The 122,787-nt window shown below is 40.0% G+C and overlaps 2 protein-coding genes across 9 annotated transcripts; one reads left to right on the forward strand and one right to left on the reverse strand.

Moving 5' to 3' along the window:
• Positions 1-20,776: 20,776 nt before the first annotated feature.
• Positions 20,777-108,042, reverse strand: tgfbr3 (transforming growth factor, beta receptor III). Of its 3 annotated transcripts, none has more exons than XM_046048902.1 (17): positions 107,959-108,042; positions 89,709-89,889; positions 69,605-69,792; positions 57,601-57,738; positions 48,013-48,196; positions 44,531-44,693; positions 43,975-44,122; positions 42,062-42,251; positions 41,591-41,877; positions 39,879-40,034; positions 38,407-38,556; positions 37,757-37,942; positions 36,448-36,738; positions 33,087-33,213; positions 29,439-29,489; positions 29,071-29,178; positions 20,777-25,202 (listed from the first exon to the last, which is right to left on the reverse strand). In XM_046048902.1, the coding sequence occupies exons 2-17, from the start codon at positions 89,767-89,769 to the stop codon at positions 25,084-25,086; spliced, it is 2,547 nt and encodes an 848-aa protein (XP_045904858.1). In that variant the 5' UTR covers positions 89,770-89,889; positions 107,959-108,042; the 3' UTR covers positions 20,777-25,083. The 3 variants fall into 3 exon arrangements, with proteins under 3 accessions (XP_045904858.1, XP_045904856.1, XP_045904857.1); XM_046048900.1 differs by lacking the exon at positions 107,959-108,042 and adding an exon at positions 94,288-94,528; XM_046048901.1 differs by lacking the exon at positions 107,959-108,042 and adding an exon at positions 93,880-93,992.
• brdt (bromodomain, testis-specific) lies at positions 102,877-120,202 on the forward strand. Of its 6 annotated transcripts, none has more exons than XM_046048893.1 (20): positions 102,877-103,258; positions 108,226-108,473; positions 108,702-108,839; positions 109,144-109,282; positions 109,840-109,961; positions 111,312-111,662; positions 111,775-111,903; positions 113,530-113,721; positions 113,828-114,009; positions 114,117-114,406; positions 114,586-114,699; positions 114,817-114,954; positions 116,045-116,100; positions 116,205-116,379; positions 116,868-116,938; positions 117,421-117,484; positions 117,564-117,664; positions 118,822-119,015; positions 119,267-119,492; positions 119,590-120,202. In XM_046048893.1, exons 2-20 carry the CDS (start codon positions 108,282-108,284, stop codon positions 119,653-119,655), a joined length of 2,940 nt encoding a protein of 979 aa, XP_045904849.1. In that variant the 5' UTR covers positions 102,877-103,258; positions 108,226-108,281; the 3' UTR covers positions 119,656-120,202. The 6 variants fall into 6 exon arrangements, with proteins under 6 accessions (XP_045904849.1, XP_045904851.1, XP_045904850.1 ...); XM_046048895.1 differs by having other exon boundaries at positions 117,576-117,664; XM_046048894.1 differs by having other exon boundaries at positions 117,424-117,484.
• Positions 120,203-122,787: the final 2,585 nt, after the last annotated feature.

Below are 122,787 nucleotides of genomic sequence, written 5' to 3' on the forward strand. Positions count from 1 at the left end.
CATTACTTTGATTCCAGTCATGTCTATTTGGCACAGAAAAAAACCCAGGAAGAATATTACAGAGGCAATTATGGCAAGACAGAAAGTTTAAGGTTATCATTATTAAATTATTCATTTTTGACAATGTTGGCCCTTGGAGTCTGGGAATTGATTTTTCTGTAAACACGCTAAAGCAAGCGAGATTGACATAAACTGCAAAGACGAAGCCATCTTTTGAGCACTCTGCTTTCTCTTTCATGTTGCCTCACTGTGCGGGCTGAACACTGCTAATGAAAAATGGGAAGACCTTGGGCAAGTAACACAGACTGATTAGTTTTGTACACTGGAGACGAGAAGTGCTTTGGAGTCTGCGATGATATTTGTTTTCTTTTCACAACATATCTGAGGAAGAGAAGTAAAGAGAATGCTTAAAGTTTCACCGATGTGTTTGTTCTCTTCAAAGCAAGAGAAAAATCTTGTGAGTCTGTGTCAGATGTTGTATGAGCATGCTCATTATTTCAATAAGTCTATTTGGCCTCCCGTGATTGCTCTATAAAGAGAATAGTGGATGACCCTGGCTCTGTTGTTAAGTTAATGCTTTTGCACAAAAAAATAGAAGATGCTGCTTTGGGTAAGAGTGAGGTTATGGTGGGATCCCCCCATCCGCCTTGTTATCATGGGCCGCTGGCTCAGATAGACCAGATGAGTCCTTCGCAGAATGTGGCCCTTTGGAACATGCTAGTCTGCTTGAGTTAGTAATCACAAAAGACAAATAAGGCCAGTGTGGGCCCTCTTGTAAAGTTTTTCACTAATGGGATAATTGATTGACAGTCTTTGAGCTTTCATGCAGCTGGATTATTTACAGTTGCACTTGCATGCTGTAACGTTTTGAATTTAATTGAGAAACAATTGGGTATAAGGGCCACACTGCCATAGGGGAAATCAAGCAATGGGACTGTTTTAATGATTCCCCCAGCAGAAAAGTTGGATCCACAGTGAAGTGACTCTCTTTGCACTCTGATCTCACAGTGTAGAGGCTGCAAGTTGTTCATAGTCATCATCTTTTCTGTGAAATCCCATCCCAGTTGGATAAATATGTTGGCATCCAGCTGTCTGCTCCATGTCAATTTCAGTATCACAGATTCATTCTTTGGTGTTCCAGACAGTAGTGGTGCAGGAGTTTCACTTGTTTTTATCAGGACCGTGGCAACATATGACGTGCTTTTTTGCACTGCGGCCTCGGCCAACACTTTGACACGGTGAGCGTGCGCAACGAGCCAAGCAGCTTCCTGTACATCAGCTGCTGTAATAAATGTGCTGCAGTTCTCCGGACTGTACTGTACTGCTGTGGAATGCAGACTTTGGCTCCGGGTCGCAGTCTGCAGTCCTCCACGCACTCATCCCTCTCACTGCAGAAGTGTCCATCTGTGCTGGAGGGGTTCAAGCAAGTTCAGATGTATCTCAAAGCATACGGCATCATTTTGTTTTTGCATTTCAGTCAGAGAGGGCTTAGTACACTGTGTGCATGAATTCAAAGAACAGTTTAAACGAAAAACTGCCCTATTGAATTTTGGAAATAAAATGTTATACTTGACCATTTTTGTTTGACCAGATTAAAATTCTTTTGGCTTGGTTCTTTTCTTACCAAATTTGTGATGTGTAAAGAATCTAGAAAAAAGTCTGACCAAATATAATGACAGTTTTTAATGATATAATGAAGATTGGGTAAATTATTTTTCAAGCACATATTTATAACTCACTATAAATATAAACAGTAGAATTTCCTCCTGCCCCTTTTCTATTAAGTTTTTAAAAAAGTCTTTTTTTAAGATCAATGATTTAGATGTAATTGAACACATTCATACACTACAACATGTACACTAATACAAATATATACACACTTTTAACCTCTCCTTTGTTATCAGCAGATGTAATCCTTGGTGTTGTGTTATACTTATAATTAAAATCATTCTGATAATGCTATTTGTTATGGTGCATGATTTACTGAATTAAGCAGCTGATTTTCGGTTATCCTGCTGTAGGCTCTAATGGCATTATATGTCCACTAGAGGGTGCTGCAGATTGACTTCACTCTGCTATGCTTTCAGTCAATGGTTATCTTCACAACAAGATGCATAGAGGAGCCTGGAGCAAAATGTGACGCCATGTTATTTTTGTCATTAATAATGCTGCATTAATTATGTATAAAACTTTTAACATGTAGTTAACAGACAGTGTATAATATGCAATAACTTCTGCATCTCTGAATGATCTCTGTGCACACTTGCAGCAGTGCATATGGTGCACAAGTCTGTTGGTTTAATGTATGCATGTGCAAATGTATGCCATATACAGTGTACTGTATGTGCATCTGGCAAGCATGTGTGTGTGCAGCTACAAAGAATTGGGTCGGCACTCCTGAGTTCCCTTGTGAGGACACAGTTGTATAGTGTAACTGACCTCAGCACATCAACTTCAAAGAGAAATATGATGTTGTGTGCGTTATCTTATTCCACTTTGTCTTGAAAATGAGCTCACTGTGACAGTTTCACCTCCTGATAATCACTCCTATTCTCATGTACACATTTATACACACTTGGAGCCCTAGTTTCAGCTTATTCTGACTAAGTCTCTACAACAAATCTGAGTTACACTCCAATCATCACCTCTTATTAAAAGAGGATTTGGACCAGTCGTCCTCTTGGTCCGCTTGGCCCCTCTTCCCTTCCATTCCTCTCCTAGCTTCACTCTGATGGTTTGTCTGCTGCCTTGGCCTCTCCCCTCTCCAGATATTGCGCAGGGTGAGCTCAGCCTAATGTTGCGCAACCCTCTCTGCTGGTTCTTATCCAGCACAAACCTTTTCCGCCTCTACAGAGTGTTACCGTGGCCCTCTGCAGTGCCAATGAACACATCTAAGGCAGCAGCAGAAACTACACTTTGTGCCATCTGTAATCCTAAGGGGTTTTATGGGCAAGCAAGAACAAGTAATGGCTTCACTGCCCCATTATAATGAACAGTTTTAAATGATCAATAAACAGGACGTGTGTTTGTTTGTGTTGGAAACTGAGCCATGCTCCTCCCTGACCTCCCTGAGCTTCATTAAGCTGTTGAATAGTGACCACCAGCTGTAGTCTTATAAAGAATTATTAGATAATTTTAGGTGTTGAATGATGCCACTTCTTTTTTGGAGGTATACCAAGCATAACTGACTGAATGGAAACCCTGGTTTGCAGCCAGGATTCGGTGGAAAGACTCTTCCTAGCTGGCCCTTGGAGTAGTTGGAGGAAGTTGCAACCATCGTATGGACATAGACGGGTTAAAAAACAACAAAAAGTGTCCTAATGAAGTGTCAAGCCAGCACAAGTCTCCAGTACAACTTCAGTGATCCTTGGCATTTACATGCACACTAGTAGCCTTGTTCTGATCTGCTTTTTGGAGTGTCCAAGTTATGTGTTGCACATGTAAACACCATATCCAGGTTTCTGAACATTCTTCGTTGGTACAGAACATAGTGGCTGACACAGTGAGAAATCAAGACACAACTGTGCACAGATTCAGAAACCTGGAGAGCTGCAGAATCATGTATACAGATATGAATAACCTGGCATCTAATGTTACATGTAAACTTCATATCCAGAATAACATAAACATCAAACCCAGGATAGAGTGCGTGTCATAGATTCTCCAAGTCTCTGAAATTCTACTCCAGTAACATTTAGTGTGTTGATCATGTTGGTGGCTTGAGCTGTCAAAAACATTGCGCCAGAATCTCCCTACACCTGTCAAGCTTTTCATTCGAACACGGCACGATTATCAGTTTACTGTGTTAAGGGTGACAAATGTGCCACTCAAAATTCTTAGTGTTTTTTATAAAAAATAATGTGTCCTTGATTTCAACAAGAGAAAATAAGCAGACTGACTGTCATTGGCAGATTTTATTAGATATAGCTAGTTAGCTAATTAAGCTAACGCTCAGTGAGTTACTTCACAGTGCTATCTCCGGCTGTCTTTTTAATCTTTCCAGCTGACTTGTTTTTATTCCAGTAGAGGGAGTTTTACATTTGGACATAAAGGCTACATACATGATATAATGCTAAAAGACTTTAGCCAAAAGCTGCATGTCCCAGCATTTTTACAAGCTAATGATCCATGTAGAATACATGTGGAAAAAAAGAAACGGCGCCTATTCTTGTATTGCTGTGTAGAGATATTATTTAGACTGTTATTTCCTTCAGACACAACTCTGTTATAGCTTATATAACGCTACTTGTTCATATCAAATGAAACTTAACTTTCAATGTAGCATATGAAAAGGGCTTTTAGGATGAGGACATGAGGACTAACCCAAAATGTAATATGATTTTGGGTAACATTGGCTGGAGTTGCTATTTGCCCAAATCCAGTAAACAGCAGGACAGAGCCACTGACGTTAGCCTAATCTATGATAGCATCCAGGATTTCCACAGGTGTGGAGAAATACAGTGAATGTGCTAGTAGAAAATGGTAGTAAACGTTTAAAAAACATATTCTGTTTCCCCACAAACTAAAACAGTTAGTAAATGATGTGGTCTTTGCAGAGGCAGCCTTAGCCGTGTTTCAACTGAAACGGGGCCCACTCTCCAAGGGGCCCCAACTGACATGCAAGAATTGAATAATTCGCCCACTTTTAACTAGGCCTACTTATTTCACTCAATGTGAATAGACATGGACACAAGAAGAAGGGGTGCTGCAACCCCTTCAGCACCCCTAAAACTAGGCATTAGTAACACCATCAATTGATGGAAAAGTGTGATGTAGACTTGCAGCACAGAGAGAGAGAGACAGAGTTCATGCAGGAGTGACAGAGAGGGAGCGTTTGAATAAGGACAGAAGTGTCAACGTGACTTTAAAACTATCTATGATAATAAAGCCTAATGTTAATCTACAATTGTGTGGTTCATCAGTGAAGTGTATGAACTACATTGCAGACTGGAGTGTGTGTTAATAGTGCCAGATGCTCATCTCAATAAAAAGTCTTTATCCACACTGTACTGCATTGTTAAAAGCTATAATATACCATTGATGCAAACCAACTTATATCCTAAAGACATGCCAACAATAAGAGCAGAATAACACACAAATCTCTTCCTTACACTTTTGTAGTTGCTCCAGTGGGTTTAGAAAGGCAAAAAGCATGCTGGAAGTTGGAATGGCAGGTATTTCCTTTACTTTGTCCCCATCTCTTTTGATAAGGTGACACTGGATGGACGGAGGTGACAGCCAGGTTTATCTGAGGCTGAGCACTATAACTTCCACGATGACCCTTTGGCCCAAACACAATGCAAGCAGAGACTGCAGCATTCATGGGAGGATGAATTATTTCTCTCCGTCCCGTCTAGAGAAGACAGGAGTTTTCCCCTGGGAGTCGATTCCTCCACACATCTGGATCACTGAGCATTTTTCCCCCCTGCCCTTGCAGTAGGATTATTAACATTAATCTGCAATGCAACATCTGTGAGTCCCTCCTTATTTCTCCATATTTTTTCTCCCTCCCCCCTCTATGATTTGGTGTCTGCTCACTGGGCTTACACCAGGCAGCCAAGTCCCTCCAGGTCCCAGATGTTTTGCTGCTCTGTAGGGAAGAGCAGGTGGCTGCCGGACAGCAGGTAGACCACAGCTTCCAGAAGAGGAACAGTCTGGATAAATACTATACTGTTTCAAAGCCATGAAAGCTCCCTACAACAGATGCCCCATTCACAAAAAACACAACTTATAAACAGAAATGCTTTTCTTTGGATATTATTTTGTTCAAACAATTCATTTTTCCCAGTTAGTTGTGGAATGATAAAACAATGCACCTTTGTTTAGTTTTCTGCAACTCATGGAGCTCATTAAAATGATTTATTATTCTCTTGAGCAATTTCCTGTTTACTGGGCTGGATGTGAGGATGCATATGACAGTAGTATATCTGTGATACTGAAGACAGCTGATGTAATTTCCTTTACTTAACACCCTTTAAGTTACACAAACTAAAATGGCCTCAACCTGGAAACATCTGGCTCAGATAAGATGGTCTACACATGCACAGCACACAAAGAAACTCAATAACAATTACACAATTTACAGTCTGTCAGGATTAATTCCCCACATAGACATAGAAAAAATCAACATTTTTAGCAGCTATCACGACTTAAAGCGTTTGATAAGGCAGCCCATTGCTCGCTCCGTGCAAAGATTGCATTTAAAATTTGAACCAGGTTCAGGAAAATGTGTGTGGGAGAGCCAGCCAACTGCCTAATTATCAGTTGTGGCTTATCTAATGGTCTAAATATGCTTTATAAGAGCAGGGAGAGCTTTTTGTGTGTACGCCACAGTTTTGATCACAACAGAGCCTGAATGTTAACGATTGCCCACGTGATTATGCTTACTCCTGGGAATGAAGATTTGGTGTGGCCCAGCTACCACACAAGCGACACTAGCGTCATTAACCATGCAAAGAAGGTCCCTATCCGCTCTGAGCCCACCATAAGCATGCAGCCTGCCTTTTTAAACAACACACTAATTTCCTTGGCACCACAGATGCTATAATGAGGCTGCCGTCTGTGATGCAGACCTGGGTTAAACTGGCATGATGTGAGGGTCCCACTTAAATACATCAACTAAAAGCCTATTTATTTCAGGATCTGACCGCCATATACAGATAGCATCTTTCTACTATTTTCTTTTCTTAGCTCAATACCCTTCAGGCCTGCAAATAACACAGAGGCTGGCAAAAAAAGGATTGCTATCCAAAAAAACAAAAAAAAAATCGCTTTTCATCCCAGCAGATTTTTTTAAGCCTTAGGGGTGAATTATTAGGGGTCTGTAGTTTCTGCAGAGATTAATTATGTGCAGCATGCACATCAAAACATTTCTTTCTGTACATGAATTCAAAAAGTAAAAACTGTGAAAAGTAAAGAAAGTTAAAGGGGACACCTACTTTTTAGGACCAATGTCACAACAAAGTCTCACATCAGTGAAAAAAAATGTAGTTCATATGGATTGGATGGAATATGGGGGATAGTTGCTGAATGTTTGATACTGTCCATGAAAGAAACTTTGCATCTGTGAGTAACTGACCACTGAAGTCTCTGGATCACCAGCAGAGCAAGAGATGAAGAGAAGGAGTGATACATTCGGCTCCTGCAGGGCACTGATTGAGCTCTTTAAGGAACTACAGACACCCCAATGGAACAGCAGTGAACCTGACATATCAAAGTGGACTGGCCATGTCCCCGATGACAACACAGCCCACTGCTCTATAGTTCCCCATTTGCAGCTCTGTGTGTTGCCTCAAAGGGCTGCTTTGAATTCTCAAGTACACATCATACAGTACATACACCAATCTGGAGGCCCACACTATCAGGAAATGTCAGTGTGGGCCAAACGAAGTTCACATGCTGGTAAATTCTAAACTTCTTTAGCTTTTTATTTAATCCGTAGTAGGTTGTTGTTTGATTATCCGATATATTAGCTAACCATGTCAACTTGATGACCACAAATTAAAACACTGCCATTTGATATAAGGTACCTTTTCAGTATTATTATTATTATATCTTTATTCTTGTTAACGGCGGGACGCAGTGATTGATGAGGTATACCAGTGCATTGGCCAGTGTACAACAATTATTTATAATACAAAGAAAAACAAAAGACTGAAATAATGTTGAGACCAAGAAAAATATCTTGGGGGTGGCAAGGTAGGACATTCAAATTAAACCCAAAGTGGCTGTAATAACGTTTTACTGCTTTACCGCAGCATCTGGAGACAGACATCATAGCAGGAAGCACAGCTTTACTTCCACAATGGTAATGGAGTTAATAATTCAATAATAGCCACATTAAACATAATCATATCCATTTGAGTTTTGCACAAATAGTACTAAATGTTTTCATGTACAAATTTGCAGGAGAGTACCAAGATCACATTACGCGTCTAAATTAAGAATCCAGGTGGCAGTGGAATTAACAGGTTGTCTCATCCATGTTCTCGCATTTAAGTCCTGAGCAGCACCAGTAAAGGAAAATATGAAATATTTAAAAATGAATGCTATCGTATACTGGACTGGCAGTGGCGATGGAACATTTTACAAGGTTAGACTTTTTTCCACATGATGGGATGTTGAGGATTTGTAACACAGGCAACTTTACAAGGAGAATTACACATTTCATGGATGAATGTTGTGCCAGTGAGTGGCTCTAGCTGAAGAAAAAGTCAGCTTGGGCCTAAAATATTTCTTGTGACGCGAGCATATAAGCTTGGGTGGGCAAACATAAACCCTTCTGAGCTCTCTGAATAATTATGTCACATAAATAAACTTCAGTTTTTTAAATGCTTTCCTGACCAACTATAGTTGTACTCATGGTCAAGGTTGGGGATTGTGTAAAAAGAAATCACTGTTGAGTCTGAATAGTCGAAGATTCGATGCTTCTATGGGCAGAGCCTGATTCGACTGTCAATCTCACAGTCGAAGCTTCCCAATGACACAAGGATCGTGCCATTTTGGCGATATGGGGAAGCTCAAAGTCTGATTTTACATTGAACGACCAGTTTTCTCCAAAAAAGTTAATAAACAGCCTATTACAATATACATTTCAACGTTTAATGCTGTAAATAAACAAGTAAAAAGAAAAAAAAACTTCCAATAAATGTTTTTAAAGTACATAAATAAATCCAAAATTGTAACTCTAACCCTGGATCGTCAGTGCGCATGTTTAGGCGTAGCGTGTGTGTGTGTGTGTGTGTGTGTGTGTGTGTGTGTGTGTGTGTGGCAGGAGGAACACTTGCTGAAGAGACTGAGCAGCTTCACCAGTGTTGTGCTGAGTTGTCCGCACCTCACGGGACATAATTTATCACCATTGCTGAACCACACAAAGAATATTATATCATTTTTAAATAGCCGCTACTTGAAATAGACCCGCGAGGAACCGCAACATGCATGCAATTGTGCAGCACGCCAAAAACTCTGCACAAGACTGGTGAATGGCAGGGGTGAGAGAGAGAGAGAGAGAGAGAGAGAGGTCAACAATAAGCCTCAGTTAAGCTTTGGTTCGCAATCGCCATGCACAACAATACACATGATTCGACTATCAGTCGACTATAGGCAGGACTTCTGATTTGACTATGTAAATCCTCAGTCGGGGACAGCCCTAGTTGAGTCTTATTATGTCTCATTCAACGAAATTCTATGATTGGACTAATTTTGATGGATCTAATTTTAACATAACTAAACTTAACTTAACTAAACACTTAAAGGACCAGTGTGTGGGATTTATTGGTGTCTAGCGATGAACTTGCAGATTATAACCTTTTCCCTCACCCTCCGCTTCCACGCATGTAGGAAAACCTACTGTGGCCGTGAAACTTCGCAATAAAACACAAAGGCCCTCTCTAGAGCCAGTGTTTGATTGGTCCGTTCTGGGCTACTGTAGAAACAAAGGCGTGCAACATGGCAGACTGCGTGGAAGAGGTCCTGCTCCCTCTGTAGATTTAAAGGGCTCATTCGAAGGTAACGAAACACAGTTCTTATTTTTGGTGATTATGCACATGTTTATGAATATGACTTTCCATTAGGGCCAAATAGTCCTGCCAATAGCCCATTAAATTTATACACTTTATACACACTAGTAAACAAACAATAACAAATGGAAATGCATTGGCATGATTTATTATTACAACCATTATGTAGGATTTGAAAATGTCTTATTTTGACACCATCCAGTGATAGTATAATAAATGACATTGTGGCAGACAGCAACGCAGAAGAACTGGGCTAAAACTAACACAGACTGCACCAGTTTTTACCAGAATTCTCAAATTTTTCTACAGTCAAAAAACTAAGCCATCAGAAGATAACAATTGAAAGGTAAAATTTTTATATATACTAACTTTAATAAATAACAACATAAAATCTGATATATAAAACCATTTTTGTTCAGTCAAAAAGACTTCACATTAGCTATTCTGATAAGACCAGCCTTCCAGGGCCACTTACACAAGACCTCCATAATAAGTGAGAGGGGGTGGGTCCAGCTGGGTAATACATTAGCAGATCGACTCAAACACTGTCTGTGTGTCTAGTAGCTCTTACCGCAAGGTCACGACGCTCTGCTCTGCATCATATCCACGTCTGATTTATACCAGCGCTGAGGTGTTAGCACGCCTGTAAATTCCCCTTATTGTTGGAAAATGCTGAACAACTGAAACACACGTGCATGCTTAATAAACTGAACAGCTGATAGAACCTGATGGTGAGCAACATCTGGCGGCCTGCGGAGGTCTCACAGGTGCTGAAGAACGCGTGGCTTTTACACGGATGTCAACTTTAATCCTGTGCATGCGACGTATTGATCATAGGGGATTTATGACAATGAGTAAGTGCTTTTTGATTTGAATGCACAAATGTATGATTACTACAGAGTTTCACTTTCCTGTGTTTTAAGAGTGAAATTTTGTACAGCCTCGCTCCAGCAGAGGACAGGAACCTTCACAAAAATGTGAAACCTCAAGACAGTGACACTTCCATAAACAGAGGTCCCTGTGAATAATTTGTTTTGTGTCCTAACCCTGAGTGTTTTTACGATGCTTGCCATATAGGGTGTAGACTCTCTGCAGGGCAGCGGAGCATGGCTGGATCTGCAGAGTGGGGACAGCATTGTTTACACCAGAGCAATCAGGCCAGCAGGACTTATAAGAGTCAGTGGGATTATTTTAATAATTTAGCCTGCTTGCTGCCTCTCTACTCCTGACAGCTTCCAGAGAAAAAAAAGCAGATATCTCGTTGTGAAAGGTGCTGTGTCTCCAAAGCTGTCAGAGGTGTGATGCTGTGGATGGGGGCCCTCATCATGAAAGCTGTTTATGTAATCCTACCATTGCAGTCTGCAGGACATTATTGATCATCAGGCGATCTCAAGAGCAAGTCAAGCCAGGCTGTCAGACTGTATAAACTAGTAGATTCGTAATGAGGAGCTCTTCAAGTTGCACGGCTCACTTCAAAATACCAAGAGTCTTTGTACCAATCCTGGAAGACTAATGGCAGTAGAAAAAATAAATAATTGTGTTTGTAAGAGGGGGGAGGGCTTACAATAGCAGATGGAGGAGGAGAGAAAAAGAGAGAAACCATAGCCAGGTCTGACCTAACTATGACTGGGTTGCATGGAAGAGTCTGTTATTAAGATTGAGAGAAGAGACGAAAACTCCTCAGGGAGTCTTTATGGTAACGTGTCTGCGGAATTTAGCTCAGTTCAGCCAACATAGAGGGCCCCTTTAAGGGATACCTTTGATGATTGTACTCTTGATATTTTTCTTTGCCATGCATGTCACCAATGTTAGAAAAAATATTCCACTTTTGTCCTTGGGTTACCCTCAAAACATATATCAGCTTGAGGCTAATTGTTCCCACTAGCAGCTGTTTATTAAGCTGCTGCAAGCTCCTACTTTTAATGCCAAATATTAGCAATCCAAGAGGTTGTTTCTTTTTTTTTATTAAATGACAAAACAGAGTAAGACCAACAGGTCCCAAATCAAGACCGACAGGTCACAATCCCAAGTCAAGACCAACAAGCCCCTAGTTTAGACCAACAGGTCACAATCCCAAGTCAAGACCAACAAGCCGCTAGTTTAGACCAACAGGTCACAATCCCAAGTCAAGACCAACAAGTCACAAATCAAGACCAACAGATGTAAATGTAAATGCTCCGTACTTGTATAGCGCCTTTCTAGTCTTTTCGACCACTCAAAGCGCTTTTACACTACATCTGCATTCACCAGTCACACACATTCATACACTGAGCCTAAGTGCTCAAACGGAAACTAACATTCACACACATTCATACACAGGGGCAAATCGGGGTTCAGTATCTTGCCCAACACTTCGACACGCAACCAGGGGGAGCCAGGGATTGAACCGCCGACCTTCCGATTAACGGCCAACCCGCTCTACCTCCTGAGCCACAGCCGCCCCGACAGCTGACCCAACAGGTCACAACCCCAAGTCCAACAAGACCAACAAGCCCCAAGTCAAGACCAACAGGTCACAACCCCAAGTCAAGACCAACCAGCCCCTAGTTTAGACCAACAGGTCACAATCCCAAGTCAAGACCAACAGGTCACAACCCCAAGTCAAGACCAACCAGCCCATAGTTTAGACCAACACAATCCCAAGTCAAGACCAACAAGCCACAAGTCAAGACCAACAGGTCACAATCCCAAGTCAAGACCAACAAGTCACAAATCAAGACCAACAGGTCACAACCCCAAGTCAAGACCAACCAGCCCCTAGTTTAGACCAACAGGTCACAATCCCAAGTCAAGACCAACAGGTCACAACCCCAAGTCAAGACCAACCAGCCCATAGTTTAGACCAACACAATCCCAAGTCAAGACCAACAAGCCACAAGTCAAGACCAACAGGTCACAATCCCAAGTCAAGACCAACAAGTCACAAATCAAGACCAACAGGTCACAACCCCAAGTCAAGACCAACCAGCCCCTAGTTTAGACCAACAGGTCACAATCCCAAGTCAAGACCAACAGGTCACAACCCCAAGTCAAGACCAACCAGCCCATAGTTTAGACCAACACAATCCCAAGTCAAGACCAACAAGCCACAAGTCAAGACCAACAGGTCACAATCCCAAGTCAAGACCAACAAGTCACAAATCAAGACCAACAGGTCACAACCCCAAGTCAAGACCAACCAGCCCCTAGTTTAGACCAACAGGTCACAATCCCAAGTCAAGACCAACAGGTCACAACCCCAAGTCAAGACCAACCAGCCCATAGTTTAGACCAACACAATCCCAAGTCAAGACCAACAAGCCACAAGTCAAGACCAACAGGTCACAATCCCAAGTCAAGACCAACAAGTCACAAATCAAGACCAACAGGTCACAACCCCAAGTCAAGACCAACCAGCCCCTAGTTTAGACCAACAGGTCACAATCCCAAGTCAAGACCAACAGGTCACAACCCCAAGTCAAGACCAACAGGTCACAACCCCAAGTCAAGACCAACCAGCCCATAGTTTAGACCAACAGGTCACAATCCCAAGTCAAGACCAACCAGCCCCTAGTTTAGACCAACAGGTCACAATCCCAAATCAAGACCAACAGGTCCCAAATCAAGACCAACAACCCCCTAGTTTAGACCAACAGGTCACCCTAGTTTAGACCAACAGTCAAGTCTAAAATCAAGACCAACACGTCGGCAAAAGAGTCAAGACAAACTGCTGTTGGACTAATTCAAAAATATAGCCGTTGTTGGGAAAATGGAAAGTACATTTGCTGCACAACAACTTAAAGATGTAAACAAAATCATAGTTTTTAACCTTTGGACTTAGGGAGCCTATCAAGTCATTCTAAGATAAAAGTCTAAGTGATCTCATGAGTGTTAAAGTCAAAGTTGAATGGTGAGTCTTCTTTGATTTTATCAAGTCAGTTGTAGTCTGACTTTTGTCCAAGTCATCTGACTCTCACTAAAAATAGAGGTTAGTCCACCCAAATTACAACAAAAAAGAAAGCTCTTTGTCACTTAAAGCTGATGATACACAGGACAACTTTTTGAGCAATCTTGCTGGTGGAAAGTCTGACTATGTTTTGAACAGATGCGGGGAGGGTGGCGGAGTGGTGGGGGAAGGGGATTACAGTAGTAATCTTTACTCATTACCATTGACAGTAATAGTGCCCAGCACCATTGCTCTAAAAGTAGTTTGTTAAGTTTTATTTGTCCAGGTTTTGAATGATCCATCTCAGAGATCTCTCCCTCCATCCCAAAACAATGGCGATAAGTAGAATTTTGTTTGTGGTACTCACAACATACATTTTTTATAGCTGTTGTCTTGTTTTTTGTGTTTTTTGTTTGTTTTGTTTTTTTACAGCAGTGTGACTTTCCAGAATCAGTGTCCCCGATAATTCATAGTCCTTGCTATGTGCATGGTCAGATTCAAGTAAGAACATGTGAGGGTTTGGAGGAAACATGCCTTTAATCAGAAGCTCTGTTTTTTGGCAAAAGATCATTAGTTAAAGTGGATCACAAAGGTTTGAGTTTAGCTAATAGTTACCCTACTGCAGGGTTCTCACACGCACATACACACACACACACACACACACACACACATCTAATGATCTTCACGTGAGAACATTTCTCTTAGCCTCAGAGTTGCTTCAGGCTTTGTGGGCCCCTTTATGAAATATGATTTGGTGGCTCCCTTCTGACACACACTGAGGATGTTCATCTGATCTGTCATGTCACCCAACAGCCAGCCAGTAAACAATTGAATCAGTAAGACCTATCAATTATAGTGGTCCTTCTTGGGAGAGGTTGTCAAGCATTACCAGTCCTGCAAAATTAAAATGAAAGCGTGAATTCTTTATCCACATTTTGTTATTGACCAAGAAACTTTAATCAGTCCAGGATACAATTACGCCTAAAGAACATAAATAGTCCATAAGCCACGACTTTTCTAACTGAACCTGTTTTCTCCACTAAAGATACTGGTCCTCTTCTTTCAGTGTCAATATCAGCTGCAGAGCAGCACCACTGCAGATTTCCTTTCCATGTCATATTTTACTATTTTCTTTAACTACACCTCTGCTCCATTCACCTTTCAGTGTTGCCTCGGTGTGCGAGCGTAATTTCTACACACAGTCTGCACATCTGTTTTCTGGATGACAGCTTTCACTGATCAGCTGGGGCTTCCACTGGACCAATAGTAGGAAAGGTCTCTGTTTTCTCTGATTATTAGTCGAGGGCAGACATCTGGTTGTATTTAGGAGCGGGTACTTGGACCTGGCTTATTTGGTTTGGTTGCAGTGCAGAGTTGAACTCCATGCAGGATTCTGGATGGAAAAACAAATCTTAATGAAGTCTGGCCCTCCCTCCTGCAACTTGTGCTGTGTTTGTCGCATGTGGGCCCTGACAGCAGAAAGAGTTGGCTTTTCATCAAGAATTTACCAGATATCTGATTGTACAGAAGTGTGGTTAAATGGAACAGACACACAGAGTGTTCCGTGTGTCAAAGGTTACTTTAACGTTTTGCAAGAATAAATCCACTTTCATTGGACGGAACCTTTCAAATTGTACATGGTACTATCTGCATCTCAGTCCAGGCCAGTATGGCTTTGGCTCTGTTCTGAAGAATGTGAACTCTAATGGACTTAATTGAATTGAATGTCGCGCCATTCCTGTGTGTACAAGAAATGTAGCCTACTATTACTAAGAATCCGATTATACTTAAAACCCTCACTTTATGGTGAGAAGCCCATTCATTCCTTTGACTAAAGACTTAGAAACACGCCTTTATGGAACAACACAAACATCCCAAACCGTGGAAACAATCTTTAAATACTGGACAGAGAAAGGTTGAAAATCTATATATCAATGATATATTTGCCAGTTTTCAACAGCTATCCTAAAAATACAATCTTCCAAACAATCTTTTCAAAGATCTTCATATCAGTCAGTGGATTAATCCAAACTCTGTGGAAATATTTCCAGACATTCCTGGGGAATCTCCTCTGGAGGAGCACCAGTCTGCATACTGTTAAAAGGGGCCCAACATCTTCCATATATTCTAATCTCATATTCATAATAACTGCCTATGATTCATAAAACCTATGAAAGAATTACTTACATTTTCATTATTGTGTCATGCATCCCAGTATGTGCAGCCTGCATGGGTTTATAAGATAGCTTGCATTCATACAAGTAACTGACAAAAACATTTACCACATACAGTGCTGGTGAAATTTTTGTTTGTTTTGTTTTTTTACAGCAGTGTGACTTTCCAGAATCAGTGTCCCCGATAATTCATAGTCCTTGCTATCTGCAAGGTCAGATTTTTGTCAAGCCATTTTATGGAAAATGAGCTCTCTCAAATCCTAATTTGTATCTGGTGCATAATGTGACTCACTTTCCACTTTCCACACATTGCACAGCTCACACAATCGGTTTTCCTCTTTGAATATTTGAATTTACCAGCCTGTCCAGCAACTTTAATGTAATTGTTTCTTTTCATTCTAATCACATTCACTTTGGACTGGATTGTGTGAGGAGCCTGAACACTACACAACGAGGAGTTGGGAAGAGATTGGCTGGGTAGTGATTTTTATTTATTTATTTATAATTGTTTGTTTCAAATATTTAGAATGTGTTGTAATTTCTCCTCCAATAAATCGATTTTTACACAAATAAATAATTTTATCTGGTCAATCAATTACATAGGTTTACCAATGCATTTCCCTATGGTTGGTTAGGTAAAAATAAATAAAACTTTCACTTCTTACATATTGTTTTAACCCTCTTCAATAACTTATTCTCTGTAAGCTCCAAATGCCGGCTGGCAAACCAATACCAATAAAAGACAGGATTTTAAACCAGCAAACACACACGCAGGCACCATCTGCAGCCTGAATGTGTCATCTGCTCCACAGATGATATGCTTGTGTTGGAACAAATTCAAATGAGCACTGCAAAAGTTCCTTCTACTGAAAATAAACAGCGGCCTTCCGACTCTGTATGAGTTTTAGCAGTCACTCAGAATGGCTAAACAATCAATGTTTATCAAAAAAAAATCATGAACAAATGTATAAGCTCATTTACACAGCCCCCTCTTGGATCGATGAATGAGATAACAAAATAAAATAAAGAAGTATAAATGCAACCAAAACCTTTAACGGTTCTGGACTCTAATCTGCCTCCCAAGGTGGTTTGAGACACTTTGGGGTTGAAGCCACAAGTTGGTCAAGTGAAAATGAATGATGTGTCTGCACAAACCACGTGTGCCGCTGTGCTCCTCCTAAAAAGTTATGACTCTAACCGCACCAGCGGAAACATAAACTCACAACCACCTCAGATGAAAAAAAAACTTGCTGTGTTGTGTAGGGGGCAGATATGACCAGGTGTAAATGTCATGTGCATACAGCAGATGGATGAAAGGAGCAGCAAATGAAGCTTATGTGATGAGTCTAATGGTAATGAATCATTGGAAGTTGTCGGCCTTAAATTTCTCTATTGGTGTCTGAAGTACTCCATTTGAAAAGCAGATATATAAACAGCTTTCGCACATAAGACAGTTTGTCCAAACAGTGAGTGCTGGCTCATTTTTTTCCAGTTTGTTTTTATTTTCAGTTTGCATTTGTGGTTTGGGAATCAAATCAATCAGTGTGTGTGTGTGGACACTCATATTACACATGTACATTCAAAGGTCCAGCTTGGAAATGAAAAAAAGGGGGAACAGAGAAAGAGAGACGCTAACATTAAATGAGTGGAAGATGTTTGTGGTATAAAACTAGTTATGAGCTTTTTCATTATGAGTAGTGCAATTTTAGGCTAGTTTTTCCCCCTGTTGCCTCCAACTGGAAAAACTCTAGTGCTCTCCAGCAATAAGTACTAGGGCCTCAAATTTCTAAAAAAAAAAAAAAAAAATACACACATGCAGTACCCATGTGCCACAACCAAAACAGAGTTTGCAATTCAGCAAAATGAGACTGTTTTATGGATTCTGGCTGCAACATGAAACATAGCGTAATCATATTTTTCTGCAGCATAAGACCCAGCTGTGATGTAAAACTAAAGTTAGCATACCTCAGTTAGGGGCTACAGTTTCAGCATGGCTGAAAAAGAATTCCCCCAGCTGGAAAAAAAGCTAACTGGACCAGATAAGAACTTTTATTGCTTAATATATTCAACTTGTTGAAAGTCAAATTTGAGGAATAGCTCACCAGAGACTGAATATTGCATCTATATCGCTGCATAACTGTGTGAATGTTGGGGATCCTTCATCTGATAAACATTTCAATCAATCAACATTTATTTATATAACACTTTACAGCAACCAATAGGTGTCCAAAGTGCTTTACGTCAACCAAGAATAAACAACACAGCATTCAATTTGATGTTACAGAGAAGCTTCTTAAAAGCATTAAAGCTCCACTTAGCAGTGTTTTCTATGAACAGTTGTTCAAATGGCTACGAGCAATGTGAAAGTTGTCATTCAAAGTGACAAACACACACACCATGTTTCAACCCACCTCTTCAGTTCCCTAATGGAGCTTTTTCTACTCTCAGCTGTTAATAACTGGTGAGGCACGGACGCTGGAAGTAGGGGTGCAGAGGGCGCTGGAGCACCCGTACAAACGCATTGGTTTATCATACAAATGTTTGAACTTTTATATTAATGTTTTCCCCATTTTTTACTAGGGTGTGTACATGTGGCGCACTCCTGTTTGCAACAAAAAACAAAAACATTTTCAATAGCACGCGCACACACATGGAGGAGTTTTGCGTGCCTCTGAATCAATATAACTAAAGTGGACAGGCACTGATTGTCCAGTCTGACAGATTCTGGGAGAGAAAGCTACGTTCAATCCAGCCAGCTAGAGAAGGAGTCTATAGTACCTTTGCAGTGCTTTGGTGATGTTAACATGGTTCTGTTTTTAATGGCTGATGCTGTGCCGTCATGGTCACTTACAGGACTTTTGTACAATAGGCTAAATTTAGTTTAATATAGTGATTTGGTTAGTGAGTGCTCTAAAGTTAGCTTTTACATGTGTAGTAGTTCCTGTTCTGTTTTAACATGTACAAACACTGACCATGAAATAGCCATCTGCATAACGGCTCTTTAATGGTTTGCCAGTAGAATGCCTTGGACCTTGTTTCTTTTTTTATCTCTGATCTTTTTTTTTTACCGATGTCCTCAATTTTTTCCACCAAACATAACTATATAAATACCCATGAGCCTCTGCCTCTGTTGCTGGAGCAAAGTTGTTTGGGTTTTTTTGAGAGCAAAACATTGTGCACATTGTGTTATCAGTTACTTTGAGCAGTGTCTTTAGCTTAAGCCCACCATTAGCAGTGCACCAAACATATCCTGTGAAAACTAGGATTTTAAATCTCAGTATCAGGGAAAAAAGGTTGCAGGTATTATTTATTGATGTCAAAACATCAGCTAATCCGCTTCACCAGGTCTGTGCAGTATGTCTTTGATCAGATTTTATTGAGCCGTCCGCTTCAAACCAGTGAGAGGATCCCAGTGAAAAACACAAATCCAGAAACCTCTCAAGTGAAATGACCCAAACTGCACTAACTTTGGTGGGAAATATCGTGTTCTTGTAGGACCGCATTATTCATTGAGAAAATACGTTTTCAGGGCCTTTAAACTTTAACTAAAACAAAATGAACGTTTTAATGCAGATGTTTCTCACCAATGTACCATGGGAGTTGTAGTGAACTTCTCACCATATGCTTTTTTATGTAACTTTCAGTCACTATTCATCTAAGAACCAGATATCCATGGTTCATCCAACACTGTCCATGGTGAAAATAAACGGGACTTTTACTTTCAGAACCAATGGTGCGTGAAATAGCTCTTCCCACTTCGCAACTCTATAAAGTGATAATATGTGCGATGTTGTGCACTGGATTACAAGACTTTATTTCCCACGTGTTAAAGCTATTGGAAGATTAGCTATTTCTCCATATGAACAAACGTCATATGGAGACCTAGCAGGCTGACATTTCACATCACTATTGCATTACAGGTGTGACTAAGCAGAGCAGGAATCGCTAAAGCAGTTGAAGGTACATTAAACTGTATTTTCACTAATGACATCACAACTTTGATTAGGAAAATGTCTCCGACACGACATGGAGTATTTGATTTGTAATTATTCAGTGAATTGTTCGCTACCTTGGATTTATTTTTTATTTAAAAAAGCGTGTAAATGTGCGACTCTGTGACGCAACATCTTCAGAGTATGTCTCCTTGGCATCAGTTCATTGCAGGATGTGTTGTTATGGTTGCAACCACATTACCGTTGTGTCCCATGGGACAAGAAGAGGTGCTATGATGATAGGTACACACAGCCTGGTAATCAGGTCTCATCCCCTTCTGATATTGTAAACCAGCCAAAAAAACTTGCAAAATATCTCTCTTAACTTATTTAATCATGTTTAGGAGCAAAGGTCTGGTCTAAATTAGTCTAGCCTCCTCTGCGTCAGTGTTTGGAGTCCTGTCAGCAAAAAAAAAAAAAAAAAAGCCATTCTTAATTTCAGACTGTATTTGTCATGCACTTTTGTCTGGGACACATGCAATCAGTGACTAAATGGATTAGCTGCAGAATGTAAAAGCCAAACAACAAATTTGTGGTCCAGGTACCCATAGGGGAACACTGGTAAAAATAATGAAATCACAATCTACTTGATGAGTTGGATGATTTGTTTAAGAACTCAATAAATGAGTCATCAGTTGGACAAGACCGTTGCAGCATGAGGATGCCTCAGCGAGGGCGAGTCTGGGAAAAGAGACACAGATGTGACATCACAGAGGCCTTAAAGGGGTCAGACGGATTTGCGATATGTGGACCAGTAAACCCAAACCTGAGCTGGCATAACTCTTTCTCTTCTACTATAATCACAGAGCCTTTCAAATCTACTCCAAGGCATGCTGCTTACAGCCGTCTCCAAGGAGCTCTAATGAAAAGCAAAGACGGAGCGAATGCCGGTGGGGCGGGGAGAGAGGTGACGACTCATGCATTGCACTCATCTCCGTGGCCTACCTCCCCCGAAAACCTCAAGCCAGAGGTCCACATGGTCTGTATCATGTTATGAGCTCACCAGAGACGAGTCATGACTTCACCGCAACAGAGCCAAGCCTAACACATCGTTATTGCAGCTCATTGTCCTAAAACAAATCCATACAGGAGGCGTCCACACTGCACCCTCACATATGGTGAACATCAAGCGCACAGTGGCAGAGAAATCATCAAACAGCAACCCGGTAAATTATTAGGAAAGTTTATTGGACATAATGGGTATACAAATAGCATGCGTATTTACAGCATATAAAAAATTTCCAAAAATTAAAAGGAAACAATAGCTAACCAAAATTTTACACATTTACAATGCCCCAAAAAAAGGCAATCTTGGCATCGTGGGAAAGCCCACACTCTTAATTTCTTTGCTTAGAGATTGAAAAAGAAACGAGAAACTGCAATAAAACCACGTAGGGGCCCCAAATCATCCAACTGAAATATAATCTATAAGTATTTCAAACATATGCACAAAAAACACACTTACCAACACACACATAGGACACAAATTACACATTCATAGAAAAACATGAGGTAGTCAAATGGTTAAAAAAAAAAAAAAAAAAAATATTCTATAACTAGATAATGTGGATGTGTGCTTCAATTACAGCTGTTATCAGATCAGCATTAACTATGAGTCATAATGAAGGTATATTTTACTATTTCAGCACACGAATGTGGGGTTGGAGCCTTTCCCAGCATGCACTAAGGCAACAGGCAGGGGAGAAATGTTGATATTTGAACAGCAACTCTCATGGATTGTTGGTTTGGGTGAAAGAAGATCCCCAAATTACCTCAAATGAGAAGATTAGATCCAGAACATAACTTGAGGCTCAGACACTTAACAGCATGACACGAGGGGGGTGGAGGAGATAATTACACATGGGAGATGGATTTGCCACAGTCGATAACAGAAACCTCAAAACTACAGGAAAGTCATCAAGCCTTAATCGCACAATGGCCGCTGATTATAGGCTGCGGCACATTCCCACTCAGCGCGACATGGATCTATCACTATGTCAGTTCTGTATACAGTGGGACACAGTGTTGTTGTTCACAAAGCAATTCTGCCTGACAACAGCAACAGTGCACTACATATCACTGCTGTGTATTTACTGTATAACCAGAATAGAGATTTAGAGAACAGGGTTTGGGCATGAACACACCTGGCAACGGGCCCGATTAAACAAACAAGTTCTAATGTTGCTCTGAAAACAAGTGGTTCTAATATGACTTAATAAAAATATTTCTCAAGTGTTATTGAAAACAGTTGAGTTTCCAGAAACAAAATAACAGAGTTGGATTTTCTCCACCCTCCATTCTCAATGAATACGTAGACTCTTATTATACATTCCACTTTCACTTTGGTTTAACTACTGCCATCAGTGGCTCAGCCTTGGTTTGATTGTTTTCATTATCTGAAGAGGACAAACATCTTTGCTGTGACAACAGAAGGCCCTAAACAAGTTTGTGATCTGGTTTTTGTTACTCACTTTTAGAATAAACTCCATCATTTACAAATACTGTGTTGAAAACATAGTTTAATATTCATTGCTACAGCTTCCCTTCAAGGATAGGAACTCTGTATTTAAATGTACTCATCTAGCAAGGTTATATAACATCTGATTTCTTTATATCATATGAAAATATTTTAGTAAATATAACAAAATAGTAATCAATCTGCAACTACTTCAATAATAAGTCGATATTGCAAAGTGAGGAATTCAAAATTCCCTCCAAATCAGAAAATAAAGTAGTAATGTTTAGACAAAACATTAGGAGTTGTGTTCCATGTACAGAAGCAATTACCTGCAGGTTGAAAAGCATTTATGTACGATATTCATAACAAACTCATTACATGTTTTATGACACATTCTTCAAATGAAGTCAAAGTTGTTTTTACTGTAAACAACTGCTAAACTATTGAAAATATAGGTAAAAATATTTAAACATTTTTCATTTTTCTGGGTCAGTAAAACAGACACAGATTGTGATTCTTAAAAAAAAGCTTAATACTTGTATATGTATTATTTCTTTGATTATTATATTTTCATTAGTCAAAGTGTCATAAAACATGCCATGGGGCTTTTATGAATAAACTGAATAAATCCCCCACAAAGGTGTGTTAGGTATGAGCAGATCCACAATTCACAGTACTTACACTCATAGAAGACAATAAATTTCTCTTGGTAAATATATTCCAAAATATAATTCTATACACAAATATATATATTTTATATATATTTATACTCTCTTCCATCTTTAGAAAGCTCTATACATGTTTACATAATAAAAAAAAATAAAAAATAAAAAGCTTTAAGATAAAATACATTCTGTTTTTCTTGTTATGATTAAAATTGTTACAGGCAAACTTCTCAAATTCAAAGGCCCAGTTACTCCCACCCGCAGTCTGATAAAAACACATACAGGTTAAAAGAAGGCACTATAGAAAACATTCATATTATACTAAGATGGTGGGGTAGTCGTGGTGTTGCAGTTTTATGTCCATAACAATGAGCTTCAGCTACAGCTTATTCAATACTGTCAGTGCCAAGATTAATACAAAAAGTACTGGGCAAAAAAAAAATCCATACACTGTACATTTGGTTTTATAATGTAACAAATCTATTCTTCCTCAGACTCTGTCTGATAAAAGAACAATCAGCTGAATGTGTAAAGAAGAGCTGAATCATTTAGTTGAATAATGGATTAGTCAAATGACAGAAAAAGAATCATCATTTAAGGCATTTATCAAGGGAAAACCTCAAAAATGTATTTTTTGCAGTTTCTCAAATGTCAGTTTTCTCTGTTTAAAATAGAACATGGGGTCAGGACTGTTGGTCTGATGGATATTTCTCACTATCTTCTGACATTGTATAGACTAAACAATAGATTAACTGCAAAAGTTAGCAAAAATTAACGACTATAACAGTGTAAAGGAGCAGACATTACGTCAACTATACTAAAACCATGATTTGAACTCATGATCTTAAATTATACCCTAAGTTTAACCTGTCATTCATCAATTTCAATTCATTTCATTCAATTCTTATTTTATCACTTTTAAAATGAGAAATGGTGTTAATTTGCACCTCACACAGGTAAATCTAGTGTGTAATACAGAAGTACAAAAACTGAATTGGTACACATTCTGTCTCGCAACATTTTTGACTATTTACAATATTCACAGAAATATACAGGTCTTAAAAGACTATTTTTACATTTTGAGAAATATGCTTATTCGCTTAATTTTTTGAGTGTGAGCTCTCTGAAGCTCTTGATTGGAGCCAGGAGGAGATTGGCCTAGCTTATCATAAAACTGGAAGTAGGGGTAAACAGCTAGCCTGGCTCTGTACAAAGCTAAAAAAAATACACCTACAAACCCCCTCTAAAGCAAACTAATAAACACCTTGTTTGTTTAACCAGCATACAGGGCAGAAAATTAAAATGACAATTTGCAGTTTTAGGGGGAGTTTTATGCTGCAGCTTTTTCTTAAAAGTTATTTCTCTGAGCTAACTTGCTTCCAGCCTTCTAGCCAAGCTAGGCTATTCACCCCCTGTATCGAGCTTCATCGTTAACGCACACACGAGAGCCATCGACCTTCTCATCTAACTTTTGGATAAAAATCAAATAAACGTATTTCCCAACTATTCTGTTAACAACTAGTTAAATGTAGCACACAATGCCCCTGTGAAGTTGTGTAACATTAATGAAACTGAGACTCAGACCCCGACCTGCTGAAATGCAATTCTATGACTACTGCATAGAAATATATATAAAACCATTATAAGGGAACAATGATTGAAATGAGTACATTATTAAACGTGGCATTTCATCAGCATGTCTTTCACATTTGTCTTTCACATTTTTTGGCATTTACTCTTCTGTATACATTCAATACCTACAATGTCTTGCATCTTTTAAAAGCCATCATCTCTGTGTGTCAAGATGACGACTTCCGTTCATACTGCACTTTTGTCCGCATGTTAATAGTGGTTGCTCTGCTCTTTCGCCACCTCCAGGGTTGCATGTCATAAAGTAACGCGTTACAGTCCCGCCATCAACATCTCACTTACTAACTCTGACATCACTGCAGCCTGATTGCTTTGCTGTTGGATTACCCCTGCTTGTGCCAAACTGCCTAAATCAAACCATTTAAGGTCAAAACAAAAGGCTGTGTTGTGGTCAGACAACGCCAGCATTTGGATTCGAAAGAAATGCCTGCTATAAACTCACATTTGTTTCTTGTAGTTTGCTGTGCTAGATGTGAGGGGAGGCTGCCAAGCTGGGTCTCGCTACTATTGCAGCTCAGTAACAGCAGGTTTGCCTGCACACACTTGTGTGGCACAAAATGAATTTATACAAGGACTAAAGGCGTTAGTGTGTTTTCTTTTTTCATACTTTTTTCCTTCTAATTGCATCTCCACAAATAATTCCTTTCATTGAAGGAGATCAACGAACCAGTCCCTGCGCCCCCGCTGGGTCACGTCCTGGGCTACGCAGTGCTGCTGCTGGAGCAGGGTGTGCTTTGGGTGCTGCCGATACTGTGGGCTGCGCTGCTGTTCTCTGAGGCCGGCTGGGACTTCTGGACCTGCTGTGTGCCAGCTGTCTCTCCTAGATGTAGAGCAGGAGAGGGAGTGGAGAGGGAGGCAGGGGTGGATTGGACCAGAGGGAGATAGAAAAAAAATCATATATATATATTACAGAAAGGCAGAGGTAGACAGGAAGATGACAAATCCATTTGTTTAAATCTACAAATTGCACTCCTCTAAGACGGTGGAAACTCCAAATCCTCTGTACTCTTAAATTTTAAAAGAAACAAATGTACTGTTAAATCTCCTACTGTTTACTATGACTGTCACTACTTGACATAAACCTTATACTTGAGTTAAAATAAAATTATTTTTCCTGATGTTTTATGCACAGCTTTTTGGAGATTAATACATTTTACTCAAGCACTAGACACTACACTACAAGCGAAACTAGTTTTCAGTACAAAAAACTTGGCAAATGTGCAAAGTAATGCAAGAAGAACTCTGGACTTAATTTGCCCTAACGTTTACCATCTTTAAGCATAATCTGCCAGAGAGTCACACAAAGTGTTTTCAACTGCTGATACCAAAAAAATGTCACCACAGAGCGCCCAGAAACAACTACTCACATCCTGTCTGACAGATGATATTTTGAACAAAAAGAGAAGAGGACTCCCCGCTCATGGAGATGATTTCTTTAGTTATCTGGATTCAATTAGCCTGGCTTTAGTAGATAAAGCAGAACAAACACAAGACAGGGACTTCTGACTGGAGCTCAAACCGCGGACTGGTTTACTGTTCTATGCCTAAATAAGCATTTCATTTCGTAGACTCTCGGGATCAAACACTTAAAATGAAGGGGCAAATAAAGGTTCTTACATTTGTTTACGGAAAACGACAGACAATGAACAGCTTTTGAAATAAAGCCAAGTCTGTGTTTAACTTGAGTATTTGGCAGGCACAATTATTACTGTAGTCTGTTTCTGGGTTGCTTCCTCGCTTCATTCCTCCCAGAAAGTGCACACAAAAACTTGTATCTTTCAGACAAAGATGTTTCTACTGACAGTTTGGTACTAAAAGTTATGTGTCTATGCATGAATGCTTGCATATATGACAGGCCTGTGTGTCCACAGCTGATCGTGCATCCCGCTCCCTCTTTGGGGCCCCTGCGTTTGCTAATATTTACCAGAACAGAGCTGCCAGCGGTCTTTCCCTCACAGGACTAAGAGCTCTACAAAACAAAAAGGACTTGGATTCACCTCATCTGTCTGAGGAAATATAGATTCCCAAGTCCAATATTATCATTCTGGATAGGAGAGATAAAGGCTGCTTTTATGTCACAGAAACATACTGTGCACGAAAACTCTGTAGGCAGTTGCTGCAACAGATGTCTGACAGGGACAATTTGTGTTCTGGACGAGGAATCACACAAGAAGAAGCACAACCTCAGTATCTCTTGGCACAGTCAACACCCCAAACTTACAACGTCTTAAACAAAGTATCCAAGGATGTGATACAGAAAACTCCTTTCAAGGCCATGATGCTTCTGAAATGCACTAATGTGACAAGTGCAAAAATGTGTGTAAGTCAGATCAGTGACTTTATAAACCCCAGATAGACCGGAGACACAGCTGACACTTCATATCTCCTGTGTGCAAGGTGGAAAAGCAGCACGTTATTGTCACACTTCATTAAAATGTATCCATCACTACTCTGTCAAAGGCTATATACATTATTTTGGACTCTAAAATCAAATATAGAGAGAGTTCCTATTATCTCATGACTTGCCTCAGCCTCAGCCATCAGTTCAGCCAATAACAAGACTAAACAGACTTACCAGACAATCATATCTGAATGCAAACACACACAACACAACAATGGATCACCATCTTGCTTTAGTCTGTTAGCATGCTAACGTTTGCTAATTAGATGCGAATGCGAATGTCATTAGTTTGGCAGGTATGAGGTCGTTAAGCAAATAAAAATTTTGACCTTCTGGTGGCACTAGCTTAAAAGTGAAAGCATCACCAAAGTTGTAAGTAATTTATCAAAAGTGGAACATGAACGTATGTACCAAACGTCATGGCAAACCATCCAACAGCTGTCACGGTATTTCGCTCAAACTACAAATATCCACCTCATGGTGGCGCTAGAGGAGTCATTAGGATCAATCTTCTGGGTTCCACGAACGTCAGGACACAATGTTATGTTAATCCATCCAATAGTTGTTGGAATATTTCAATCTGAACCAAAGGGGAGGACCAAACATTGCCAACCTAAGAACCTTACTGCAAGCATGGCTAAAAAAAGAAGTTGGTGTGTACATGTCTGTCAGGATAGCTTACTTACTATTGTACAGTGTGTGATCGCCATTATTTTCTAATGGTGTAGCGCAGGTATGGATTTCAGAGCAGATAATGTGTGAAAATTCTCCTCATGTGAGTGGTGTTTTTACAATTGGTTTGAAAGTTTCATTTGTATGTTATTTCACCAATTGAGCAGAGGTGGAGAGCAGCTCTCTTGGCAGACGTTCCTGCAGCCCTGGCAGAATGCAGACCTATTGGATGTGCCAAGATCATGAGCAAAATGTCAAATAATATAGTGTGGGGCGCTTTTTAAAGCATTGATATTTTTAATTGCCTTATAGGGAATTAAACTGTAATGGATACAAAACCCCCCAAAATAATGACTATGAGTAAAGAGGCCAGGAACACTGTCCTCAGACCCTGAGGGGATAGACCCAAATCTGTTTTCATGTTTCATTACTCTGTACACTAGTTTAAAATACACTCTGAACTGATATTTTTGGTGGTTGTTTTGGGGGATCTACATTCTTGGGGGTTACATGGAACTGCCAATATTTCCTTGTAAGGTCATTTCAGCCAAGACTGCTTAACACGCCCAACTAAGGCCTATTTTGATAACATCAACAGGAACATGTGCCTTTCTCCCTGCGTCATGAAAGTCTATCTAACCCTACACCTGTTTCTCTTCACATGTTCCCTTTGGACCTCTAATGTTTTTGGAAAACCAGCCAATTACAAGGCACGTGGTTCTTTGTCACTCTAGGAAACCCATAAAGCTTAAATAAAGTGGCTTTCTAAAGAGGAGCCAATACCAATATTATGATAAAGATAAGGGCACTAAAATCTGACAGCTGATCTTTTCTGCTACATGATTCTGTTCAGTAAACACTTATAGAAGTGACTTAGCATGACTGGAACTTTAAACACTTCTGACAAGTATCTGTCTCTTTGCTACGTTCACAACTATCAGGGAGGGTGATTTTCTGACCCAAAACACTGACTAACTGCGAGCGTCTTCCAAACTGTAAACTTAGCATTAACTGAAACACTCACATTGTTGTATTTTCTGAAAGCCCTGCCTTCTGAACTAAAACATCCTGACTGCGTTTATGAAAGATGTCCATGGAGAACACATCAGCCTCAGAGCAACAGGTCAATGGCATGGCGGATCACCAGTCAAGCAGTCAGGCCAACCAGAACAGGGCAGCTCTATGCAACGGTGAACTCAGAGGCAGCACACTTCCTCTCAGGGGTCAGCTGGGGTCAGCAGGCTGGGGACGATGGGGAAGGTCTTGGCATCTAATGGACAGATTGTGTGTCTTTTCCTGTGAGGGCCCACTAAACCCAACAAGGGGAATTTCCAACTAGTCTGCAGCCATTGTACTGAGAATATTCTCTGACCACCACGCAGCCCCTGAAACATTCAAAGGCAGGAAAGAGAAGAGCTCTGCTGACCAACAGGATATATTTACAGTAGAGGAGTCAATATGTTATTGTGAACTGGCCTCTGTCAGCAGCAGGATGTTTGGCAATCCCAGCGGTACATTTCTGGCACTGAGACACTCGGACATTCCTTTGCATCTTATCTTTTCATTAATGTAGAGAGGTGAAGCGGGGCCGAGGAGCAGCAGGTTAAGGACCTACCTGTGTGTGAGTAGATAAACCACAGGGCCCCGGTCAACAGGGCCCCAATCACAAAGGCTGCAAAGGCGATCCCCACCACTGTCGGAGTGTCCAGTACATACAGTATGTCTGGGAAACAAAGCAAGACACAGTTCATACATGATACATGGCAACTTGGAAATATTTAAAAGCTTTCAAACAGAAAGTCTATGGTGCCTCAAAGTAATCACAATTAAATAAATAAGACATTATTGAATAAATTATAACATGAATAAATTGTGTCAAATATGTAAAAATATTTTAAATAAATTAAAACTCAACTCAATATTATGAAATGTGGAGTAGAAAGTAAGAATATTTTAGTATGACATTTTTGTAAAATAACTTACCATCATTAGGACGACCCGGTGGGCTTTGGGTAGCTTCGGGAGAAGGAATAACTGCAAAATAAAATGCAATTTAATGTACTGTATCTTGACCTTCATGTATGCAGATGCACAGTACACATTGTTCATTTTAATTATTCAAAAAAGAACACAATGCATGTTGTGAGTCAGCCTGAGGATCAGTGGATTGCTGATATTGCCTTGTGTTGAAATGCAATTCTCTGTGGAATGTGATAAAGAAACCTGAACCAGGAGAAGCTGAAAGAGCAGCTATTCTGTAAACTGACAGTGTCCTAAAGGATGAACCTAGTGACTCTGATTAGTTCTGCTCAGCCATTTATTTCAAGCCATCTGGAAGGCTTTCAAAAGTGAACTTAGCTGTAATGATGTCTTAACAAACAATACAAAAGCGCTTGTGTACGGGCGAATTCAAGAGGCGAGCCTGGTACATGTCCAAGACTCCGGCACAATGGGTGCTATTCTTAGAAAGAACACCTTTTAGTTTTCATCTCGCATAATGGATGATGACAGGTCATCATAGAGGACTTTAATTTCAGAGGGGACGTTGGCCAGAGGACGTCCTCTCTGCCTCCCTTCACCCCATCCCATCGCTCCGGTGTTATCTGTCCCGTGTGACTTGTTATGCTAAGAATGCAGAGAGTGGCCTGTAATGCTTTCATCCCCACAAGTAAAAGAGAGAGGAAGCACACACTGAACTGCTGCCAGCAAAAGACAGCGGTGTGTAGTGTTTTCTTGCAAACTTGATTTACAGATTGTTATGTTTTATGATGAGAAATTAAATTACACGACTCTCATATAAGAACACCCATGGGGAACAACACTCTGCTGGATGTCTGTCCGGTCTTGACTTTTGTTCACTATTTTAACAGAACCAGACAGCACCCTAGAAGTTCTCATGACTTATGTTTGAAGCTGTAGGCCGTTGCCAGAGGTGGGACAGTTCTGATATTTCTGTTTATGTAAGTTTTCTTTCGTTATGGAGTGAGAGCATGAGAAAGCACCCCTGTGTAATGACTTCTTTTTGTTTAATTCTGACCTTGGGGCACATTGCACCGCAGAGACCACTGATGTCACCTAAGCAAGACTTGAAAAGGGTTTTTCCTACTTATAAAGTCGACTACAGTTGAACTCCACAGTTCAAAACTTGTCACCGTAAAAAGCTTAGGCACCGCATACAACTGATAATATACAGTGGTTTTACTCACGGTTCCTATAATGGATCTGCTCATACATCAATGTCTTCAGTATACACTTGATGTAAAAAGATTTATACTCTTGACGAGTAGAAACACTTTCTTTTTAGTTTAAAATCACACATTTTGAGTTTTATGATTATTTTAATGATAAAGTAAGCTGCTTGGCATTCGGGCAGTGAATACAGCAGCCGATGTGGAAAACAAAACCCCTTATTCAGCAGGTTTTCAGGTGATGCATCATCACAGACATTTAATCACAGATACTCACTCCTTAGAAAGATAAGCAATCTGAAAGTCAACACATTCACTTAGTAGTACATTTGATTTGATCCACTGCAGTTTCTGCCAGATGAGTATTTTTAAATGTAATAACACTAAAAGTTTACTTTTAAAGCAGATTACATTTAATGCATGGTAAAGTGAATACACTTATTATAGGTTTTGTATGCTCTTTATTAAATCTTTGTACACAAACTGAAGTAGTACTACTTGTACAGTTGAAAATTATCATTTATTTTAGTGGTTGGCAATATAGATCATATCATTACAACTTTTCCTAAATGTTACCAGATCCATAAAAAGGGATGCAATTTATTGATGTTGTGAAGCAGTAAATCTACTTTTGATGGCAGGTCTTTGAGGCTGTTTTGTTTTTCCATGCACAAAGTTGGCCACAAGTGGCCCTCTTTGATTCGTAGATCAAATTTAGCTCTTTGGGATGCTTTCCAGTGCAGAAATGTGGCTCTTGAAAAGGCTGCTTGTTTTGTTTGCCATCCTAGCATAAGAGATGCCTTTGTGTTATAAAACACGGCCTTTGAAATTGAGTTTTTTTTCACTGTTTATTGCATATCTGTGTTTACTTAATCTGTTCCATGGGAAATAAACCCGCTGCACTGGCACAGTGTTGGTGGGGCAGGGAACATTGCTGCCTACTCTGCACCAGCAAATCTCTGCTGACCAATATCTTCAGCAGCTTCTCTAACATCAACACTAGAACTTCTGTGCTAAAAAGTGACTGTGTCTATAGCTCTGCCCAGCAGTGAATCCCAATGTCCAGTTAAAACAACAATCCACACAATTCTGTCAACACCTATATCTATATAGCTGAGCGAGCTGAGATAATGTACTGAGCATGTACTAACAATTATTTTCATTATAGATCAAAAAAGGTCATCATAATCGCCTAAACTCCATGTTGATATATTCAAATGGCTTGTTTTGTCCATCCAACGTTCTAAAACTCAAAGGCAATATTATAGTACTAAGAATAACAGCAGATATTCACATTTGGTGGACAAACTATGTGTGAAATCACTGCAAATCTCTTTGTATTTTCTCTACTGCAATTTCATGTTACCTATCAGCTGACGTGTATGCAGTATATCCACAATAAGTTTAAATCGGCCAATATCGGTCATGCTGATGTGTCAGTCTGGCTCTAGCTCACACTCATTAAATTGATGATTTATATTAAACTCGTGAGTCAATAAAGTTGACTCAAACTGACCGCAGGTCTCTTGTTGATGTCATTGCTCAGAGGGGAAGCTGATTTGAAAAGCTCTGGCAGTCCACTAGATATTGGGCACTCATGATATCACCCCATCTCAGTTTAGGTCATAATTAAAATGTGACCGTGGTTACCTCAGCCCCCCCACCTGCAAGCTCCCTCCCTATGATAACACTCGCAGCCCCAGAGACTCCGCAATACAGTGAATGAATGAATGAGAGGCTGAACAAGGGAACATCGAGGGGGCTTTAGGCTCTGGCTGGACTCCCAAAGTCAAGGAGAGGACCACCACTCCCCTCTTACACACACACAGACACACACACACACACACACTCCTCCCTCCTCCCCCTCTCTAGTGGAAAGGGGAGGCCACAGCAGAGATCCTAAGTGAAAACAACTGGAGCTTGGTGCTGTATGACTTCTCTTTTTCCATCTCTCCCTCGGCATGGACCGGTCCTGAGCGGCCGAACTGGGCCTCAGCGTTAGGACACTCCCCTTTACTGCAGTCAAGTACATGCTAGCATGTACACACACCAAAAACACACTCTTGTGTAGGGACGTTAATGTAAACAGACGACCAAATGTGCATACACAACCGCACAACACACATACGCTGCAGTTAATGATGACCAGATGTGGGGAAGTGATGTGCAGTGTTTTGGGGTTTGATCTAATCTCCAAGTACCGGACCAAGCTTTGCCTGGCTCCTTCGCCCTCAGACTGACATCTCTCTTTACTGCAGTTTCCTTATCACACTTTATACTCAAATCAATGGAAATCAGAGCCTGATTGATAGTGCGTTGTTGCATTGATAAAGCAGAATCATGGATGAGAGCTCTGAAAACCCACAAGCATCATTTTTAGGTTGAGCTCATGGCATAAGCTCTAAGTTGGTGTAAAATGGGATTTTATTTCCTTATAACTAACTTGTCATGTCCGGTTGTCCAGACCCATCCACCACAACCAGTGGCTTGGTGGACGTCTTGGTGTTCATCATCATCGCCATGATATTGTCCAGAGAAAGAGAATCGCAGGTCTCACTGGGTCGTAAACACTGTAGATAAGATTGGAGAAATAAAAATAATTAATTGCTTAAGCTTACAAATTTTACAGCAAAGAAATCCTATAAAAAGGAAACATGCCGTTCTGTAAAAGGCATTTACGCTTAGGGATGCAACGATGACAGATTTTGTTGGAACGATTATTGTCAGAGAAATAATCACGGTTTCACGATTATTACAATTACTGTGCATTAATTAATTTCACAACACTAGTAATGACTTAAGTTGATTTTTAACATTTAATGACATTAACAATTATATTTCTGTAATATGTAAGTATTATTAATGTAAGAGGAATGTTAACTTTTATCCCCCAGGGGAAATTGTAACAAAGGAGGGGAATAAACTGAACTGTTACTGTCATCAACTCTCATCCATACATATGTTTTAGTGAAAATGATAGAAAGAAATTGAGTGCAGTGTTAACTGAAATGCAGTTAATTGGTAGCCTATAGTCCTGAAAGTCTATAAGCTTCTGATGTATGTTAGTGTTTTACACCTGCCAACATTTTCTCACCACAGACAGGAGGAGACAACAGGATGTAACGTTAAATGTTCAGTGACTGAAGGTCTTGCGAGGACTACGTTCTGTCTTCCATAAAGACCCTTCCATAAAGACGCGATTTGCACTGCGTGGAAGTTGCTGAGTAGTGTTGTGTCGTTCAAAGAACGTTTCGTTCATAAGACCTAATCGTGTGTATGACTCGGGAGGAACGGGTTGTCTCAGTGAGTGATTCGTTCATTTATTCATTTTCACGCATGCGCGAAGGATCTTGGACTCTTACGTTCACTTGTCACACGGCAGCTGCATGGGCTCCGTCAGCACAGGAAACAGAATTGATTAGTTCACGACTCTCAACTGTGGGTCTCTAGGTCTGAGTCGTTCATTTGTCACGTGACAGCTCCTACTGTGGAGCAGGAATGAACGACTCGTTCACCGCTCACATGGGTCCTCCTCAGTCTTTCGTTCACTCGGCAGGCTGAGTGACTGCCAGTGCTGGAGAATGAGAGGCAGGTCGGCTGTCAGGTCACAGTCACTGGACTGACATTATATCTAATATCTATTTTGTGACATTTAATAAAGCATAACATTATTATAGCGCAGTGATGTTGTGCTAAGTTATAGTTTTAACACAGCTAGTAACTTTAGTCCTGCTAGTGTTTGACATTACAGCTAACAGCTGATGTTGTTCTGGGTCCACTTCACTTCAGAGCCCTGACAGGGTTCTACCTGGAGCCGAATTACCTCAGAGGTCGTCTCCTCTCCAAAACAAACGGACCTGGCCATTAAAACAGTAAAACACAGCCACGTAGCAACGTTAGCGACAGTCCTGTAAACAGCTAACAGCCGATCCAGGTCCGCCACAGAAGGCAACGTAACTTTTCCTTTTTATTTAGCAACAGAGCCGTGCTGTTGTTTCACAGCTCATGACTGGTGAACAACCTGCAGTGTTTCAGAGCACATCAGCTCATGTGTGTTTCTCTGTCTGCAGAATCAGGACCTGATGTGGCCCATTCTGCGTCCAGAACTGCCAAACTGCTGCATTTATATGTGTTTATTTCTCTGTTCCTCTCTCTGTGCTAGACTTCTGTAAGAACTTGGTGGCTTGATCCAGATTATTATTAAATTGGTTGAATTTTAATAAGAGTGTGTTTATTCATATAGTGTATCAAGCTTATTACTTCAATATATTTACTGCTAATCTGATATTAATATTTTACTCATGGATAAGGATGTTAGGCTGCTACATGAATGAGCACTTCAGAGATAATGATAGTACTTATATACAGTACATAAGCCTTTATATGGCTGGTCTGGTTGTAAACTCAGGAAAGATTGTGAAAATGGAAGGATTTAGCCGGAGTAGTGGTGATTACATATTGACATATTTCAGTGGTTTTTACATGGTTTGAATTTGGTTGTGGGCCCAGGGGGGTTTATATAATGATGACATACAGTAATCAAGAGGTGAATTTGTGCGTTATACTTTGTCAAATAAAGCAAGCCAGGCAGCCTTCCCTGTTTGAGAACGGCGCTGTTTTTTAATCGCCTACTGGAGGGCTGCAGCGCCACAATAACCAGCCTAGTTCAAATGAACGAAATGACTCAAAAAAAGATTAGTTCATTTTAATGAACAAGATTTCAATGAACGAGTCTGTCAAAAGACTCGAACTTGCCATCACTACTGCTGAGCACTAAAGTTCTAGTGCTTTGACCGCGGCATGCGCACGAGCTCGCTGTGCGGTGCACGTTGCTTGACGCAGCAACAAACCCAGCCTTTGAAAATAATGGGCTTCAGAGCGCAGCAGGGCTGTCGTTGCGGTACGTCTGAAAGTTTACACCTGCTTTGTTTGTTTACGTTGCACTGAAAGCTCGACTCTCACCGCTACGGCATTGATTGTAAGTGACACGTTTATATATACTGCAAATTACTGCTTCACAGTTTGGCCCCTCAGCCATAGTTTAGCCAGTGTACAGTAGCCACTGATAAGCACGACACTTACGCTGGTTACGCACCGCTACTATAACATTGTTTTTGTTTTATGCAAGTTGCCACAGTTTCGTTCCGTGCCACAGTAACACTCGGTGCAGCGGAGCCTTTACGATTAATTAACCGTGACGTTTTAAAGCGCGGTTGATAGTGAAATCCGGTAATCGCTGCATTCATTTTTACGCTCTGCAGTTTTCTGCAGGAAAAAGGGTCTTGTAAAATAAACAGATACATTTCTTACCAAGTATCATTAAGTCCCAAGTAAATGCCTCCTGTTATGCCCAAAGTATAAACTTGGAAATCAAAACAAATGACAAACTCATGAGCCTCAACCTGACCTTGATTGTAATCAGAATATAACTATAAAACAGAATACACACTTCACTGCCACAAGTCAGCCTCAGGCCACTACGTTATCACTACTTCTTTCAGGTGAAAAGAAGTTTAAAAAAGTAGAGGAACGTGCTTGCAAGAGAGTTGGACAGATAACACAGAGAAAAATTAAAATGATGGTTACAATGGATGCTTATTTTGTTCTGCAGCTGGATACTTGGCAAACCTTAGGTTGATTCCTGTTTCCTGCTTAGCTTTGGTGCTACAGAGACACCAAAAGCCTTATCAAACAAAGACTGCTAATACTACACACAAACACACACACAAAACAATGGATGGCTTGTACAGTAATATCATTAAACATAAGAATAAAAGCAATTTGGAGAAGATCGTAGTGCGTACCAGCGGTAGGTGGTTGCTCTGATATCTTTTGGAGCACAGGGACATCTCGCAGTGCAGGAAAAGTAGGGACATGTTTAACTTTGAGTTGAAGGTGAAGCTGAAACTTTTCTTCTCCGCCTGTGTGTAAGAGACAGGGAAGTCCCTCTGAGGATAGTACTTGATGGAGTCGTCTGTGGGGCAGACTGTCTCAATGAGAGTGTAGTTTGAGGACACGCTGGGGTTGGAGTTGGTAGAAATGATGCACGATATGATGGTGAACCCCAGCTCCGGATCAGATGCGGTTGATGTGACCTGAAGCGCACGAGAGAGGAAAAAGAAGAAGAAAAAATAAATAAATAAATCTTCAATTACATGGATCATGTGTCATTTGTCATCACATGATTTTTCATGTAAGTAAACCTGAAGTCATGATTGATGAATGAAGTTGTTTACAATGACAGAGCTGAGCAAGAATGCAATGCTTCTCTGATAAGACTAGCTGAATCACACACACACACCACAATCATTTATACTCCTCTTTTACTTAAGTTTTTTATCTTGTACACACAAGATAAAATATATCACCTTATGGGACTTAAGGGGCTCAGTAAAAACCAGACCAGAGCTGAAAGGAGTGTAAATATTGTAGTTTTATTCACCAGGTGGACACCAAAATAACTCCAAATGTATTCTAATGTTGCTCTGTCTGTTGGATGTGTAACTCCTGTTTGCCAACACATTTGCTATGTCAACTGCAACATATTTCAAACTTCAAGTAGTATTTCAGTCACCGTCTTGATAGTAGTAATATCTTTCCATCCATAAGACAGTCCCTTGAGTTATTATAAGTCATTGATGGTGCTCATTGGAAAGGTCATACACAGAAAACTCTTTGTAACAAGCTGGCTCCGAGTACACGCTGTCAGCGAAGCATCTCCCACTGATATCATCATAAATCATCTCTTCAAAGGGCCTGGGAGTATGAGTGCCTGCCATCTCTTACATGGCCTCCATAATTACTGTTGCGAAACAGACAGACAGGAGTTTGAGCCAGACAGACAGGATACGGACACCACGTAGAGAGGGGTGAAAGTGAAGCCAGCTTTTTAGTCCCAACAAAACACAAATTGACCTTGTGGATGGCACACTAAGCGATCAAAGCGGGAGGAGCTAAAGCCCCAGAAAGATAGTTTACAGAGCACAGTTTTCTTAGCAAAGTTTTAATTTAGGGACAAAAACAAGTTCCATAACACAATGCTGCACTAAACTGCAAAACACAGATGACATGTATATGCAATGAGAGGTACTGTATCAGAAATTCAAAGCATACCTCCACGAAGACTTGCTGATTTTGTGAAACGGTGTAGAAGGCCTGGCGCGAAGAGCTGTTGAACGGCAGAGTGTTGTACAACTCCATGTTAAACGTCATGTTGTTGACCGGTTGCCGCCCAGGTCCTGGCACAATCCTGGGAAGTAATTCGGAGGTTGGCTGGTGGTTTCGGTACGTGCAGTTGAACTAGGAGGAGATTAAGGCAAAGCCAACACAAACATCAGCAAGGATCTGAGATCAGATTCCAGTCCTATGTGCCCTAACCCTGCCTGACTGTCAGTGTTTGAACACATCAAGATGGACCAGAAAGTGGGCAAGCAACATAGAACAAGAACAATAAGTGGGAGACAAGGAATGGATGAGACAAAGGAAAATCAGTCAGTAGAGGAGAAGAAGATGGAGAAACTTTCAAATGGAAAATGTCAGGTCAAGTTCAGAAAACAGACCTCATGGAAACACAGAGAGATTGCAGGAGCCAGATAAGTCTTTACTAGCACCAGGGGACTCTGGGAAATGGTGTTTCTTTCAACTATGCATGATTCACATAGAGATGTAGATCTGTAGATCTGTGGTCTTGATTTGTCAGCTTTCACCCTGCAATGAAGTGCGACTCTCACAGAGACAGACCCACAATAATTCCACTGTCTTACCACAATGACGGACTGGTGCTCTGTGGGCTCCCTAAATGTCTTCTCAAACCCCACTGGGTTCCTTGGGGACAGCCCGTCTCCGGGTTCCAGATCCTCATAATCCAGTGGCCCACCACTCCCATCCTTAGTCTCAGCATGACTTATCAAAACCTGTAATGCACAGAGGAGTCCATTGCTCACAAAACGTAAACCACATCCGCATCAGTTAGTACATGAAAGAAAAACTTTCACAAAAATCATTTCCAGTTGTAAGTAGAGCTGCTTGATTCAGGGTTTTCAGTAATCCAAAGGCAGGGAGATCTGAATCTTTGAAAGAGGTCGCCAAAACATTCTGCAACCAATGAGTTGGATTTAAAATGTGGAAATGTCCTGTGGCTTCAACAGAGGGACTCTCCCTGGACAAAAACATAAAACATAATTTAATTTCTCAGTAGAGCAGAGGAATGTCAGGGCTCTGAGAACAAGTAAGTACAGGCTGCTTTAAAGGTGAGAGGGCAATCTCGATGACACCAACAGTGTTTTTCTTAAATCTGCACCAAATGTTAGTTGGCAAGCCACTGGTGCCGCAGCTGAGTTTAATCAGCATGTCACAGGACAGGAGAAACAACAGCCAAAACGCATCAAACTTTGATGTGTAGCAACTGAGACAAAGAAAAAGTATCTCTTTTGACTAGAGGTCAGAGGTTATCCCCGCATCCATCTGCTAACACAAAAGACAACCTTGGACATATGCCCAGGTTTTCAATCTGCACTGGACAGAAAATGTGTTGTTCCAAATTTCCCCCACAAAAGATTTCAAAAGGTTGGGGAGGAAGTGATTCATCCTTGCTTGTTAGAACAAACACGCTGAACGAATGCATTCCATTATAATGAAGATAACTCGGGGTGTCAGGACTGAATGCTGAATCCCATAATAAGTCTATTACATGAAAATAAATACACAGAAAATAGATTTTGTCTTACTTTTTGTGTAAAGAAATCTATACTTTAATGACACTGCAGATATTGTGCATATTTGGCAATTTTTCCAGTTTCTAATCATCCAAAAAAGTAGGATAAAGGCATTTTTCAGTCAGCTGTTGACTTACATCTGATAGCTGCCGTTGCTAGGAAATATGAACTTGTATAGTCTACAAACATTGATACATACAAGAATTTCTTTCTCCTTTTATTTCCACGCAGAAAGTGTAACCTCAATATAGTACTGTAGCCGCAGCTCTCTGTACGGTGTCACAGAGTAACATACAAAATGCTGCAAATTTTTGGTCATTATAATTTTAACCAAATAAGTCAAAACTAAAACCAAGGATGCTGATATCTTAGCAAAACTAATTTTATTTTCAGAATAAGACTTTCTTTGTATTTACATTTGTATTGACATTATAAACCAAGAGGCCACTTCTCATGGCTCAGGATAAGCAGATTTATTGGCATGACTTGTTTTAAACTAAAGTGTAATAATAGATACTCACAGAGTTGATGTAGAAGGCCACTGGGCTACCTGGCATGGGATATATGGTGGTCTGACAGCCAGTCAGAGGAGTTTCCAGTGTGTAGTGTGTGGCATTGACTGTTGCTCTGCAAGCTGGGTCTTGGAGTGTAAGGTTGGCATGCGTAAACCCATTCGCCTGAGGAAACATCAAAAATTGACAACATTGGATACAGATCAAATAAAACTTTCCTTTATTAACTCATTTTCAGAATTGTAAAAAAAAGTCAATGCGGTTATGTGAGACTTTGAGTTCCCAGGAATAAACAAATCCCACAAGGTGGTCTAGCACCAGCCTCAGCTTCTCCTAATTACAGTCTATGCCAGTTTCCATTCTGTGATGTGGGCTGACTGCGCTGTCCCCATGTTCAGACGCCAAATGTTGGGAACTGTCCTGCTTGCTTCAGCCTTAGAAGATTTGAGTATTTCGAGTATTTAGTTTCTTTTGACCATTGTGGTATGATACAAACGTGTGCACAGTTTGGACTCTTCTCTGATATCAACTACCTAGCCTAGCAAAATGGAGGTTTATGTTTGCATTTTCTCAGTATGCAGTTGTTATTCTTACTGCTGCTTGGGCTGACTGTGAAAGTATTAGGCATGTTTGTCTCGTTTTATTATTATAATTATCAAAATACAATTATTATTATCATATGTAGCCATTTTGCTACAATTACGATGGCCACAACAGCATTTTGTGACCTGTTCTTTCTTTTTTCCGTGAGAGGGAAAATTTTCTGAAAAGTTGCGTGGTGGTGTGGAGAGCCCCTAGCTGCAGTAGTAAATAGATCATGTGTAATATTCATCCAGCCAGAGGGAACGATCACGTACTGTTCACAGCGCGTCGGCCATACTGTAGGGCCAGGAGGTCGCGGAGCGACTGGCCTGCTGCGGACGGTTGGTGATCGTTCTCTCTGGCGGAATGAAGTCTGACGCTCCTGAATTTACGCATGGATCCATGATGATAGAGAAATATAGAAATTAATGGCAATAGAGCATGCTGTCAATATTTTAGAGACCCCCCAAAATATCACAAATCATGCTTTTAGGAGAGCTGATGTCCTCTTTAGGGGAGCTAAGCGCCCCATGGCTCCCCCGTAGTTCGCACCCTGCATTTTCTAATGGCATAAGAAAGAATAAGAAATGGCAAAAGATATTTGTTAAGCCCCCTAATTGGTCCAGACCCTGGTTTTGTCTTTGGGTGCTCTCCATGTTTGTTGTTTTTTGTTTATTCTTGTCACAGTTTGTAACATCAACGTCTGTGCTGCAAGAGCAGAGAGGTAAAAAGCTATTTAGATTGATCAGACCATCAAACTATTGTCTGACGTGCGACTTGCATCGCATTTCAAATCCTCCAGGACCCTGGATTAAATGTATTTGACTAAGGAATAAAGTATTCTCAGGCACTGACTATGAGAAACAAACTGCATGTCTATTTAACATTAGAGGGGAACATGCATCAACTGTTTGCTTCTGTGCTGTCAAAATTGACAGAAAATGTATTAATTTTTAAAGAAAATACCTGTGTTTCTGGCTTTAGTTTTCTGCATTTTTGTTATGTTGTGTTTATTTGGACATGTGTGTTGTACTTGTTGCTTTAGAATAAAAATAAACTTACCAATTTAAATAAGCATTTAATAGTTGTAGTCCTATATGTTTCTAGGCATGATGGATAAAATCATGCTGTCCACTCACTTGCAGGCTTTCTCTGTCGATGCTGACCACCATCCTCGTGTCCTCACACTGCACACTGAGGCCTACAGTCAGAACGCCCTGCTGCTCCTCAGACTCTCCGTTTTCCCATGGCCGTCCGTCATGGGAGGAGGGCAGATGCAGGTAGGGCAGTCTGTCCGACACTGGTGGAGCGAAGGGAAAGGGTATACCGGACCGTCGTGATGCCGCTCGGGCTCCTGGATGAGGACTGGAGTCACGCAGGATGGAGAGCTCTGGAGGCAACATACTGTCCAGAGGATCCACCACATCTGGAAATCACGCATGGTTAGAAGCTCATGAGGCTGATTTCACAGGCAAGGAAATTATACAGGACTATGACTATGAAAACAGCACACAATTTCATGCAATACATTCTATACATGTGAAATTTAAAATATCAGTCAGTATAATTTAAACTGAGTGGAGAATTCAGAGGGTGCTTTTTCAGTTTACCTGGCTCTCTAAATCGGATACTGAACTGGTTAGCCACAGGAGTGCTGGTGTAGGACGTAACCGGACTGTAGCCATGCTCCCCTGCCCACTTGATCAAGGCTTGTGGCCCTGATGGCAAGTGCTGCTTGGGGGATTTTGACACTTGCATCAGTCTCTCCGTATTTGAACTAAGACTCACGGTATCAGAGGCCTGTGGAAAAGAAAGCAGCAGTGTAATAAATCATGTCCTATAGAATGCTTTTCAAAAAAATTAGTCTTTTCTAAAAGACCATGCGCGTAAGTAAGCTCCTCTTCAGAAACAAAAGACATGATTTACTGTTCAAGTATTACCACAGATATTCAACTTCAAGTACAGTCCTGCACATGAAGTGTGAATCATGTGTACGAGTCTCAGGTAATGGGTGCGTCCCAGCTCAATCAATGCTGAGTAAACCAACATTCTCCTAAAACTCATGACCTGCCCTGCTGAATACCCTCCCTGTGTGAGGGAGTAATGATTCTTTCTCACAGCCATTTCCCACACATTCAAGTCTCTTGAGCAACACTGGGGAGAGCTTTCTGACAGAAGTGAGGCCTCAGTATTACAAGCCTGTCATATCACATATACAGTCTCCCAAACACTGGTTGCACAAGCAGAGCATCTTGTGCGCCACTGTTGTCAAGTAAAAGTCGAAATGTCAGCTATTTGGGAACTTAAAAAATAGTCTTGTTTTTGGAGTGGACATTTTTGAGTCTGCTGTGCTGTATGTAATCCAATAATTAAAAAAAAAAAAAAACCCAAACCCAAACAAGTGCAATATTGTTATATAGTGTTGTGGTGAGTATTAGAAAATAGACTTGTGTTGGACACCCTAACCAACCAGAGGCATTACCATCCATTTGTGCTGCTGTAAGTACCACAGGCTGTGACTTGGCATTACACCCGCACAACCTGACTGAATTTACAGCAGTGACCAGGCAGCTGTACAAACACATTGCGCCTGGCAAAAGTGCAGTGTCATGGCTGCAGCAGCTCTGTAGGAGTATCAGCATTACGCACTGAGGAAACGCAGAACCCCCTGCACACCTCCACTGAAATCAGTATGGGGCTAACAGTGCGGCGTAAAACACCCGAGTCAACATACAGCAAATACAAAATGTCTCCAGACTCAGCACAATGAAATATTATGGTATGTAAGTTTCTTTGCGTTTTACTGCACTGAATTTTTTTGTTCTAGAAATGGGTTTTAAAATTCTATCCCTGGAGCCATTACAGAGGTTGGACAACTGCCAATTCCCCATCAACATCACCTACAGTTAAACTATTCTTAAAGTGTACTGTCTGTGTCATATTCTTGGATCTTAAGAGACGCGAGTAACACTAATGAAGATTTAATATCAAAACTGTATACTCATATGCAGCATTTATATGTATAAAACCATATTTCCAAAAGGGCACTTTGATATATAGCAGCAATTAGCCAGTGTTTGTCTATTGTGTACAGTGAGGAGGTCCCAACAGCAGAAAGTGCCTCAAGCAATCACTGCTCATAATTCACATTATGACTGATGGGAAGCAGCTTAGGCTCTATGTGCAGTAGCCAGGGCTCTGAAAATATGTGATACCCCCATCACTGCCGCTCCCGGCTCTCAGAATGTGATGACAATCCCTGGAGCTGCTGCGATGAAATTTCGCAGTTCCTCCTAACCTGTTATCCCCACCCTCTCCTGGAGCACGGCGCCAATTCAACACACATTCTGGTGTGACAAATTCTTTGTTCAGTGGTGCAAAGTGATGACATTTCTGTCTGTGACATGACACTTGACTGTGATGTGTGATAAGACTATATAAAATCTCAGTGGTGAAGTCTGTGAAGGAAAAAGCGACATTTCAGGAAGAAAAGCTTTTATCTGTTGTCCTGCTGCTAGCTTACCACTACATCCAGCTTGCCAATCACACTGTGGACCTTGATGAGCCAGTTGACAGACTTGGCGCACTTGAGCAGCAATACGACATCACGATGCAGCGGGGCATCGTCCTCTAGAGGTCGTAGTTCCACTATGACATCCACCTGGAAAGCACTGCAGAGAGAAAATAATTTTGGACGGTTAGGGCGACGGAGTGCTATTGTGCCTTCGGTGTCTGGCCAACTAATTAAAAAGCTGGATGCATTCCCAGAAAAAAAAGCAGACATATGCACTCCAGACCAGATATCACCAGAGCAAGCGAGATACGGCACATCTACCAACACGTTCCCAGATTTGAGGTCTTTTGGGTGTACAGAATAATCACTCCACTGGGGGAGTGAGGACATTATCTGGCAACATGGACTCTGAGACCCAGTTTTGAAATATCTTTCTCTAAGAACACCACTAAGTGAACAGTAACCCCCTGCCTCCATCCAAAAAAAACTCCACAGAGATCAGTGAGAGCATCTTGACCTCAAAAATAAACTATGACAACATGTTTTCTTGGCTTTGGAAGCTCACCTGCTGGAGTTGGGCGCTTGGAGCTCAATGATGTGGACTTCTCGGTCTTTGTCAGGTCCAGACAGGACACAACCCTTTGATGTTTGTGGCTCTATGTAGCCGCCCAGGTAGTTCAGAGACAGGAACTTGGTATCAATCTTGCAAGACTCAGGAAACACTGGATCTGAAAGTGGACACATGTTTATGTTACTGTCCGGGTTTCTGCAAGGCTATTCTGCCCCGAAAGAGAAATACGGCTATTTGCTAACCCTCGGCAACACGGAGGTCAGAGCACGAGGTCACCTACAGAACAGCACCCCCTACTTCTGGGAGGAATTTAATGTCCTGCTCACGGATACTTCAGTAGGTTGGATGTTTGCTTTGACCCAACGGTTCCAGCTGAAGAACAGTTTCCCTGCAGCTGGTATTCCAATTGTCTCAGCACTAACTAGCCCTAGCCCTGTGTCGGATCAGGTAGGACGTGCTCTGGTTGGCATGACCGGTCTTCTTATCACAGGAAAATTTTTCTTTTGGTTTTACGTGGGAAAACTAGGCAAGTCATTTTACCAGAATTCCTCCACAATAACAGGACAATAATATTCATAAACACATTTAATCAAACCTTCTAGTTTGTTTTTTCCTCCACTTTCACAACTGTTCATAAATTCATTAACTGCTGAGAGAGTACCTACATAGCATGAAAAGTTAGGGCCCTTCTCAGCACTCTGAGAAAACGCGAGACAGCTGCTTCCTTATTTGGCAAACAGAGCCTTGGACAAAGTGTAAACTGAAGGTTGGCACCTTCCTCACCGGAACCCTTGTGGCACTATAAAGAGCTGAAAAGAGTACGGGCCTGCTTAGGAAGCACAGTGAGAATCTGTCCATCTTCATGAAACACTACTGATGATGTGAAGGAGTGGAAATCTACAGCTCTTTGCTTGAAGTAAACATCATGGCACTATGGGCTTTAGCCAAACCACAGCCCCCTAATGACATAAGCCAAACGCTTCAAGGCTGAGCAACCACTCTACTCTCCACAGCAACTAATAACATACAGAGAGAACTTATCAGCAGCAGTAGTGGAGCCATTATTTCTCTCCAGATGTAAGCTTTATTTTATTTCCATGTAGTGAAAGATGCTCATTAAAAACAAGGTGTCCTGTCTGAAAGCTGATGCATTGTGCAAGTTGGATGTGCTGTCTGTTCACTGTATGGACCGGCCAGTAGAGAATGAAGAACAGAAAGTCCACAGCTCAAACATGTGTGAAGATCAATCATAGCCTCCCCTGAGAATCCCCGGTGCTTCTTCACTTCAGACACACTTCCACCTTACCTGACTTATTGGAAAAATGTGGAAGGCATAGTCCAGCTCCTGCTTAACTCTGTTCTTAACTCTGCTTTCTTTCCCCTCAAATATTTGGCCAACCTATGTATGCCCTCCAGCAGATTTTGTACATTTTTGTTTGTTGTTAATGTATTCATATTATTTGTTGAAATCACTATCATGGCTTTGTATTTCAGATTCTCTAACTCCAGCATCTTTATTTGTCTCCCACATACACATTATCACACATACATACAACACAAAAACTAAATCTCAATGGTCTCAAGACAAACAGCACCCTAAAACTCATAGTCAACTCAAGTCATACATTTAGTAATATTTTCAACTCTTAAGCTTTCAACTAGCCTACTAGATACATCAATTACAGATCATGATCACTAGCAGTGTTATGGAGCAATGTTTGTCATGAGTGGGTCTCCTTTTTGTTTGTATCATGCATGGGCACAAAGATGTGCAAGCATGCAGGCAGGCAACGTAACACCCAGTCCTGACGCTTGTTTCATGTGTGATAGCTGTTGCATGTAAATATGTGCTGCAATGCTCCCACAGAGGCAGTAAAGGAGAAGAACAAGCCAAGTTAGCAAAAATGGATATATACAGTACTGTGCAAAGGTTTTGGGCATGTGTGGAAAAAAAGCTTTCAAAATCAGAAATGTTAGATTATCTTTATCAAATAACTAAAATGTAATGTGAGAAAATCTAAATCTAATCAGTATTTGGTGTGACCACCCTTCAAAGCAGCATCAGTTCTTCAAGGTACACTTGCACATAGTTTTTGAAGGAACAGGTTGGCAGCTAGGTTGGCCCAAACATCTTGGAGAACTACCCACAGTCCTTCTGTGGATTGAGGCAGCCTCAGTTGCTTCTCTCTCTTCATGTAATCCCTGACAGACTTGATGATGTTGAGATCAGGGCTCTGTGGGGGCCTTACCATCACTAGCAGGACTCCTTGTTCTTCTTTAAAACTTGTTTCTTTAAGTTTTTAAACTTGTAAGGAACCTCCACCATGTTTCACTGTTGCCTCCAGACACTCATTCTTGTACTGCTCTCCAGCCCTTCAGTGAACAAACTGCCTTTTGCTACAGCAAAACATTTAAAATTTTGACCCATCAGTCAAGAGCACTAGCTGTCATTTGTCAAGTTCCTGTGTTTCTATGCATAGTTTAGTCGCTTAGCCTTGTTTCCATGTCAGAGGTATTCCTTTTTGGTGGCAAGTCTTCCATGAAGGCTTCTTCAGATCATATGGGTGTACCAGGCTCACACTGTTTTCTGCCAGTTGTGAGCTGATGGAAGTAAACATGATGTGTCTTTCATCTGCTGCAGTAAGTTTCCTTGGTCGACCACTGCATCTACGGTCCTCAACGTGGCTCGTTTCTTTGTGCTTCTTCAAAAGAGCTTGGACAGCACATCTGGGAATCCCTGTCTGCATTAAATTGTTTACCTTGATGCAAGATGTCTGTAAAGGTTCTCAGTCATTCAGGTCATATTTATCAAAGGAAGGTTAAAATCAAGGGCAACTGGACTGGTTAAAGATGCTGATGCAGTAGAACTACCTTGTGTCTTGCTGCTGTGCTCAGTTTTGCCATGGTGTACGACTTCTGTATTCCTCCTACAGAGCTATTTCTGTTTCAGTTAATGATTGAGCTTCAACCTACAAATTCAATTGGCGATCATTAGCACCTGTTTGGTTTAATTGTTGAATCATACACCTCACTATGTGTGTACAAAATCCTTGACTTTGTACAGGTGTACCTGGAAGAACTGTTTTGGCAAAGGGTGGTCACACTAAATATTGATTTGATTTTTCTTCTGTTCACTCACTTTGTATTTTTATTAATTGATAAATATAATCTATTAGCATGTCTATCTTTGTAAGCATTCTTACTTTACTGCATTTTTTCCACATCTGCCTAAAACCTTTGCATAGTACTTTACATATTGCATGAAATTATTCCAAACATTGGCTTTGATATTTTTTTATAAGAAAGTAAAATCATTCAATCTGTTTGTTTTTGTGTTTTGGGTGAAAACATCAAATGTAAACATAACTATTTTCAGTCCATGTAAACCTCTAGCAATGGCTCAAACACAAAAGCTAAGGGGAGGAGTGCTTTGGAGCCTACAGCTATGTTGGGAATTTTGGGAATCTAGTACACACCTTCTCCAACTTTGATGTAGATGTCTTGAGTCACCCTGAGCTCAGAGAAAGAGGTGACTGCCCTGTACTTCCTCTGGGCCCAGTTGAGGAGGTGCTCATTGCCATGGGGAAGTGTCTCCTTTTGGATCTGGCAGGAGAGGGAGAAGTTTCCCGGCTGAAAGTGGACCTCTGAGCCCTCAGATACCTACATGAGGGGAAAAGGCAGGCGTGTTAGAGGAATGCTGTGTTAAGATGTTAGTTCTGCACAATGTGATAGCTGAAACACAGGGGAGATAACTACATGTTTTCTTCAGCACTCTAGCTTTAGTAATGTCTATTTCCCTTGAATAATTTACTAAAATTTTACTCAGCTAAAGGTAGGATGTGCGTATAAAAGTCAACTCAACCAGGGTTATCCCAATTTTACAATAGATATGTGAGCTGCAGAACAGTGTGAACTGCAGGCAGACTGAAACAAAAGCCTTTTCCAAAATTAAACCTGCTCTCTAAACATTTGGTGAACCCCATCCTTCACACGCCATCATAACCGTTATTTCAAAGCTTCTACAAATATGCTTGTGGTATTTTTACACATGCTCCTGTACACAATAAGCTGTCTGTTTTTTTGCAGAGTTTATACAGTGTGCTGCGTTGTAGTGAGTCACCACAAATGTGTAGGTCGGCTTCAAAATGGGGGGAGGTAACAAAGAAGACACAAATACTTGACACAACAGGAGGCCAGGAGCTGGGCGCACACACTCATAACAGGTAAAACACTCACACACAGACATTTAAGGCACATGCAAGTACTCTGGCGTCAAACTGCCAGCGTAAAAAAAACACATTTTGAATAGATTCAGACATTTTTCAAAGGACAACACTTTTCTGCGTGTTATACATCACTGAATACTGCAGTGCTAGAAGTGGTCGTTGCTGAACTGAATCAAACTGTGAAATGTAAACAGTCACAAAAAAGACAAAGATGAGGGAGAAGTCTTAGAGGGCAAAATGCTGATTCGGGTGTGCCAGGGAAACTGGCCTTGCCATTTTGAGTCGGGACCGCCCCTTTGGCACTTAATGGGGCTCAGCCCATATGCTCCATTTCAGAGAGATAAACATTCACATGTGCTGAAAAACCTACCAAACAACCAAATGAGTCCAAGCACAAGGTCTAGACAGCCTACCTCATTTTATTTCCATGATTATTTTTCTTTCTCCCTAGGTATCCTATCTGTATGCATGAGCTGAGACAGTGCTGGCAGGCCCAATTAAAACATGAAATCCATTGTAATCCAAGAGGAATATGTAATAGCACTTCTTTGTGATGATGTCATGAAGTTGTCCCTAAATTGCAATCATGCTTTAACGATAATAGAATTATATCCCTTTGGGGTGTGTAGGTTTTTCAGACATAACTATTATGTCAAATCCCCTCATGTGCAACATCTGTCTGACCTCTGGACGCTCCTCTCGATGATCCTGGCATTGTCACCAGAGGCAGTAAATACTGGGGCCTCTGAGACAGACTCTGTCGAAGAATTCAGGTTGATTTTATTTTTAGTGTGTTTACCACGCCGAGACGTAACAGAAAGAAAGATGCCGAAGAGGTGGTTCCCTGAGCCAGTGAGGAGGGGCTGGGTTTCTTTGCTAACTGTGCCAAGCTCAGCAGAGTTTATCAGTTTAATTGCGGGAATACGACTGTAATTAGTCACAAAGAATTAGAGGGGAAAGCCTGAAAGCCAAATTAGCTCCAGGCCTTCCAGAGCACTGAAAACCTCAGGAATGTGAAATGGGGAAGTGAGGGACCCACTCTGGGCTTTAACAAACTCTCTCTCTCTGTCTCCGCTGTTGCATTCATTGACAGACCAAAAAGACTAGGGCTCTATTTTCCTGCAAGCACAAAGCCAGTGCTAGGGAAAAACACAGTTTTTATGCAATTTTCCTCTTGTGCAAGTCTATTTTTTTTGGGTCTGCGCCTGTTTGGTAATTTTCTGGCACCAAATGAACATGTTTGCACCGAGTGTGGGGAGAGGAACAAATATTTATGCTGATTAGGTGGCGCAGTGCAATTTTGGTGCTCATTTTGACATGAAATTGCATTCGCGTAAAATCCTGCTCAGAAAACCTAATATCGCAAATGCAATTTTGGTGGTTTTAGTTGGCAGAGGCACGTTTCTCCTCAGCCAGAAATGATACATGCATTTCATGCACTATGCAATTATCTCTAAATCAAGTCTTAATAAATGACCTGACCTATGACTACACATAGACTCAGAGCTGCTACTGGGAAGTGAAGTGCACAATGCTAGAAGTGCAGAATACTTTGGTGTGCACAGCAGCAAAAGGTAATAAATGAGATAAATAAATAAATATGTGCTGCATGTGATGAAGTGCAAATCGTGGTGGCAGAAACACCTACCATGTTTTCAGTGGATCATTCCACCCTGCTTACTTTACGCACATCTGGCACATCTTGTGAAGAGACACCACCATTGGATAACAGGACTGGTATTTTGCAAATACCTGTTTATGTTCATTGCACTTCAAAGACATAAGTTGTTTTCAAATACTCACAGGAGGAGCATAACCACTGAGTTTACATGTTTTAATTAGCCTATTAATGGCTTGCACAACTATAACCAGTTGTGATGATATTCCAGCAAACTACAGCATTATTATCCATAAGCTGTCCGTTCATACTAACACATCGCACTGGTGATGTGAATTTGTATTTTGGAAGTTCAGCTGCTTCACGGAGGTGAACTTTTTTTTTTCTCAGAGACCTCAGCCTCTGCACCTTTCGTCCACCAAAATTACAAAAAGTTGCTGGTCACGCCCATTTGTGTAAGTGCCTGGAGATTTTGCTTCTGTTTTTGCCCTATTTCAGGAAAATAGAGGTCTTCAAGTGCTGTAAAGCAGAGCCAATTCTTTCATGGGCATAAAATATATAAATATAAATATACTATACTGCATACTATTTACATAAGCTGCCACTCAATACTGTAAATCTTGTTACTTTTGTTGGTAATGTACTCGCATGAAGGAAAAAGCTTTACTCAATTTGAATAAAACTAGTGAAATAACAGAAATCTGGTAAACTAGGCCAATCAATCCATTTGTTTATTGTATCTTGTATCTTGTATCAGAAAATCCTATAAAGATTTCTGAAGATCTGTGTGTTGGATTCATGTCGACCTTGTGACCAGTCAGTGCTTACAGCAAAGGTCTCATGCCAATCTAGAGTTCTTCTGAAAGTTCTGCAAGTGGTAGCCCATTGCCAAGTAATGCACACCCTCACTATATGAAAATAGAGCTCATCTCTTATTAAGCAATCTATTGCTATTATTGCCAAAACTGTCTTGAAGGTAGATTTTTTTAGCTGTGAAGGCCTTGTAATGTGTTCTGAAGCAGAAATACATAAAAACTGGATATTACTTCGACTTAAGAGGAATTCCTCAGACTTGGCAGTTGAGTGAAAACAAAGAATGTAGTTACATACCAAGGGGACTGAAACTCATGCTTTCATGTTCTTAATGGTAGAAATTCATGTACCCGTGTTTGTAATGGTATTTGCAGGCAGGCATGTTACTTGCAAGTGAAATGGTAACTGTTGTCTTCACTAATATAAAATAATCAGTGTTAATTTGCTATTACATCTGTTGAAAGTGCTATTAAACGTCCTTTAAATTGTAAGATAACTTCTCCTCATTATCTATTGTAGCACATCTGTTAATAGGGAGTATCCAATATGGCGCAAAACATTTAACAGAAATGTCCTGCCCTTTCTGCCTATAAGCATCAACATATTCTGGCCATATGTGCAGTAAAAAGGAGAAAGCATGCCAAATGTTTGAGATCAATTATAATGGAGATATAATCCTCCACTGGGTTCTTACTGAGTAACACCCTTAGCATGAGAAATCACTAAAGGTTGTTTGGAAATTAAGAGGTGTTGCAAACAGATGAGGGTGATGGAAAGTGCAGAACGAGTTGATAGATAATATGAGCTTGCAACTTTCCGGTGATATTAATGTGATTAATGTGTTTGTGGCGATATGTGCATATATTTCTTGTTGGGATATGGATAGCTATTCATGCTGCTTGTTGCAAATGTGCGTGTGATCCTGTGAACTGGCAGGCTCTGTTGAGGAGAAAACAATTCCATATGTTTCAGCGCCACTCTGGAGCGTTCCTCTGCCATTCCTGTGTCCAAATAAAAACCAATAGTGGCTACCCATGTTTTCCATTAACAATTACACGGAGGAGAGTGCTCGTGTGTGAGAGTGAAATAACTCAACTAAGCCTTCAACTAATGAAGGAAATACAGGAGTGAAAAGGCAAAGCTTGGCAAACAAACAATAGGCAACACAAGCCTACAGTGTTGTTCCATCAAGAGTCATAAAACATTTGATCCAGATAAAGCCTTTCAAACAGAGATGCAACATAGCCCTCATCCCCTAAGCCCCAAAAAGAAATGTATACATTTGGCCAAAACGTCAACACAGCACAATTACTTGGAATCCTAATGTCCCTTGGTAAAATAAAATTTGGCCTGCTTTCAATGTTCATATTTCATGTCATTTTAGACCCATGAAGATTCCCGCCTGCTGCTGATTGACAAGGAGTACTGCGGAGAACGTGTTTTACAACAAGTCTGGATTCTGGCATTTTATAAGACGACAGGGTCCAGTGGCCAACAGCAACAGAGTGCTCAGCGTATCTGAATCTGTTCCAGGCAGCCCATCTGCGTCCACGGAGCCCAGAGAACTGGGACCAGGAAACAAGGACTGGCAGGTCTGATTCAGAGTCCAATTAGTCCCAAGAAACAGCCTCTTCAATGGAAAGGCAGTGTGAGGGAGGTCTGGCAATAGGTGTCTGTTCTGAAGTATTAAGCCCAAAACCAGTTAATTTTGACTCTGACTCTGACTAGGCTCCCACCACAACAACGTCTCCAACCGAGGGGCATGGATCAGGAAGTTTGGGAAGTACTTTTGTGGCCCGATCCAAGTTTTTAATTTAACTGACCATTCGCAAAACCCCTCCCCCAAACAATTGTCCAATCGTAGTTTAGCAACAGCTGTTGTTTACTGGCTCTAACGTACGCTTCAATTGTTAGCATGTCTAGCTAACTAGCTTACGGAGTAAAGAGAGTACATTATTAACTTACTTTAGTTAGTAGGTGGGATTACAGGTTACATAAAAATCTTTTTAAAAAACACCTCACAACTAGCGCATCCACTAGGTAGAATTTACCCCTATGGGGAAGCCAGTGCTGGTTGTTATCAGAGTTTAGAGACGGTAGAAGCTCTGTACCTTCTCCTTTTGAGATTTTAGCTCAGTTTACACTCCAGCAATAACAGCCATCCCAAAATAGCGTTTGCCAAACATTTCACTTTATCCTAAAACCTATAAGCCTTTTAATGGATATAAAACAAGAAAACACAGTTTAAATAGAATGAGTAAGTATGTAAACTAAGCAGCAAGACAGGCTTATGTTTACTTAAATGCCTTCTACATTAATCATTAACTGGTAAGGATGCTGACTTTTTTGCCTTTTTCATAGCCTGTACTGTAGCCACAGTCTTTTAGCATAGTACCATATGCTAAAAGACATATGTAGCCATCAAGTGCATATTTGAGACCTCTTTTGCATGGCTAATGTTTTAGACAAATACTAATGGAGCTAATGTTAGCCTAATTGGCTAGCTAGCCACAGTTATTAAATCTGACAGCAACAGTTGTCATTTCAGCCAGCTAGAAATGAGAAGCCTGCTTTTGTCTACCTCTGTCTGAAACCAAAAACATAATGTTTGAAAACTTACTATTTACTTATCAACTGATATCATGGCAACAGACCCTGGACAGAAATTACTATAAGCAACAAGCCCAAGAACCACAGGAATTGTCACAGCTGTCTGTGGATGTATGAAAGTTAAATCACAGTTGGGATTGAGAATTCACCAGGAAAAGAAAAGGTGCTAGGGAAGACAGATGGAGGCCTTGCATTGACTACTTTCTGGGAAAGCCCTGATCCCATAGGAGGTGAATGCAGTGAACATCAGCCAATTCTGACCAATCTCCTTGGAGGGTAAAATCTATGCACAAATCAACACATCTGTAGAGAAGGCAGGAATATCAGGGCTCTCTGGGGGCATGATCTGGCTCCAGATCGAATCCAGAAAGGCTCTCATCATGGTGGGATGCCTACTGCTGATCACAATGGGGGACATTAATCGAGCCTCCCACCTTGCAGAGCTTACATGGACAACATTACAACTCTGAACACCACGGCTCCATGCACCAGGAGACTATTCAGAAAACAGGAGGAGGACATCAGCTGGGCCCGTACGAAGATAAAACCATGTTGATCGTCATAGGGGTGCTCTCTGACCTTCAATTTTTCATCGGAGATGACCCAAATACCAACAGCATCCGAGCAGCCTGTCAAAAGCCTTTGAAGGTGGTGTGATTATTATTGTAAAGTGCATATGTGCCGTGAATGAACGGGAAGCTTGACAGGCGTAGCAGTAAATAAGGGAGGCAGGGCTAAGCGAACAGCTACAATTTATTACTGACGAAAAGAGTGAATTTTAACAGTGAAGTGAAGGCTGATGATTATTCCTCCAGCAGGATGGCATGTGTTCTTTGACTTGTGTGGCATGTTAAGGAGGTGTCACTGTGGAGAGAACCTGAGAAAAGCAGCAGCGTCTGGGACTCCTCCGGGTTACGGCCATGTGCACTCAGCCTAGTGGATAAGATACCAACAGCTTGCACTGCCAGAGGGCTCAGTGCTGTCAGTCAACCACAAAATACTTAACACCTAACTCAGGAGGGGCCTCTTTCTTCAAGTTTCCTTTTATCTCTCCTCCCCCCACTTGAAAACTACAATTATGTGTCAGACAGGTATCATACTGAAGGGCCAACAGAGAAAGCTAATACCTGAATTTTGTCTCAGAAAATGTATTTTTGTTTCAGTCAGATGAATAGCTGAGCATGTGCAGTTACTGTAAATTTATCTGAAAATACACATTCTGCTAATACTGAGATGTATTCATTTAAAAAGTATATTCAGTGCAACTTCTTTTTCACATGAGTTTAAGAAGAAGCGAAAACCCTTTGCAGTGCAAAAGCACTGATGTCCAACATCATTAGACATTCAGCAACAGCTCTGCCTGGACTGTAGGCTTTAATGATGGTTGTCAGCTGTTTTCTGTCTGCCATCACTGACAAGGGGAGACATTTACTGTGATGTTGACCTGCGGCTCACTACAGAAACACCCATCTCACTAGCCACACATTATCACAGTTTAGGAAAATAGAAGCAGGAACTATGCACATCCATCTGCATGAAATGTACCCGTTTCTTTTGACGTGAGAACATTTCCATAACTACAGGAAATAATAATTAAAATAACTATTTGAGAGCCAGGCCTCATGTCTTCATGTTGTGTATTTCTCTGAAAGCTATCATCCTACTCACAAACAAGAAAATTTTAAAAGGATTTTTCGTGTGTTCCTGTTCACCTCACGTGTTGGTTATTCAATTTTGCAGGGACCTCAAACATGTCTTTAGATGCAAAATGTTTGTTTAGAACAACATGTTTTCTTAAGTTCTCTAAGAATTTTCTTAAAATAAACATTTCTTTATTTACTTTTTAAAGTTTAGTGTATAGTACTCTTAGTGCAGAGGTTTTGATTAACTAATATGGCTGCTTGATGAAAGTCAAATGTCAGATAAGCCTAGAAAAGGTTAAAGTTGTCTCGATGAGGTATATTAATGATCTGTTCTAAATGTCAAAGGGGCTGGGACAAAAAGAATATGTAAGTGAAACACAAGACTCTTTATATAATAAGTGTGTACATGAATGTGTATATATAAGCCTGTGCATAACACAAGAATTCTGCAATCCATGTATGTTCTTCTCCGTGGCACATTAGCTTTCATGGAAGGATGTTTTGCGTGTGAGAAGTAAGCAAGAAAACACCCGACTACATATGGAAATAATTTGTGAACCTGGTACTGCACTCTTGCAGAATGCTGTACTGTTAACATACAATTGAAAATGATTAGAAAAGCCTTCTGAGCACATAAAGGCAAAGAAAAAGTCTCCATAGCAATATACTATAGTTAAGCCAAAGCTAAGGCTTCTATATCTCATTTTGCTATGATTTTCCCAAGGGCACTGAAACAGTCCATTTTTACATTATTTATTAAGTTTCCCTGTGAGGCCCCATGGTGCCTTTCCTAAATATGGCTGGCTCTCTAGGGAACCTGGCATCAGCTACATTGAGATATCCCTCATCAAATCATCTCATCATCCTCCCCCATATGTACCCTGGACTTAACACACACCTCTGTTGAGTTATTTTGATATTGCTGACAACTCCAAAGAAAGTAGAATGTAATTTAAAAGAAAAAAAACACCTTCCTGCTCTTACAAAGAAAAAAAATAATTCATAAATAATAAAACATAACAGTTCTAAATTCAAAACACTAAGTTTTTCTGCAACAACCTAACTTGGTCAGATTTGACCAACAGATTATGGTGGCTGATGTTAGCTAATTTAAAATAGATGATTTTTCTGATTTGTTGACTATTCTTTACTTTTGCTTCCACTACAGTTTTGCATGTAGAAGAAGTAACATGAAGACATCTTTAAAGTAACTGACTGACTCTTGTGAATGTTGTGAAATGAAGGCAAATTCACTGTGCCCCTGTACTGTAACTACCACATGGTGGGAGTGGGTGGTTTTCTGAAAAAGCTACATAGCCCCACTTTAGGTCATTGATAACTTCTGTTTTTAAAGTTGTTACAAATCTGGATCAGTTGCACCTTAGATTGGTCACCAAACGCAACTATTAAGATTATGATTATTTAAAGAAATTAGCAGATGATTCAGGATTTGAGCAAATATCAGAAGGTGAGAGATCAACTCCTTCCTCAGCAGAGCTTTGGTGGTTTAGTGTTTGCTACCACACATTCCCTCTTGTTAGGGTTTTTGTGGTATATGGATACGCCCTGTCAGATTTGAACAGCTGCCAAGCTATCAACAGGACTGTTTAGAGGAGGGGGGAGGCAGTGGGGATACAGCCCTGTGGTTATAGAGTGACTAAAGCTGAGAAAGCACATTTCATCTTTTTAGATAAATACATTTTACACCAAGATTTGAGAGGGGAATACTGGTATGAGTTAATTTAAATCACTTGATCTAAATCAAAGAGTATTCATATTAATCAAGCATGTCCTCATCTAAAACTGCTTCAACAATTATCTTACAGTCACACAAAAGAAAATGTTAAGAATCATTCTGCATAGTTCTGAGGAGAGTGCACAGCTGTAGCTAAATAAGTATGCACAGATGAAACATTATGTATGTGTAACAGAGATTAATGCCTCACCACACTGACTGTGCATGCATGCCATCAAGATCAAAACATTATTATGGGAAACCCATTGTGGTGTGTGAAAATCTGCAAATTTATTTCATTTATATGTGTTTCTCAGAGAAGCGGACTACTGAAATGGGAATACAGTGTAGCATGTGAGGAAATGAATACGCGGTTGAAGGAAGTAGGATTTAAAGGCTTTTAGTGATGCTAGACTCACATGAAAGGTACGTTTAATGCCCCGGGCCAGGTTCTCTGTCTTGATCTTCCAGATCAGTGGTTGGGGGGAATTGAGCACGAAGACCAGTGGCTTCTGGTGGCGCAGCAAAGACTGGATAGGCTTCAGATGCAGCTCAACCTGGTAAGGGAAAAAAAAAAAAAAACAGATTGGAGTCACAAGGAACAACTCACAGTTTTAAAAAAATCTGTATACTAAGGAAGAGAAACAGGCATGAAAATTCACCACAAGATCAGTCACACAGCTACACTGTGCAACTGTCAAAGCTTTGATCTTCTCATGTTCACTGAAATATAACAATATATCAATCAGGCAATACAGTTACTATCCTGGTGTAATTGCAGGGTTATTATGTTGTAGATTGTTCTTCTTTATCAGGCTTTGTGGTTGTTTATGTACTCACTTTGCTGATAAACTCAAAGACAGCATGCTGTGTTCTCCCTAAAAGGCACTTGCTTAGCTCTGATATGTAGCCTCAGCGGGATCTGAACTTTCACACAGTGGAGTCTTTGTTAACAGAGGAAAAAAATAGTAAGTAGCGGGTCTCTGTTACCATCTCTACAGCATGCCACTACGCATTTGGTTCTCAGACTGCCATTAAAATAGGTTTTCACAGTCTGGTAGTGAGACGGGGAAAACAAACTTGACGTGTTGGCACTTAAATTGTTGTTTTCTTGTTTCCAGTTGTTAGACCTGTCAGGGCCATTTGGACCACATCAAGTCAGGTGGTTCATGGCCTGAGCATGGACTGAACTCACACCCATCTCAAGAAAGGATCTGGCTTTCCATCGCCCTCTTTACAGATAAGATGGAACTTTTAAATATCTCCACAACCAAAGCTTACTCAGGAGTTGTTAAAAATTCTCAATTGTTCTTTCCAGCTTTGACGAGAACTGATACTCTAGAGGGTATTTTAGTCTGTCAGAAACTGTCCTTTAAAAGTCCTCCCCTCTATATTCCCAGACTAATCATATTAGCCCCATCCTGTATGCCAGCAATAAAAGCCTGTATATCACTAATTCAACCCATAATAACTTGCACAGCTTGCACTAATATTTGCCCTTCGCTTTTAATGGAACAAAGCATGATGGTGATTATGAGGAGTGTTTGAATGAATTAGAACTATGAAACTCTGTAGAGAACATTCATACCAATTTGTTTACATGTGGTTATGGAGTGTAACATCTTATCAAGTTGAAGATCTACATCGTTAAAGGAAACCATTACAATTTTTCTGGTACAACGCATTTCTGCTACACTCTTTATTTCTCTCACTACAAATTAAAAAGCAGTAATCAACAAAAAATACTGCACCCTTTAAGATATATTTAAGGACAAAATAAACCATTTATGTAATAGTCTGTTATGGATTCTGACCCAGACTAAATACTAACTGAACAGAGTAAAACATTTTCTTTCATCCATCAATATTTTCCATTTTTCTCTTATATAATATTTTCACACTTCATATGTGGAGAGAGGGGCTGAAATTTGAGTGCTAACAGTGCAATTTTTAAATCTGCTGTGTCAGAAATAACAATATCTTAACAACCAGTAACAGGTAAACATTTTTTGCTGTTCAAAAAGACTGGTGAGTCTTTCACTAGATTAACAATCCAGGTGGTCACTGAGCTAGCTCCCTCAGTAGTTGGACTTGAGGTGAAGTGATTACCTAAATTACTACCAGCTGGTAGACAGTATTCTGAAGATTACTAAGTATTGTCAAGTGTAATAAATATTTAATATTTTAGAAAATGTGAGCTAAATTGGTAAATGTTGCCATATTGAAAAAAGTTCACTTAAAGTTTAAGAACAATAGAATTGTATCTAATTACTTTTACATGGAAACAAGACCTTTATTTAAAAGAAGATCAAGATCTTTAATCCACCTATCCTGCCATCAGCGTGAGATTGCCAGACAATGGGCAGAAACCAATGGAGTCACTGACAGGACCAAGAAATACTTACAGTGTGTAATTCCCTATAAAACCACCTATTTTTGAGAGATATAATGTTCTAATATAATTAGTATAATTTTAGTGTAATGTTAATTACTGAGCTTTAGAGGTGCTGGTATATGGATTTGTCACGTTTGGGCGGAGACGGGCAAGCTCTTTCCCCCTGTGTTTGGTCTTCATGCTAAGCTAAGGTAATTGGTTGCTTGCTCTAGCTTCATATAAATCATCTAACTCTCAAAGCAAAAAAGGGTACTTCCCAAAACATTGGAAAAGTTCAACGTTGTGTGCTCAGAAAAACAGGGGGAACATATGCTTATCAACACTTGCATGACAACTGCGCAAAGTACATCTGTTCAAAGTTCCAGAACACTGCAGCTACAGCTACAAACCCATTGTATCTTGTTGTTGAGTTAACTTTACTTGCGTAGACAATAATCAACGGAAAAATTGCAATTACTTAGTAGGCAAGATATGAAAAATATTGCTACATCTCCCTCTGTTACATCTATACAATTGATGCTTCACCAAGCCAACTGCATGCCAGACTCCAGTCTCCCTTAGAAGAGATCTATTCTATCTAATAAAGTTTGATATTCATCTTCTGGCTTATACTCTGCGTTCAAAGGCTTGTCGCTGTGATGCTGCATGAAGCCATTTAACAAGAGACACCAACAGCATAGACAGAGTGAACATTAAGCATCAAAGCCTAATTATCAGTCCTCCACAGATGTAAGCCCTGGAGAACAACACAAATGAGTGTTTAGTGATGTGGTCCATGAAAGTGCTGCAAAAATCATTAAAAAGGTCCCTCTGCGAGCAGAAAATGGTAGAAATTACTGAACAGTTATCTACGAGGCAAACTGGATGGTGATCCAAACAAACAGATCAGAGACTCACTGCTCTCTCTCCTTTTAAAATTATTTTTTTTTACATATTTGCTTCTCCCTTAGTCCAGACTCTGGAAAAAACGTGTGCATCGCTCCTCTGAGAATAACAACAACCAAGATATAATCATACCTGGCTTGACTTTGAGGCGCTGGCTTTGAGAGATGGAAGCGGGAGACAGGAGAAGAGGGAGAGTGAGGGAGAGAGTTGTAAAAGATGAGGAAATTAAACCCAGACAGAAACGTTTCCAGAAGACATGAGTCACCTGAAAGCATAAACATAAACAGAGCACTACGGAGAGTAAGTGCCAAGAGGCACTGACGTTGAAAAAGGGAAAACTGCGGTTATTATCTGCTGTTATTCAAGGTTTAGCAAGTAAACAGTGATACTACCAAGCTTTATCTGTTCTGACCAGAGCTGGGTTTCACAACATAAGCGATGATCAGGATTCAACAGCAGCTGGTGTGCATCTCTGCCCACGGAGGTTGGGTAAGACTGGTGCACATAGCAATAGACCTTGTCACACAGCCAGGGTGTGGAGAGAAGAGGTGCAGAAACACCAGGCATCAAAGTGCCTCTAATGGTGTTCACAAGGATCAGGTGGCGCTGAGTTCTCTCTGGTGCTGCTACTGTCCCCATGCTTAGAGTGTCTGCCGGGTCCGGGAGGCCACGCCTGATTGATTATCAGGAGGCTGGCACAGGGATTTGGGGGTCCAGTGTCCATTACAGTTATGGGATGCATTTGCCAGCAGTCATGGATGGAGACCTATCGTGTTACTGAAATTACACTTCACACAGGGGACGACAGCTGTAGCAGGAAAAACAAGGCACATCACAGCGCATACCACTAGTGGTGGTAGCATGTGTAAACAATGGAAATGTTAAAAAAACAACAATACAGCTTCAACTTTAAGCTCTAGATCAGCTTCAACAACAAACACAGTGCCAACTGGAATGAAAACCCAAATAATGAATCATACACAAGCCTTTATTGTATAACAAAGCCACATGGTTGGAACCTAATGATGCCTGTGACAGTAATTGTAAATGTCAATTTGTTTTTGTCCTGTCTTGAGCATATGTTTGCAATTTCAAGACCTTTCAAGCAAAAATCACACTTTCAAAGTTTCAAGGGTGCTTCATAAACACTGTGCGTCAACATTGTCATGTGATATTTTCATAGACAAACATTGACACCCTGCAGTCAGAGCTCAGTATCAATGCAGCTGTGTCCTTGCAGTTTCCTTTATTGACAGAGGTAATTAAGTGACTGATGATCACTGTTGATTCAGAGAAAACCCAAAACCTCCTTTAATCAGCCAAAAAGTAAGACTAATCTAGGAACACACTCTCCCTCCCAGGAAATAATAATCAACAACAACGACAAAATGAATGGCATGAAACCGAGAGATACTTAACAGGGTCTGAATAACAATGACTGGCTTGCATGTTTATATAGGAATCAAATGGGTTAAAATAGACTGATTTCCAAGATTGTAGCAGGCAATGGAACCTGGAACATTGCAAAAGTTGAAAACAAAGAGGGCTGGCTAAGAACTGAAAAGTCATGGCTCCAAGAGGAGAAAGGCACACTGCCTGGGACCAATCATACTGCGTTATCTGATGTGCGTGTGTATACGTGCGTGTGTCTTGTCTGTCTGGATCTTGGTTCTTTCTGGATCACTGAGGGTGTACAGAGGGAAGGGGTGCCGGGGCAAAAGAGCTAAGTGATGGAGAGGAGCCGGACCAAAAAGCCTGTTGACCGCTCTTATCAGTGCCACCCACATATTTGAGTGCGATGGGGATGCTACCTGGAGCCTTTCCCCTGAACTGTGATGATAATCTGTCTGTACTCAGCTCAACGCCAAAGTGCAAGAAAACAGCCTGAAAAGACGCCAAAGTGAGACGGGATAACAATCTTTGAGTGATATGGCAGAATGGCAGGACATGCTGAAGAAAATAACACGGCATCGAGGCAGGGGGGCGGGGTCAGGAGGAAAGAGAGAGATTTTACTCTTAAGAAGATAAGAAAAAAGTCAAACTGAAATAAAAACAAAAATGCTAAAAAGTCAGCATGTACTGTATGTATTAAGAGCTTCACTGTGATAACGTGGTGTAAAAACAACAAGAGGAACAAATTTGTACTCTATGTAGACAAAATACTATGCCTACATTTGTGTGGAATACATTAAGGCTTCAAAAAAGGCTAAAGAAGCTTTAAATTTAACTGTGAACCTAGTAAAAAGTTCAGATAAGAATGTAAGACTTGAGACTGAGAAGTGCCATGGGAAAACTGTCCTGTTTGTGATTTGAGAGCTTCCTACGTTACTCTGTGACTTTACTTCGGATGTTACTTCTTGTCATGAAAGCAATTGGTAGCGCAAATGCCAATGCGGCCCGCTAAGAGTGCAAGAGATGACTAGTAACTAGCCTAGCATGCTAGCTTCCACTTTCCGAGTGCAATACAAACTTAACATCACGATGGATCCTCCCAATGCTGAATGTTGTAAAAGAACAGACTTCTTAAATAACGAGTCCCAGTAAGCAAAACACGTCATTCATTTGATCTCAGTCACAGACAGCTTATGCGCTTTTATTTTGTAGGCAGCAACATGACGAAAACAACACTGTGCAGGATGAGAAAAGTGTGGCAGAAGTTAGCGAGCGATGGACTTCACATGAAAGTATATTATATTATGAAAAGCTTGTTTTGATTCTTTTGATCAATGGGCCCTTACAGAGTAAAGTAATAATAATCAACTTCAAAGGTAACTCTTTTTTTTCATCTCTACACTTTGGGGCTTGTTGTTTCCAATAAATTAACTGAACGACTGAATTGTGGAGAATCAAACTAATCTAACGATGTGCAGCATGTCCATACTGACATATTGATCACAGGTTTAAACATTAATATTTGTATTAACGATCTAAGCAGCTTATAAGCAGCTAAAACGGGCAACCCGGCGGGATTTAAGAGGTTTTAAATATCCAAAGAACTTCTATAAAAACCAGACAGAATGTGTTCCCACACCAGGCCAGTAAACGTGGTAGGCTATTTGGGACTCGTCTAATAATTGAAGTTTTACGGTAAAAGCACTGATGGCTTTGAGTGTGCAGTTCTCGTCCTGTGTGTGAGCTCACCTCATATCACTGTCACTGTGCTCTTGCCAGCTGTTTGTGTCTGTTGAGCTTCTCCAGTTAGTCACTCAAACAGTCAAAGATATCTGCGAATTCCAGCTGATAAAACAATCATCTGCTCTGCCTCACCCTGATTCAGAGCCATTGGCTGTGTTTGATGTTTGCCTTCTGATTAAAGAAAGATGGCCGATGCGAGATACTTTTGTTTACTTTTTATCGTCCGACTGTGTGACTAGACAGGACTCTTTTTTAATTTGCTTATTATTGCTGTACAATTTGCAGCAACTGGGGAACTAAGTGTCTGCCATAGTGCCAACCTTTACATCAAGGCATGGGTGGTGGTGGCTTGTTAGCAAAGTGCAAAAGGCCACTTTAGCATGTGACAGAAAAAACACATGGAAAAATGTTCAAAATTGATACCTACACCATTGAACCAGAAGAGGGGGAACAGAAAAGAACACTTCAGGGTGAGGTCATTATTTTGGTAGAGCTTAAGTGGCAAAACACCAACACCTTCAGGTCAATTCTCAACCAACGAAAATATATTTTGCCACAAAATCCCAAGCAGTTTAAAGCTCGGATGAAATTTGAGCAGCATGTCTAGGCTACAGCATAGCTCACTCTGATCTCTCTGTAACTCTCATTTGTTTTCTTGCTCTAAAAGATCATTTTTATACAATCTAATAGAATATTGAGAAAATGTGACGATTATTCTACCATTGTTTGAGGAAATCACTGCCCACGGACACACACTGCTGTGATCTAGTCTTTAGTCACTAGTCACTAGTCCTGTCCAGGATACTGCCTCTCATCCTGAGTTGTCTTTCCTTTAAAGGCCCACACGGGAATAAGTGTGTAAGGCTTCTGTTACTTTGATCAGGACCACTGGAGCTGAAGACATCATCACTCTTTATTTCAGACAAATGTGAATAACACTTAAGAAATAAAAATTATTATCCAGGCGAGCCAGTGTCAGCACTGGTCATTTTACGGAAAAAAGTCTATGAAACAAACAGCCCACTGTCTACAAGAAATGTTGAGTAAAAATCCAGAGTATGATAAAATAGTCCAATAGTTTTTTAAATATTTCAGTCTGAACCAAAGAGGTGGACCAACTGCACATCCAACGGACCAACAGACAGACTGACATCCCAACACGGCCTTCCCTAAAAAGCATTTTAGTAAAAACTGAGCTGCACGTAGTCTTCGCAAGGTTTATCATACCCTCTCAGACAAAGGTATAATTTTTCCTGACGTTTGGTGCTCTGTCATGAAACCTGCCTGTAGAGTCTTCTTCAAAACTTGCACCTAAACATGCATCAGCTTTAAATCTAAATGAAGAGCAATAGAAGCTAATATTTGGCAGAAAACATGCGAGCTGAGATTTTAGTCATTTGATTTCTGTAAGGGAACGCCTGCAAAAGTAGGCTGAACCCATTTCTAAATTAATTATTTTATGCTGATATATAAATGAGGCAATAAATATATAAATTAATGTAAATTAATTTTATTTCTGTTATAACAGCATTATAAATAGGAGCAGTTAGCAGTTACTTTAGCAACAAGTAAAGCTATCTGTCCATAGAAAGGAACTGCAGCAGAGCAGGATTCAGGAACACTCAAGCACGGACTGCTATACTTTCACCTCAGCAGATCTGAACACATGGCTTGTACATCATGAGAATACTATCCAAAATATTATTGTGGATATTTCTAGCTTTAGGCGACATGAATGAACGATTACCATATTTTCTCCTTCTGGTGTGTTATTCTGGTGGTGGTGATTGCAAGCCCAGTAAATGTGAGCATATCCCAGTCAAAGCACTACGCTCAGTCACTACTGAGGTGTTCTGTTGCACTTAATAACTCAGCTTTGGTGTGGTGATTGGCCAGGAGCCAAGAGTGTGTATTTTGAGTCAGGTCCAGCTGTGGAACAGTTCATATCCCTTATTTAATACCCACACTGAATGGGTTCACTGGTACAGGCAGGAAACAATTCATTGCTCTCACGTCTTTACTGAAAATATGGACAAACTGCGAGCTGCGACTTTCACACATGCGTGTGCAAGAGATGTGAAGCGGGCTTCACACATCGCAGCTGCAGGATGTGTGTGTGCCTCTGTGTGTATAAAACTGAAACTGACAATGTGATCCCCTCCGTCCACAATAGTCAACACACACACACACACATAATGTGCAATAGCAGATTTACTTCCCTACCTGGCAAGGCTTGGCTTTCCGGACACTTAGTAAGGAGTCACTGGGGCACATCATGTTCTCCAGCAGCCCCTCATCCCAGACAGCTAGTCCAGCACAGCTAAAGATCAACCACTGGCAACCCTTGTACTGCAGGCCATCGTACAAAACATCCAAATGCAGTCTGTTCTGTGGCCTGGACACCACTTCCTCCCCCATCAGGAGGGTTGAGGAGAAAATTTACATAATTACAGACTGACCAGCCACCTCTCTGCTTACTTTGAAAATAAGCAAATGCACATGCCAAAGCAAACATGGGAAGACTCATTACAGAGAGTGAAATCAACTTGCACACTTTGAAATTTGACAACTAAAATGGATGATAACTCAGAAATTAAAGGAAAAGTTCAACATACTGGAAAATAACCTTTCCGCTTTGCTTTGATTTAGATAAGAAGATCCAGACCACTCTTGTGTCTTTATAGTAAATATAAAGCTCCTCCTCGTAAAACCACAACATGCAGTTTTTACACGTTTTATGTATGGAGGTGCTGGTATTGTAGATGCTGTTAACTTTGGACAGAGCTAAGGTTGCTGTTTGCCCCTGTTGTAAAGGAGTGAGTAAATCATTTTTCCCCCACTGGATTATCTCCTCTTCCTGTCACAAAAGATCAGGGGCAGATTTTGTCAATGAGACCGTATTATGACGCACTGTGTGCCCTTGTTGAAGGCTAAGCACTTAGGAAGATGCTGCTTGTGTCCAATCTGTGCCCACGACCCAGGTGGAAATACAATCAAGGACCAGTGTAGGAGTGGGCAGAGTGTCCAATTGTCCTTAGGGGATCTTATCTTATCACAAGCAGAAACCTTCGCTCACAGAATGCGCTTCGGCAGGGCCACCTCATTTCAACCAGAGCCGGGGTGACCTTCTGCAGCCAAGGCCGTAGGCAGGGGAACAGACAGCTGGATTTCTGCCTCCTCCACAAAAGTCCTCACTTGACCATGGAGGTGATGGGTTACCAACAGCTGGATAAATTGATGTGAAGAGATGCATTTCACAGCCCTTCAAACTAAAGGTTTTACAGGGCTATCCATAGCAGTTATGCTGTGACTGGTCATTTACAGAGCAAATGATGCTATACATCTGTTAAAAAGAAAGCAAATAATGTAAATGGCCAGAGTCCAAATTTGTTTAATTTCACTTATGCACTCTCTAGAGAGTGAAGATTTTAAAAATATTAACTTTCTACAGTATAAACGCATGCAAGTTTTACTACCAGATCTTCTCAGTTGACTGACTGTGTCTGATCATAATCCACCTTGACCCAAGCAAATCTGTCACTAGATGAACCACAACAAAAACCTTTTCACCTACCCACTCCAGTAGTCTGCAAGTAGTACAGTGCACTCAGAGGAGGATACAGTATGTTTTGAAAGAAGTAGTGACAGGAACACTACGTGAAATCCTTGCATTACTAAGCTTATTTTGATGTGGCAGAATTGCTTAAATTTATGGGGAATTTATACAAACTTTTATTTAGATAATTGACCCTTCGCTAAGCCCCGCCCCATTAGTTACTGTTGCTAAGTCCGACAAACTGTCGGCACTGCCACTATCTATTACTGCACTCCCCGGAGAAATATTGTCAAATTTGTTGGAAAAAGCAATCTCAGAAAGAAGCAGACATTTTTGCAGTTGCATTATACATTTGAAGGTTGTATTCAGGCTGTCAAACTGACTCAAACGGACGTGAAAAAAATGAAAGATAGAAGCTTAAACCTACCGATCACACAGTACAAGTGAACCACCGCATCCCCCGACGATTGAGACAAAAGACAACGATATGAACGATCAACACTGTTCCCGTAAAGCTGGGAAGGCCTCTATTCATTATTACATTCATTAAAAAGCAGAACAGTAGGACTTCTTTAAATTACATTCAGTAGGAAGTTAGCTAGCGTTAGCAAATTTCAACCTCTCTGGGTAGCAACTGTAACTATTACAAGTGCCCCAGGAACAGTGTTTGACCATATCTTATACTCTAGAGTCAATGGAGCGCATCCATGAAAGTGTCGGACCTCAGTTAGAGCGAGACCTATGTTGCGCTGTGATTGGCCAGCTGTGTATTCGGGGCGTGGCTTAGAGAAGGGTCAATTGCCTTGAATAGTATATTATACATAGGAAGACACCAGCTTTTGAAGCTACTTTGCAATAAGACAACTGTAAACCCACTAGCCAATCAAAAACGAGACGTTTACTGCTGTTAGCGCCACTGAAGACCACATAATTGAGAATAGTTCATGGTCACTTTGCACTGCACCTATAGGTTTCTTTTGGTTTCTTCCTTTTAGAGCTAGAGGCATACGTCTATGTTACAGGATGACCTTGTATGTGAAACAAATCCATCAATCAATTCTCAACTGTGTCAACTGTGACATGCATGTGTTCATCATGCAGGCAGGGTATGCATGCAAAAACCAAAACAACACTAGAATTAAATAAATGTTAATTGGTTAACTTTTCAGCTGGATTGCACTGCCTGTCTGTTTGACAATGAAAGTAAAAATACCTAGTTTCAAGCAGAAACAAATGGGTTAAATATTGTATCATGTTGGGCCTCATTTGCATTGCATCCCTTGCAATTTGTCTTCTGCGCATGCATCTATTGCGGCATCATTGCTGTAACCACTGCTCAGCGGTACATAATGTCAAAGACTGTAATTTCAGAAGTCTGACAAATCTCAAATGTAAAAGAAGCCCTGTAACTGCTTCAACTTTTTAACACTACATTGTGTGCAGTAAACATGACACATCGCAACAAAAGACAAATCCCTCTCGTTGTCAATGATCACAGAAATCTATAATTTAAGTGGTGGTAGAGTGGTAAAGCTTCGAAACAAGCACAGCCACTGAAACCAGAGGGTAATTTCTGTATTTACCTGCTGATGCAGCATACTCACACACTCACTGTGTGTTCTGTATGTTTGGCCCTGGCAACGTTCAAGCCTACATCAGCAGCAAAATTGCAATGGCAAGCCTATACATGCTGCTTTTCACACTGCTGTGACTGAGGGGGATGGGAACCTGGGACAGTTTAAAATCCAGACGCAGCCTTTCCAAAGGCCATGGGCCCATGATTCATCTTCAAACTTTGGCTAACTTTGAGAAGTCCTGCCATGAGACATGCTGTATAACACCTGAAGACAGGGAGTGGTTTCAAAACCGACCTTAACTACAGGAACGCTATCAGGAGAAGTGTTGACAGTTTGAATGAGTGCACAAAGAGATCTGCTCCCATTAAATAAGTGGTTGGAAAATACCCATGTACAGCCATTTAAATGACTAACCAATCACTGTCTTTTAGATGAACTCCCAACAGAGTCAGCCATAAGCGCACCAAATACAGTTCACCAACTAGCCTTAGTCAACAAGCTTCCAGTGCTGAATATTTTGTGATTCTAGTGTGACTGGGCCTCTACTGTCTAGTTTGGGCCAAAAAGTTTCCCCTAAGCAAAAGGGAAAAGGATTGGCAGCCGTTATCAGAGACTGGTTAAAATAAAGGAAACGAGGGCAGTGGAAATATCGAGTGCAGAAGATCTTGCACTCTTTACGAGGCTGAACGATAAAATCACCAGAAGATGAGATGACGTGAAAGGCATCATCTGTCACTAGACTTGAGATTCCATAAATTACTATACCGATGGTGAATATGGATTTAGAGAATTGTTTAATGCTGTACTATGTACTAGTTTGTCTAATCTTGACTGTTTTTATTGAAGATTTAATTATGTTACTAAGGATGACTCACTTCTGCCGGTGTGTTGTCTGGACCCTCTGGAGCATGTCCTCTCAGGTTGATGATGTGGATCTCCTGAGGGAGGCTGGTGGTGCCCCTGCTTGCACAGCCTGACAGGGCTGTGAAGCTCTTCAACATGGCCTGCACCGGGTGTCCCATCCCCACCGGCAGCAGCTCACAAGGGCTGCGAAACAACGGCCCTGCAAGTGAAGAAAAAAGGACTGTATGAATGATCATCTCTAGGCCGAGTAACGTGTGATATAATCAATATTCCAATTACAAATCCATTGAGGCAATTCCAACCATTTTTCCCCCCTCTGAATGATCAAATTTGACCTTCTCTAATCATGTAGGAGGAGAACCAGACTTTACACTTTAAGTGCACTCTGTCCGGTAAAGCCTGGACAAATTGAGGTAAAAAAAAAACGTCAGCATGGTCTCCAGTAATGATCCAGTTCATACTTTCAAACTCTCTACATGCTGTACTGTACAAGGCAGCTCAATGAATAATTAAAGGTGCTGAAGCAGGCGTATTTGTTTGGTATCACGAAACTCATCTCTGTTGCAAAGCGTTCTAAAAAGGTCACATGTCAGAAATAAGGTTTTTATAATAAACAGCTTTAATACCTCGTCTTCTCTTTCATTTCCACTTATATACCACTTCAGTGAAAAACATGTGCTCTGGCTAGGACTGGAGATATAAGAGATTTTCTGGTTTTGCCCGTGGGAAGAACGTACATATAACAATCTGTACATTCTGGGTTAAAAGCCATGTGAAATCTCGTTTCTCTTTCGTCTCCTCTCTCCCTGTGTGTTTGTCACTCGCGGACTCGACTCGCAATGCTTATCGGAATGCAGAGATTTGACTGGCTGAGCAGCATCACATGAGACGACTGGAACACATGCAATTGGTTCAGTACAGTAAATGCTAGAAAAGCTGCGCAGGATCAAAATAGAAACACTCCGTCGCAAGGTAGTAAAGCACAATAATAAATCGGCTGTAAGTCGGGGTCAGGAGAGGACGCCGACTGGGGCCAATTAGTAACCTCTGCTATAAAGAATGCTTCATTTGTTGCAACAAACTTCAGAACTACAAAGTCCTTGTGTCTTTCTGACATAAGTCTAAGGAGTGAAATAACCAGTTTATTTTGATGAATTATAAATAGCAGGGGTGCACAACATATCAATGGAATTTCGTCCGATAATTGACTGGTAAGTCAAAGTCTATACTGCAGAAATAATAATGTTATAGGTAGATGGCCTACATTTATTTTAATGAATCGAGCCTGTTAGCACTTTAACTGGGAACTCCACTGATTTTACATGCCAAAGTCCGTTTACAAGTCTTGGGCACATATGTGAAAAAGTTGTATAAAGCTTGTGGCTCCAGAGGAAGCTGCGCAAATTCTGATAAATGCCCTCAAGTGATGTCATTTCAGTCTGTGTATGCTGGGGCCGAAGACTACCAGTTTGAAAGTGAAAACAATTTGTGGGTGTGAAGTTAGAAACCCCTGAAAAAAAGATGGTATCACTGGTTCTGCGGAATCAATTTACATTTTATCTTTTTTGAAACGGTCTGACAATGTTATAGAAATGCAGTGGTACATCACTGCAGTGCTCTTTTGTCAATAAGAAAAACAACAAATTTTATTTACAATGGGGGGAAAAAACAGGCTGAACTAAAATGTTTTTATCTGCTTTCATGTTGGTGCATTACTAGGACAAACAGATAGGGATGGACACTAATTACTTCTCTTTCACACTCTAGATGCTCTGAAATCAGTCACAGCAGCCACTACTCCAAAAAAAAAAAAAAAACAGTGACTGAGCCCAGTCAATCAAGCAAAGCAGCACCAGGCAGGGTGTGAAGGCTTTCTCTAGTGCACAGTCTGCTCTAATGAACACATCTGTGAATGTCTGGACTACATGACAGATCCACTTATGATACATCTGTATAACCCACTTAAACACATTCAAGGTGTAACTTGCACATACACAAGAATACACCCATCTCACATGAAGACAGGGTGGTACACAGCACTGAGGTTGGAGTGAGGAAACAAACAGCTCTTTTCCATTAGAGAGTCGTGTATACTACGAGCACGTCTGTGGCCAAGTTTTTTCTCGAGGTCAGACCTTGTGTTTTACCCCACAGCCTTGTGCCAGCCGAAGCTAGTTCACATTTCAAACACATCACACTAAACACGCAAAGGTTGCCAACAGCAATCAGATGGGACATTTGGAAATCATTAAAGTGAAAGACAGTTAGATAACAATGTTAAACTGACTCCAAAAACACCATCCCTCCACAGTGGGGTACAGCTAGGGGGGAAACTTTTTTCTTTTGGCTCAGAACACATAGCTATTGTTTTCTCTTTCCGTGCTTTCCAATAAGTCAATGTTAGATCATCATAAATCCAGAGATCATGTATGGCATAGCTCGCCTCTCCTTGTTGCACACAGAGGTTTTATTGTTACCATATTTGTCTCTTGAGACAAAGTCAAAGCCCTTGACAAATGTCACAACCTGGATTTTGTGCTGACTCTTGTTGCTTGTGAATTAACTCCAAGCCCAGAGAGCTTATCTTTCAAACTACTATTGGGAACATACATATACTTATAAAATGGCAAAGTCTTACAATAGTGATAAAAGGACAATGCTTAATGGCAAAAACCTGTGGTGCATCAATATTTCAACCCCCGCCGAACCCCCCCTCCCTCCCTTTTCCTCCCAAAGGACCACAGCATATTCCCTCTCTAACCATGTCATCAAGCCTCACTCCCACAAACACGTCTGAGGGCACTCCAACTCACTTTTTCCCCTCACACATGGAGAATAACAAACAACTGCCAGACAAAGAAATACGCAGTTCTTTCTGGGAGACTGCCAAAACATTACAATACATGTTGGGCAATGATCAGATTTTTTAAATTGCTTAAACATACAACAGAAAGGGGAGGCATGTGGGAGAAAAGGGTACCACACAGATAGAAAAGTAGGACTTTAAAGTTTCATGGTATTGTTTGAGCATAAGAAAGGTAACATCAGTCAATCTGTCTGTTCAATACTTCTGTACAAAAAGTTTTTTTTATTTTTATATCGAAATTTTATTTTATTTTATTTAATAGCTATTGTGTAATCTAACTTAGTGCTAATACAGATCATGAAACTGATGTGCTACACAGACAAGGTATAGCTACTGCTAAAAGGGCTGTTACGGTAAATTGAAATTAGCTAAGCCTACTGCAGGGGATGGCAAACACCGCAACAACCACAATGTTCACACTTTACACTTTGTTAAATTAATAAATTAGCGCTTCCAAAAATTCCACAAGCGTAACAAGCTCTGTAACGGTTCAAGGACAGATCATCACGGCCTGTACGTAACCCCACTTAAAACTAAAGCTGTAAGTGTTGCCACGTTTTGTGTTGTTTTACTGTTAATTTTGAAGGTTAGCTAACTTGGCATTAGCATATTGCACGTCTAATGTGGCTAGCAGGCTCAGCGATGTTGGACTAATGTTGAGATACTAAGGGACAGTCAAGAGAAACTGTGTGAATGTTAAGCCTCATTTGAAGCTCACTAAATAACAAGCATAGTGTGTCTGATGCCTGCAGCTGTTTTTCATGTTTTCTGTGGAAATTTAGTTCTAACGTTACTACAGCGCAGGTGTTAGCTTTGTTAAAGTTTAATGGAAGCCCATTCTGCTCCGCACCGGTGTGTGTGCGTTGCGTTTTGGTGACCTCTCTGACGTTTCATCTGCACCACTGGGCAACATGTTATACATGACATGACTAACACTTAAGCCAGTGATTTCTTTTTTATTAGAAATCCACAATGCATAGTCATGGCCCCAGAGGATAAATCCTAATGTTTTGGTTGAGCCACGTTCCTCTAGCACCACCATCAGGCCAACATTTCCACTTGTAAAAAGGAAACATAAAAAGACTGCCAATTTACTGAGCACATTCATATTTTGAACACTTCACGAACTGGAGAGGGAAATTGCTCAGGGTAAAATGTCAAAAGTCTGATCTGAGGAGCATGACGACCACTGAGCATGTTGTTGCTAACAAAAGGGGAACTATTAAAAAAATAAAAAAACTTTATTATAGCAGCTTTAATTACTGGCAATTCAGTAAGAATGGACATAAGTATTTTGTTCAATCCATCCATCACTTTAAGATTGTAGGATGTACTGAACACTGCAGCCTGTGCGGAAAACTTGAGGGTATTTAGACTGTTATTTGCGTGTTTTGTCAAATAATCGTTTAGAATTACAAGAAATTAATTAATGCTTTCAAATTAACCATTTATTTTATTAGGTTGTTCGATCGATAGAAGAATCACACAAATCACTCAATTCAAATATTTATTTGGATATACAGTAGTTTCACTACGATCATCTGTCTAGAAGTCTATAAAATGACCTACAAACATTTAGACTGATACACAACACCAGACAAAGGCGTTTATCACTCATTCAGTTGTTCTATCTAGCTGAAACCGAGTTCTAACCCTATCACATATGCAATTACCATCAGCCTACAACCTCCAGACAGAAAAGTCTTGGAGGGAAAATGCCAGCAACTGTTAGCCCTGCCACAGCTTTGTGTCTCCTCACCTTGTCTGTCTGCCTGCCTTTCTCCCCAGCTTCTGTCTCCCTATCTCTCAAGCCATCTTTCTGTTTGCTCGGTCATCGATGGAGTAAACAGAATATCCTGTCCAGCTGCTACTAGTGCCTTTTAGTTGGCCAGGCCAAACGCCCACAGAAGAGGAATGAGAGAAGCTGTTGTTGAATCTTCATAAAAAAAAAACGTCCTGTCTGGACCCACCAGACACTCTGCAGACTATACCAAAAATACCATAACCCAACAGATACAGCAAAATCTGCTGTAACTAATCTTTAAAATCAAATGTCTTTAGAGAAATGACACTAGCGGTCTGTTGTGTCCATCTAGACCAGTGTTGGAGCTAACGCTCTACAAGGTAACGTGTGACATTGCTAAGATTTTGCTGTAGTTTTGCAATTTATGTAAAAAATTAAATTAAATTCCCAGACTCATTTGCACTATTTCTGTTTCTTTCCCTCCAACTTAAAGGGTAGCTGGATACTAGTGGAAGGTGTCCAGTCCTACTGTCAGTGCGCATGTGTAGCTCAGTTAGTGAGATGCAGAGAGGACAGCCTTTAAGTCGTGAAAATAAGTAACTACGCATTGATCTAGTTCACCGGTCGCATGTTGAAATACGATGTACTGTAAGCCTGTGTATTATTGTTTTCAGAGATGCAGCTGCAAAATGTGCAAGAAATTGCAAAGGGGTTTTCATTTTTGATAAAGCAAAGGTAATATAACAAGTTACTTTTTTCAGTATGTAAGGCTGTAAAAGTGGTTACTTTTTAATTGCATCTTAAAATGTAACAAGTTACTTTTAAAAGTAATGTTACCCAACACTGATCTAGGCCCTTTTGAAGCTTGCAGCTTACCAAAGTGTTTTGGTACCTCAGTGCCAAATTACTGTGGTAGATTTACTGTACAACTGTGTTGTGGTAAGCTACAAAATAATATCTCCAAACCTCCGCAAATTCAAACAAAATGATCTATTAACAGGTGCAGCATAGGCTAATTGCAGTGCTTAAGTGGAGAGATGCTTCATTCCCCCAGCATCTGGCAAAATATGATCTGTGATATCTAAGATACTTTATGTTGCATAAAGATGAATAACACTATAATCCTACATCCTCATTATACTGTACATCAATCTCAATCTAGTCATCCAAGGCACACTGACCCGGCCAAACTACAGTACAGTAAAGGACAGAAGAGCTCTACATACACGTTTCTTAGCTTTGAATATTGACGATTGATTGTGTTAACATTCATGGAAGTGGACCCTGGTTCTCATAGGACTCTGTGTCAGGCTTAATCAGCAACAGACGAGACTTTAGGACCAAAAGATAACATGGACAAGACAGCCAGATCCTGATCCAGCCCAACAGACTCAACATCAACATCTCATCATCTTCCCAATCCCACCACCCCTGCCCAGCTGTGAGGTCAAGTCACATTCACGATTCATACAACTTAAACGATTATTTTGGTTAAGTAAGATTTTTACACCCGTATAAAAGGTTTAAAATAGGATTTCAAAATTTGAAAGTAGGAGCTGAATGTTTGTAAATATCTGTTTGTATTGTAATATTTGTTACTCAAAAGTCTCAAAAAATAATGTTTTTTGATTCAACACTCCTGTTACAGATTAAAATCTGCCCTTTCAGCTTTGCATGCTGGGATCTGTGTTTTAACAGGGGAAAGATCTCAAACTCTGAAAGAAAAACAAAAGAGTTCAAAACAATCTGAACCAGACAGGGTCCCACCCACTGACCCTCCAGCAGCTTGTTGTGCTCTGTGGTTCACACACACATACACCGTACATTAGGAGATGTTACTGTGTTGTAACAGGGCTCATCGGGCCTTTTTGACAGCTGGCACATCTAAGGCATATACACAAAGCATCAGAAATCGATCAGGCTTTATTTAGACAATAACATCCATTAAAAGATGCTTGTTATTGGCCACTATCCAGTCCCCGGCAGATCAGCTCGGGAAAGGACTACATGGCCACAATCAAACTAAAAAGTGCCTTAAACCTTGCTCTTGTAAAGGCAAAGTGAGGGCTGTCTTCAGTGAAGTCGGCGGACTTTCGAAGTGACAGGTATCAGAACTGGCAACTATGACTAACGGCACAGCTATAAAAACCACATGTAACAGTTTTCAGAAGATTCTGTGGTTTTAGCTGTGAAAGTGAGAAGTTAGACGGAGTTATACAGCTGGAAAAAAAGTCTTATTTAAGACTTATTTAGATCACAAACCTTCATTACCACTTTCACAGGAAGTTACATGACTTGAGCGGGAGTTTGCTCAAGCCAGTTTAGTTTGATACTCTTCAACTTACTGGTTACCATGACCAAAGTATATATAGCTAAACATAATGGTATTAAAATAGAAAATTGACGCTCGACAACATCAGTACCTGGTAAAACATTTTAAAAAGTATTCATACTGCATACACCTTGTAATACCATTGTAACCCTATAATAATTTCACATGATATCAGCCTTATTGTGCCAAATAGATCAAATACTAGTGTTACAAATAGTAGCAACAGCCTGGCAAAATTTTCTGAAGAAAATGACATGTGCCTGCTGCTGAACATCTGAGGTTAAAACATTTGAAAAAGATGAAATGCTGATAAGAGCTGAAGTGGGAGTGGCAGTCAAAATGCATTTACTGTAGTGAACTGCTGAAAGAAGTTGCAGTTTAGGTGGAAGCACTGAATAAAGTTGGAGTATCAATTGAAGTCAAGGTGCTGAAAAGAGTTGAAGACTTAGCTAAAGTTCAAACACTGAAAGGAGTTGAAATTATCAACGTGTAAGTGAGAAAGTGAGCTTGAAGAGTAATCACTGTAATCAGATGAACTAGTGAATTAGGTTAAACAATAAGATTTGAAAGCAGTGGAATTGTGATTTAAAGAGTAGCATGAACGCAGTTGAAATGTCGGTTGAAAAGTAAGAAGAGTAAGGTTAAATCAGTTGAAATGTTAGTTAACATGTAAGTGGGGAAGATGGTTAAAATTCCAGTTCAAGTGGGAGCATTAGAGACCATTTAAATTCAAATTTACTTTGCAATATCCCTGCACAGTTCATGGCCATAGTTCCCCACAGTGTGACTCAACACTCGTGATTGACATGGACCTTAATCTACCTCTTTTTCTCCTAAGCACTCTCAGTTAAATGTTTATTTTTCCAGTTATGCCTTTTCGGGGGATTAGCACTAGATATAAACAGACTGATTCTAACCGCAACACTGGATAGGGCATAACAAGAAAATGTGCAAGAGGAATTTTTTTCTGTAAAAAGATATTAATGATAACCTTTTGTTATTTTACACTGCCTTAAAAAACATTTAGACTCGACTGTGGTCTTTCAGGTAAAGGACAGGAAGTGAACATAGTAAATCCAAATTAAGAGGCCAGAGACTGTATAGATATCAATTTTAATTTAGTATACAGTGTGAGGTTCAGGACGTGATGTCACTAGACACTTTTCATATTCTTTGACAGGCCCCTTTTGGACTATAACCTCGTCTATGATTTACGTACTAATGTCTCTTCAGAGATGTATTCCCGACAAGTGTGGTAATAATGAAGGTGATTAAAAGTCTTAGTTTCTTTTTCACACCTTTCACCAGACCACAAGCTATTTTCAAGTTCAACCACATCATATTTTACAGAAAGAAACCATTCACTTTGTCGACATCATGCAGACTACTGGTTGTCTTGCAGGTCTTGAAAATTATCTGTCTGACCCAGTTATTTTCAAGTAACAAAACTAACTAAATACTAAAAAGCAATAGCAAAAACAATAGTGAAATTTGATTAAACAAAAATTACACAAATTTTGGGTAGTCTGAGTAGGACTTCTGGAGCAAGAACAGAAACAAGGCTGTAATAATTTGTAATGCAGTAATTTCTAATGTGTTAGTACTTTCACATTATGAAACTTCACCCTCACGTAGGCTGATGTCATATTGTCACATATTTTGTTTTAGTGATGCTGTATCTGGGATTACTCCACCAACATAATGGATGAAACAGAATTATTTTCTCTGAGAAGATGACCAAAAAAAACATGAAAACCTGAAGAATGTATGTACTGTTATCAGTATCAGGCACTAAAAATACTGACACAATTATGGTTGCAACTGTTTCATCTATAAAATGTCCAAAACCTAAAAATACTCGGTTAACTATCACATAAGACAAAAACAAGCATAAAATCCTCACAAAAAAGGAGAATGTTTTGTATTTTTTCTAAAAACTGAAATAATAATCATCAAAATAGTTGTTGATTATCTTTCTTTTTAAATCATAAATCAATTTAGGTTTAGTTTAAACATACTTTACTCAGGACGTAAAACTGAGAAGTGGACCATGAAGTAGGACCCTCCCTGCTAGGTGCATAAATCAATACCGTCTCCTGCTATCTTACTACAGATAAAGGCCTCAGTGCTGAAAGAATGCACTTTGTTGCCTTCCGTACCGTGGCACTGAGCCAAGATTTGGGTACAGGAAGTGATGTCAGTCTGTGCCAGTTAGGGACAAATCTGATATTCCCACAAAGCCATTTCCGAAAATAAACAAACAGAACCTTCCCCCTGTATGTGTACACACAACCTCACATGTCTAGTTCCCAGTATCCCTCAGAAAGCAGGCTAATTGTGTTTCTCCAGATGCATAAGAAAGTTAAAGCAGTGAAGATTACCTTACACATGTCAACACATGCTTCATAAAACAATGCCATAATCCCCTACATGAAAAAAACAATGGAGCCGTGGAAGACAATAATAAAACTTAATGTATTTTGAATAAGCTTGTCCAGTAATGCAAAAGATACAATAAGGCCAAGTTATCAACAATAAATACAAAGTAGCACAAAGGGACCTCTTTGTTTCAATATATCTCCTCCTTACCTAAAATATTCCAGTTCCCATATGAACTACAGATTAAATGAATCCCCTGGTCTCCTTTTTTATACTGCAGGGTATGCTTCCCATGCACCATGAACCATGCAAACCAGTTTAGGGAACGTAATATTCTGCCCACTTTTGTTTTCCTTAGGGGCTTTGGACTAAAGATTCACTAGCTCGGCAGTGTTGACATTAGCCCAGCCCACTCACCCCTGAATCTTGAGCCACTACTACAGGAAGTGAGTAAAGCCCTTCATAAGGGTAGTGTAAGTTCACTTCATTGGCCTGCCTATGAAAAGGATTTATCTCTGGACTGTAAAATTGGGGGCATAAGAGGAGAAAGCTGAAATAGGATGAAGGGAGGAGGGCTGGGGTGAGCCTGAACTCCATTAGGGAAGTTGTAAACTCCCCCATCAAAGTGTGATATCCTGTAAACCTGTCTGAAACTCAGTATCACCCGAACTCTCTTTATTGGTAGATTCGTCTACCATAATCTTGTCAGCTGGCACATAATTGAAAAAACTGGTAAAAGATAGGATTTCCAACGGATTATAGTTTATCTATGCAGGAGATGTGGCACAAATGCAAGTATATAGATGCAGGCAAAGCTTTTTCAGTTGTTAAGTATGGTAACAGGTGTTCAGACAATAGAAATGTATGTGGATGTAAAAACCTCAGTGAAAGTGCTGAGTACAATACACCAGTAAATATGCATCTTTCTCATTTGCAAGGGAGTAGGTTTGGCAGGGGGCGAAATAAAGGGAAAAAGTGAATGTTCTCTCCAAATTACAGAGAAATCTCTTATCATACTTTCCACTTTGATGATAGCATAACAAAAACATGACTACAGCCATGCTAGCAGTTCTGTGAGGATGTACATAGCTAAAAGCTAATGTCACCATGCTAACATGCTTACAATGATACAGATATTTAGCAGGTAATATTTATTATATTACCACACCTTATTTTAGCCTGCATACAAACATTTGCTAATTAGCAATAATCACTAAGTACAGCTTAGGTTGATGGGAATGTTATTAGTTTAGCAGGTAATTGATTGTTAACCAAAGTAATTGACATTTTTGAATATTTGAAAAGTTAAAGGGTCAAAGCTATTACAATTTATCCTGAGGGGGGCATGAATATACCAGATTTCATGGCAATCCATCCAAAAGTTGAGTTAAAACCACACATTTCATGGTGGTGCTTAAGGAAACGTCAGGTTTTCATTACATTGTCATCCCTAGAGATGGCTACAAATTATAAATGCTACATAAATTGCTACGTTATTTAACGGGCTAAATGTAGTTTTTTTTAAATGAAAGGAATCACTTCAGGTAAACTAACATTACAAGCATGCAAAGCATGTGAAACATGTTGTGATTTTGTGCTTTAGGTGGCCCAAGATAACATTAGATCGTTGGCTAACTCTGAGCAGACTTTGCGTACATTATCCGGTGCAAAATATTGCAGTTGTGTGGCTTTCCACATTACTTCACCAGCTAACGTGACCCATATTACTATCCTCAAACAGAAACTAACCACCAGAGGCAATTTGGGGTTCAGTATCTTGCCCAAGGATACTTCGACATACAGCCTGGAGGAGCCGGTGATTGAACTATCGCCCTTCCAATTAACGGGCAACCCGCTCAACCTGCTGAGCCACAGTACAAAGCAAACGTGGAGCTTTTACTAGTCTTTAGTGATGCAAGGCAGGACAGACAGCAGACTGCTAACATAATATTAATACAGATCTACTGCTGTTTGCTTTGTAACATTTAATTTAGAGTTATTGTTGTTTTACCAATACTCAGGTACATTTACATTTATTCATTTAGCTGACGCTTTTTATCCAAAGCAACTTACAATTGCTGTACATGTCAGAGGTTGCGCGCCTCTGGAGTGTCTTGCTCAGGGACACAATGGTGGATGTCTCATAGTGGGAATCGAAGCCAGGTTTCCCACACCAAAGGAAAGCATCTTATCTATGCACCATCACCACCCCTTTCCGCTAGTTCATTAGGTACATTAGTTCAACCTCAAGCTGATAAAAGTATTACTGTAACATTGCAGTGGGAGTTTACCAGAGTTTCCAGGACTTTGTGTGAAGCTGATGAGCGTTTCATTAATAGTGAACTGACACTTTATGATGATGATTATGAACATTTACTATCGTATCTTTGATTGGTGATGAAGTTTATATTTTCAGGAGATTATTAACTAAAGTGATGGGGGGTTTTTTTGTATTTCCCCCCTCTCTAAAAAAACATGCTGATGAGTAGTGTCTGCATTTTTCCTATCTCTCAAGAATAAGACTTAGAAGCGTAAGCCAGAGCATAAACATAACATAAACATTTTGATGAAACTCAGAACTTATCTTATCTGTATTTAGGAATCTGAACAGGAGGAGGACACTGTTTCGAGAGATTTCAGTGAGAACTGAAAGTATAAAATTGTGTGTTTGTGGGGAAAGGGGAGTATACTTTAAATTTTCTGCTTTGTTTCATTACCCCTGTTTTTCAACAGGTAATGGTAGTAGGTTTATTTATAAAGGACTTATCTAAAACTATATTACAACACTGATAAGGATACAGCAGTTCATATATTATGTGCAATAAAAGGTAGGTAACACACTTTCCGTTACTGACAGTGAGCCTGGTTATTATTCATCAGCCCTGACAGATAAAGTGGGCACCTGTTGGTAAACCATCACCATTAGTTGAAAAAAAAAAAAAAGACTAATTACAAGCAGCATACGAAGCCACAGGCAAGCACAGTAAATGGAAGTAGGTACATTTCTCTCTCTTTCTAAATGCAGACATAAATCAGAGGGCTTTGAAGAGATGGATGACAAGGCTTATTCCCTGGGGAACACAGGAGCCACTGTGTAAAGTGAGACAGCTGGGAGAAACCAAGCATGTGTGCATACGACTAAAGACTTTACTGGCTGTGTTACCACTGTATGTCTTTACTGATGGGTGCTGACATGTGCTGTCAGGACCTATAATATCAAAGAACAGAAAAGTTGTCCGCGTAGTCATGAAACAAGAACTGGCTGTTCACCTCACTGGTCTAATATCAGTATACTAAACCAGTACAGTTAAGAGTATATTACCCTACAGATGTGGACAACTAGTTAAGAATGTAAAATCTGGAATACATTTCTTCATAATTCTTAGGGGAGCACACATCCTGAGAAGAAACAAAAGTGAAGACTTGGTGGGTAATAACAGAAGGTGTGTAAAATGCTGCAGTAACACTAGCATTATACAGTGTTTATGTGGGAAGGCTTCAACCGGACATGACTTTGTTGAGACACCACAAGTGGACTATGTCAACCACTTCATCTACATTCACTAAGATCCAAACCCAGTAAGGTCTACAGGGAGGTGTGCCCTAGGGTCACTTGTCTACTTAATATCAGTCTCATTTCCTTTGTGTTGGATCATCTGCCTTGTCAGAAAATCTTCTACGTACAGAACAGTTTTTAATATCATCCACCAGCAGTGATGGAAAATGCATATGGCAGACCGGTTGGGGTAAAAGGTCAGTTTAAAGCTTGAAGGACACTTATTGAGTTACTAGCTTCAAGTCTGGAAATTCTAAAAGCTGACAGAATGTAAAGAGGTTTGGAAACATGTTGTGGAGCCTACATAATACAAAATGCACTTACATTTGAAACTCTATCACGCCAAACTTTATCTACGTCATGTCTTAAATGGATGATCTGGGTATCAAAAAGAGTCACATTTTGCCGCATCTGTTCTAAATCTAAAACAAAATTGACGTACACTGACAAACATACCCTTCCACAACCAGGAAAAATCAATATAAGTCTGGATCTGCTGATTTGTTAGGGGCACGAGATAAGGATTTTGCTGAATCAATAATTTCAAGCACATTCAGTGCACTGATGATTTTTTTTTACATCAATCAAATAGCAGCCCAAAAATATGTCTTTGATCCTGTGATATTTTACAAAAACATCATCACTCAGATGTGATAATAGGGGCCTTTGAGAAGCAGCAGGTTGGCATCAACAGAAAGCCAAGAGCGAAACAATGCTGGACCTTTGTGCCAGTGTGTGAACCCAGTGTGAAGGAGCCAGAGAGGTGAGAAAGGGCAACGCAGACAGCGATCTCACACAAGCTGGAAGGGACTACATTCCTCCGGGGTTCTTCATCTTCAGGAAAGGGAGGGCAAAAAAGAAGAATGACTTGTCAAATGCCTTGCTGCTCGTGTATTAACATGTACAAAGGACCCTGGTGGGGCCTCTTTACTGGACAGTTAAAAAACTGAAACACGGTGTGATGAATAATAGGTTTGCAACAGTCACAAGACATTTAATGAATAGAAATTAGAAGTAAGAAGTAAAATATACAAGAGTAGCAGATAATATACATGACGTTGAGGGAATGATACAAACCAACAACAAAGAGATTTATCATTATAAAATATAAATTTTCATTGTCTAACTTACATCAAAATAGGTCTTGTCAACTGTCCCAAAACAACAAATAAGATGTTTTTAAAAAACGAAAACCGTTAGAAAGTATGACGACATACAGTACATGACCCCCAAAGCAACGTGTACGAGAGTTGGTAGGTACCAGTCCAGAGACAGGCGTAACGGACCTTAAGTATGTTACGTAAGTTAAGTGACCCAAGTCGCATTTAACGTGGTAAACGCTGAGAAACGGTGGTAGTTTGTTATGGTTTAGGCAACAAAACCACTAGGTTAGGTTTCGTAAAAAGATTGTGGTTTGGGTTCAAATAAGTACATTACATAAGTCACGTGACGTAAGTAATCTAAGTCACGTGACGTAAGTAATCTAAGTCACGTGTCGTAAGTAATCTAAATCACGTGACGTAAGTAATCTAAGTCACGTGTCGTAAGTAATCTAAATCACGTGACGTAAGTAATCTAAGTCACGTGTCGTAAGTAATCTAAGTCACGTGACGTCAGTAATCTAAGTCACGTGACGTAAGTAATCTAAGTCACGTGACGTAAGTAATCTAAGTCACGTGACGTAAGTAATCTAAGTCACGTGACGTAAGTAATCTAAGTAACGTTACTTAACTTCAAACATGTCAATTTTGACTTTGTTTCATACAGTACTCAACCCTCTGTCTCCTGAGTGAAAGTTGTTAGTTTACTTGAAAAATCATCCACCCCACCACACTTCTTACACTCACTTTGTCGCTTTTTATTCTATGTGACCTGACTTCTTCTGCCAATAGAGGTTGTGGCCTAATGAAAAAACATAAATATTGGTTATAATAATCAACCTATACGGCTGTTTAAAAAATGACAATAGGATTATATTCCAGCTAAAGAACATTTAAAGGGTATACAACTGCAGCTAATGGTAATTAGTTTACTCCACAGCTACTATTTCTATTAGATATCTGAAATTACACTTTGAAAAACAAGTGGAAAAGGAGAGCATTTCCAAATGTGTGTTTGTGAGCTAACCCAAATATCTGTTATTTAGGGCAAAGTAAAGGGCTTCTGTCATTTTTTGGACAGACAGTCCAATTTTCCAAAGGTCCATTCCAAAATTGGGACATGGTCTTTCAGAAGGACTCATCTGGTAGAAATGGAGTGGGGGAAGGTGAGGCCCCAGGAGGGGCACGTCTGATGAAAGAAACCACCTGGAAGCCTTCAGCAAGAATCCCATATTTGGATGTTTTTTGCAGATAAAAAGTCATGCACTCTGAAGTTGGCACCTTTGCAAATGATTAGGCAACTAAAGCTGTAATAAATTTACGCTGTTATAGCTGAAAAATAAAAACTACACCGCAACCATTATTATTATTATTATTATTATTATTAGCAAGACATATTTTTTCTTGCTGCTTCCGAAGGTAATTCAAATAGAGGGAGTCCACTTTCTTACAATTACTCTCTCTCTTTCTTCAATGAAGTCACACTCTTACACAGTTACTCTTACTCTCCCCAGCTCCTGTGGCTTTTTTTTCATAGGGCTGTGAAACACAATGGAAAACGCACGATCACCCCAGCTGTCTCCCATTACTGGCTTTGACCGAAATTATTTACACGCCTGCTTACTGGAACTATGGAGAGAGAGAGGGTAGGGGGGGGGATTCGGTTTACTCTTGCAGATTTGCGTAAGCGTCCTCTTAACAAGAGGCTGCCAAGATATGACGGACCAGGACGAAAATATGAGTCTATCTGTGAAGACATGTCTGCTAAAGTCCATTTCGGAGCTCCTTCTTGTGTGAGTTTGTGTAAGTGAGAGAGAGCGACAGACAAAGTTTGAGAGTAAAAAATCAAATCAAATATCCCACAATCTAACTTATACGCTGCTGTTAATTAAACTGGGTAATACTAGGGTGACCTTATTCAATAAGCAGTAGATATAAACAGACAGGGCCAGAATGGCTGCCTCCTCCTTGACAGCGTTGTTAAGATAAAGGCCTCACCATGGGGGACAGCAGACCTGTAATTAGACACACACGGGACTCCAGTTGCTATGTAAACATCCCAACCACTCTGCCTAGCAGCACACTGCCTCTGTCCTGCGCTCCTCCGGCTCCTCGAATGAATCACAGGGCAACATCTGGTTTAGCACGCTGGAAGGGACTTTGTCGGTTTGGCACACTGTGCGCGTGTGGAGTGTGTCAATTTGGACCAGACGACCCACGCCTGCGCCTGAATCTCTCCTCCCCCTGGCTACCCCACCTCTCAGATTACAGTGGTTGCACAATGCATTTTGGCAGGCCCCCTCTTGCTGGCCCTAAGAAAGCATTGTGGATATAAAGACAAACTTTTTTGCTCAACTTCGGGGGGTGAAAAAAACACATTACAACCACTTTTGGCATCACAGTGACTCTTGTCTGCCAAGAGTTTACAAAAAATGCAGACAGAGAGAAAGTTGTTTACTTTACTGTACGTATGGACTATCAATATGAGCACAATTTAATTCCTTTTTTCCACTTAATCTTATCAACCCCGTTGTAAGACTATGTGGTTCCACAATGAAGACAGACTTGCACTAAGAGCTCCCTCATTCATCAAGCCATCCCATGTGTAAAATCAGGCTATAAGAGGAGGAGAAAGTACTTCAGCAATCAATGATGCTGGTGTGTTTTTCAGTGAGCCACCAGCCGGGCATCGTGCCTCCAGCAACCAGCATCGGAGCTCGTTCTGGCAAGTGCCTCAAATCAAGGGGTGGGGGGTTTATAAACAGCTAAAACCAGAGTGAAGCAGCAGAGCAGAGACTTAAAATATGGACGTCAAGGTGATCTCAGTCTGACTTTTAAGAGTTATGGGAGGCCCACGTCCTGGCTTGCATTACGCTGAGAGAATACTCATTGCAGACTAATCTAAACATTATGTAAGAGCTCTCCTGACAAGTTTAGAGGGAAGATGTGACTGTTTACACAGATGCTGCGAGATGATAGAAATGGACAGACAAAGAGAGAGTGAGGTGAAAGATAAGCTGAAGTGGTGATTGATGGACTAAAATTATTTTTTATCATAAGTTAATTTGGCCTAATGTAGGCGAAAGAATTTCCTTTAATCTAAAAAATTTGTTTATTGGTCTGTCTTTTACCTGTAAAAAATCAACTGTTTGGATAACTCAAGAGCTTCTGAAGGTTTGTCCATAAATCAGCACTCACTGCCAGTTGACTTTAGAGGAAAGGGCATTTGGTTGTCTGTGAACTGTAAATATCTGTCCCTTGTGACACAGTACAACAATGTGCCGTGCCGTCTGAGGAAGAATTTAGGAAAACTTCATACGTGACTTCATTGTGTTAGAGATCCTGGCATTGTGGGAGAAATTAAGTTAGCTCTGCCCACAGCACATACTGACTACACTGCTATTGTTTGAGCAAAAGTCAGCTCTCTGGAGTGCGGTTCAAACCCCCAGAGATCTTTTGAAATAATAACCTATGATGGCAATTACACTGAAAAATGTGAACCACACTTTGGAGCGCTAGCTATATAGCGTGCCTCCTACTGGGTAATTATTCCTGTGCTACCACAGAAAAACAACATGGGATGCTGCAGATTAAAGCAGTGAGTTCAGGTCCAAAGACGTACATTGCGAAACCTGTCTCTATAAACAGGACATCTCACAATCTGAAAAAAAGAAAAGTGGAATGTAAACTAAATTCTCAGTGTGGTTCATGACAGATTGTTGCCAGCTTTACATATTTTTCTTTAAAATGTGTAGCTAAGTGTCAGACTTAGGTCAGTAAATTGAATATTTTGGTCAAGTTACCGAGCAATGAAAACCGCCACTGAATTTTTAAGCCAACGTGGACATTACTGTAGTGGCAGCTCCTCTAATTACATCTAGTGGCCAATTCCGCAACAACTTGGAACTCAACCCACTTCTGGCCAGCACAGATAAGACCACAACCCACCTTTTCACTAGAAACAGAACATCAACATTTATTTCTGCAGTGACAAATAAGAAATTAAATCAACCATGTAATAAACACTAATTTTTTAATAACTGTGTCATTCCTGTTGGGGAAAAAAATCTATTATACTATTTTATTAGAGCAGAGCCAAAGCAGCTGCCGTTGGATCTGATTGGCCAATGTTTGTACCACGCTTTTTGAATTTGCCTGAAATCTTGCCTTTTCATTGCCATATCATACGTGAAATTACTGATATATCATCTAGGGCTACAAACATTTTTGGTTCAGAGTGGAATGTATCCACAACTTTTACATAGCCATAAGATTTGCTACTTTCAGGTGCCCCAAAGTATGACCTGGTGATCCTCTGACTGTTCATCTAGTTATCATCAGCTCAAAATTTCAATTTGACTAATACTTTGGTTTAGGCTTCAGCTTCAGATGTCCTTTTGCTGTTTCCCAAATCCATACTATATACTAAATGTATACAGTATATGCTATATATTAATCTCTAAAAATAGTGTTTGATGTTTTCCTGGAGCTGTATCACCACTATAAACAATTCATTTCTTTTGTATTGCAGCTATGAGTGAAATACCTCAGTTTTCCTAGTTGAAAAACAATGTTTATCTACAGCACACTCAAATATCAAACATTTTATAGTATACTTAGCCCCCTTTTTAAAGTGAATATACTACATACTCAAAACCTGTTCAGACTCAGTATGAAGTGCTATATTGAATTGGGACACAGCTGATGTGTGTGCTGCTAATTAGCAAATGTTTGTCAAACATGCTAAACTAAGGTAGTGAACAGGGTAAACACATTATATACTTGTGCGTCGTTCTACAATTACACCGCCAACGTTACTTCAGCGTCCACTGTGTTGACTTTTGCCGGCCAAGCAGGCTAACTTCCGCTTTAGCTCTCCACTAACTTGAATGGGGTTAAAATTATATACGTGCAGCTGTTATTGAACGAATGGATCACATTCTGATAGAAAAACGAGTAATTTCTCTTGGGTTGTGACGCTCAAATATATTGATCTACCGTGTTACAGCCACTAGATTGGCTTAAAATTTACTTCAAAGGACGGAGCACTTCCTGTCGGCTCGGAGGCATTGCGGGCCTGCCCAGCTGACCAATCAAAGTTCTTACGGTCCGCGTCGCCCCGACGTGTACTTACATTTTTGAGGAGGTGCACGTCAGGCTACAGCGAAGGCTACTGCACAGGGTATGGGGCTATGCGAAGGCTACGCCGTTGACTCCCTGTGGCAGAGGATGTCTCCAGGGGTCTAACGGTGCTATACCAGGTGTTGGATGCAAAGTGAATTGAATAATATTTAATGGAACAAAGGAGTAATACATTTGACATACATTTGTATGTGGATTGTTATTTGATGAGGTTATTCCATGTCATGAATCATTTTCCTATGACTTAGCAGAGTGAGTAAGCATTTGGTCATTGCCTCCTGCTGTCAGAAACAATCTCAGTAAATTTACAGAAATAAGTAGAGCAATCTCAAAGATAGAGGTGACTGTGACAAAGTAAAGTCAGAAGTAGGGTGTCACAGGTAGAAGTCCCAGCACTACAAAACTGTTGCTCATATTCACAAGACCTTATTGGGACTATGAAAGGTCAAAGTAACATGCACATTCCTCAAAGTGAGAGAGGTACAGCTTGTCTCATCAATTATAAAAAGGTTCATAAGGTGTAGGATGTGGTAGTAAGTGACATCATGCAGAGCCTTACATTAATATATTTGACTGATAACACACTTAATCTCTCTCTGTGTTTGGTTTGCCAGTTTCACGACAGTAAATTACTCAGTATTTGGCAGTATCTGAGTCTCATTCCAATCTATCTGACTGATGAATGTCGACCTGCTCAGTGTTTGTGTTCTGAGAGTGAACTTGTCAGCACTTTCTTAAATGTAAATCCCCCTTACTCACAAATCTGACAAGCACTGTCTAGAACGGCATGCTGGGAGGGACGGTGGAAAATCCCAGCGTATGGGCAAAGTTGTGATTGTTTAACAACACAGCACACAGGCAAGGCTTGGTGTCAATAGTCAATATCATTTATTCCTAATACCAGAGTATGCATGGGTTTGACTTTGGCTCCTACCAATAACATTTTAATTGTTATATGGGTCTTTCACGTGAGGCAAAGCAGTGAGAGTAACTTACCTGCAGATGCCAGGCAGCATATTGCTAGAAGTAACAAGGGAATGGGGGATCTTCTAGCCATTTTGTAATTATCCTGCAGCTTCCAGGATGAAGACGCCGGGTGCACAGGTCTTTCTCTTGCTTTTCACAAAGGTTTCCCTCTCTATGAAGCAGTCCACAGGACGTCAGCTTCAGGCCCCAGCTGCAAAGTGAACAAACGCAGAGAAAGTCAACCAGAAGAAGCATTGTGTTGCAGTGAGCATGGACAAACATCAGGGGACTGGGCTCTGCTTCATATACTCTGTGGGAGTAAGGAGATGAGACAAGAGAAGAAGCAGTTTGGAGAACTGGGGATTAATCCAGGAGGGTTAATCGGGGGTCATGCATGCTTCCAAAAGACCATGGTGCACACACCTTCCTGTGCCTATGGCCAGTCAAGAGTGTGTGTTTAACACCCAGCAAGCCAGTCAGCTTGCTGGGTGTTAAACACTTTGGAACATGCCACAGGTTATTAATGCACTTTAATTGAAAGCGTAAGGAAACACTGGATGCTCCACCTGGGTCTTGAGTAAGCAGCTTAGTACCACCACCGCTAATTAGCATGACCTCGCTTGCAGCTTTGACTTTGGTAATCTAACCTCAAACACTGACCACCATGACAGCTAAAAAGTCTTTGTACTAATATACACTAAGGATGTCCAAAATGTTCCTTAAGTTCCTCTTAACTGACCTAAAAGATAAATAAGTAAATAAAACAAATTGAACATTTAAACAATTAAGTGACATGTGACTTAAAATGTATTGCTGCTAAGAAACCAGTATATACTGGATCTCTTCTGTATTCTGTTTTAACTTGTGTACCTATTTGATCAGAGGTGTTATTTATTCTTGTGGGTACTGTAATTTGATCTGTGTGGGTGGGCACTAGAAGTCAACTGTTTATCTCTTCAATCCCAGTGGTCATATAGGCGGTTAACCAGCTGTGGAGGGCCAACATCATTAGCCATTGCTGAGTCCCATCTTTGGCTAGCACACTCCGTTATTCTGTATCATGATTCAAATGAGTGGGTGTCGTGAGTGCTGAGGCTACAGGACTACTCATTCCTGTGAGTTTTGACAAACTAGTCATTTGCTATCACCACAACTGGAACCATGAAAGAGACACAGCTAACACTAGCTGGACCCCCGCCTTTGTAGTAACGCAACGTTGAGCGGATATAAGACTGTGACATGTTCCGATCATGCTGCGTTTCTTAGCAACACTGCCCCTCAGGTGTTAGTCAGCTGCTGCCATGGGAAAAACCCACCCAGAGGATTGACACCAAGATGCTGTTTCCGCAAAAATGTGCTGCACCTGCATTATCGTTTATATTTCCTTACACAAAAACATAGACTATATATATAAAAAATAAAGAGTGTTGCACTTTTTTTTACAAATTTGACAGTAACTTCATTCTAGTGAAAGTATAAAATGTAGCAAAGTGATTACAACTCTTAGAACAAGGATGCAAGTTGCAGGAGTTTTTCTAAAAACAAAAAGTTAATTTTCTGTTTTTTGCACTGGAGCCAAATCCCATACAATCCCAATAGTTCACTTGCAGCTATTTAGAATAGGAAGCTGTCCTGATCAAATTGACGTGACCTATTTTTCCATATTTATCCATCTCATGAAAATATTTCTGTTTTTTGTTGGTTGAACTAAAATAAAATAAAAACTGTTTAATCAGTATCCCAGAAATGTGTGTTGTTTTTTTAGAATTGTGACAATATGTACTGAAAAATAAGTGTTGACTTCAATATAAGGGAATCACTGTTTCCTTAATTACTTCAAACACATCTTCAGCATGTACGCCAATATCGATATATGTGCAATAAGCAAATATCAGCTGATATATTGGCTCAGTCGATGTACAGGTCGCTCTGACAGGTATCATGTTGATGTTTGCCATTTATGAACCATTCTATAAAGACATCATTTGGATTGGTTGAATTTACAGGTCAGCAATTCTTGATTTTCAATTTGAAATAGAAATTAAACATGAATCTTCCAAAAGAAGATATTCTACTGGGTTGTTTGTTCAGTTTTCTTGGCTTGACTTCAAAACATTTTAATGTAAAGAGGCAAGACATCAGGTAGAATGATATCATTGCCATTGCATCAAAGCAGTGAGCTGTGAGGATCGAGGATCGGACTAGAGAAGCACAGGATTGTAGATCTAGGCCCATGTTTTTGAAAGGGTGAATCAAGGTTCAAAGGTTTAGTACCACTTTATTCTGGAGAATGATTTTAAACTAAACGTATTTGGCTCTGACTAATTCGTTTGTTAGAAGGTGTGTTTTGCAGCCACAACCAAAACATTTTTCTAGAAAGATGTGGTCCACAGACTAACTTGTGCAAACTGATTCCCTGAGTGATAGCAGTTGTCTAATTATCTAGACCATTTCATTAGGACAACAAAACTGTAACTATAACTTGTGTTGAATGTCAACCCCATGCGCCAGGCATTGCACTCACAGTTTAAAGGCAGCGTCTGTGACTATTAGAGTACCACGTACCACAACAGATGTGCTTCTATCTGACTCGTGGGGAACCATAGAGTGTGTATGGGAAGTGATGCACAAAGTAGGGTGCATCGCTCTGCAGCGCAAGCAGCTTGCAGAGGACAAAAGGGCCTTTCACTGTGTGGCAGCAGCAGTCATTTTGGAAGACCATGACAAATATTACACTTTCAGCTAGTCAAGGAGAGCCAGTACACTCTGTTTGATTTGTGCCACTCCTTTACCTTCATCTCCTCACTGACAAAATGAAGGTTAGCTGTGTTGCAATACCTTCTGTTCTGTGCAAAGACCAGATCAAAGGAAAGCAACATTTGCAAGAAAGCAGTATCTTACTCTGTTGGTTGAAGATTAAAAAGTCTGACGTGAAAAGTGTTCTTATATTGAGAGATCACGTAGAATTTCAAAAAGATTTCATCCCATTTGCAACTAACTGTTAAGAGTTAAATTCAGGGCAGCAGAGCTTTCCTCTTTCTAAATTGTTTTGGGCTGACTGTTCAGGTTTTACTCCAAAAGCTTCATGTCACGGTGCTGGTTTTGTTGCAGCAACAACTCAAATCACCTCATGTGACTTCTCTTCAACCCTGACCTGTCTAAGACGACCAACTATTTTACGCAAAGACGATCTGGAAAGTACATCAGAACATGCAGACCCCAGACTGAACGTACAGCACATTACTGAAACCAAGCTACATACTTGTGGTCACTTCGATGTTAAAGGCCTGCCTTATTTCTGTGTCATCACGTCTGCATATGCTGGGGTTAAGTGTTGTTTCCCTCCAGAGAGCATATACCATGTTCCCGTAATCACAAAGCCACACGCGAAGAGAGCAGAGTCAAAAAAGGCTGGGGCAGTGTCTGTGTTTGGCAGCCTACTGTATCTTGTGGTACCTGAGTAAGATGTTAAGACTTACTAATCTGACACCAGTTTGCTTCAAAAGTCATCTCGACATTTGTGTGGTCATATAACCTGGTGAATGATCTTAAAACTTCTCCTCTTTCAGTGTAAATGTGTGTATCACAAAAGTACAGCTCTGACTAACCGATTGCAAGAAACTTCTCACTAGCTTATTTCTTAGTACACAGAAACGCCATGAGGTACAGCATGCTGCAAGCATCCAGGACTGAGTTCAGACCCTGATACCTGTGCGTTATGTGCACCCTTGCCAACTGAGTCACCGTGCAAATGGATCCTTCACACCTTTACCTGTGAGCAGAACAAACAATAAATCTCGTTTGCCATACTCATACTTCACTTATGTGACTATTAAATATTAGTTTTTATATCCAATTTCTTGATTTAGATCTAAAATGGTTGCAGCCCTTTATTAAATACAATTGATGTTTACTTCATAAACATTCAGTAAACATGCATTCATCAAACGTTAGTGTCAATTCCTGAGTGCAACACATAGTTAACATTATTAAGAGGTGCTAAATAATGAAACTCATCAACACTACTGTTTCTCCAGGGTCCAAAACAATTACCAGCCCCATCCTCTGTCACAGCAATACCAATGCACAGCCTCTTAATTACAGACAATTCCCACCGTTGTGCAAATAAACAGATTCCTGATTGTGTTTTTATCTAAAATATTGCACGCACTGCCTGTCGCGCTTCATCCCACAGGAGTACCTGGACTGTCAGCAACGCGGAGAGCACAGCTACAGTGTCACGCTGTTCTCCGTCTGAAGGGAACACCTCTGCAAGCGCTGGGTACACACTCGGTACCTGTCGTTCAAGTACATCTTCCATTTTCTAATAAAACAGAGCCAAAAAGGTAGAAACGTGGATGCCAACGTGAAGAATTCTTAGTTAACATCCTGAAGCTTCAAGAAGGAGAGGAAGAGCGTACATTAAGCTGCATGTCAACGAATTCAAGTAACGTTAGACAGATGTTTAGCTGGATTCACGGGCGGTTAAATGCACACAGCTAACTGGAAACGACTATTTTTACAGTATTCGCAGACACCGTGTAACGTTACAATGACATGCTTTTGCTAAGACATACTCTTCTAAAAACAAGCCAAGCGGTTAACTTACAGTTCAAAGCGTTAGCTCCTGAACACGAGCGGACGTAATGCAGAGTCTCCAAAAAGCTGAAAGTCGCTCCGGTGGATGCGGATATCAAAGTCGTTCTCCTCGCGGCAGGACATTCACACCATTCCGTTGGCTTGGGGGAAACAGCTGTGGACGAGGTTGGCGTGATATTTTACCAAAGCGTGGGCGAACAGTCCCTCTCGCTCAAAGTTTACAGTTTACTACTATCTCCCGTTTTACTGAGGGCTTCTTCTGGGGGCGGTGCTTAGAGGGAGGAGGCTGAGCTGTGCACCAGATAGAGAGACGAGCTGCTGCAGAGCTTCCCAAAGCGGGGTGCACGGTCTCATCAGGAGTCCCTGCAAGAGTGTCAGGTGATCCTTCTGTCTCCTTCTGTCTGACTTGTTCTTATATACATTTTAGTCCAAAACTGAGAACCCATGACTGTGTGCTGAAATGCCTTGGCATCCATGGCCCATTTACAGTGCAGAAAGATGTGCAGTTCTATACAAAACATCAAATAAATCCTATTGTGTAGGTTCACCATAGATCTGTATCTCTATGGGGGTTCTTGATGCCAGATTATGGGAATGTCTGGCTAAGCAAGAGTCTTGTTACTAGTCGTGGGGCACTTGGCTCAGGTGAGCACTCAAGCATATATTGCTGCAGAAAGAGGGCTTGAATATTTCAGAATCAGAAACAGCTTTATTGCCAAGTAGTTTTTACACATACAAGGTATTTGCTTTGGTGACTAGGTGCGTAACAATAGGCATAATACATATGAAATTGACAAAATATACTATATATTCTTATTCTTGTTGGAAAAAAGTTGGAAGGTAATTCTAAATGGAAACAGTTTTCAGTTCAAGTAACAGGTAGCACTTAAAGCAACATTATGCAGGATTTAGTATGATTTAGCGCCTCTACCGTTTCAAGTGTGTTTCAAGTGTCTTGAGTGTAATACGCCGCTGTCGTAAATAAGGACAGCACATGTGCATTTGTTATGATTACATTACGATCAAAAACTAGCAAGTCAACAACTTTGCTAACACGGCAAAACATCGAGCAAGTACAACAACACAAGACATAGCAATATTTCTTGCTAGTCCAACTGTGTACACAGACAGATTACCAACTCGGTGTCTGTCTTTTATTTCACAAAGCTCTCGCCAAAGTCCAGAAGTCACTTGCTTGGTGACTTTCTCTTCTTAGCTTCCTCCGTCAACGTCCTCTTCGGTCTCTTCACCTCTAACATCATGGCCGCTAAGACGGCTTACGTTGTCCGCTCTTCACCGCCCGTTACTTTATGGTAGATAAGTTACATAATGTTGCTCGGTCATTCACTACTCGCTATAAATCTTGAGTTTACATTAGCAAACTTACAAGGTAACACACTCAGACTTTGGTAACAGTAGGCTACTGTAAGTGCTCTTGTGTCGGTTGCTGTTTAGCTTTGTTGGCTAGCTTGCCACCTGGTCTCTTGCTTAGTCACTCTCTTTTTTTCCCTTCCTCGCTACTCCAACATCCTCTGACAGCATCATCTTCGGTCTCTTCACATTAGCTAATGTTATGTCACAACGTTAGCTAATGTTATCGCCATAGATGCTGAGGCCGGTTCTGTTTCTCATTTGCTTGAGTCTGCCATGACCCCGGCGCCACTCTCCACCAGCAGCAGCATGTTGCTTGAAAGTTGGGTGGCAAGCTAGCTAACAAAGCTAGACAGCAACAACGCAAGAGCACTTATTGTAACATTGAACATTGAAGCTGAAGACTTATATCTTACGGCTAAACCTCTGTCTGTGAAACCTCTGTCTGATTTAGCTTGAGTCAACAACTCTGCTAACACTGTAAAACATCAAGCAAGCGCAGCAACACAAGACATAGCAAGCCAGCTAATAAGTTAGGACTGACTAGTCCAACAGCAAAATCTGCAATGGAAGAATAAACATCAAAATCACCATATTAAAAACATTGTAACATTATTGGATTGGTGGGTTGCCATAGACAATATAAATCACTATGAAGGGATGCTTTTAATTAAAAAACGAATGCATCAGTAATAATGTGTAATAACACTCTGAAAGGGGCCATTTGAAATAATGACTGTATACTTTTGACTAATGTTGCTGATACTGTTTCTGTACATTCACTAAGATTTGGTATGCAGAACTTTTACTTACAATTTTTACATTGTGGTGTCATTTCTTGTAATTAGCTAAATAAAAAAACAAATTTTTTCAGTGGACACAACAGTTGGTGTAAAGAGCACTCACTGCTTCAGGGATCAAACCTGAACATTTTAGATTGAAGATGTAGTGAACTTTACTCCCAGTTATCTCTTGGCAGCTTTATGCATCCATCCAGTATTTATACCTGAGGCTGGAGCCTATCCCAGCACACAATGGGCAAGAGGCAGGGTCACTAGTCTATCACAGGGCATGTACAAACAGACAACACTTCACACCCATGTTAACCTAAGGGCAGTGGTGGAAGAACATATTCAGATCTTTTACTTAAGCAAAAGTAGCAATACCACAGTATATAAAGGAAAAGGCAAGCATTCAAAATGTTACTTAAGTAAAAGTACAGATGTATGAGCATAAAACTATACTGAGTACCAAAGTAAAAGTGCTCACTAGTATGCAGAATCGCCAATTTCATAATAATACATATTTTATATTGAATTATGTTTTATTGCATTATAATGATTGGTGCATTAATGTGTATGTCACTTTACCTATGCAGATGGTAAAGGTAGGGCTACTACTTTATACACTGCTGGGATAGATAAAGTATTATCTTATCCTTAACTATAATAATACATCATCATTGTTATTGCACATCTTTGTTGATTAGAGTTTGTATCATTAATTAGTATCTGCAGAGTAAAAAGTACTCTGCCTCTGAATTGTACTGGAAGTATAAAGTGTACAAAAACAGAAATACTCAAGTAAAGTACAAGTACCTCAAATTTTACCTGAGAAATGTACCACCGGTGCCTGAAGGCAAATTATAGTTTCCATTTCTCCTATGATTTAAATATATATATGTATAAGGTTTGTGCATTTGTTCATTTTGACCTTTAAACCTTGTGATGAATAGACCATAGGAAACAACACTTTTATCTGGATCTTCATCATTGATTTAATATTAATAAAGTCTTATTGTTTCCTCATACCTTAAGTTAAACCCAATCTTAGCCACAGCCCCAATCACAGTATTCAGTTTCATTTGAACAGAACATAGCAATGACAATTGTAATAAATTGTGTTTGCAATGCACTAAATATTTAATCAAATCCCAAAGTACTACAGATAAAAACAGGAGTGCAAGTGCTAAAAATAAAACAATAAAACATAAAGAGCATGGAAATAAAACAACAGGGCTAATAAAAGGGGAAGAGCAAGGTGAAGCAAGCCATTATTAATTTTATTTCCAACTGTGCTTTTTCTAATATGATGACAAGTCAACATTTCTGCTGTGAAAAGGTCTGTACACACATAGATCTAGAACTGTACCTAACCATTTACCATCACTAAATCAAGAATAGTGTAGTTTTGTTTATAACGGAAGTTTGGCCTTAATGCAGTAAAACAAATCTCATGAAGATCAGAGTGAAAACTTTTCAGACGAGAACTTTTCTTTCAGATGACAATTTACTGTCCACACAACAATATTCTACAATATCCACAACATTACCTATGAAATTAACTACCTACCCCATAGTTTGTATATTAACATATCAAATATACACGGTATTGTTATGGATTAAGTAATTTAGTTATTTTAATGTTTAGGTTACATTAAAATTCATTTGGCAGATGATTTTGTTCAAAGCAACTGAGAATAAATTCATTTAATCCTCTATAATAAGTGCACTGAGCCTCCTATGTGATATATAAATGCTATACATCTCCTTTTGTGAAGTATTGCTTTTGATTTTAGGAGTTGAGAGTAACTTGCTTTTCATTGCAATCCTTTCATTGTGATCATATTAGTACATAGGGCAGATATTATTAGATATATAATCACAATAAACTTCAATTGCATATTTTGCATCACCTATTTTTACATTTTGGGTGGTATTTTTTACCGACATTTTTGACACTTTCAATTCACCATCCCACAACCCCAGTCACAAGCACTAAACTGTATGCGGAAGGATTTCTGTGTGAAATCTCTTGTACCCTCCAGAACAAACACTGCATTGCTTTGCTGTGATATCACACGTCCACTGAAAAGGAGATGCTGCGTGACTCGGTACAACGTAAATGTCATCTCAGTTATTTACCACTAATGAGACAGCACCTGTGACAAGAGGGAAGGAAACTTTTGTTGTGGAAAACACACAAGAAAACGCTCATGTGCTGCTTTTGAGAGTTGACAAGGAAATGCTCAAAGGGATCAAATTATTTTACATCTCATACATATGCATGTCTCCGTTAAAGTGTGCCACTTTGTTTATTTATACAGTGTTAGGGTTGTGAATACAGCTGAGAGGAAGGGGAATTGAAAGTGTAAGTGCATCAAAGATATGTGCAATCTGAAGCATTTTCACATTCTATTAATGTATCTCGAATGCTTTAGTTTGTATTGACCCAGTTGATTGCACTAGCTGTCAAGTCCAACAATGCTCTGTCAGAGATAGAAAAGTATTATACATAAAGTAACTAATGATTTCATTATTTGGTTGGATTGTAATACAGGTAATAAAGATACTGCATTTTTAAAAATAATTTAGGCTTATATTATAGCTATAATAGTCTAAAAAATATGTTCTTCTTTGTCGTTATATGTTATTGTCTAAGTGGCATGGTGATTACATGGAGTTCATTTTTGTTGTGCGATAATATTCTACAGATCTAATCAACTTAACAATGATGCATTAGAATACTTCTCACATTGAATGCATGATAGAAAGTCGTACGAAAATAAAACTTAGGCACTTTATTGTGATCATAGCTATTTAATGGTGAAATTCCATTTGACTGAACTCTTGCTAAGTCAGAATAAAAAAGGAACCATGGCCAATTCCATAAAGAAAGCATCGCAAACACATTAAATGATTCTGCATTCTTAACTCATATTAGCAGGGCAATTTTATTTGTATAGCACCTTTCAAATGCAAAGACAATTCAAAGTATTTTACATAAGGCAGAGAAATGCAATAAAACCACACTGAAGCCACAATAAATGGAAGATTAAAAATGTTTTCAAGTTTAAAGCACGATCCAACTGTGCACATGAATGCATAAAGCTGTAAATAAAGAGAGGGTGCAGTTGTTAATGCTGAGAAACGTAAATTAAAATGAGTTTAAATATACCTGCTATTGAACATGGAAAGATGTCTACTGTCAGAAAGGATTTGTATAGCCAATGGAATGAGTTAATTTAAGATACCATGACAGGCTTTTCTTTGAATGTGTAATGCTTGTTATTTTACTTTGGATCAGATTGCAGTGATCTTTTGTAATGAAAAGAACAACTTATCATCACTGGGAGAATCCCCTTTGCTTTGTCTCTGTTTGAGCAGTGTCTTTGGGACACTCTAAATATTTGATTTGGGCAGGGATTGTTATTGGACTGCTGCTGACTTGAGTTCCGGGGAGTTATCAGATGGCCAGAGTGAACAGGGATCTGCTGTCTCATACTTTCTCAGTTGCATAGCGGCCACAAAAAAAGGCACATCCAGTGTTAAAGCTTTACTCCAGCTGGCTCTTGGTACTATACTATGACTTTGAATGGACCAGGACAGTTTCTCACATGGTCTCACATTGATTTAAAATACCTATGAGTAGCAGGAAAGATGAAATGATTTTCAATGTTGTACAGTGGTTTGTTTTTTTTTAGCAATACTGGGTTTTATGCCATAACTTTTAAATTCATTTAAAAACCAAACCACATGCTACTGGACCACTCCAAACATCTTTAGTTATTTGAACAGACTCCCCATCTTTAACCAATAACATATGGGGTACATTAAGAATAGACTTTTTTTAAAAAAAGAAAGAAACAAAAAGACATTTAATAACGTATTTCTGATATGATATTCCATTTCAGCTTTCCATAAAAATAGTTAATTTTAAATAAATAACAATAAATAAATCAGACCTATCGCTGTCAGCACCTCTCCAATATGCTCTCTATGTATGTGCTGTGCTAACCAAAGTGGGTAGAATGTACAAATTTAGGCTTCATGTGTACTTTATGTTGTAAGTAATTTATGATTTGTAATACAACAAACTGAATAATAACATATTCATCCCCCAAAACCAACATACAACGTAATTGTTTGGTAAACACAAATGTGCAGATTCTGATCCCCTTTTGTGGATGATGTAGACCAAGGTAATTCTCAGGCAGAGAGGTAGTGGTAGTAGCAGCAGCAGCAGCAGTGTTGGAGGAAATGTGATCTTTTTCTTAAGTAAAAGCAGCAGCATAAAAGTTCTTCATTACAAGTAGAAGTAGTCTTGCATTCAAAAGTAGAAGTATGAGCAGCACAATATATTTAAAGTTTCATAAAAGCACTCATTATGAGGAAAATGGTCCCTGTCAGTTTTATATTATTACATATCATATTACTGGATTGATTATGACTTATGTGTTACAGCAGCATTTTAAAGTTGTAGCTGATTCTAACTACTATTTACTGTGTGGTTGAATGCATCACATTGTTTAAGATCATTGTAAGCTTTGTGTGTACAATCTTAATCTGAAAACAAACTAGTAACTGTTAAATGAATGTAATGGAGTCAAAAGCACTAAACATACATCTGAAATATAGTAAGTATGAAGTATAAAGTAAAATGGAACAACTCAAGAAAAGTACTAGTATTTTGAAATATAGTACTTGTACAGTACTTGAGTAAATGTGCGCAGTAGCAGTATGCGTAAACTTTGCTTGTTCCCTAACTTGCTTTTGAGGAGTTTATATTTATTCATTCAAAAACAAATACCCATTGTTACTCTTCACATTTGAAACTTCAGGGGGCATAGCCTTTTCCTATATGACCTCCTCCCTTCTGAACAAGCTTCCTGTCATTGTCAGGGGAACAGACACTCTGTCAGTATTTATGGTCTGATTAAAAACTCATTTAGGACATCTGACCATCTGAATTACCACCCGTTCCTTTCACTTTCTAAATCCTGCACTTTGTCTTTTATTTACTCTCATAATATTCAAAGTATCCACCATATGCATGTCCCATATTTCCCTTGAACATGCAGATGTATAGTTGGTCCTTGGATAGAACAGACTGAGCCCTTCATAACAAAGTCCATAACTTCCTGTGCTTGCCTTCAGGAGTGAAATAACATAATGTCACATCACAAAGAAATTTCCCTTGTCTATACAAAACTGAAAATATTTCAGTCAATCACTTTTGGATTTCAGAAACACAAACCAAAACAACATTCCACAGGCTTCTGCCATCAAATCTACCTCGTCCAGAGTAGTTTAAACCCCACATTTTTGCCTATGGCTCCATCGTCTGGAGAAAATGTGTAAATGATAAAGAAAGTATTTAAGTTCAATGTCCTTTCATTTGTGAGTCAAAATATTGGGTGTTTTAAAAGTGCAATGTTTTCCAAGCAACTTTGATGTATTACTGTTTTTTTATTGTAATAAAGTAAAGTAAATCCTATTGCTGGAAATAATTTTCCAACATTCCCTGATCTTTGAAGATAAAGACAATCATTAAGATTTTAAAATACTAAAATGTGTTGAATAAAGGGGCCGAACCTATCATTTTAAAAGACCATTGCATTAATGTTACGATCACAATTACTAGACTAAATGTGTTGAAATTATATTCATTAGGATATTACTATAGCTCATTAGGTATTCCTTGTTCTTGTACAGGGTTTGGGGCTGGGCTAGGAACAATGCTGTGATTCTGTAAAGGAAACATTAGCCTATATTATTGGGGTAGGCCAATACAAATGCACATGAACATGTCTTCAAGCTATTAATAATTTGCCAGTCCGTGCAAATTAAGATGTATTAGACTGTTGAAACTTGGTTTATAATTTTGTATTCCTGCATGAACACAATAAAAGTAATCCAAATTAATTGGTACAGAAACCAAACCCTGGCTGAGATATGGATTAAGGATTTCCTCTCGACTTTCCAGTTCACAGGAAGTAGACTTGTGACTACTTCGAGTTACCCTGGTAAAGTCCAGATTCGCACCCCTCATTTCAATACTGAACTCTCGTCGACCTATAATAAAGTTGAGTCTTATTCAGACGTTTGTGATTCTACATGTCGGTCATACTCATGTAGTCATTTTGCTTTTCGCAGCGTAACAGTCCCGGAAAGAAATATCTAGGCTACTATGCAATGCGGTGATCTATGAGCCAGGGCGATGTTAAACAGGTCGTGTTATTGCTCAAAATGTGTACTTGCCTACAGCCTGTAAACGGGAACATAATCGAGGTATCTCATACAACTAGTATAGTATTTTTTTCCAGGTAGGGAAGGGTTGGTGGCTTTTATTTGTTCAGTGAAACTAAGTTTTCCGCTTTTGGGTTAGCACGCGAAATCACCGCTCCGCCCAGATTCGAGTTTTCCTTTCCTGTCGACCCGTAGAAACATTACCCAGCCATGGCAGTCAGAGAGCTGCTGCCTGTCCTTGCAGACAGACAGCCAAGCGACTTTGACTGATAAATCCGTATTAATGTCGATCGATTATCTTCTAGGATTCTTCCGTGACACTGAGTTGCAATTTTGTTTGGAACACCTCAACTAAAACTCTAAAAACCCAGCCAGCTACACATTTGCAGGAGACACAGTGGGTTGTCGTGCATGAAAGAAACAGTTTGGAGCGCCTCTCTACACAGAAAAGTAACACGTGTAGGTAGTGTTGTGGCCAATCAGTTGTAGAGGCTCGAGCAGAGGGGTATAAATTTGAGGTGGTTGCCGTAGAGACGTCTGCCACCGAAGACTTGAACGCAAGAGCCTGTGATATCGCGTAAGGTAATGCTAGCACCGCAACGCTCACTAAATGCCATGTTTTTCAAACGTAAACCTTTCTAAGCGGTAGCCGATGTAATTCTGCTAATGAGTGACGCATTTGCAAAAGCTGACACAAGTTGGCAAGAAGCCCATAACGTTAAAACACATCTTAACAGCTAATGCTAGCTACATGATGGCTTGCTACATGCTTACGTGAAGTGATTGAGTGAAAATGCACCTGATAAAAAAAAAACGTGCCGTATTTCGATTAGGTAAAACACATGTACAGATGACGGAAAGGTGAAAATAACTAACGTTAATCATCGCAGTAACGTTACCTAAATTGGCCAAAGTCGCCTTGCAAGGTTAGCGTTTGCTCACGTTAACGTTAGCTAACTTAAAACTGCGTGGGTTACCATTGCGTCATTTACATAATTCGTCGGACGAAATTGAGGCTACAGAAATTTCTAAACGAAGCTCTGACAACTAAGCAAGCTATCTTAATGTTTCTGTGAACTCTCTCACTGACCATGTTAACGTGCACTCTGCAATGTGGACGCTAACGTAAGCTGCCTAAGTAACCGGTGGGCGTGGTGGCGGCTTCACGTGCTAGCCCGAGCACTGTCAACAGTGCAGCATGCAGCCATGCTTGCTGCACAAAACACAGACTGAAAGGACAGTTTAAGATTAAGCCTTTAACTGGATGTCAAGTTGAGCAGCAAGGCTTACTATACATGAGGCTTAGTATTTGATCAATTTAATTATTTAGTAAAATTAATGTAACATTAGCTAACGTAAAAGTTTAAGATAACGTTGCTGGTATCAAATTCTGTCAATTAAAGTGCGGTACAGCATTAAATTCCGATTTAACGTTATTCTATTCATTAAAGAACTAAATGCAAACAATGACACAATGTGTGTGTTTGCAGTAATGGATGTTATAGTGAGGTTTTAATTGTTAATGGGAAGCTGGATAAGATCATGTCGTTTTTCTTCTGACATTTCTTCATCCTAGTTTGAAATTGAAATATGGTTTTCCAGATGATTAGGGGTGTGTTGACATGCAGGGCCTGGTTTTGTTGGTCGTTTGTTGTTTTGATAACAGAACCGAGGTTTTCATAATGTCTATCAATAAATGTTAACTGTGGAATGGTTGTCTATTGCTTGGCTTCAAGACAGCAGCCACAGAAGTTTTCATAGTTTTTGCATAGATACCATATTAAATGGCAGATATGCTGACCATTTCACTTTCTTTGCCTTGTGCACTACCAATGCCTGCCTCCAAAATGACTGTGAAAATGACTGATTACCAGTCTGAGTGTGCTGAAGCATTACTACGGTTTTCCCTGCCGAAATCTATTTTCATAACTAATTATTTTGTTTACTAATGGGTATTTGCCATTGTCCAGAGTCTGCCTAACAAATAGTTTGTGGCAGCCATCTTGATGCCAAAAGAGATGACCACAGTGTTTTCCACAGGATTTTGTGAGATTATGGTGGGTGGACATCAACCCTCTAGGTGGATCTGGGGTCCGTAACACTGTGTGAGAAAATAAAGTCGCTTACCCTGCCTGTCAGCTTGCTCTGCTCCTTTTAACTGCTTTTACAATAAATTCTCTAATACGTGTGCATTTCAAATTTAGCGGCTAGCTTGATCGTGTTCTCACAAACGAGTGACACTCAACGCTGTTCAAACCCTTAGTTAACGTTACTGTAATTACCTCAAAAGAAAAGTGGTTGTCTCGAGTTGGATGTCAAAGTGTGTGAGAGCATGAGTTTGCAGCAGCGGGGAGCAGCGGCGCAAAACACAACGTTAGAAGTCTGTAGTGTTAAAATATTTTCAGTTAATTTTTAAACTATGGAGGGCCACCATAGTCTCGTTAATTATGGGAAAACGCTGACCATGATCCATCAGGTTGTTTTTCTTGAGGCTGCCCAACTGTGAAGTGTATTTTTGCAATTACATGTACTTCATATGGTTGAAACAGTTAGTAAGTTGATTCTTCAACTAAAAGTGGAGTCAAACACCATTTTGTATTTACTAAGTTGCATGTTACTTCGGAATATTGGACAGTAAGAGTTTAATAGTGATCTACGGATAATTTGTTTGATCTGGCTCTATCTCTGATAGCTGTTTCAGAAAACAAACAAGCCTTTGCATGCCATGCTTTTACAGTAGGTTAGTGTCACATTTTAACATTGTTTAGTTTTTAATTTAAGAAGTGATTATTTGCATTATCCATTATAATTATGTTTTCAATTAACTGATGTATATTTTAGTCTACGTCCTTGTTGTTGTTGGTGCCCCAAATGATGACAAAATGCTTACCAGTCCAGTAACTCAGATGTTTTCCTTACAGTCATATATGAATAAAAGCAGAAAATCTTCTCCTGCAAGAAGCCAGAACAAGTAAATGCATGGCAATATTACTTGATAATGACTAACGACTGATTATTAAAATGGTTATTGCGTGTGAGTACTTTTTGTCAATCAGTTACTTGGCATACAAAAAGAATTTATGAAATAAATGTGAATCTCAAATAGCATTTGACCTTCAATCTTGACCTTAATGACAGTCATTGCCAAAGAGGGCATGGAGGACTGAAACTGCCAAACTCAAAAATAAGTAAATGACTCAATACGTGTAATATGCCATTAAATAATACATTTGGGCAACTAAACGGGAATGCAAAAGGAAAATACTACATAAATAAAATACATTTTTAAAAATGAATGCATTAGTAAAATGGAAATTTACCTCAATGGTGGGTGTGAATATGAAGGGGAAATGAAGCAAATTAAAACAAATATCAATTTGTCACAATTCTAAATTAATGCCTACATTTATTTATTTTAAAGCTATAATGAATATTGAGTCATTACTTTATTATTTTTTTTGTGTGTGTGATTTGGGCCAATTCGGTCCTCCATATATGAGGAGCTTGTCATTTAGTTGCTGAAGTGTGGGTCATATCCTAATTGAAATTCACTTTGCAACCACAAAAGGACAGAACTATGATGCACTGGATTTACTCATGTATAAAACTATTTTCTTAATTTGTCCTCTTAAAAAAATAAATAAAATGGAAATTAACAAAACTTGTACTTTTTATTTGGGTCAGGTTTCAACTGAAAACTGGTTTTACAAGATTGCATTTCCAGCTTGTAGATTGAGAAAGCTAAACAAAGATTCAACTTCAGTACAATCTGATATATGATTAACAGATGGTGTTTGTGGGACATAAGTAGGGCATGGCATATCCTTTGTTACTGTTTGTGCTTTACCTACTGTTGAAAGTGTTTGTTAGAAACATTGATCTATAATAGTCCACTCTTTTTTTGTAAGCCAAAAGGCAGGCTGGAACAATATTTGACACATGCTGTGGGTGGCAGTATTACCCTTGTTTATCAGGAGCATCCACTGTACTAGAGTGTTGACATCCAATTGACTAGCATAATGTTGGTGTTTTTATGCAGGGAGAAAATAAGCGTACAGACATAACTGAGGCACATCCAGTCAACTAATTTGTTCAGATTAAATTAATTATAGACTTGTTAGTGCAGTTTTGATGTGTTCTGTTGGTATGGTTGGTTATTTTACATTACCTTGGGCATTGGAGTGCCTCTCTGCCTGTTTAACTTGAGAATAAATTATACTGACTTTTAATTTCATAGCCAGATTGCAATAGTGATCATTCTGTAATCAAGTTATTTCCTCACTACACCATATTGAAAGGTGGAGATGTGTGCTGACATTGTTTGTACGTTTTTGCATCCTTTTTTTTTTTTTTTTATATACTTTGTTCCAAGTAGATTTTAACCTGCCAATAGATGTTTTGGACCAGTTAAAGGGCATTCTAACACAGGATAGTGTGCAGATGTTAGATACTGAACCCCCGATGGCTGTTCCATTGGTGTATGAATTTGTGTGAATGGGTGAATGCGATGTAGTGTAAAAGCGCATTGAGTGGTTGGAAGACTAGAAAGGCGCTATACAAATAGAGCGTGTTCACGTCCTGCCTGCAGACTTGTTGACCTCAATCTTCTTTAGTGTTTAACTGGATTAGCATCAGACTACGTCTTGTGAGGGATGGTTCTTGGAGTTGTACCTAATTTAAATCCTGAACTTCTAAATTAACTTGAATGAACTGAAACTTCAGTACAGTCGACACAATTTTATATCCGTGAAACAGATGGACTGTTTTAGGATGGTAGCTTGTTTTTTATTTCAAACTTACAAACAATATTGAAGCAGCATCTTGAAATCAAACAACCTTTGAGGTATTCATGTAACTACGTGTTAAGGCTAAAGCAGGTGTTATTCCATACTTTTCTTAATGTCAACAAATCCCATAAGACCAAAATTAACAACTTTCTGACTTCTCTCTCTCTCTCTCTCTCCCTCTGACTCAACTGGCTCCTACTGAAAAGCTGTAAAATAAATAGGTCACAAGTAATTATTTGTAAATTGTTAAGTTATTTCCTAAAACAGCTGGACACTCAGCAAACTTTACTCAAACAGCAGCGATTAGTACATCTGTTGTGGCCAGGCTTTGGGGAGCATCGCATATATGAAAAGTTTTGTGGCTCCAAATGAAGCTGTGCAAATCTGATAAATTGCCTCAAGTGCCATAACACGAATCAGCGTTCGTTAGGGCTGACTACAGTTATGAAAATGAATAAAGTCTGAGGGTGTGGAGTTAAAAGGAACTGAGCTCACCAGATCTCTGCAGCCCGCTCCTCATCTCTGTTTGAGACTTGCAGCTCTAGGCTACATTAGCCGCTACCAGCATATTACAGCCAAATGTCGGTTGCATGGTGGGTTGCGCCTGGTCTAAGAATGTCACATGTAAGGCAGAATAACATTCACCATTGATGTAGTGTTAAGGAGACCCTGTTTCCAAATTACTTATTTGTTTTTTTTCAAAATCTCATGCTCTATTAAAGTTTTTACTGAAGCATTGGAAACAACTCTTCACTCCTTTAGGAAAGTTGCAGCAAAGCACACTACAGTTTCCCGCTTCATGGACTTTGGACAACACAATGTCTGATGTGAAAGTCTGTCCCACTGTGAGTGGAAATCCCCCTCCGCCTGAGGTCATAAATCCCAAGACGCCTGGACGTGTAACTAATCAGCTTCAGTATCTGGAGAAGGTGGTCATCAAAGCTTTATGGAGGCATCAGTTTTCATGGCCCTTTCGCCAGCCAGTTGATGCAGTCGCGCTGCGTCTCCCGGTAAGTCTTAAAACTGTAATTATAGCATCACAGCCCAACTCTAAAATGTAAGTAAATGAGGGTTTTTTTCTTGCCCTCAGTTAAACTCACCAAAATCATATTTCAGTGTTTGATCTCAAAATTGGGTGCATCTAACTGACTGTGTCTTGGTGGAGAAGTTCCTTTAGACTGTGATCTGGGAAAGAAAGACTTTGTTGTATTCATGCCAGTCTCTTTGTTGTCTTTCAGGATTATTATACAATTATTACAAATCCTATGGATCTGAGCACTATTAAGAAGCGTCTTCGGAACAAATATTACTGGCAAGCACTTGAGTGTATACAAGACTTCAACACCATGTTCACCAACTGCTATGTGTACAATCAGGTAAGAGAATACTACTTGTGGTGGTGTGCAACACCAACATGTACATAAAACTACAAAGTGCATTTGTAACTGCCTACACATAAACAGTAAATGTATAGACAATTAGCTGTGAGGGAGTTTTGCTATGCAAATGTAGGTATGTGATACATACTGTACAGTAATGCAAACCCGGTAGTTCATAGTCCTGACATTTTTTTAAGGCAGTTACTGAGCTGAGGATTCTTTTAAAACTATTTCTGCAGTTCAAACAGGATTACAGGATACATGCTTCAGTGAGTTTTTATTTTACTTTTTCTTTCCACAGCCTGGAGATGACATTGTTTTTATGGCACAGACCCTGGAGAAGCTTTTTTTGCACAAAGTGTCAGAAATGCCTAATGAAGAGTGTGAAGTTGCAGCAATAACTACAAAGGAACCAGTGAAAGGGAAACAAACGAATGCAGGTATCTTGCACCACAACAGTTCCTTAAGATATGTGGTCCAATATTGATTTTTATTTATTTATTTATTTTTTAATTAGTATATCAAATTGTTGGTCTATGCTGGATTTTAACACTCTTTTTGTGCTGCTTCTATTATTAGGTTGGTAGGTAGATTTATTTAGTCATAATATAACAGGTTGTATAGTGAAATTGAGTTTTTAACTCCCTGCTGCTACGTAGCAGACAATATACATTAATATAGAAGCAATTTAAAATATGGTAAACAGAAATAAACTATATTCAATGGAGCGGCACTGAGGATGAATTTGAGTGGATGATCTGGTGGTGCGGCAGCAGAAACTTGTATATCTTGTCCGAGAAGGCAGCAGGGTGAACAGGCTGTGGCTGGGGTGGATACTGTCCTTAAGTATCCTTTGGGCTCTGCGGAGGCACCTCGCAGAAGATCTTCTGAGTAGTTTTAATCACTCGCTGGAAAGCCAGTCAGTGACATTACAGTGAATGCCCCAAACACTGATGACCGATTCATGTGCATGGATTCACTTTACCCCGTCATGCAGGTGCAGTAAAGCAGAGATCCCTTGTGTCAGAAGTTGTTCTGCAGCAGACAGTGACAGTCATTCCTCCCGATGTGCCTCAATTCATCCAACCCATCCAGATCTCTGCACAAATTGATGCAACAGTAAGTATATTATTGGTTTGCAGCAGTACTGTGCAAGAGTTTTAGGCAAGTGTGGGGAAAAATTGCTTTAAGGTAAGAATCCTTTCAGAAATAAACATATTATCAACAATCTCAATATCAATTAACAAAATACAAAGTGAGTGAACAGAGGAAAAGTCAAAATCAAATCAATATTTGGTCTGACCACCCTTTGCCTTCAAAACTGCATAAATTCTTCTAGGTACACTTGTACGTAGGAACTTGGCAGCTAGGTTGGCCCAAACATCTTGGAGAACTACCCACAGTTCTTCTGTGGATTTAGCCAGCCTCAGTTGCTTCTCTCTCTTCGTGTAATCCCAATCGTTGGTGTTGAGATCAGGGCTCTGTGGGGGTCATACCATCACTTCCAGGAATCATTGTTCTTCTTTAAGCTGAAGATAGTTCTTAATGACTTTTGCTGTATGTTTGGGACCATTGCAGAATAAATTTGGAGCCAATCAGATGTCTTCGTGATGGTATTGTATGATGAATAAGTATCTGCCATGCTATATGACTTTTGGCAGTACACTGTCTTCAGCAACCTCTACTTGTTAGCTGAGTTTGGTTGTTCCTCACCCAGTTGTATTCCTCCTACACTTCTGTTTCAGGTGGTGTTTGGTGTTTTGATGGTGTTTCAACTTACATATTGAAATTGTGCTTATTAGCACCTGTTTGGTATGATTGAATCATACACCTGATGATAATGATATGCCCACAAAATGCCTGACTTTGTGCAAGTGTACCTATAAATTAATGCTGTTTTGAAGGCAAAGCGTGGTCACACCAAATATTGATTTGATTTAGATTTCTTTTCTATTTACTCACTTTGCACTTTGTTCACTGATAGATTATACTTATTAACATATCTATTTTTTTTAAAGCATTCAACAATTTTTTTTCTACACCTGCCTGAAACCTTTGCACAGTACTGACTTTAGTGTGAAAACATGCAAAAAGAGGTTGTCTTTTGACTATACTATTACTATGATGGGGTTTTTATAGAGTTCACAACTCTTCTGATGCTTGGCTTGTTATTTCAGTAAGGAAAATATTGTATTATATGTCGGACATGAGACAGATGCAGTTGCTCATTCTGTCGTGAGATGACCGAGGATATCCAACACTGCGTTCATACCACACTTCTGTAACTTCTGTAGACAGACGTTCTCCATGAAATTTGTGAAGTGGTAGTTTTTCACAAACTTGACTCGTTTGTGCCATTTAAATGTCAATGCAAAACAAATTGTAAGTTCTTTGTCCCACTGCTTCGCCTAACTTAAGGTTATGTAGTGATTTACTGTTTATGTGAAACCTTTTTTTCTAAATATTCAGATTAAAAAAGGTTTTAAAAGGAAAGCAGACCCCACAACCTCCACCACCTCAGTGATTACCAGCAGTGAGGTATCCCCTGCTGACAATCAATCAGCACCCTGTACATTGTTCTCCAGGAGAGGCAGTGGGAGGCCCATCAAACCACCTAAAAAGGACTTGCCTGTCTCTGAGGGCAAGAAGGTCAGACTGTCTGAGCAACTCAGGTTCTGCAATGATATCCTTAAGGAAATGCTTTCAAAGAGACACTATGCGTATGCATGGCCCTTTTATACCCCTGTTGATGCGGTTGCTTTGGGCTTGCACGACTACCATGACATCGTCAAGCAGCCTATGGACCTGAGCACCATCAGGGTAAGATCTTAAGGATGATGCTGATTAATTAAGAGTATGTAATATTATTATTATTATTATTATTAATAGTAGTAGTCAGATCAGTTCTCCTGACAAAGTGTTATTTCCTCAGAGCAAAATGGATCATCGAGAGTATGCAGATGCAAAGGAATTTGCCGCTGATGTCCGACTGATGTTCTCCAACTGTTACAAATACAATCCACCTTCACACGAGGTGGTCTACATGGCAAGAAAACTGCAGGTAGATTTTATTTTTATTTATTTATTTTTTAATTCTATCAAATCAGTATGGCAAACTTGAAAGGTACCATGTGTTTTATCCATCATTGTGTGTTTCCTTAACGCTTAACAAATGTGTTGACTGACATCGTTTGAGTTTCCTGGGAAGTGATGAAAGGACAGCATTGTAAGTGGGGGATAAGTGGTGGCGTAGACCCCCTCCCCTGTTCAATGACGGCTTCTCAACCCTGGTGTAGATGCTTCCTTGACACCTCTTTCAAACCATCCATCTTCTCTGTCCTTTCATCACTTCCCTGGAAACTCAACAAACGTAACCTATTGGCCTCAGGTGAAGATACCAACTATGGTCGTTCAGTCTCGGCCACAGGTAGTCTCAACGACTGTAACGACTGTCGTCACAGCAACAAGGAACAGTAACGAACCAGCGGTATCGATGACCCGGGCCAACGACCCCACTGAGGTTAAATAGCTGAGTTTCCCTGCCAGTCAGTCAGAACTGAAGAAGTCCTTTGGATGAGGGACGAAACGTCTTCCAGTATCTTCAACCAAGTCCAGTTGCCCTTGATTTTAACCTTTGTTGGATAACTATGACCTGGATGACTGAGAATCTTCATAGACAATGTGTTGAATGTATTTTTGTCTTCCTAAAACCTTTGCAAACACATTTTTTGGAAGAATCTGAAACATTATTTTCATTCATTGATTGCATCCATGAGTGCACCTGTGAAATGTTGCTAAAATAGTGAAGATTTTTGTGGCCATTAGGGCTGAAGATTCGATGCTTCGATGGGCGGAGCCTGATTCGACTGTCAATCTCCCAGTCGAAGCTTCGCAGCAAAACAAGGATCATGGGGGTGCTCAACGTCTGATTTTACATAGAACTACCAGTTTTCTCCCAATAAGTTTATATGTAAAAAGAATAACATTTTCAATAAATGTTTTTAAAGTGCGTAAATAAATCCACAATTGTAACCCTAACCCTGGGTCGTCAGTGCGTATGTGTAGGCGTAGCGTGTATGTAGTGGTAGAAGAGGAACACTTGCTGAAGAGACGGAGCCCCAGCTTCACTGGTGTTGTGCCGAGTTGTCCGCACCTCGCGGGACTTTTGGATAATTTATCACCGTTCATGAACCCAACAAAGAATATTATATCGTTTTTAAATAGCCAGCTACTTAAAATAGACGGCACCTTCTCAATAGCCGCACACAAAAACACACATGATTCGACTATCAGTCAACTCTAGGCAGGACTTGACCATTCTGAATCGACTATGTAAATCCTTAGTCGGGGACAGCCATAGTGTCTCTGTTCTCTTCCTGCCTATGCACGCTGTGAATATGAACATCATTAATTGAAGGCGGTCACTGTTTATTTGTTGGGTTATCCAGTGTAATATGGATAGGTTTCAGTTTAGTGGGTAATATTACAGCTGGCATACCAGAACACAAGGGGCTATAATAAACAAAGCATCAGAAATGGTTTGGACTCTATGTAACTAATCCTGGTAAATAACTAAATACATTGACCCTGTACTGATTGTGTAGATTGACCTAGGCCATTCCTAAGCTGAAGCATTAGTATCAATATTATCACTTCTGTTTCTGTAAACATTTTTTTTTATCAACAGGAAATTTTTGAGGGCCGATATCTGAAGGTTCCCCAAGGAGCAGAGGATTGTTCCATACCTCGTCAGCGAGTTGACAAGGGAAAAGGAGACCGAGTTGTGTCAACCTCCGCAAGTTCTGAAAGTGCAAGCTCCTCAGAGGCAGAGGGCTCACCAGAAGAGGTGGCCATGCAGCTGGCCAATCTAAATGAGCGGGTTGGTATATATACTGTACATGCCGGTAACTGTGCAAATGGCTTTTTAGAAGTTATTCGCTGCAGTGCATTTTATCTAATTGTCCCATAAATGGGTGGCTTCTCAGTTGAAAGCTGTCAGTGATCAGCTGAAGAGACTTGCCCAAGAGCCCCTGATGAAACAAAAGAAGAAGGAGAAGTTGAAAAAAGAGAAAAGATCCAAAGAAAAGGATATCGCCAGACTAAAGCTGAAATCTTCGAAATACAAATCTATTGTAGAAAAAATGGCCAACAGCAAGCGCTCTACTTTGTAAGTGAACCCCACGTGATCTTTTAACATGGTTATACATTGGACAAGTAATGTTGAACAGAACATGTTCTAAGGCTACTATTAGAGGTTTTGTATGTATGTCTTAGGCATGGCAACAGACACAATGTTCATGGAGTGCCTTTAAAATGTGAGGATGAGGTCCCATCAGTACCAGTGACCTACCAGGAGAAGAAGCAGTTGAAATTAGACATCGACAAGCTGCCTGGTGATAAACTGGGCAAGTTGGTGAACATCATTCATGCCAGGGAGTCCTGTCTCCGAGATTCCACTCTGGAGGAGATTGAGGTTGACTTTGAATTGCTCAAGCCTTCCACACTGAGAGCACTGCAGATGTTTGTTGCGGCGTGTCTGAGGAAATGCAACAAGAATGTTAGCAGTAAGTACAGTGCAACCTTGCTTTGCTTAAGCTTTCCATTTTCAGTAAATACTGATTTTGTTTTTTGTTTTTTTTGATTTTTGTTTTTTTTAAAAGTTGATTTTAATTTGTTAAATAAAAGCTTTTTTAACTTCTCTTTGCAATGAGAATGGAGGGTTATTATCTCTTCTGTCCTGCAGAAAAAAAGCTGGTGAAGCCCACAGCAGAAAAGCAGACTGGGAAACTACAGGATGCTGGGAGATCACAGGTTGCCAAGAAAGAGCAGCGCTTGATTAAGAAAAAAAAGCCAGTAGGTAAGAACTGAATTTGCTTAACCCTGTAACCATCACAGCATCCACATGCGATTGATGTGAGTGTAAAGATTATGCTATTGTTTTTTTTTTGTTTGTTTTTTTTCTTTTGGTTATCAGCTAAAGTCATGGTGTCTCCTGACCTCAGCCATCCTTCGCGCCTCAGTGACAGCAGCAGCAGCTCGTCATCCAGCTCTGGCAGCGGCAGCAGCAGCAGTAGTCATTCTAGCACTTCTGATTTCAGTGACTCTGAATCAGGTTAGCTGCTCTCCTCTTAGCACTCTGGCCTCACCTACCTTTGTTTTTACCATCCTTCTCTCCTTTTTTTAAAATAAGAGACACGCTGTGGGCACAATTCACCTGGGTGCCTTACTACTACGTTTCAAACCCTATTCATCTTGGTTGCACACCGAATATTAAATTGCTGTATATTTTTCACATTCATCGGGTGTTTGCTCTTTGTGTTTATTTCACACACACTTTTAATAATCTGTCTACATGGAAGGGTGCACATATTTGTCCCAGTGACATGAGACTATCTTAATATTAGAGAACTTGTTTTATTGTAGTGGACATTAATTAACGCCTGCATCAATAGCACTGACAAGTCCAGGCAAAAACTAAAGAGTGAATTAATGTCAGGCTGAACAGCAGCGTTTCACTGCCCCCTATAGTCGAAATTTCCAAGTTTGTTGCACCTCTGGCATCACTGATGGGTATGGCCAGAAATGCACCATAACCACACCCAACAGTGGCATCACAGTATATTGACACATTCTGGACATCCCTACTCCTGCAAGGTGAGAACTTTAATCCAGTGTCAGCAAAAACTAGATTTTTAGCTACTGTTAAAGCACAGGTTTACATTTTATCTGTCATGCACAAAATAAGCAGAAACCTTGCACTTATAGGCATATGCGTACTGTTTTTAAGAGGGACAAAAAAAGTTAACCTACCCTTTCTGTTGCATTTTAGTCATCCTCTGGTATTTCGTTCTCTTGGATAAATACCATACTTCCTAGTGGCATTTTTTTGCAGCTTACCAAAGCTGGTCTTACACAAATTACACACCCATGCTCTCTGTAAACCTGTTTTAACAGAATATTCTGTTTTGTCCTCAATAGTGGCCTTGTATGTAAAGTTTGTTCTGTCATTTTTAGGAACTGGTGTGAATTGCTTAACGTTGCAAATGATTTAGAGGCCATTTTGCCAAGGGGCGTTGCAATAAACACAATTTAACGGTCATGTTATAAAGACTAAAGACTATTTATTATATAAACAGTTTTTTGGGGGGAGGTCTGATGCCTGACTCTGCAGACTGCGAACTGTTAACGTGCATGTCTTTCAGTGCCAAAAACGAAGAAGCAGAAAAGTAAAGACTCTTGCCGAAAGGTTAAGAAGAAGGTAAACACATTCAGTATTTGCTTAGTGTAATCAAGATATTTATGGTGCGATAGCCTTGCTGGTTACATGGAGAGGTAAGAATGTAATTTCTTCTTATGTCAAAGGTGACTCGTGCTGCCTGTAGTGAGCAGATATCAGAGACAAAAGATTTGACTAAAGCCTCAGTCAAGACTTGTCTGCCTCCTCTTGCTGTGCAGTCCTTGGTAGCAGAAACCAATGGCTACCCAACACACCGTAATGCAGACCAGACCTGTGATAAGCTGACTTTATCACCTCCAGGTACTACTTATATTTATCCCTTTTGTCCCTAAGCTAAGAGGGCATTAACATAAATGATTTTCATTGAGAAAATGGATGTCAGTAAGCCTTGGGCACGGAAAACCTGGGTCACCCTATGCTTTGGCCTTAATGTCAGTTCAGATGGATATACTTTTCGGTAACCTCTCAGACCTAGTGCCAGATCAGCATCGATACTGACCAAAAACCCTGTACTTGCATATCAGCTTTTTCAGCTTCTGTATCAAATACCTTTCATTGAGATTCCCAATTCCTCCGTCACTGAGGAGAGAAGTGTCATACTCAAAACCAGGAGCAATGGGTATCCTTGTTTTATTCATCTTCTTCTCATGCTGCTTCGTCCCTGCCTTCAGTTGATATTACTGTACACTAGCTCTTACTGTATGTTTGTATACATGCACAGTAGTTCCTTGCCTCTCACATACTTATGATGTATTGAAAACCAATATGTGTCATTTACTGTTTGACAGATTTGTCTGCCCTTTTATCCCCCATGGCATCTCCAGGAGTTTTGCTGGACTGGGCTGCCGCTAGATTTGAGGTATTTCTGATGAAACATTGTCTATTTTAATTTGTTAAAAGGACAATTTCTTTTTAAAGCTTGCAACACATTCAAGGTTATTTGTGATGAATCTTGTTATGGACTGTCAACTATGAACGGTACCTTCAATAAGATTACACAGGTCAGTTTATTTACCAATAAAGTTTCTACGTTAGGCCAGGTTGCATTTACAGAGGTCTTCCCTGGATGTACTCGAAGAGCACCAAGAAAACTGCATCAGCCCATTGTTTCGTTGTTTGACAGCAGATCAGCAGAAATCTCCAGATCGGGTGCATCACACTTAACTCGTTATGTAGTAATAGTTCAGGAAAGCAGTAAAACTGCACATAATCCTAAATGGTCTTAGTCAAAAGTGTGGCTCTTCATGGTTGCTGAAGTGGCACAACCACACCAAAACTAGTGCCTGCATTGTGGTTAAGGACCTAAGGATTTGAAATGTTTAACTAAATCTCACCTTTCAGCAGGGCCCAGTGCTGTCCCCTTTGAGAGACAGCCCAAGGCAGTCCAAAGATGAGACGAGTTCCAGTAAGTCACTTGATGACCTTTACTTTGACATCACCATTTTTTAACATTACTAATACTTACTTACAACTTATTTTTCAAGTCATTATACCAGATTTCAGAAACCCTGAGGATTTTCCTGACAGTCAGATTTACACAGCAAGTAAATCTGGTGAAGAGGAAAATACCCAAATTCACAAAAAGGTTGGCATTGTTTAACTGCGTTTACTATTACTGAAATGTTTTAAGGTCTTTTTCCTAAATTGTTGAATAATGATTCTGTTGATCAGGATGTAGAGGATGGGGATCTCCAGCAAGGATTAATTTTAAACTGAGAAATAAACTCAAGTTAGTTTTGGTTTAATCAGCTCTGTCACACATTATTAGAAATGCATAATTTGCAGATTAATATGCAGATGTTCAGAAATAAAGATGATGATGATGATTAATAATAATCTTTATTTGTAGAGCACTTTTCAAAAACAAGTTTAAAAAGTGCTTTAACAAGTGTAAAGACAATAATACCCAAGAGACAATAATACAAAAACAATACAAGATAAAAGCATGAAAACATTGAAAAGACTAAAATACAGATAAATATAAAATTAGTAAAATAGAATAAAATAAAAGGGATAAAATAAAGTCAAATAAGATCGGGAAAGGCTCTCCTATAAAAGGATGTTTTAAGAAGGGACTTAAAAGTGACACAGTCGACCTGATTTCCTCGGGCAGGCTGTTCCAGAGCCTCGGGGCCCTGACAGCAAACGCTCTGTCCCCTTTAGTTTTCAGTCGAGACTCTGGAACAGACAACAGACCTCTGCCCGAGGCTGGTGTGTATGGGACTAAAAGGTCAGAAATATAACAAGGCGAGAGGCCATGATGAGCTTTAAAAGTGATCAATAGAATTTTAAAGTAAATTCTAAAACATACTGGGAGCCAGTGTAATGAAGCTAAAATAGGAGTAATGTGGTCATATTTCTTTATAAAGGGCAATCGCTGCTTCCTACTGTTAATAAAAAAATATTTTAATTATTTTTGTACAACTTACTATGGTACCAGTATGTAACTTGAAAATGTAAATATCAAGACAGTCAATAACCATAAAGTGATTATTTATACTTGAATTATTTCATTTGAATAAAGTGCATACCTATATACTTTGAATAAATTTCAAACTTGCATCATGCATCCACCACCAGAGGGCATTAAAATTTCATCTTTAACTTAATGCCAGTTCAGGTTTTTCTGCCCTGCACTGGCCAAAAATCAGTTAATGCAGATTTTAAAGTTGATTGGTGCCACCCCCTCCCACCACATTTTAAATATATTGTATGATAAACATGGAAATTTGTTTTGTTTAGGACGTTGTTCTGAAAAATGCAGAGTCTTGGGCGAGACTGGCGAGGCAGTCTGTTACTCCAACTGCAATCAAGTCCTCAAAGCAGAGCTTTCAGCAGTTCCGTAAGGCTGCCATAGAAAAGGAAGAACGAGAAAAGGCACTGAAGAAGAAACTGATGGAAGGAAACAAGAAGAGGGAGGCTCCTGAATCAAGCAGGTATTCAGCGAATGCATCAGATTTCAGTCTAAATTAAATTTTCCAGACCAAAATTGGTGCCTTAAAAGTAGTTTTAAAATATTCTATAGACTACATTGTTCAGCATAATTCAGTGTCCAAATCCCGTTTTTTATTTTTTTTTGTTGTTGTTGTTGTTTTTTTTTGTTTTTTTTTGAAAGATGTTGATTTCTATTTCTAAAAGCTTTATATTTAAAGGGAGCATCTTAAATTGAAGTGCATTCTCCTTCTAGCTTACCAGGCCTATGTAACGCAGAAACAAATTCACAACCGATTAAAGACGATCCGGATTCACCAGAGAGCATTTGCACTGAAGCTTCTTTAGACACGCCTAAAGATGTTGAGCAGCAAAAGCCAACATCTCCCATAGAAACACAACCTCTAACTACACAGTCCTCGGTGGAGAGGGAAAGAGAGATGGCCCGCAAGAAGGAGCAAGAACGTCGCAGGCGAGAGGCTGTGAGTACCTTCTTCCATGTTTTTAGTGTTTTATTGTTCTGGTAATGGCATAATTACATTTTAACAACTCTTCTGTGGTTTATTTTTCTCTTTTTAGATGTCTGGTATTGACATGACTTTGCAGCGGGACATCATGACTACATTTGAGCTTAACCTGGACTAAAGAGCTGTAAACTGGGATTTACTTGAACAAATAGCCCTCTTTTTAAGACTTCTGTGGCGTCGCGGTGAATAACTTGAGCTGTTGGTTTCTTTTCTCTCTGGCACAAAAGACAATTTCACATCAACCCCAATGTATGTTGACTAAAAAATAAAATTGTGACGGGGAGGGGGAAAATTCAATAAAATATAAATGGGTCTTGCCCTTAATTTGTATTTGACAGGGTTGGTACATGTCTGCACTGATGCACTCGTGAATTTGTGATGATGGGGGTAAGGCGCTGTCAAAATTTCAAACCTGAATCTAATCTTTCATGCATGCTTTTTCTGTTTATTTCACATTTAGATAAGTCCTATAGCTTACAGTTGTTTATGACAAGCTAATTAATGCATCCATACACTGTAGTTAAAATGCCACCTTGTTTTGTTTGCTGAAATGTGCAGTGTTTGGTTTTTCTGTAAAGTTTTCCCATCTGATGAACACTTGACTTCATGTTTCTTTATCCTCATTCAGAATATACTAAATGATAAAACACTGGTTCATACCTGAACGCATTACTCTTTTCATTTTAGAAACCATTCTTGCACAAAAGTAAATTAATCTTTTGAACAAAAAGATTGGAAGGTCTTAGAATGTTTTCTTTAATTAAAAAAATGCCATATATTGAGTTGACTGTACCCACACTGCACTTTGTTGTTCATGCTTTTATGGATGTTCAAAAGTTGTTTTTGGAGATTATCAACATATTCTGTATGTTACAGTTTGTATAAGCTAAACAATATATTTTTCTTTCTTTCTATTATTTTCCTCAAAATAATAAAGTTATTTTCACAAGCGATCTGCATCACTACATCCAATTATAATGGCAGTGTAGTGCAGACCACAGCGCCCCAGCTAATGCAGATTTGTCTTTATTCTGAGGCAAACATGTTTTGGTTGGGTTGTCCCATGTCACTGATTCTAGTTTTGATTCATAGGATCTCAAGGCACATCAGGGGTAAGGAGAGGGTCTGGTTTGGGGACCTCCGAATTGCTTCTCTGCTCTTTGCAGATGATGTGGTTCTGTTGGCTTCATCAGACCATGACCTTCAGCAGATGCAGGGGCAGTTTGAAGTCAGATTTGAGGTGATTAGGATGAGGGTCAGCACCTCCAACTCTGAGGCCGTGGTTCTCTGCTGAGAAACTGAGCTGATTGCTCTCTGGGGTTGGGAGTGAGTTGCTGCCCAAAGTGAAGGACTTCAAGTATCTCAGTCTTGGTCAGAAGTGAGAGTAATATTGAGGGTAAGATCGACGGGGAGATTGGTGCAGAATCAGCAGTAATGTGGACAATGTTTCACGCATGTGTGGCGAAGACAGAGCTGAGCTGGAAGGCAAAGCTTTTGATTTTCCAATAAATTTACATTCCAACCCTCACAAATGGTCATGAGCCTTTGGGTTGTGATTGAAAGAATGCGACTGCAGATACAAGTGGCTATATATATATATATATATATATAAATTAAGGCAATACTTTAGTCACTTAGATCTCAAATGAAATAGTTCAAAGTTTAAAATCTTTGCTGTACATTGTATAATTTGTGGAGAACAAAATGACCTAACAATGGTAAGTGAAAACCAAAATTGCCAACCGACTGAGAGCTGGATTCAGAATCACACGGACTTGCCGATTCTGGTGTTCTCTGGCGAATGCCAGTTGAGCTGCACAGTGCTAGGCTGTGAGTACAGATCCTGCTAGAGGACCTTGGGCACCCATGCCACCCTCACAGAGTCTGTTCTGACAGTTTGGTCAGAAACATGAACACCAGTAGCCCACTGGAGGTCATTTTGTAGGGAACTGGCAGTGCTCCTCCTGTTCCTCCTCATACAAAGCAGATATTGGTCCTGCAGCTGGGTTGATGCCCTTCTATAGCCCTGTCCAGCTGTCCTTGTGTAATGGCTCATCTCATGGCATCTCTTCTATGCTCTTGAGACTGTGCTGGGAGACACCGCAAACCTTGCGACAGCTTATGGATGTGCCATCCTGGTGGAGCTGGACTACCTGTGCGACCTGAATGGGCTACAGGTACCGCCTCATGCTACGCAGCAATTACAAGGACACTAGCAAAATGAAAGAACAATCAGGCAGGAAGGATAAGGAGAGAGCAGTTGTCGGTGGCCACCACTTGCAAAACCCTTCCCTTTTGAAGGTTTTCTTGCTGATTCCACTCCAATGAAACTGTTGTCATGTACATTTGCACCAAAACGAGTGACACTGATTCACAATCGCTTATGCTTCCTAACTGGACAGATTGATATCCCTGATATCCCCTCTATATGTATCTCCCTACAAGGTCATCTTTAACTGGCCTAAATACCTATGTCATGATCAAATCGAATGGTCTCATGTAGTTTGCACTCTAATCTGTGGAGACAGTGTAAAATTCCAAGAGAACACAGATATCTGTTAGCTTGAGGCCTGAGCATCTCCCTCTCCATTATCTGTCCAGCTGTCGTCACCCTGACTAAGAGACAGAGGCAAAGAACTAGTCAGCTGGGAAGTTCCTTGTGGGGTCTGCTAATGACCCCGAGTGTGACCCCTTCATAAGGTGTTATTCACCTGTTACCTGAATAAAGACCACTATATATATATATATATATATATATATACTGTATATATGTATCTTAGCTGTTCCTAGGACTGCACTCTTCTGGACAGAGACCTCTGATGTTTTACCTTGAATCTGCTGTATCCACTCTCCCAGTTTCGGGGTCACAGCCCCCAGTGCTCAGATGATCACTGGCACCACTGTTGCTCTTACTTTCCACATCTTTTCTAGCTCCTCTTTCAGCCCTTGGTATTTCTCAAGCTTCTCGTGTTCCTTCTTCTTGATGTTGCTGTTGCTTGGGATTGCCACATCTATCACTGCAGCCTTCCTCTGCTGTTTGTCGATCAACACGATGTCTGGTTGGTTAGCCATCACCAGGCTGTCAGTCTGGATCTTGATGTCCCACAGGATCTTAGCTCGGTCATTCTCAACTACCTTAGGAGGTGTCTTCCATTTTGACCTTGGGACTTCCAGCCCATACTCATGGCAGATGTTCCTGTACACTATGCCAGCTACCTGGTTATGGCGTTCCATGTACGCACTTCCTGCC

Source organism: Micropterus dolomieu, linkage group LG05, assembly GCF_021292245.1.
Source record: "Micropterus dolomieu isolate WLL.071019.BEF.003 ecotype Adirondacks linkage group LG05, ASM2129224v1, whole genome shotgun sequence".
In the NCBI taxonomy this organism is placed as follows: Eukaryota; Metazoa; Chordata; class Actinopteri; order Centrarchiformes; family Centrarchidae; genus Micropterus; species Micropterus dolomieu.

Excerpts from the sequence above, each read along its gene's own strand:
- tgfbr3 (XM_046048902.1), bottom strand. The coding sequence starts at position 89,769 with ATGGCTAGAAGATCCCCCATTCCCTTGTTACTTCTAGCAATATGCTGC. Across the intron at positions 37,943-38,406 it reads AGCACCAGTCCGTCATTGTG|TTCAACTGCACGTACCGAAA; the intron begins GTAAGACAGTGG and ends ATCTCCTCCTAG. Across the intron at positions 25,203-29,070 it reads GTTTATCTACTCACACACAG|GAGAGACAGCTGGCACACAG; the intron begins GTAGGTCCTTAA and ends CTCTACATCTAG.
- brdt (XM_046048893.1), top strand. The coding sequence starts at position 108,282 with ATGTCTGATGTGAAAGTCTGTCCCACTGTGAGTGGAAATCCCCCTCCG. Across the intron at positions 117,485-117,563 it reads CAAAGATGAGACGAGTTCCA|TCATTATACCAGATTTCAGA; the intron begins GTAAGTCACTTG and ends TTATTTTTCAAG. Across the intron at positions 119,493-119,589 it reads AACGTCGCAGGCGAGAGGCT|ATGTCTGGTATTGACATGAC; the intron begins GTGAGTACCTTC and ends TTCTCTTTTTAG.